General features: G+C 50.3%; 1 protein-coding gene across 1 annotated transcript; it reads left to right on the forward strand.

The window, feature by feature from the left end:
• The first annotated feature begins 47,786 nt into the window (after positions 1-47,786).
• DDR2 (discoidin domain receptor tyrosine kinase 2) lies at positions 47,787-121,122 on the forward strand. Its single transcript, XM_065409293.1, has 16 exons — positions 47,787-47,868; positions 69,581-69,683; positions 72,400-72,631; positions 73,454-73,601; positions 76,072-76,177; positions 78,961-79,144; positions 79,840-80,083; positions 81,000-81,062; positions 89,779-89,909; positions 90,562-90,772; positions 92,298-92,521; positions 102,281-102,408; positions 108,533-108,724; positions 111,327-111,561; positions 118,522-118,671; positions 120,985-121,122. Exons 1-16 carry the CDS (start codon positions 47,787-47,789, stop codon positions 121,120-121,122), a joined length of 2,571 nt encoding a protein of 856 aa, XP_065265365.1.
• The last annotated feature ends 774 nt before the right edge of the window (positions 121,123-121,896 follow it).

Genomic DNA, 121,896 nt, shown 5'->3' on the forward strand with positions numbered 1-121,896 from the left:
CAGTCTGTGAACGTCCAGTGGAGCAGGGCCTGGGCATTCCTGGGGGATGCTCGGGGATGCGGTGTGCCTGTTGTTAGCCTGCAGGGAGCAGTGGAGCTCACATGGGCTGAGAGGGGAGCACTGGTGCTGCCTGTGGCTGGTGGTGTCAGAGAGCTGACCCCTGGCAGAGGCAGACAGGGCTTCCACATGTGAAGGGCAGGCAGTAGCAAGGTGCCTCCCAGGCCTGGGTATCCCAAGAAGCCTCCCAAACACTGAGCACGGAGTTAGAAGAAGAGCCCATCCAGTCCTCAAGCATCACCCTCTGAAGGAAGGGATTATAAAACAGGGGAGCTCCCCTCCTCCAGGGAAACACGGTCCCACACCCCTGCCAAGGCCCAGCTCTCTGGGCTAGGGAGATTTACAGGCTGCCCCCCTTTGCTCAGGCTGTCTCCTGGAGATGTGGAGTGTCCTGTTCCCCCCGGCCCCCAGGGGTGCATAGGGAATGGCTCCAGGCAGCATGGGAAGTTAAGCCCCATAGGGGGTTCTGGTTCATTATTTCATCCCCTAGGAGCTGTGAGGCCATCCTGCAGCCCCTCTGGCCCTGCCTCTGTGTAGTGGCCCTCAAACATTGCACGAGCGACACAGAGCCTCACTGAGTGACTCCCTTGGGCTGGAGGCAGGATCCCTGCAGACCAGATTATCCCAATTGCTTCTTCTGGCCTTTGTGTTAAGGGGGGAGGTTGGTGCAGCCAGATGCAGCACCAGCACCTGGGGGAATATTAGCGAGGAGCTGCCTTTAATCCTTTCTCTCGTTCATATACAACTCTGCTCTGCTACCTAAATCAACAAGCCATAAAACACCTCCTGAAACAATCTGCCTGGGTCTGTAAGGCCACTCACTGCTTTGGGATTGTTTCCTTCCTATGAATGGGTTTTGCTGTAAATTACAGCTCTGCGCGCATTCCCTTGGGCCGAGCGAGCCTCGGCAGAGAAGCCAGCTCTGATTGGTGTCTGGCTCCCCCAGCCCCTAATTGAAGCCAAATGTACAAGATGTGGGATTGTGGGACGTTGGCCGGGGCCCAGGAATCCGCAGAATGCCCCGGCGCTCGGTGGCGTCTTGCATCAGCCGGCAGAAGTTCGAGCTCGGCCGGGAAGAGAAATCTGCGGCCCCACTCCGGCGCGTCTTGGGGTAAGTGCTGCGGGGTCGGGAGCCCAGTCGCCCAAGATTCCGGGCTGCACCGGCGGGGCGAGAGCAGAGCCCGGGAGCGGCCGGACCCCGAAGTTTTGGGACAAGTTGCGGGAGGTCGGGACGAGCTCGCTCCGGGGGAACGTTCTGCGGGGAACGGGGCGCTGCGGGCCGGCCCGGCTGGGGGAGGGATCCCCGCCCCGGCTCCAGCGCGTCTCCTGCCTGCCGCGTGCTAAAACTCCCCAGGGTCCCGCCTTGCCTCCACCCCGGACTAGAGCGCGGACAGGGCAGGGCCGCCCGCGAGCCGGGCTGTGTCCCCCGGGCCTGGTGGAGGGGAGCCCAGCGGGGCACCGCTGAGCCCCTCCAGGGGTGCAGCGGGGTGGCCGAGGTAAGCGGGCTGCGCGGCCCCAGACGCTCCGCGCAGCGCCGGGTAACGGGGCCGCGGCAGCCCCGCTCCCCCAGATGGCGAATTGTAGCCAGAGCAGACTACAGCTCCCAGCAAGCACCGGGCCAACCCGCCAGTGCGGCCCACGGCGCCTGTGGCATTGCTTTCCGGCGACTTGTGGTCCTCGGCCCGCTCTGACCTGTGGAAGTGTAACACTGCTGCAGAAAAACTAGACTTCATTCTGGGTTATAGTAGCAGGAGTGTTCTAAGCGAGACATGGGCAGTAATTTGGTGGCTCTACTCTACACTGATATAGCCTCAACTGCAGTTCTGGGTGCCATATTGCAGGAAAGATGTGGACAAACTGGAGAGAGTCCAGAGAAGAGCAACAAAAATGATTAAAGGTCTAGAAAACACGACCTATGAGGGATGACTGAAAAAATTGGGTGTGTTTAGTCTGGAGAAGAGAAGACTGAGAGGGGACATAACAATTTTCAAGTACATAAAAGTTTGTTACAAGGCAGAGGGAGAAAAATTTTTCTCATTAACCTCTGAGGATAGGACAAGAAGCAATGGGCTTTAATTGTAGCAAGGGTGGTTGAGGTTGGACATTAGGAAAAACTTCCTAACTGTCAGAGTGGTTAAGTCCTGGAATAAATTGCCTAGGGAGGTTGTGGAATCACGGTCATGGGAGATTTTTAAGAGCAGGTTAGACAAACACCTGTCAGGGATGGTCTAAATAATACTTACCCTTGCCCTGAGTGCAAGGGACTGGATTTGATGACCTCTCGAGGTCCCTTCCAGTCCTATACTTCTATGATGAATATCTTTGGGGCTCTACAGCCCCCAGCTCTGCCGTGTCTGAGGCCTCCATAGTGTCTAACGGGGCAAACTCCTGGTCTATGGAGGAGCTGTGTCAGCCCTCAGCATGGCCTGTGGAACATTAGTTAGCCTATTACTGTGAGCCCTTGTCACGGAGTCAGCCCTTGTCACGCCATACAAAGCCAGTCAGGACTCTGGGGGAGCATGCCTCCTCTCTCTGAGCATACTGTCTTCAGGGCAAGAAGCTTACACAGCTTCGACTTTCCTGGGTCTGACCTTGGAGCATTCTGCATCCCCTTCCTCACCGTGTGCTTCCTGCAGCGAGTCCGCCCGGGCGGGGCTACTGGGGAAGCCAGAAGGCCCTGCACCCCGACTCCGTAATCAGACGTGACAGATTTTTGTTACCAATCTGCTTGGAATGTCAGTTGATTAGGCTGACGCCACAGGATTGTTTGGGGAGAAGATGACTAAACGCATCAAGTGTCTAGATTTTTAAAGCTTTATTGATTAAAATAATAAAATAGCGGAGAGTGCTGGAAATGCTTTTACGTCACTCAAAGGAAGGAAGAAAGTGTTAATGCCCCTCTTTCCAACTGAGCAATCAGCTGTGCCTTAGTGAGCTTTCCAATGCTCAGCCGTCTTTCTCTGCACAGGTCCACAATGACCTTCTTAAGGAGATTGTTATAGGCCATCTCCACGCTGTTCCGAAGTGGTCACAGACTCACAGGCCTATGCTCTCTCAGCTCCCCATGATCCCTGGGAGGAACCCCTTCAGTGCGACAGCCCTTTTCGGGGGTCCACCTCTCTCGGGGTTAAGCCATAGGCTCCTCCTGGAACCACACCTCTCGGAGCCTCCAGCACGCCCGTCTCTTACTAATCCTCCTTCGTTTTACTGCTCCCCAATCACTTACTGTAGGATGCTCTGTCCATGAGGTGCAGTTTATCCCACCTTTGCCACCAGTTATCATGGAGTCACCGGGGCGATGCTCTGGAAGTACTCCATACAAAGCCAGTCAGGACTCTGGGGGAGCATGCCTCCTCTCTCTGAGCATACTGTCTCCAGGGCAAGAAGCTTACACAGCTTCGACCTTCCTGGGTCTGACCTCGGAGCATTCAGCATCCCCTTCTCACACCGTGTGCTTCCCGCAATGAGTCTGCCCAGGCGAAGCTCCTGGGGAAGCCAGAGGGCCCTGCACCCCAACTCCACAGCCAGACATGACTCTCAGCCAGCTGGCAAAACAGCAAGACTCACATAGGCTCACATACAGCAGAACAAGGGAAAATCCCCACTCATCACAGCCCTGTCCTAGGCGCTAGTGCAGGGGAGCTGTGCACTCTGCTCAGGGCGGGTGGGTTGTAAGGAGAAGATGGACCTGAGATAACAAACCTGCTTCCAACCAGCCCCTCCTCTGCCAGCCTCACTATCTTGCCAGGGTTCACATGGGTCTGAGGAGCTGAGCCTCAGGCAGCTGGGCCCAGAGCCTCAAAGGTATCTAGGTGCCTAGCTCTCATCCATTTCAGTAGTCATCGAAATACTAGTGAGTGCTGGGGGTGCTGCACAACCACTTCCTGCTCATTTACTAACCTGAGAGTTGGACGGGATGACGCATGGGGAAAGGAAGGGTCGGGCCTGCTCCTGGACTGGATGCGTGTGCTCTCTCTAATGCCAACAAGCCCTGCTCTGCATTCCCAGGGAGGCTGGGAGCATAGGCACCGACTCCGTGGGTGCTCCGGGGCTGGAGCACCCATGGGGGAAAAATTAGTGGGTGCTCTGCACCCACTGGCAGCCAAGCTCCCCGATCCACCTCCTTCCCCCCCCCGTACGCCATGTCCCTGCTCCTCTGCCTACCTCCCAGTGCTTCCTGCCGCCAAACAGCTGTTTGGAGGCGCTTAGGACTTTCCAGGAGGGAGTGGGGACACGGTGCGCTCAGGGGAGGAGGTGGAGAAGAGGCAGGGACTTGGGGGAAGAGGGTAGAATGGGGGAAGGGACTTTGGGGAGGGGGTGGAATTGGGGTGGGGCGAAGGCAGGGGCGGGGGTGAGGTCGAGCAACCACTGGGAACAGTGGAAGTTAGCGCCTATGGCTGGGAGGCCTGCCCTTGGCCTGCAGGATGGGGGTGTTTCATTCGAGCTGTGCATGTAGATGGGTGAGAATTGGACCCTGTCAGGTCTGCAGACCTCTCCTGTTCAGGGCCTTTCCTTTCAGTGTGTGCTAACCAGTGCCTGTGCTAGAGCCTCTGCACATGGCCCCAGAGGGACAAGGGGTGTGTGTGTGTTGGGGGGGAGATCCGGCCACCATAGCCCCCCCCCCATGTGTGCCACAAGCCAGCGGCAGTGGCTGAGATGTGCAGTGCTTCTCAGTCTGTGAAGCAGACCGCAGCCTGCAATGGCCGTGAGTGGCAAAACCTTGTTCGTGGTGTTCCCCCAACAAGGGAATAATATAAAACAGTGCTGGGATCTGTTATAGGCTGGGGTGGGAAGTCACTGCTCAGGTGGCTGGAGGGCTGGGGGGCTGTGCAAAGAGTCCTCACCTGACCAGCTCATGGGGCATGATCAGCAGAGAGATCTGGGGAGAGAGAGAGGGAGGTCCCTGCCCCAATGCCATTAGTTCAACTGTTCCCATCTCCAAACCCCCAGCCCCACTGCAATTAATTCAGCCCCCCATTCCCACTCCATCCCCTTTCCCAAACAGGGAAGTCAGCAGCCTCATGCTGGCACCACTACAATATTTACCCCCGACCTCCTCCATGCAACCAAGCCAACTCCCACTCTGGTCAATGCAATTAATTTAGCCCTGGCCTGACCTCTCTGTTGGGCTCCATAGCTGCTGCCCGCAGGGGTGTTGGGCCCCTGCTCCCCACTCCCCCAGAGATCAGAAACAGGGAGCCGGCTGGTGGCTCCCACATGGGGAGGGTGGAGAGAGAAGGCTGGGCTGTGTCACCGGGGAGGGGGAGCCAGCAGCTCAGGGTCAGTTCATTTCCTGCACCGCCCCTCTTTTTCTGTGGATAATGTAGCAGCCCAACCACCTCCCCCCCAGAAGAACCTGGGGGCACCTGCAGGTCCCTCCCTTTGATCCCCTCTTGGCTCCAGGGGAAGGGCTATTGGTAGGGGGGTCTCCCCTGCCTTCTCCCCTCCCTCTGGTCACCAGTTGTTGATCCCTGCTCCTGTGAATGTGGCATAGCAGGAGGGCCGGAGACTGAGCTGCAGTGGGAATGCCTGTTTGAGACGCCTGCCAATTGTGGCAGGCAGGATGGTGTTGTGTGCTGCTGTGCACCCAGTGGTGCCATCCCATCTGAGGAAGTTTTCAGCTTAGGGTAGAGCTGGATGAGAGCGTCCCTATGTACAGCAAGTGCCTCAGCCGGTAACAGGAGCCGAGCTAATTGTGGGCATTAAATGCAGCAGCTCTCAGTTGTCTGGACTCTCGTACATTCTAAGGCCTATGATACTTAGTTTGACTCCTGCCTAGCACGTGGCATTTGCCCCCTGATTCCTGCGCTGCTGGTGGAGCTAAAATAGAACTTTTGGAAAGATACCCCAGTCTTGATCTCCAAATGGTGGAGAATCCACCATAGCCCCATGTAAGTTGTGCTGAGGGTTCATCACTTTCCCTTAAAAACATGCACCTTATTTCCCCTTGAACTGTGACTGCAGCATCCATCTGCTGGGTCTGTTTCTGCCTGTGTCTGCTAGATTAAAGAGAGCCTCTGGCTGCACCTCTGCCACTTCCTGGCCTCTCTGAATGCAACCCCGGAGGCCTAGTGTCTTTACCTATTCCGGGGTGGAATCATGCAATTCTCCGCTCTTAGACCTGGCCTTGGGCTACAGGATCCTGTGTATCAACCGTACATACCCAGCAGGTCCTACTCAGATTGGCATCTGCAGTTCTTCCCTGCAGGAGCCTTTTACCAGTGCTGAATACAGTAACTAGACAGCCATCTCAATCCAACCTATTGTTTGTTTTAGAAGTAGGAACAAAGCATATAGAGAAAAAGGATTTTAAAACAATGCATGGCTTTCTCACGTAAAACCCTTCCATCCTGGGATAGTGACCGCGGCACTTCAGATACCCTGAGTGGATCTCATTTACTCAGATAAATTCTCCAGAAACTAATCCCTTCTTGAGAGAGTCTCTCTAGCCCTCTTGATTTTCTGGTTCCTTTTCTGATCCTGGCATTGTCTGTCTCAAATGTTTGCTTGAGCTATTTATGGGTATTTCTTTTCTTCCTGTTTGTTTTCCATACAGCTCCCCCTAAATAAATTAAACCAGTATATTCATATAGCAAACACCCCAATAATCATATCAACATACAGTATTCGTAAACCGTATCCCCTTGTTTCTGCCTCCAAGAATGGCATTTACAATCTTAGCCACAGCATTGCACTAGGAGCTCATGTTCAGTTTGTTATCCACCATGACATTTAGGTGCCTTCCAGAGTCACTGCTTTCTGGGATACAGCCCCCCCATCCTATGTAAGTAAGTAAGAAAAACATCCAATCTTGACTTTAAAATGGTCAGTGATGGAGAATCCACTATGAACCTTGATAAATTATTCCAATGGTTATTATATTCTTTGTTCCTAGATGGATAGCCTTACACTTGGCTGTATTAAAAGGAATGATTTTTTTACATTACACTCATCTTACCAAGTGATCCAAATAACTTTATATCAGTAACCTGTCCTGGTCGCCATTTACCAACCCACCAGTCTTTTGTGTCAGCTGCAAACTTGATCAGCAATGAGTTATCTTCTTCTAGATCATTGATTTAAAAACCAGTCTCTTCAGGGTACAATTGGTTGAGATCTGTCAGCCAGTTTTAACCCTTTTAATATGCAACATACTGATCTTGTATAGTGCTAATTTTCTAATCAGAATGTTGTGCATTACTAAGCCAAACACGTCCAAATATATTACATCAATACAGTTAATTTGACCAAACAACCTTGCAATCTTGTCAAAGAACAATATCAAGTTCCTCCAACAAGTCCCATTTACTATGAAACCATGTTAATTAGTATCACTTATTTCTATCCTGTAACTCTTTAGTGATAGTCCTGGAGCAGCCATTCCATAATTTTGCCCAGGATCAGTGCCAGGCTAGCCAGCCTACAATTACTTGGGTTGTCCTGTTTACTCATTTTAAATACTGGCACAACACTAACTTTAACTTATTTCCAGTCTGAATTTGTCTAGCTTCAATTTTCAGAAGTTGGATCGTGTTATACCTTGCTAGATGAAAGAGCCCATTATTAAATATTTGTTCCCATAAAGATACCTATAGACTGTGATCAAGTTTATTTAGCTTAACAAAGAAAAGGTTAAGGGGTGACTTGAAGACTCAGTCTATCACTGTAAGGCATGTTTTCCAATACCTTAATCATTCTTGTAGCTCTTCTTTGAACCCTCCTTTTCAACATCCTTCTCGAATTGTGGACACCAGAACTGGACACAGGATTCCAGCTGCAGTCATACTACTGCCAAATATGGAGGTAAAATAACCTCTCTGCTCCTACTCAAGATTGCCCTGTTTCTGCATCCAAGAATCGCATTAGCCCTTTTGGCCATAGCATGCACTAGAAGCTCATGTTCAGCTGATTATCCACTCTGATCCCACTCACTGGCCAGCACCTCCAGAGCTCCTGTGAGCAATGCTGGGCTGCAACTCAGAGCATCTGTCCTCCTGAGATGCTGCTCCAGGGGCCTTCTCTAGACTGGCATTTGGGGGTATCTCCTACTGTCACACTACCACCCATGCAGCTCCATTTGGGACTAGCCGTGGCGGGACCTTTGCATGGACAGTCACTGTACGGTCTAGACCTGCTCTCTGGGCACAGTACTAAGAACTGCAGCAGCCAGTGTGCGTTCAAGACAGCAGCACCTCTGGCACTGCTGGGGTGATGGGGTGCTGGTAGCACATAGAATATTAGTGCTGGAAGAGACCATAGGAGGTCATCTAGTCCAACCCCCTACTCAAAGCAGGACCAATACCAACTAAATCATCCCAGCCAAGGCTTTGTCAAGCTGGGCCTTAAAAACCTCTAAGGATCGATTCCACCTCCCTAGGTAACCCATTCCAGTGCTTTACCACCCTCCTAGTGAAATAGTGTTTCCTAATATCCAACCTAGACCTCCCCCACTGCAACTTGAGACTATTGCTTCTGTTCTGTCATCTGACACCACTGAGAACAGCCTAGCTCCATCCTCTTTGGAACCTCCCTTCAGGTAGTTGAAGGCTGCTATCAAATCCCCCCTCACTCTTCTCTTCTGTAGACTAAATAAGCCCAGTTCCCTCAGCCTCTCCTCGTAAGTCATGTGCCCCAGCCCCCTAATCATTTTCATTGCCCTCCGCTGGACTCTCTCTCCAATTTGTCCACATCCCTTCTGTAGTGGGGGGGACCAAAACTGGACACAATACTCCAGTTGTGGCCTCACCAGTGTCGAATAGAGGGGAATAATCACTTCCCTCGATCTGCTGGCAATGCTCCTACTAATACAGCCCAATATGCCGTTGGCCTTCTTCGCAACTAGGGCACACTGCTGACTCATATCCAGCTTCTCGTCCACTGTAATCCCCAGGTCCTTTTCTGCAGAACTGCTGCTTAGCCAGTCAGTCCCCAGCCTGTAGCGGTGCATGAGATTCTTTCTTCCTAAGTGCAGGGCTCTGCGCTTGTCCTTGTTGAACCTCATCAGATTTCTTTTGGCCCAATCCTCCAATTTGTCTAGGTCACTCTGGACCCTATCCCTACCCTCCAGCATATCTACCTCTCCCTCCAGTTTAGTGTCAGCTGTGAATTTGCTGAGGGTGCAATTGAGAAATTAGTCTGATTGAAGGATGTTTAGTTTGTATATTTTGACATGTGATGTTGACAGTTTGTGTTATAACGGGTTATAAACCTTTAACTTTTGAATCTCAATATCTGCTGTCATTAAATAATGACCTAATTTCCTGCAACTATGAAAATTTAAATTGATAAAAATTTTAAAAAATGCTTAAAAATAAATATATATTATTGGTTGAAAGGATAAAAGGATAACAATCTGCCACGCTGCCACCTTGAAGACATGGGGACTTGTAACGGGGCGTACCAACCCCACACTAGGTAGGAAGGGGTTAAGGAGTTGCTTTGGGCTGCAGTGACTTCACCCTGCCATACTTGCAAGGGAGGTCAGGCCTGGAGGAAGAGTTCAAGAGGGAAGAGCGCAGCTCTGGGTGGAGAACAGACCTCTCATCCCCTCAGCTCCATGATCGGGCCCCACGGCAGGCAGAACCTGCTCCTATGGCCACGGACTGTTCAAGCACCCTGCAAGGAAGGCAGGTCACACTATAACCAGTCGCTGCAAGGTGCTTTCTGGGGGCTGACCAGAGAACATGAAGCCAGACTGTACCTTGGCCAACACTCCCGGAAGGAAGGGAGGCTGCTGGCTCATTTGGGGCTGGTTGTTGTGTTTCGTTTGTTTTTCCTGTTTTCCTCCTCTGGGCCCCAGGAGAGGAGGACTCCAGAGGGGCTCAGCAAAGGGCTGAGTTTCCATCTTCAGGCCAGTGATGGAACTGCCCTAACCCAGATGATGAGATCTGAGCAAGCATGTGACTTGGTCATGACCGAAGGGGGCGCTGCAGAGGGACTAGGCTCTTGACAGCACTATTCCCTGTTGTCTGGGCTGTGACCTTGTGCAGCCTTTCAGTTACCATCATTGTAGATGGGAGATGGTTCGTGACTGCCCCCTAAGTGGGGGCGTCAGGCCTGGCTCAAGACAAGGGCTGTGAGGTGTATAGAAATGTAAACAGCCCTCAGCAGAGGTGGACCAGACTCCTCAGCTCCTGGGGCCCTGCTCAGTGCACTCTCCCTACAGTATTAGGTGATGGGTCTCGCTTGTCTGCAGACTGCTGCCAACTGGGCGGTGCTTGTCCAAGCCCGCACCTGCCCTTCATGGGGCTGTTTCCTTTCCTTGTGCTTTATTCCTAGGGATGCTTTTGTGTATCCCAGCCCGGTCACTAGGCTTCAGGGCCCTAGTGCATCCAAGGCTGGGTCAACATGAGGCTTGGGCTTTGTCTACGCCGCTATGTTTAGTGCCGGAGCCCAAGCCTCATGCAGACCCAGTCTCGGAGACTTCCTGCTGCAGGTTTCTGCTGGCCGCGCAGGCACAACTGTGAGACTTAGCAAACTTTTACCAGCTGCAGGGAGGCTGCTTATGGCATTGCTTTTAGCTCCACTCTGCTCACAGCCTCATGGCTACAGCTGCCCGAAAATCAGAATTTCTGCTTCCTCGAGCCCTCTCTGTGCCTAGACCCCATAGAGTGTGTCCTCCTTAGCCTTCCTGCTGCTGCCAGTGGGCTGCTCCTTCCAGTCTTGGCTCCTGCTGATTTTGCCCTGGCCGGTCCCTGCTGGTGATTGCTGCCACTCCTGTAATGCTCCTTTCCAGGCTGGGTCCTATACAAAGCACATGCAACTGGCAGCTTCATTCTGCAAGCTGGTGTGGCAAGGACTTGGGTCTTTCATAAGAGAGCCCCAGCTCTGCCTGAAGTGCCCTGGCATTCCTGGGCACTAGAGCAGGGACAGTGCCTCACTGGGAGGGGGAGAGGCCTTGCTCGATAGGGAGGGCTCCTTGGTGCTGGGACTGTCTGTTCAGTGCATGGCACAATGGGGTCCTGGTCCATGCCTGGGTCCCAGGCTCTCTGGGAATACAAGTAATACATACAGAGGGAGAGGGCTGCATAGAGCCACTAAGAACTGTCAGTGGAAGAACTGGGACTCAAACACACGTGCACCTGTCCCAGTGCATGTTACCCCCTTGCATGCTCTGTGGGGCAAGTAGCAGCACTATGGTTGGCACCTATCCAGTTTTCACCTGGACTGTCTGGGTTTTGGCTTGTGTGTCCAGGTGCCATTTGACAAGCCCTGCTGTCTCTGTCCTTTTTTTAAATCTGTGGAAAAGGTGGCAACCCTAAGCAGAAGGAAGGAGGCAGCGCAGCAGCACCGCCACCTCTGGGGGCCAGGCTGCTCATGTGGCTTGTGGCAGCGCGTGGCCCTGCGCAGCCCACAGGTGGCAGGCAAGGCGGCCTTGGCCATGCTGGTGAAGACCCTGCGACCGACGGGGGTGGGGCCTTGGAGGTCCAGTTACCCACCATTAGAAAGGTGGCAACCCTAAGCAGCGCTGCCTCTGTCTCTGCGCTTTGGACCCAATCTGGCCAATAATCCAGTCTCCCCTCCCCGTAGCACCTGTAGTCAGATGTTTGGCGCTGTGTGTGTGTTTTCTGCGTGCTGTACTGACTCTGGCCAGATAGCCCATACAGCAGGCTCCAATCAAACTGCTCAATAAATCCACAGACTCGGTTCGTAGCGAAAGCACTTGGTCAGGTTTATTGTCTACAAAGCACAGTCCTAATGTCCTGGCTCCATTATTACAGGTACACTAACACATGTATTCGCATTGCAATGGACTAGCTCAGTCAGTGGCAGGACTTTCCATTATCCCCATGGCCAGACAAAGACACTCCTTCTGAGACTTCATTTTATATATATAGATACAAACAAGTTACGTATTGCCCCAACGTATCAGGGTGCCACCTTCTGACGTATTTGGGTGCCACCCATTACCTTGTATCTGTAGGTTTGATCAAAACATCTCTATCCATCATGCTGTCATCCTGACCTTATCTTTAAGATGGATCAGTGTGTTTGTGTTTGGTATCAAGGTGTTCTGGTTCCACCTTTCTGGAATGTGTTTGCGTGTATATTCTTGTGCCTAGCACTACTTAGCAATGTGTGTTTCTGCAATATCAGCCCTGTGATTGCCAGATTCTGTGAGCAGGGCCTGCCTCTTGCTCACAACCTGACTTTGCTTCATATCGGCCAAGTTTTGACCACTACTTTAGTTCAGGCCTCTGATACAAGGGATTATGTTTCAGGCCCTCTTCCTACTACAGCACCTTTCTCCCTGCACTAGCAGGGGGCTGGCAGCCATCCCTTCTCCCTCCCTCCCGCTTTCCAGGACTGTGGGAAGGGGATTCGTCTTCCCCCTCCATGAGGGTCACCAGCAGGGGGCAGGCTGGACACTGCCCTCTGGCTCCCCCGCTGGCTGATTCTGCTCAGCCGTTGTGCAACCTCGGGAGTGGGGCGTGCCAGAGTGCGGCTGCTGTTAAGGGGGGGGTGGGCAGAAGGCAGATTGTGGGGAACATGGGGGTGTGAGGTGCTAGAGATGGAGAATGAGTGGGTAAGAAACTGAGGGGAAAGGAAGGGAAATCTGGGGAGGGGTGAGTGAATGTGGTGGATATGTATGGGACAGGAGACATGCAGGAGTTGGGAGGGAGGCTGTGAGTGGGACAGTTGCCTGTCTCTCCTAGGTGGGAGGGGGGATGAAGTCCCCCCCAACCCCCCCAGAAGTGACCAGGGAGACCACAGTTGTGTATATTTAAGGCTGGATCTTGACCCTGACATGACCCCACACACAGTGGCTGGTGGCTTCCTGACAAGTTAAACCATGGGAAGACTGGCAAAAAGCACCATGTATTTGTTGTTTTGAAGTCTCATGATGTGGAGGGCCTGAGTCATGACTGGGGAATGCTGGGGGTGTGACACAGAGCCAGCCCAGCTCTTGGGTCGGACAGGCCTGTTGCTGTACATCTGACTTTCATATGTGGCCTGGGAGCCTTGTGTGTGCCAGGTGCCCCTTTCTGAGCTGGGCGGTGCCTTTCTCATAGCCAGCCACAATCTGAGGGGCTTAGTCAGAATGAACCAGCAGAGACATGATACCCATTACCCCATGCCCGGGGGAAATGAGTAGCTTAGATGACCATTACCATAGCAAATTCAATGCTTCACATATTTAGCCTGACAGCGCCCCAGTGCTATGAGCCCCAGTTTATAGGTGGTATAACCCATCTGCCAGCTGGTGTCGGCAGCACCCAGGGGCTAGGTTCAATATCTAGAAGTTCCTCTTAACATTGCAAAATGGAACCGGCACGAACTCCCACCCAGAAATCTGGGGAAACTAAACCCCACCCATGGGCGCCGCTAAAAGGCAACCCTTCCCTTGTCTGAATGTTGTGGGTTCAAGCCTTCTGAATAACCCCAGGGGAAATGTATATACATGTTGGTGTGAAGCTCGTCCAGTAATTAATAAAATTATTTCATATGGCAGAATATTGCACTGGGAGGTGAATTTGGATGTTTGGATATTTGTTTGCATTTGTGGCGTTTGTATTTGATTAATAAGGCCCCCACCCTTTTCTTAAAAGGGATGGCTACTTATTGTAGCGCTTATTTGGAGGCGACTGAGAGCAACAGTGGGAGATTTGCCCAGGTGTGCAGAGAGTGGGAGACCCAGCCACTCAGCCACAGCAGAGTCAGAACTTCATTCAATACACATTGCTATCTAGGATGAGCCTCGTTCTTGCAGGTGTCGCAGTGGCACCTATGGGAGACTAGGATAGTCTAATACTTAGTCCTGCCATGAGTGCAGGGGACTGGACTAATGAAGGCCAAGACTATAACAGGGTTTAAAAAAAACCAAACTAGATAAGTTCATGGAGGATAGGTCTATCAATGGCTGTTAGCCAGGATGGGTAGGAATGGTGACAGGGGATGGATCACTCGATGATTGCCTGTTCTATTCATTCCCTCTGGGGCACCTGGCATTGGCCACTGTCGGTAGACAGGATACTGGGCTAGATGGACCTTTGGTCTGACCCAGTATGGCAGTTCTTATGTTTACTCCTGGGGGAATTCTGCACCACTGCACAATGCAAAATTTTGCAGAAATTAATGTTGTATGCGCAGAACTTCCTCCCTCCCCCCCACAGAAATTGGCTGCAGAGATGTTGGCTGCCACTAGAGGTCACTGGACCCAGCATTGCCCAGCTTGCAAATAGAAGACTAGGGAGGGGGAGGAAACTGGAGGGTTCCCAGCAGCTGCTGTTCCTAGCACGCCCTGAAGGAAGGAGACTGCAGAATGCAGGAAGCTCTGTGTAAGCCTGGGACCCAGCATCAGGCTATTTCTCCCTCTGGATCCTTGAGCTATAGGAGATAGAGGGTGTGAGTGTCTGGGTTTGGGGGGACTGTGACTGGGCTCTGGGGGAGGAGGTGGTGTGAGTGTTTGGGCCGGGGGGCTGCGGCTGGCCTCTGGAGGGGAGGGAGTGTGAGTGTCTGGCCCCCCAGCTGGGCTCTATGGGGGAGGGGGCAGAGAAGCAGGAACTGGGCTTTCGTTGGGGTTTCTTTAACTCTCTACTCCTGGGGGAATTTTTGTGTGTGTGTGTTGTTACAAACATATTTGCTGACAGGTATTTTGAAATAAATAACCAAAATAATTGAAACTCATGTGACTCTGTAGTGTTGTTTTGGAGCATTTTAAAATATTGGGTGCAGAATTCCCCCAGGAGTATATGTTCTAATGACCTCTCGAGGTCCCTTCCAGTCCTATGATTCTATGCCTGCAGGTGATATTAATGAGCACCCAAGCCACCTGCCTGTAGGGCACCACATGGAATCCTGCCCAGCTCAGCAAAGGTTAAAAGTGGTTCCCATCTAGTGCATGTTTGGTGGCCCCTGTATGAGGTGAGTTTGGTGGGTCTCAGTTCCAACTCCTATATCTCAAACTCAGCAGCTACTCTGCACTAACTGGCAGACTCAGCAGTGAGGCCAAGAACTGCATGGACCACGGAGACTGAACTGCCCACAACCCCTAACGAAAGTGCCCGCTGGGGCGTACGGGCAGGGCAGTGTGTGTTGGGAGCTTGCCCTCTTGCTGCCCTGTAGATAAAGGGCTTAATTCACCAAAGCCATAATTTACTGCAATATACAATTAAGCTGTGAACATGCAAATTAGCTCTGAATAATTTGCATACAATATTATGTGTGGAACTGCACAGAACTTGGCAGCTGTGCAATGCTTCTTTCTTTAGTTTCACTGGCTGGCTGCATTGTCATTCCATGTCCCGAGGGGCGGTGTGTGTGTAATTCTGTGAGAACTGAGTTGAACTAGTCTCTCCAGACGCAAGAACACTCCAGCTCTTTCTGCTTCTGGGGTTCAAATTAGCTCTTACATACAATCAGTTTGTTTTAATTTGGCTCTGGGCCTTTACTAGAGACACGAATTCCCAGCCCAAATTGCAGCCCCAAGATGTCCGGAAATTTGGCGAATGTTGAGGTAAGCACCCCAAAGCACCTGTCCAAAGCTGAGACTTCACGTCGTTTGCACTTCTACCATTTACTAAACTCAATGAAATATTCCTTGGCAAGGGGATGGGAAAAGGTATGCTTCCAAAGTGTGTCTTTTAGTCAGCAATTGCTTTGCTTGCACAAAGAGCCATTCTATATAGCGAATGACAGGGTGAGCACTGAATACACTCTGAGGAAGCAAAGCAAAAGGGCTTTCCAGAAAAAGCAGCACATGCTCACAAATATTTATATCAACCTGCCCCCCTCACCCCCCCCCATATGAAAATATGCCTCTGCCTGGGTTGCCAAGTCAGCGTCGGAAGCGCCAGACTCTGTGTTGCATTCTGAAGTTTTGTTTTGAAGCTATTCTGTGCTGATGTGGGTGAGAGAGAGGGATAAATTGAAAGCACAGAGTAGTATAGACTATAGAATAGAATATCAGGGTTGGAAGGGACCTCAGGAGGTCATCTAGTCCAACCCCCTGCTCAAAGCAGGACCAATCCCCAGATAGATTTCTGACCCAGATCCCTAAATGGCCCCCTCAAGGATTGAACTCACAACCCTGGGTTTAGCAGGCCAATGCTCAAACCACTGAGCTATCTCTTCCCCTCCCCCCCCCCGAATAAATGAAGGATAAATAAAATCCCTTCCCAGCAATGTTATTCCTTGTGTGCAAATTCCTAGAATATCAGTTCTGCATCAGCAGCATTGATCGGTAAAGCGTTTTATAACTTTGGAGCCATTATAGCAAATGTGGGGGTGGGTGTCAATCTGAACACGACCCCGTTTCATCCAGCTTGCTCTGTACGTAGGGGGTGTGTCACCCAGCTAGGATGGGTATAAACAGCAGTGTAGTCAATAAAAATAACAGGAGTACTTGTGGCACCTTAGAGACTAACAAATTTATTAGAGCATAAGCTTTCGTGGGCTACAACCCACTTCTTCGGATGCATATAGAGTGAACCATATATTGAGGAGATATATATACACACACATACAGAGAGCATGAACAGGTGGGAGTTGTCTTACCAACTCTGAGAGTCCAATTAAGTAAGAGAAAAAAAACTTTTGAAGTGATAATCAAGATGGTTCAGTACAGACAGTTTGATAAGAAGCAAGTGTGAAAATACTTACAAGGGGAGATAGATTCAATGTTTGTAATGGCTCAGCCATTCCCAATCCCAACTCCCACCTGTTCATGCTCTCTGTATGTGTGTGTATATATATCTCCTCAATATATGGTTCACTCTATATGCATCCGAAGAAGTGGGTTGTAGCCCACGAAAGCTTATGCTCTAATAAATTTGTTAGTCTCTAAGGTGCCACAAGTACTCCTGTTATTTTTGCGGATACAGACTAACACGGCTGCTACTCTGAAAAGTGTAGTCAATGAGGCACAGTTTAGGTGAATAGAGTGCCCTCATGCCTGAACCCCAGGGTATGGTATATACCTGCACGGGCACTGTAAACGCCATGCAGTGCCTCCCATGGCTAGGCTGCCACTTTTAGCAGCATAGTGTCCAGCTGCCAAGCCTTTCCCAGCTGCCTCCCCACTGCCAGAGCCTTTCACTGCGGTGTGTAGCTACATGTGTGGTGCCTGTACTCGGCATGCCACCGTAGCTGCAGACTCAAGGCAAACCCTTACCAGTGCCCTCAGCAGTGTCACAGCAGGATAATTTCCCCATCAGATGGTATGGGGGGCAGCTAAGTGTGCTCATCTCTTGAGAGAATGGATATAATCCTAGGAGTTTACTGTTAAGGGTTTGCATTGTGCATGTGAGTTTGAAGCTGGGTGTTTATTACTTCTGGTATCTGTTGGAGATGGAAGCAGCAGCCTCATGGACAGCTGGAGTGTGCTATCGGCAGCATCATGGGCAATATGAAGGTGCAAAGGAATGCACAAGACTTTATCCTAAACTTCTCGTTTTCCTTCTGTGACGAACTGGGACTGTTCCTACTGTGATCTGTAAGTGCTGACGGGGGAGTGTGGCTGGGATGGTCTGCATTGGGGGATGGGAGACTGACTGAAAATACCTGAGCCTGTAACATGAGAACCCAGGAGGGGGCTGGGGCGAGGTGACACCTTTGCCCGGGAAACTGAACAAAGGCTGTGGGAGGGGTCGCTGAAGGCAGAGAGTGGGAAGCTGGCTGGTGAGGTGGCTGGAGGCAGGGAGGGCTCTGACCTCTGGAGGGGGGCTGGGGTGCCCGAGGACCCCAAGATGGACCTAACTGAGGGGTATCCTGTTGTCTGTGCCTGCAAGACCTGTCTCGGACTGTATTCCCGTCGTCTAAATAAACCTTCTGCTTTACTGGCTGGCTGAGAGTCATGGTGAATCGCAGGAAGCCGGGGGTGCAGGGCCCTGAGTTCCCCCATACCCCGTGACACCTTCTGTTAAGGCTTTGTGGGGATAGAAAGTGTCCTGCCATGCCCTTAACTATCGGCATCTGGAGGTTTGTTTGCTAATTAAAATTATTCAGAGAGGAACACAGGTAACTGAGAGGCTGGTAGCACATGCACCTAATTCTAGTGACTCCATAATCTTCAGCATGAAGCTAAATAGCCTTGGGGTGCTGGGGACATGTGCATGTCACTCAGCCCCAGATTGGGCTTTAGAGGCTGCCCACAGTTCTACTGATACCCCTCAATCCCAACCCACCACTCCCCTGTTACTTTAGACCAGAATTCGGTTCCTGCTTTTCCTCCCCCAGTGCTGCTGATGCTCGTCAGTCCCAACCCACAGCCTGCCCTGTTATTCCAGTCCTGAGCTCCTTGCACTCAGCTCTGACCTGCAGCTCCCCCTTGGCTCCCACCACACACACAGGTGTGCTGATGCCCCTCAATCCCAACTCAGTCTGCCCTGTTATTCCAGCCTTGAGCTCCCAACACGCAGCTCTACCAGTGCCCTTCAGTCCTTAGCCACTGCCTCCTGCTTCTATCTCAGCCCTGGTCTCCCCTTCATACACACCTCTCCACAACTACAACTCTATACGACTGTTGAGTAATTGCAGTTAACTCATGTGATTAACTCAAAAATTAATTGCAAATAATCACACTGTTTAAACAATAGAATACCAATTGAAATGTATTAAATATTTTTGATGTTTTTCTACATTTTCAAACATATTGATTTCCATTACAACACCGAAGACAAAGTGTACAGTGCTCACTTTATATTATTTTTATTACAAATATTTGCATGTAAAATTTATAAACAAAAGAAATAGTATTTTTCAATTCACCTCATAAAAGTACAGTTGTGCGATTTCTTTATCGTGAAAGTGTAATTTACAAATGTAGATTTTGTTTTTGTTACATAACTGCACTCAAAAACAAAACAATGTAAAACTTGAGTCCACAGATCCACTCAGTCCTACTTTCTCTTAGCAATTAGCTGAACAAGAACAAGTTTGTTTACATTTACAGGAGATACTGCTGCCTGCTTCTTATTTACAATGTCACCTGAATGTGAGAACAGGTGTTCGCATGGTACTTTTGTAGCTGGCATTGCAAGGTATTTACGTGCCAGATATGCTAAACATTCGTATGCCCCTTCATGCTTTGACCACCATTCCAGAGGATATGTTTCTATGCTGCTGACGCTCATTACAAAAATAACGCATTAATTAAATTTGTGACTGAACTCCTTGGGGGAGAATTGTATGTCTCCTACTCTGTTTTACTTGCATTCTGGCATATATTTCATGTTATAGCAGTCTCGGATGATGACCCAACACATGTTGTTCGTTTTAAAAACACTTTCACAGCAGATTGGTACCTTCTTTGCGTTTTGTCAAATGTGAGATTTCTAAAAATAGCTACGGCACTCAACCCAAGATTTAAGAATCTGAAGTGTCTTCCAAAATCTGAGAGGGACGAGGTTTGGAGCATGATATCGGAAGTCTTGAAAGAGCAATACTCCGATGCAGAAACTACAGGACCTAAACCACCAAAAAAGAAAATCAACCTTCTGCTGGTGGCATCTGACTCAGATGATGAAAATGAACATGCGTCAGTCCACTCTGCTTTGGATCATTATTGAGCAAAACCCGTCATCAGCATGGACGCATGTCCTCTGGAATAGTGGTTGAAGCATGAATCATAGAATATCACGGTTGGAAGGAACCTCAGGAGGTCATCTAATCCAACCCCCTGCTCAAAGCAGGACCAATCCCCAACTAAATCATCCCAGCCAGGGCTTTGTCAAGCCTGACCTTAAAAACCTCTAAGGAAGGAGATTCCACCACCTCCCTAGGTAACCCATTCCAGTGCTTCATCACCCTCCTTGTGAAAAAGTTTTTCCTAATATCCAACCTAAACCTCCCCCACTGCATCTTGAGACAATTACTCCTTGTTCTGTCATCTGCTACCACTGAGAACAGTCTAGATCCATCCTCTTTGGAACTCCCTTTCAGGTAGTTGAAAGCAGCTATCCAATCCCCCCTCATTCTTCTCTTTTGCAGACTAAACAATCCCAGTTCCCTCAGCCTCTCCTCATAAGTCATGTGCTCCAGCCCCCTAATCATTTTTGTTGCCCACCGCTGGACTCTTTCCAATTTTTCCATATCCTTCTTGTAGTGTGGGGCCCAAAACTGGACACAGTACTCCAGATGAGGCCTCACCAACGTCGACTAGAGGGGAATGATCACGTCCCTTGATCTGCTGGTAATGCCCCTACTTATACAGCCCAAAATGCCGTTAGTCTTTTTGGCAACAAGGGCATGCTGTTGACTCATATTCAGCTTCTCGTCCACTGTAACCCCTAGGTCCTTTTCTGCAGAACTGCTGCCTAGCCATTTGGTCCCTAGTCTGTAGCAGTGCATGGGATTCTTCCGTTGTAAGTGCAGAATCCTGCACTTGTCTTTACTGAACCTCATCAGATTTCTTTTGGCCCAATCCTCTAATTTGTCTAGGTCCCTCTGTATCCTATCCCTACCCTCCAGCGTATCTACCACTTCTCCCAGTTTAGTGTCATCTGCAAACTTGCTAAGAGTGCAATCCATGCCATCCTCCAGATCATTAATGAAGATATTGAACAAAACTGGCCCCAGGACTGACCCTTGGGGCACTCTGCTTGATACCGGCTGCCAACTAGATGTGGAGCCATTGATCACTACCCGTTGAGCCTGACAATCTAGCCAGCTTTCTATCCACCTTATAGTCCATTCATCCAGCCCATACTTCTTTAACTTGCCGGCAAGAATACTGTGGGAGACTGTATCAAAAGCTTTGCTAAAGTCAAGGAATAACATGTCCACTGCTTTCCCCTCATCCACAGAGCCAGTTATCTCGTCATAGAAGGCAATTAGGTTAGTTAGGGTTACCATACGTCCGGATTTTCCCGGACATGTCCGGCTTTTTGGTCCTCAAATCCCCATCTGGGGGGAATTGCCAAAAAGCCGAACATGTCCGGGAAAATGCCGGCATTACTGAAGCGGCTGGGGAGGGGAGTGTTTGTTCCTTCATTCCCCAGGGGACATGTTTGTGTCTCTGCATTTTCAGAGGAGTTGTGGGGAGGATCGGAACTTTCAACAGGACGCAGGTCTGGGGAGGTGGCATATGATCATGGGAAAGCCAGGCGTGGGGGTGGGAGCAAAGGCGGAGATCGTGTATGCTCTGCTTGCCGGGACCTGGCTTGTCCAATTCCTCTGCACCTTTGGCACCAGCGGGGCCGAGATAACGTGCCGCGCCTGCCTGGCCCCGGGGAAGCCGCCTCGGCTGCAGCGGGGTTTATTATTCATGCCCAGGTGGCCAGGCCACGGGGGAAGAGGCGAGACAGTTCCCGGCGGCTGGCGGAGAAGTGACCTCCCCGGCTGCTCCCAGCTAGGAGAAACCGACCGGCCAGCCCGACCCCAGCGCATCCCCAGCGCGCTCCACTGGCCCCAGCCTGCCCCGAGCTCCCCCCCCGGGGGGGACTGCGCCTGCCCTGCCGGGCCGGCGAGGCAAAAAGCGGACCCTGGCTGGGCGTGTGCCCCGCGGCAGCCGGCTGAGAAGGAGCCAGACGGAGCGGAGGAGAGCCGGGGGGGTCCCGGCGGAGCGGGACCAGCAGGGCAGGGAGGTGGCAGGAGCATCCCCCGAGCAGCTGCAGGGCAAAGCCACCCGCTTCAGGCTGGAGGAGCTGAAGCTGAGCAGCAGCACTTTTGCGCTGACCGGGGACTTGGCGCACAACCAAGCCATGGTGCACTGGTAGGGCCACAACAGCAGCATGAGTAGACCCAGCACCGCGGCGGGGGGCGGGATGCAGACCGGGGGGCGATGCAGCACCGGGTCTTGGACAACGTGCAGAAAGCGGGGCTGTGCTGGTGGATCTGGCTGGTCTCTGGCCCTTCGCATCGGGTGTCACTCGGCAGTTTGCAGCTGGGCAAAAGTGCTCCCAGTACCTTTCTGCTGCAGCAAAAGTTTTCTTCCCCCAGCCCCAACAGCCACTTGCGTTGCACTCTCATTGCTCTTAACTGGGTGAGGCCACCGGGAGGTTTGGAGAGAGGGCAGAGGTGTGACTGGAGAGGAGAGAGCAGTATGCTCCGGCTGCGCTGGGGAAGTGCCCGGCCGGGGGCGCAGGGTCTGGAGGTCTGGGGGCTGCCTGGCAAACCGTGAAGCCGGTAGCACTCGGGCAGCTGTTTCGCGTGGCTGGGAGGGAGGAGGGGGAATGCGGGGCGCTCAGGGGAGGGGGCGGAGTTGGGCAGGGAAGGGGTGGAGTTGGGCCGGGGGAATGGGCGGGGCCAGTGGCCCATGGAGTCTTTTTTTTTTTTTTTTTTTTTAATGCTTAAATATGGTAACCCTAGGTTAGTCAGGCATGACTTGCCCTTGGTCAATCCAGGCTGACCGTTCCTGATCACTTTCCTCTCCTCTAAGTGCTTCAGAATTGATTCCTTGAGGACCTGCTCCATGATTTTTCCAGGGACTGAGGTGAGGCTGACTGGCCTGTAGTTCCCTGGATCCTCCTTCTCTTTTTTAAAGATGGGCACTACATTAGCCTTTTTCCTGTCATCCGGGACCTCCCCCGATTGCCATGAGTTTTCAAAGATAATGGCCAATGGCTCTGCAATCACATCCGCCAACTCCTTTAGCACCCTCGGATGCAGTGCATCCGGTCCCATGGACTTGTGCTCATCCAGGTTTTCTAAATAGTCCCAAACCACTTCTTTCTCCACAGAGGGCTGGTCACCTCCTCCCCATGCTGTGCTGCCCAGTGCAGTAGTCTGGGAGCTGACCTTGTTTGTGAAGACAGAGGCAAAAAAAAGCATTGAGTACATTAGCTTTTTCCACATCCTCTGTCACTAGGTTGCCTCCCTCATTCAGTAAGGAACCCACACTTCCCTTGACTTTCTTCTTGTTGCTAACATACCTGAAGAAACCCTTCTTGTTACTCTTAACATCTCTTGCTAGCTGCAGCTCCAAGTGTGATTTGGCCTTCCTGATTTCACTCCTGCATGCCTGAGCAATATTTTTATACTCCTGGTCATTTGTCCAATCTTCCACCTCTTGTAAGTTGCTTTTTTGTGTTTTAAGATCAGCAAGGATTTCACTGTTAAGTCAAGCTGGTCGTCTGCCGTATTTACTGTTCTTTCTACACATCGGGATGGTTTGTTCCTGCAACCTCAATAAGGATTCTTTAAAATACAGCCAGCTCTCCTGGACTCCTTCCCCCCTCATGTTATTCTCCCAGGGGATCCTGCCCATCAGTTCCCTGAGGGAGTCAAAGGGAGTCGAAGGGATGTATGAATCTTTAGCGCATCTGGCATGTAAATATCTTGTGATGCTGGCTACAACAGTGCCAATCAAACACCTGTTCTCACTTTCAGGTGACATTGTAAAACAAGAAGTGGACAGCATTATCTCCTGCACATGTAAACAAACTTGTTTGAGCGATTGGCTGAACAAGAAGTAGGACTGAGTGGACCTGTAGGCTCTAAAGTTTTACATTGTTTGAATGCAGTTATTTTTTTGTACATAATTCTACATTTGTCAGTTCAACTTTCATGATAAAGAGATTGCACTATAGTACTTGTATTAAGTGAATTGAAAAATACTATTTCTTTTGTTTTTTACAGTGCAAATATTTGTAATTAAAAATAAATATAAAGTGGTATTCTATCATTGTTTAACAGTGCGATTAATTGGGATTAATTTTTTTAATCACTTGACAGCCCTACAGCTCTACTGATAAAGAGCTAAGTAGTAGTATTATGCATGAATTAATTTATTAATAATACTGATTGTATGGACCCCCCACAGAGAACATAAACTTATGGAGCAGTCTTGGCTGGAGGTGGGAGGTCTAGAAATCAAAGACAGGGTGAAAGGTGACGTCTGAGTGTTTAGTTCAGGTGTGTGTGCCAAATTTTCAACATGTAGCCTAGTTCATTTGAAGTGTTTGGACTGATTTATGTCCTTCTCATCATACGCACAAACTGACTCCGGAGCACTGGCACAGCTATGGGGAGTTGAGGAATGGCATAAAATAGGGTAAGAGTGATTAAGGTCAGACGGGATCATTAGATTGTGTAGTCTGATCTCCTGTCTAGCACAAGCCATTACATTTTAAGCACAAGAAGTTCTGTTTGATTACTACAGAACTATGTCTTCCAGAAAGACACGCAGTCTTGATGTGACGATGTGGAGAATCCCCCACTTCCCTTGGGAATTTGTTCCAGTGGTTAATCACCCTCCCTATTAGAAATGTGGGCCTTATTCTTCATTGGTTTTGGTCTGGCCTCAACTTCCAGTCATTGGTTCTCAGTGTGCTTTCCTCTGCTAGATTAAGAGGCAGGATGCTATCCACTAGGCCACACTGCTCCCCATGCAACTTGTGTGTGACGGGGATAAAAAGAAGAAAAGAAATCTAAGGGAGCGAGAAGATACAAAGGAAGGGAATGGACAGTTTAGTTTTCAAATGCAGCTTTCTCTGGGATTTCTCTGCACATGACTAAGGTCTGTTCTACATGGGAATGTTTTCCCAATATAGTTATACTGGTATAACCCTGTGATGCGGTGCACTTGGCCTTTTTGGCCCCCTACTGGAGGTCCTACCAGACCCTATTTTATAGATGGGGAACTGAGATTCAGATTCAGTGACGTGCTTAAGTAATTGAACCCAGATTTCTTGAATCCTAGGCTTGACCACAACACTCTTCTCCCACTGAAGAGTTTTAGAAGGGCCATTTTCCCCCAAACTGGAAATAATTATGAACAAAATTGACTGGAAAGAAAAATTTAAACAGAAAAATGTGAAGAATAATTTAGGGTTATTTAAGAACATTTTACTGGATGCCTACAAAGCTACAATCATGTAAGGCTAAATGGGCTAAAAAAAATCTGGTTTAGAGGGGAAGTGAAAACAGCAGTAACAAATGAAAAGACTATAATACATTTAAAAAGTTGACAGCAATTATTTTTAAACTAGGAATTATGAAATGCAGACAACTGATAAGGGAAGCTAAAGGTGTTAATGACAAAAATCTATGACCAGCAGGGTTAAGGATAATAAAATTTAAATTTAAAAATATATTGGGAATAAACAAAATCCTAGGAATGGTATAAGTCTGTTACTAGACAGAGATGGTAAAACTGTTAATAACAAGGCAAAGAAAGCTGAAGTGCTCAATAAATATTTCCTGTGTGTATTTGGAAAGAAGCATCATGAGGCATCTATATGGTATAATGACAAGGAAATACTTTCCATTCCAAAGTAACTAGGGAGGATGTTAAACCACAATTACTAAAAGTGAAAAAAATTTAAAATCAGAGTCTGGATAAGTTGTACCCAGGTGTTTTAAAAGATTGGCTAAGAAGCGCTCTAAAGAAATCTTAGAATGCTGATTTCAGAGTAGCAGCCGTGTTAGTCTGTATCCGTAAAAAGAACAGGAGTACTTGTGGCACCTTAGAGACTAACAAATTTATTAGAGCATAAGCTTTCGTGGGCTACAACCCACTTCTTTGGATGCATATAGAGTGAAACATATATTGAGGAGATATATATATGTTTCACTCTATATGCATCCGAAGAAGTGGGTTGTAGCCCACGAAAGCTTATGCTCTAATAAATTTGTTAGTCTCTAAGGTGCCACAAGTACTCCTATTCTTTTTTTTAGAATGCTGAGGTGTTTCTAGAGCAGTTTCTCTCAAATGCGGCCACAGTGGCCCCATGCAGCCTTTTCTTGCGGCCACAGCCTCCTGTGCTGTGATTGGGGGTGGGGGACAAAGCAGTGGCCCCTCTCCCAGGGCTGCCAGCAGCACTGCCCCCCGCCAGAGACACACATGCTGGATGTGTAGGCAGCTGGTAAATTCCACACTCTTCCGGGGGCAGGAGAGACAGGCTTCGACCATGGGGCTTCGGGCTCCATCCATGTGGTGGCAGGCTCTGGTTCCACACTCCGGCCCCAGGCTCGCCACCCCTGACATCGTCCCTGGGGCCTCCCTGCCCACCTCCCCATCCAGGGCTTAATTTGTCCCAGGGCTTGCCGGGGCTGAGTATGTGCTATGTGAAAAGTGATATTAACAAATATACAAATATCACTTTTCACCGCAGAAGACTTACCAGCTAGCACGTCTTAGGGGGGTGGGGGGAAAAAAGCGCAACCAAAAAAGCAAAAGAAACAACAACAACAGACAAATATGCAAAGCCTTATTTGTGTTTCTATTCTGTTTAGGTCCAGTAAGGGATAGCAACAAATGTAAATTATTTTTATTACTGAGTCTGAAAAAACCCTACATAAATAAATTACAATGATTTGAACATGTGTATGTGCATATTTATTTTGTTTTTCCTAAAGTTTAATTAAGTATTTTAGGAAAAATTGTCAGCACGGCCCCCAGCAAGAGTTGGTAGCTGCACTCTCTGAGGCCACCAAAAAATGTGTTGTAAGAACTCCTGTAGAGGACTGGAGAAAAATTAATGTTGTGCCAGTATTTGAAAAGGGCAACAGAATCATCCAGGCACCTATAGTCCTGCAGCCTGCCACTGATCCTGGGCAAAATCATGGAACAGCTGATACAGGACTCCATCAATAAAGAGTCAGAGTGGAATTATAAATGATGCCAGTCAATAGAATGTTATGGAAAATATATCTTGTCCGATACACTTGCTAATTTTTTATGAGATCATTAGTTTGACTGATCAAAATAACTGTGAATATTTGTAAAGTGTTTGCATACGGCACGAAATTCTGACTAAAAAAAATCATTATACAAAATTAATATAGCCTGTGTTAAATGGATTAAAAACTGGTTCACTGATAACTATTCCAGTTTGGAATCATCACATCCAGGTACTGGATCATGTTTTGCCTTTGTGACCACACTTCAAAACAATGTTGAAAAATTATAAAAGGCTCGTTGGTAAACAGCGATGAGAATGAGTCAAGGTTTGGAAAACCTGCCTGATTGTGAGAGACCAAAGAAACTCAATCCCTTTGGTTTATCAGGGAGAAGGTGAAGGGGTGGCTTGATCACCACCTAGAATTACCCACCTGGGGAGGAGAACTCCGAGAGCAGAGGGCTCCTTAATCTGGCAGAGAAAGGCAAAACAGGATCCGGTACCTGGAAGCTGAAGCTAGACCAATTCAGAATAGAAATAAGGGGCACATTTTAATGGGGAGGGTAATTAGCCACTGGAACAATTTACCACTTGGAGTCTTCATATCAGGATTGGACAACTCCTTCTAAATTATCTGCCCTAGCTCAACCAAAATGCATGGCTGGCTGCAGGGATCGTTGTCCGGAATTATCTGGCCTGTGCTCTGCAGGAGGTCAGACCAGATGAACACAGTGATCCCTTCCGGCCTTAGAACTGTGTTATAGGAACAGCACACATCGCTCCTGTTTAGCAGGGCCGGCTCTAGGCACCAGCAAAACAAGCTGGTGCTTGGGGTGGCACATTTTTAGGGGCGGCATGGCCGGCGCCAGAATGCCGCCCCTAAAAATGTGCCCCGGCCGCCCTAGCTCACCTCTGCTGCCGCTCGCGCGCCGCTACTCGCCCTCCCTCCCAGGCTTGAGAGCCTGGAAGGGAGGGGGAGAAGCAGCGCCCGCGCCGCGGCCACTCGGAGTCTCCCCCTCCCTCCCAGGCTCTCAAACCTGGGAGGGAGGGGGAGACTCCGAGTGGCAGCGGTGCGCGAAACGGCTGTTTTGCGCGCTGCGGCGGCTCGGGATCTCCCCCTCCCTCCCAGGTTTGAGAGCCTGGGGGGAGGAGGCAGGGAAGTGACAGAGTTGAGGCGGGGCCGGGGGTGGGGTAATTAAAAAACGGGGGGGGGGCGGGGCAGCGGCCAAAATTGTTTTTGCCTTGGGCGGCAAAAATCCTAGAGCCGGCCCTGCTGTTTAGTGGAAGTATTGTCCAGCTGCAAGAACAAGAAGAGGTGGAACATTCTGATGGCAGGGCAGGGGCCGTGGCTCTGGTTTTACCTATCTGAGTGGGAGATGGACTATTGAAGAGAGGAGACTAGAAACTGTCCGGAGCGGGGAGGAGGAGAGGGTTCTTTTGATGAAGGAAGAACAAGGCTAGCTCATTGCGACTCAGGAAATGCTCACTGCCAGTGAGGTCCCTGCGTTTTATAAGCTGAAATACACGCCTATTTCCTGCTGTGCTGCATTTAGCTGCTGCCCATAGGGGAGTTTGTTGGGAACCTGCTGAAATCCCATCACCCTAGGTTTCTGAAGGGCCTAGGATCATGACAGATGTTCATGGAAACTCTTAGGAAAAAGAGCCACCAATCCTAATGCTCACCTGCTTCCTGCTGGAGCAGAGCTAAATCTGTCATGGACAGGATGGCAGAGGCTTTTGCTGCTTCTAGCCCAGCCCAAATCAGGAGCGTCTGGCCATGTTTTCCATCTGCCAAATAGCTGGCAATCCAGTCCATGACTGACAAGTCGGGTCAGGCCTCACGCAGCCCCTGGTTGGTAGCTGTTTGCTGGGCAAGCTGTGTTCTAGTCTGCAAGTCAGAGTGTGACAGTGTTGCCTTGGGGCTGAATAAAAGTGTCTCCTGTGTGTTTGCTGCACCTGAGCGATGGCAGGGACACTGCACCATTGTGACAGCTGTAGTAGCCTCTGTGAAATCCTTAGGTTTTCTCACCCCATTTCCCACTGGGGAGATGCCTGGTTCACACACCCTCCTGCACAGGAGGTACCTCCTGGCCCCTTAGTACAGTGTGTGTGGCTGCTGGAGCCTGAATGTGCTCTCATAGGAACATGGAAGGGAAGGGCCTCCTGGGTCACTGAGTCCAGCCCCTGCTATTGCCCACCACTGAGAACAGCCGAGCTACATCCTTTTTGGAACCCCCCTTCAAATTCCCCCCTCACTCTTCTTTTCTGCAGACTAAACACGTCCAGTTCCCTCAGCCTCTCCTCTCATGTGCTCCAGCCCCCTAATCATTTTTGTTGCCCTGCGCTGGACTCTCTCCAATTTGTCCACATCCCTTCTTTTGTGGGGGACCCAAAACTGGATGCAGTATGCCAGATGTAGCCTCACCATTGCCGAATAGAGGGGAATAATCACTTCCTTCGATCTGCTGGCAATGCTTCTACTAATGTAGCCCAATATGCTGTTAGCCTTCTTGGAAACAAGGGCAAACTGTTGACTGTCATCCAGCTTCTCATCCACTGTAATCCCCAGGTCCTTTTCTGCAGAACTGCTGCTTAGCCAGTCGGTCCCCAGCCTGTAGCAGTGCATGGGATTCTTCCATCCTAAGTGCAGGACTCTGCACTTGTCCTTGTTGAACCTCATCAGATTTCTTTTGGCCCAATCCTCCAATTTGTCTAGGTCACTCTGGACCTATCCCTACCCTCCAGCATATCTAATGACCCAACACTGCTTAGCGGAGAAGTGTCTGTGAGGGAAGAAATCCTTGCTAGAGACAAAAAGCGAACAAGAGTGCTTGTAGGAAATGATGGGAAAATACTGTTGGTGAAATCTGAGTTCCACTGGGACTCTGACTAGTGACGACTGCAGTGTGTGATGGGAGAGGGAACAAGCTGTTCTGCACAAGGGGCACTCCCTCCTCTTTAGCAGATGAGGCCATTAATAAGAGGTTTCCTCCCCTTTTTTCAAAGGCCACACTGCACATTTTTGTACCTGCAGAAATGGTTCTAACAATCAGTGATATTTTGCACATCTAGAGCATCTATCATGAGTAGGGCTCCGTCTTTGTCACGGAGGTCATGGAAGTCATGGATTCTGTGACTTTCCACAACCTCTGTGACTTCTGCAGCAGCCAGTGTGGCTGGCCCCAGGGCTGCCCAAGCAGCTGGCTCTGCGGTGGCCACGGGACAGTCACACTGGCCGTTGCTGGAGCGACTCAGCAGCCAGCTGCTCAGGCGGTCCCCGGGGCCACCCGCACTGGCCGCTGCTCAGGCGGTCCCCGGACAGCTGGTCCCAGAACTGCTCAAGCCCCGGCCAATGTGGCTGGCCCCAGGGACCACCTGAGCAGCGGCCCCTGGGGCAACCAGTGCGGTCCCTGGCAGCAGCCCCTGGCAGCTGCTCCCCCTGGCCCTGCCCTCCCCCCATCCAGCAGCAGCCGTCCCCCCACCAGCACCAGCCTCACAAGATAGTCAGGGGTATTTATACTATGTTATGGAGAGGTCACGGGCTGTGAATTTTTGTTTATTGCCCATGACCCGTCCATGACTTTTTACTAAAAATACCCCTGACTAAATCGTAGCCTTAGTCATGAGAAGGTCTCAGAGCCCTTTACAAATATCAGTGATCCCTGCTTTACCTCTTTGAGGTATTTTGGTTGTTATTGGCCCCATTTTACAAATGGTGAAACAGCTACAGGGACGTTGGAGCAAAGCTTTCAAACATCTGCATCTAATTTTGGCTGTAAAAATAGCTCCTGCACATGCAAAAGTGAAGTTTGTATGGGCAAGTCTCCTGGTTACAAGAACAATTCATTACAGTAGAACCTCAAAGATACGAACACCAGAGTTACGGACCGACAGGTTACAGGACACCATGGGGAACTGGAAATAATCAATCAGGCAGCAGCGGAGACAAAAAAACAAATAAACCAGCAAATACTGGACTGGACTGTGCCTGTATTGCATCTTAAAGTTAGGCACATCTGGGCTGCCTGTCCCCCCCATCCCCGACAGGTAGGAGGTGGTGAACGCTGTTTTCCCCTCTGCGTCCCCCTCCCAGCCTGGGGGGATGAAGCTTGTAAGCTCAGAGCCCAGGAAAGAAACTTCCCAAGCTGCTACTGAAACCTGGCCTGGAGTGTAAGCTGCTGGAGCCAGAGCCAAAGCTCCTGCCTGCACACTGTGTTCTGGAGGAGCAGCTCAGTTTTAAAGGGCCACAGCCTGCACTGCACACCCACTGCACTGCCTGTCTCCACCCCCACCCCCACTTGCCAGGCAGCCACTGCTGAGCTGTGAGCCCTGCTCTGAGCAGTCTGCCCTGAAGAGCATCCCATAACGGCTTGTTCAGAGTTACGAACATTTCCGAGTTCCAAACAACCTCCATTCCCGAGGGGACCATTTCAGTGGTTCTCAAACAGGGGTCTGGGGCCCCTGGGGGCTGCGAGCAGGTTTCAGGGGGTCCACCAAGCAGGGCCAGTGTTAGACTCTCTGGGGCCCAGGGCAGAAAGCCAAAGCCCTGCCGCACAGTGCTGAAGCCTGGGGCTTTGAGCCCCATCATCCGGGGCTGAAGCTGAAACTTGAGCAACTTAGCTTTGTGGGGCCCTAGGTAATTGCCCTGCTTGCTACACCCTAACGCCAGCCCTGCCTTTTATATGCAGAAAACAGTTGTGGCACGCCTGGGCCGGGGAGTTTTTATAGCATGTTGGGGGGACCTCAGAAAGAAAAAGTTTGAGAACCCCTGCGTTAGATTACACTGGTCTACAATTTTTGAGAAGTCGTCTGCTTCAGAGATAAAATGTGCTATTTATTATGTATTTTGATGTGCTGAATTCAAATATGACAATTAAAACAACTGATTGGCTACTGTTTCTAAGATATTTAAGTTTTTACATTTTATGTCTATGTATATTGTGTAGATAGTAGAGTTTTAATCATAAATTGTAAACCTAGGTCTTTTCATGTGTTTATGGTTGCTTTACATGATAATATTTCACCTGTCCTGTTTATGTAACACTTTAAAAATCAGCAAAAGGATTATATAAATAAAATTTATTATGAAACAAAAGGCAAAAAACTATTATGTACATAGTTTAGTCCTATTCAGTGTCTACTCGGCGCTTCTTGGCTTGTCTCTTGTATTCATTAAATGGAGCATCTCTTGTCACTGTCCAGCAATAGTCTGCAAGCATTGATGGGCTCCATTTGCCCTGATAGCGTTTCTCCATTGTTGCAATGTCCTGGTGAAATCGCTCGCCGTGCTTGTCGCTCACTGCTCCGCAGTTCGGTGGAAAAAAATCTAGATGAGAGTGCAAAAAATGTATCTTTAGTGACATGTTGCAACCAAGGCTTTTGTATGCCTTGAGGAGGTTTTCCACCAACAACCTGTAGTTGTCTGCCTTGTTGTTTCCGAGAAAATTTATTGCCACTAACTGGAAGGCTTTCCATGCCGTCTTTTCCTTGCCACACAGTGCATGGTCAAATGCATCATCTCAAAGAAGTTCACAAATCTGAGGACCAACAAAGACACCTTCCTTTATCTTAGCTTCACTTAACCTTGGAAATTTTCCACGGAGGTACTTGAAAGCTGCTTGTGTTTTGTCAATGGCCTTGACAAAGTTCTTCATCAGACCCAGCTTGATGTGTAAGGGTGGTAACAAAATCTTCCTTGATTCAACAAGTGGTGGATGCTGAACACTTTTCCTCCCAGGCTCCAATGACTGTCGGAGTGGCCAATCTTTCTTGATGTAGTGGGAATCTCTTGCACGACTATCCCATTCGCAAAGAAAACAGCAGTACTTTGTGTATCCAGTCTGCAGACCAAGCAAGAGAGCAACAACCTTCAAATCGCCACAAAACTGCCACTGATGTTGGTCATAGTTTATGCACCTCAAAAATTGTTGCATGTTGTCATAGGTTTCCTTCATATGGACTGCATGACCAACTGGAATTGATGGCAAAACATTGCCATTATGCAGTAAAACAGCTTTAAGACTCGTCTTCGATGAATCAATGAACAGTCTCCACTCATCTGGATCGTGAGCGACGTTGAGGGCTGCCAGCACACCATCGATGTTGTTGCAGGCTACAAGATCACCTTCCATGAAGAAGAATGGGACAAGATCCTTTTGACGGTCACGGAACATGGAAACCCTAACATCACCTGCCAGGAGATTCCACTGCTGTAGTCTGAAGCCCAACAGCTCTGCCTTACTCTTGGGTAGTTCCAAATCCCTGACAAGGTCATTCAGTTCACCTTGTGTTATGAGGTGTGGTTCAGAGGAGGAAGATGGGAGAAAATGTGGGTCCTGTGACATTGATGGTTCAGGACCAGAAGTTTCATCCTCTTCCTCTTCCTCATCTGACTCAAGTGAGAATGATTCTGGTGCATCAGGAACCGGCAGTCCTTCTCCGTGGGGTACTGGGCGTATAGCTGATGGAATGTTTGGATAATGCACAGTCCACTTTTTCTTCTTGGAGGCACCATGCAGAAGTAACAATTGCTGGTATGATCTGTTGGCTCTCTCCAAATCATTGGCACTGCAAAAGGCATAGATTTCCTTTTCCTGTTCAACCACTGGCGAAGATTTGTTGCACAAGTGTTGCAGCATATGTGTGGGGCCCACTTCTTGTCCTGATCTCCAATTTGGCAGCCAAAATAAAGGTGATAGGCTTTCTTAACCATAGTGGTTCTACTGCGCTTTTGTGATGCAAAAGTCACTTCACCACAAACATAGCAGAAGTTATCTGCACTGCTCACACAAGTACGAGGCATCTCTGCTCACTTTGGCTAAACAGAAATGTGTCCCTTTGCAAAATCAAACACTGACAAATAAGAGAGCACGACACTGTATGATTTCTAGAGCTGATATAGGGCAATTTGTTCAGCAGAGTGATGTAAGCTTTGTTATGATTGCATCATCCATGACTTCTAGGAATAACATGATGCAATTCATATCATGTATGATGCAATACCAGCTTCAGATTGCATCATTCATTGTTTTGCCTAAAAAGCAAGTACTGTCCAAACCCAGTCATAGATTTATTCATAGATCCAGTCAAAGATGTATTTTAGTCATTTCTGGTTTAAATTGAGATCCCTTCCCTTTATAACTCACTTATCCTCCGCCATTCCCAAGTCAAGGGTCGTATATACTGACCCAATAGCATATCTTGAAAACTAGAGCCAATCAACAATTTTAAGCATCATTTTCGTTCTCAGTGATCCAGAATTAGTAAAGTTTGACTACATTTATTTCAGAAGCATTTTGGCTGTACAGCAGTGTTATCTAGTCTGAGCTCCTGTATAGCACAGACCATTCACTTTCACCCGCTTGCCCCTCTGTTGAGTCAATAACGTGGGTTAGACTAAAGCATTTCAGTCCTCAAGAGACTAAACTGTTGTGTGCCACAGGCAGAGAATGGGAGACCAAGGTGCCCGAAGGGCCCTGCAATGGCAGGGAATCAATTAGGTGGGGCTGGTTGTCAGGGCATGGTTTTTCGCTTCCAGTGTAGGCACAGCTGTTTGAAAATGTGATTTTAAAAAAAATCATTCTGTGATCATCCAAGGTAAAACCCGAGTAGGAATACAGAGGTGGTGGTTAGACTTTATATCCAATAAGAAAAGACCAAGAGTGAGTGCAGATACTTTGTACAGTCCCAGTAAACAGGGTGTACTATCAAGCCAGCCTACTCACAGCAGTAGTGGATTAGGGGCACACTAATCCAGCCAAACGCTAAGTCTTTATTGAACAAGAGAATTGTGGCAATGTAAACACTGCTAGGCTACCATGGATTAATACGAAATCATGCCCACCAGAAATGTACACACCTCCTTTAGCAAAGGCTACTCTACGGGTTTGGGATAGAACTAGGGATGAGATCAATTCTTTTCCCCTCCCCAATGACACCCATTGCAAATACTCCAGATCTTAACCCACATCACGAGCCAGAATGCTTTAAAGAATATACACGGTTAGCCAGCTATTGAGTACAGAAACTTTACTATTTTATTTTGAGATCAAACCTAACTTTAACTGACCCACTCTCCCATGGTAACAGTACTTGCGAGTTAGGCATTATTTTTCTCAACTTTACAGAAAAAAAAAAATCCTGTTTTATGCAGAAAGCTAACTGGTCAATTAGGAAGCAAAAAAATGTATACCTAATCTATATTAATTGTGATTTTTTTTTTGTCCAAAGCAGTTTGCCCCTCTCTACTGAGACACCAGCAGATATGTCCCCACGGGAGATATCTCCTGAGCTAGCAAGTCACTCTGTTAGCAGGTGCTCTCAGTTCCTGCTGCATGGCACGCAGTGGGGGCTATTCTATGGACTGCTGACCCCCTTGGAGAAAGAGCCCTTCTGATTCCAGCCTACACCTTGTGCCATGGCTCTAGATGGTGCTCCAAATTCTTCCTGCCTCAGATACTTCCCTAGGACTTGTGTCCCCTCCATCAGCTATTGCTACCCCGCAGTTGCTCTGTTCTGGGACAGGATGGCTTCAGTTTCTGGCCGGGGCTTGTGTGAATGGTGTGGGGGTTGGGCAATATCATCATCTTTAAGGGGCCAATGCTGTGCCAGGAGCCAGCGTGTGATGCAGGTGCCCAGGGAAAAGGGAGTTTCCTTCACCACTTGGGCATGCAGGGCAACTCCATAGCCACCACTGCTGCCTTAGGGCTGTGCTGCTTGTGCTCCCCCCGGGAATAGGAGAAGAATGGCTGGGGATTGGCAGAGCTTCTGATCCTCTCTCCCAATGCTGTTCCTCCCTGGCCAACCCTGCCCTGTCCCCACACCGCCCCAGGATGGGGTGCTGAGATAGAGCTCTCCTGGGTTTGGCTGTGAGGGGAGGAGGTATACAGCCCCAGGGTCTTCCTGAAGTGTCTCCTACTCCCATGCCCCAGCAGCACCCCCCATTGTCCTCTGTGTCCCCTGCTCCTCTACCCTGCCAGTGCCCGCAATTGCCCTCAGCACCCCTGCTCCTCTGCCTGCCAGCACTCCCATAGCCCTCAGCGCCTTCTGCCCCACCTGCGCCCCCCCATTGCCCTCAGTGCCCCTGCTCCACTGCCCTGCCAGCGCTCCCCATTGCCCTCAGCGCCCTCTGCCCCACCAGCGCCGCCCATTTCCCTCAGTGCCTCTGCTCCTCTGCTCTGCCAGTGCTCCCCATTGCCCTCAGTGCCCCTGCTTCTCTGCCCCACCAGCGCCCTCCTTTGCCCTCAGTGCTCCCCATTGCCCTCAATGCCCCAGCTCCCCTGCCAGCGCCCTCCATTGCCCTCAGTGCCCCTGCTCCCCTGCCCCGCCAGCGCCCTCCATTGCCCTCATCGCTGTCTGCCCTGCCAGCACCGTCCATTGCCCTCAGCGCCCCCTGCTCCTGTGGCAGGAGTGGGCTCTTATCGGGCTTCTCCATGGGGTTGCCTGAGGCTCTGCTCTCTTTTATGTATGTTCCTGCTGTTTTGAGCAGAGTAGGGCTGCCAGAGGGCGGGTGGGGGGGGGATGCTGCAGAGCTTGATGCGGGCGGGATGATGGGTCTGGCAGTGGGTCGCAGTGGGGCTGACTAGCCCTGCAGGGAGCACAGTCCAGATGCCTGGGGAGCCCTGGTCACTCACATTCTTCTCTGAGACAAACCGTCTGTACCAGCATCCTCCGCTTGTCCCCTGGTAGAAATGTTCTTTTCCAGGCATTGGCTGCCTGAGCTGCTGCGCCAGCTCCCCTGACGGGGCCTTCTGGTCAGAGCATGGCTGGGGCCAGCCAATAATCACGTCATGGTCCCTGGTGTGCTACTGCAGAACCGTTCCCACCACGGCACTGCTGCATGCGGTGCATGCACACCAGGAGGAGTTGGTGGTGGGGGGACAGGCCCCAGTGGTTTGTTAGGGTAGATTGTTCTGGGGCGGGGGAGGGGTAACCCACTGGTCCGTCTGGGAGGGCTGGACTGCATTTTCCCTTGTCATTGGTGCAAAATAGTGTGTGAGTGCAGGGAGGAAGCATGTTTTTGCAGCTGACGTGGATCTAGGAGCTGAGAGGCCTCATGCTGCCCCAGACACCCCGGAGTGTGAGTCAGTTACCTCTGTGTGCCTCATCTTCCCCTCCGTCAGAGAAGGGCTCTGCTGCTCTGCCCCCGTATTAATGGTCACAAAGTGCGTTTCAACCCGCAGGCAGGAGGTGCTAGAGAAGCACAACCTTAGGGCTGGGCTGCATACAGGGCTTCTCATGAGCACAGGGCCGTGCACAGCGACTCCATGGTAGAAGCTGGCTCCTGTGAGCTTTGTGTCCGACTGCTCCAACCCTGGCGCTGCCCCCAGGGTATCTGTCTCACTGCCTCCCTGTGGGGTTTGGGCGGGCTCGGTAAAGCTAGTGCTGTAGCATGGGGCACTGGACTGCGCCTGCAGAGACCGGAGAGGACATTCACACTTCTGGCATGAGTGAGCTTGGGGGAGTCTTTTAATCTGCCTTGGGCATCATCTCCAAAACGCCTCCCGTCTGTTGTGCGGCTCCAACCCACTAACAGCTGTGCAGGGCTCAGGTAGACTGGCGAGGAGGGACAGATAACTACTGAGAGAGACCCAGGCACCCCCAGGCCCCGCTCATCTGCGGGAAGACGTGCCATACTGGGGCGTGTGGAACTTTCAGCCTTGGTTCCTTCATAGCGAGCTGCCCTGTCAGTGCGGGGAGAGGAGCTCTGGCTGCCTGGGGAGTGCAGGGAACCCAGAGGTGTCTAACACACAGGAGTATAGCTTAAGCCCTGAGTCAGGGCTCTGAAGGCAAATACCCCTCCACATGACAGAGGTCAGCGTCAACTGACTCTCCCCCCTTAATGAGTGTTTCCCTGCTGCTGCTGCTGTCAGTGACTGGTGTGGGCATGTTACTTCTCTCCGTGCACGAGCAGTGTCGGTGCATTCTGGGTAGCCCCAGAACCACAGCCTGTGTCCTCCTAGCCTCTGTTTAGATGTCACTTCCTGCTGTGTGGCTGACCTTAACAGTGCTTGTGGCACAGGACCTGGTTGCAGGTGGTGGAAGGTTACACGTTTGGGATGGATGGTATAGATGATGTATCTTGCAATAGTTGGTATAGCAGCTTGGGGCGGGTGGTCTTGCTGTTATAGGTTGATATGGATTGTGTAGCTGTTACACCTGGGTGCTGTTGGAGTGGCTGTAACACTGTAGTCTGCATGGGGTAGCTTTAACACCCGTGTGTGGATGGTATCATTACTCCTGCGTGTGGATGGTGTAGCTGTTACACCTGGGTACATGTGGTATGTCTGTTACTGCTTGGTGTGGAGAGTGTGAATGGTTTACCTGGGTGTGGCTCACATATCTAACACATCTGTGTGCTACTCATATAGCCATTACAACTCACTGTATATGTATAGATTTACACAGGAATAAGGACAGGAGAGTAGAGGTGTGGCTCTTTCCTGTGGGTGGTATAGCTGTTTCACCTTGGTAGAGATGTTATGGTTGTCACACCTTGGTGTGGATGCTGTAGCTGTTCACCCTGGTGTTGGTGTTTATAAGTATTACACTATGTTGCAGACCATACAGCTGATAGCTTGGTAGAGATGGGGATGGGGTGCCTTCTGCACCCAGGTATGGATGGGGTAAGTGTCAAACCTGTTTGCAGGTACAATAGCTTGGCTAATGTAGTTTTTAAACCTTTGTTCAGGTGGGGTAGCTGTTACGCACTAATACTGATGGTGTAGCCGTTAGTCTTTGGTGTGGATGGAGTGGCTGTTACACCTTGTTGTAGATAGTGTAGCTATTACACCAGGATGCTATTCCATGCTTGGTATGGAGGTTACAACTTTTACAGCTGAGTGCAGAGGGTTTAGCTGCTATGCATTGTGTGCACAGTGTACCTGTTACACTGTCATGCAGCTAGTGTAGCTGTTACCTCAGTGCACAAGGTGCATCTCTAACACCTTTCTGCAGATTGTATAGTTGTTTCACCTTGGTGTGGATAGTGTAGCTGTTGCCATCTGTATCATGTAGTATAATTGTTGAACTTTGGTGTGGTTGGTGCAGGTGTTCTACTTTGGGGCGGATGATCTTTTGATGCTGTATTAGCTGTTACCGTAGTTAAGGTAACATCCAGAACATTCATTTTGATGGGATAGAATTATAAAAACTTCATGTGTGAGTAAGTTTTAGAAGAACTAAAATTGTACCATAACCTTTGTCTTGTTACGGATTGTTTGGTGTATCTTATCAGTTGTTGAATTGAAATTCCGGGACGTTTATAACAAGATGTTAAATGGGTATTTTGGCATTTTCCCTGGCTGCAGATGGTGGAGCTGTTTAATCGGGAGTCTCATTGGCAGGGTGCCAGTCACTTTCTCTTTGGAATCTGATAATCTCTTCCTCTTGCAGCTGGGGAATTTGTCATTCTTGGGGTAATGTTCCCTTGTTCTGTTCTCCTCACACGCTTCCATTTTCTATCTATTCTGTCGTTAGTTATCATTGGTTCCAGAAGCTTGTTAGAACCTAATAAAAAGCAACAGAGGGTCCTGTGGCACCTTTAAGACTAACAGAAGTATTGGGAGCATAAGCTTTCGTGGGTAAGAACCTCACTTCTTCAGATGCAAGTAATGGAAATTTCCAGAGGCAGGTATAAATCAGTACCTGCCTCTGGAAATTTCCATTACTTGCATCTGAAGAACTGAGGTTCTTACCCACGAAAGCTTATGCTCCCAATACTTCTGTTAGTCTTAAAGGTGCCACAGGACCCTCTGTTGCTTTTTACAGATTCAGACTAACACGGCTACCCCTCTGATACTTAGAACCGAATGTAACCCACTGGACAGCATGTGTTACGCATTCCCCACTGTCTAATGTGCAGAGGAGGCAGGTTTGTCACAGGCCCAAGCCCCAGCAGTGTGGAGACTCCTGCTGTTAGCCCTGGAGCCCCTTTATTCTATCATCACACTAACACCAAGATTTTTGTCCTTCTCACCATATGTCTTGACACAATGACCCTTGTGATAAATGAAGGTGGGAGAGTGGGGGAGCTCCCTTTTATGGACACCCAGCCAGCCAGTAGCTATAAAATCTCACTTAGTAGCTGTTCTTTAATTGCTCTACCTGTAAAAGGTTTAAAAAGTCTCACTGCTATGCATAGGTAAAAGGAAGTGAGTGGGCACCTAGTCAAAAGAGCCAATGGGAAGGCTAGAACTTTTTAAAATTGAAAAAAAGACTCCCCTTTTGTCTGGCTGCTGCTGTTGTTGTTCTCCCGGGGAGAGGCGGACAGGGCAGCAGCTATGCAGTAAGAAGCTTGGGCCAGGCATGGAAAAATGATTAGTATCATACCTAGAAACTACTCATTTAAAACCCCAGATATGTAAGTAGATCAGGAAATGCCTAGGAAGACTCAGTTAGGGTTATATCTTTTATTTCATTATGGCTTGTGGATTCCTCTGTGCTAACCCCAGGTGCTTTTGTTTTGCTTAGTTGCTCTTTTAAAACCTAGCAATAGCCTGAGCTCCCAGATGTATTTTCTTTCTTTCTTTTTTTTTTTTAATTAATAAAATTTACCTTATTTAAGAACAGAATTGGATTTTTGTGTCTTAAGAGGTTTGTGCACATGTTGTTTAATTAGCTGGTGGCAATAGCTGATTTTTTCTTTCTCAGCTCTTCCCCGGAGTGGGGGGAATGGGGGATGAAAAGGCTTGAGGGTACTCCACAGGAAGGAATTCCCAAGTGCGCCATCATAGAATATCAGGGTTGGAAGGGACCTCAGGAGGTCATTTAGTCCAACCCCCTGCTCAAAGCAGGACCAATCCCCAACTAAATCATCCTAGCCAGGGCTTTGTCAAGCCTAACCCTAAAAATCTCTAAGGAAGGAGATTCCACCACCCTAGGTAACCCATTCCAGTGCTTCACCACCCTCCTAGTGAAAAAGTTTATCCTAATATCCAACTTACCCTTCCTGGGCTCTCAAAGGGGTTCTGCACTTGGGTGGTGGCAGCGTCTACCAATCCAAGGTCAGAGAAAAGCTGTAACCTCGGGAGTTTAATACAAGCCTGGAATGGCCAGTATTAATTTTTAGAATCTTTGCGGGCTCCTACCTTCTGCACTCGAAGTGCCAGAGTGGGAAATTAGCCTTGACAACCCTAGTAGAGCACTATGCAGTGTGCGGGGGGATATCCTAACGAAGCTGGGTATGCATCCCTCAGTCTCCCAGAGCTGTCTTTATCCAATTCTGTGCTATTAGTATTTCCTTTCTGCTAACCCAATAGACTGTGCACAGAAAGGGCTTGCCAAGGTGTGACTGAACTGATGTGCTATAGAGAATTGCTGAATGAACTGGGGGCCATGATCTGTTGTTGTCTCTTTTGGAGTCCCAGGGTGGGCAAAATGCATTTTGCAATGTGTTTCTACCTTGGCACTTGCTTTGTTGTGCCACATCTCACTTCCAAAGGCATTTGAGAGAATCTGTGCAGTTTAATTTTTAGATAGACTTGCCTGCCCTGGGCAGAGAGCAACCAGGGATCACATGTGGTTCCTTTGTATTCTCCTTCTTGCACTGATCACTGATTTCCTGCTTGGTCATCCATCCCTAGTTGGATGTGATCACATATTAAAAAAACATACAAGGGACCAGTATTCTAAACATACAGGGAACAAGTAATTGAGCACTGGAACAAGTTGCCAAAGGAGGTTCTCGAATCCCCATCCTTGGATGTTTTTAAGAACAGGTCAGACAAATATCTGTTAGGGCTGGTCTAAATTTCCTCAGAATGGGGAGGGTGGATTAGGTGACCTCTTGAGGTTCCTTCCAGCCCTGCATTTCTATGGTTCTGTTCTTCATCCCTCAGGGAATTTTTCAGTCGGACCATCTCCATCAGAGTTGGTCGGAAATGTTCTGATGAAATGTTTTTCCACCAGAAAATGCTGATTCATTGAAAGCAGAATATTTAGTGGAAATGTGTTGATTGCAACAGAATTATGAGAAAAAGTCCTTTTCAGAATGGATTGTTTTGATTTTCCATTTCTAAACATCTTGTTTCAATTTTTTATTTTATAGATTATAATATAAACATATTTAAAAGTTAAAATCAGAACAAAGTGTTTCACTAGACTCAAAACAAGAATATTTCCAGAATGTTTTGTGGGAAATTCTGAATTTTTAAAATTTTGTTCTGTTTCGGTACAGGAAAAAATTCCAGTGTGCAGATTTGCTCGAAAATCCCCTTCCCGCCCAGTTCAGTCTCCGTGTCATGGACACCAGAGCTATTGAGGATCTTTTAATTCCTTCTCAAAGTACTGCAGATGGGGCATCCCTGCCTCCTGCGATGCCGCCCCCAGAAGGAATGTTCTGATCTCAGTGCTGTACTCACTAGGCCCCTCTTCCCTCGCTCGTGTTGGGCACAGACATTGCTAAAAGGGGCCCATTGCTTCAGACTGGTGTGGGGGAGTGATGAGAAATAGATGCTTTCCTTGCTGTATGTGTGGACTAGTCTCCCCATGCTGGGCTGAACCTCTTCCAGACTGGGGCTCTGAGGCTGGTCTGGAACTTAGTTACACTACTTGGATCCATTCTTAATCCATCATTTCTTTGTTTACCTTGGGTGAGGGGATTCCAGGGGTTAAAGGTTGTTTAAAAGTTAAGCCACATTGTCAAGCTGTCTAGAGTAGCTCACTAGTGTGAGTGCCAACCTCAGGGTAGACTGTCAAGGAACAGGGCACAAACAACTGGTTGTGTGTACTATAATTAGATTTCACCAACAAAGTAACAAGTGTGAACTCTTCAAGCCTTATAATAGCCTTAACATGGAGTCACAGGCATCCCCTTTGGGCACTCTGGTCTATCTTGCCTGCCGGGCAAACTTGCCTTTGTGATAGATGGTCCCTTACATTAGTTTTTCTAATTTAGGCGGGGAGGGATAGCTCAGTGGTTTGAGCATTGGCCTGCTAAACACAGGGTTGTGAGTTCAATCCTTGAGAGGGCCACTTAGGGATCTGGGGCAAAATCAGTACTTGGTCCTGCTAGTGAAGGCAGGGGGCTGGACTCAATGACCTTTCAAGGTCCCTTCCAGTTCTAGGAGATAGGATATCTCCATTAATTAATTTATTTATTTAAAAAAATCACAGCAATATTTAGGTTACTCCCGGTCTCAAAGAACTTGTCACTTACCCCAGGTCGATTGCACCTTAGATCTCTTACCAAAGACAACACTTGTAGCCAATCCTGTAATAAACTATCTAAAGATTTATTAACTAGGAAAAAGAAATGAGTTATTTACAAGGTACAAGCAGGTAAACACACACACAGAAATGAGTTACAGTTTTAGATTTCAAAAGGTAATGGAAGCTGCTGTGATGTGCAGTGTCTGTATGTCCTTTAGGGCTAATCTAAGCTAAGCAGCTTGGGGATCCCTTGCTTATGCTTAGAAATATTGCCCCTCCAAATTCAAGGCAGCACACCGATACAGTGCCTCCTGGTCAGGGAATTTTATTCCTTTCCCTCAGAGTTCAAACTGATGGAACAAGTGTCCATGCCTGTCTCTTCTTCATGGGTGTGTGTCTTTGTCATTTGATGTTTCTCAGTGGCTCATTTGGTTTCAGTGGGCCTTCTTGTGAAGTGCTGGCCCTGCACACACTAATTAATGCTTCTTTTCTGTTTGGTGAGTTACACAATTACAGCGGTTTACATGCAAACACTCAATAGCACTGTATACCATGAGCTACAGATGTTATAAGTGAGATCAATACATGCAGCATCCTTCAAGCATTTCATAGGGTCTAAACACATTCTTTTCAACTTAAAAAGTAACAGAGGGTCCTGTGACACCTTTAAGACCAGCAGAAGTATTGGGAGCATAAGCTTTCGTGGGCAAGAACCTCACTTCTTCAGATGCAAGTAATGGAAATCTCCAGAGGCAGGTATAAATCAGTATGGAGATAACGAGGTTAGTTCAATCAGGGAGGGTGAGGTGCTCTGCTAGTAGTTGAGGTGTGAACACCAAGGGAGGAGAAACTGCTTCTGTAGTTGGATAGCCATTCACAGTCTTTGTTTAATCCTGATCTGATGGTGTCAAATTTGCAAAAGAACTGGAGCTCAGCAGTTTCTCTTTGGAGTCTGGTCCTGAAGTTTTTTTGCTGTAAGATGGCTACCTTTACATCTGCTATTGTGTGGCCAGGGAGGTTGAAGTGTTCTCCTACAGGTTTTTGTATATTGCCATTCCTGATATCTGACTTGTGTCCATTTATCCTCTTGCGTAGTGACTGTCCAGTTTGGCCAATGTACATAGCAGAGGGGCATTGCTGGCACATGATGGCGTAAATTACATTGGTGGACGTGCAGGTGAATGAACTGGTGATGTTGTGGCTGATCTGGTTAGGTCCTGTGATGGTGTCGCTGGTGTAGATATGTGGGCAGAGTTGGCATCGAGGTTTGTTGCATGGGTTGGTTCCTGAGTTAGAGTTGTTATGGTGCGGTGCATGGTTGCTGGTGAGAATATGCTTAAGGTTGGCAGGTTGTCTGTGGGCGAGGACTGGCCTGCCTCCCAAGGTCTGTGAAAGTGAGGGATCATTGTCCAGGATGGGTTGTAGATCACTGATGATGCGTTGGAGAGGTTTAAGCTGAGGACTGTAGGTTCAGATTCAGACTAACACGGCTACCCCTCTGATACTTGACACCATGCAAGGCACTGCATTTAGCCGTATGGAATGGAAATCTATCAACCTCATGAAGAAACTTGCACAAATACAGACAGATATCATCTTCCTTTCCAAATGCAAACCGATGGACATCATACCAAATGGACTGAAGGTGAAAAATCCATTGCTTTCTACATACTGCACAGACCACAGTGAGAGATTATGCCATACACTATCAAAGAAACTGAGGAACCACCTGATCAGCATCCTATACAGCAAACAGAAAAACATCAAGAAAGAGCTCTCCAACCTGGAGACTTTCATAAATAACCAACCCTCCACACAAATGGACTTTACTAAAATAAGACAGGAGATCTACATTACACACTTCACCTCTCTACAAAGGAAAAAGGACCGTAAGCTGTCTAAAATCCTACCTGCCACTTGGGGCCACAACAGGGGTACCCCTAACTCACCCAGCAATATTGTCAATTTATCCAGCTACACACTCAACCCAGCAGAAGAGTCTGTCCTATCTCGGGGACTCTCTTTTTGCCTCAGCACCCCCACGAACATGATACAGTTCTGCGGTGATCTGGAAGCCTACTTTCGCCGCCTCCGACTCAAAGAATACTTTCAAGATAACACTGAACAGCGCACTGATACACAGATACCCTCCCACCAACAACACAGGAAGAACTACTCCACATGGACTCCTCCTGAGGGTCGAAATGACAGTCTGGACCTATACATAGAATGCTTTCGCCAACGTGCACAGGCAGAAATTGTGGAAAAACAACATCGCTTGCCTCATAACCTAAGTCGTGCAGAACGCAATGCCATCCACAGCCTCAGAAACCACCCTGACATTATCATCAAAGAGGCTGATAAAGGAGGTGCTGTTGTCATCATGAACAGGTCTGACTACCAGAAGGAGGCTGCCAGACAACTCTCCAATACCAAATTCTACAGGCCACTTTCCTCAGATCCCACTGAGGAATACACTAAGAAACTGCACCATCTACTCAGGACACTCCCTACACTAACATAGGAACAAATCAACTTACCCTTAGAGCCCCGACGGGGGTTATTCTATCTACTACCTAAGATCCACAAACCTGAAAATCCTGGACGCCCCATCATCTCGGGCATTGGCACTCTCACTGAAGGACTGTCTGGATATGTGGACTCCCTACTCAGACCCTACGCCACCAGCACTCCCAGCTATCTCCTTGACACCACAGATTTCCTGAGAAAACTACAATGCATTGGTGACCTCCCAGAAAACACCATCCTAGCCACCATGGATGTAGAGGCTCTCTACACAAACATCCCACACACAGATGGAATACAAGCTGTCAGGAACAGTATCCCTGATGATGACACAGCACAACTTATTGCTGAGCTCTGTGACTTTATCCTCACGCACAATTATTTCAAATTTGGTGACAACATATACCTCCAGACCAGTGGCACCGCTATGGGCACCCGCATGGCCCCACAATATGCCAACATTTTTATGGCTGACCTGGAACAACGATTCCTCAGCTCTCGTCCACTCATGCCCCTTCTCTACCTACGCTATATTGATGACATCTTCATCATCTGGACCCATGGGAAGGAGACCCTGGAAGAATTCCACCATGATTTCAACAGCTTCCACCCCACCATCAACCTCAGCCTGGACCAATCTACACGGGAGGTCCACTTCCTAGACACCACCGTACAAATAAGCGGTGGCCACATTAACACCACCCTATACCGAAAACCCACCGACCGCTACGCCTACCTTCATGCCTCCAGCTTCCACCCCGGTCACACCACACGATCCATCGTCTACAGCCAAGCACTGAGGTACAATCGCATCTGCTCCAACCCCTCAGACAGAGACCAACACCAACAAGATCTTCACCAAGCATTCTCAAAATTACGATACCCACACAAGGAAATAAAGAAACAAATCAACAGAGCCAGACGTGTACCTAGAAGCCTCCTGCTACAAGACAGGCCCAAAAAAGAAACCAACAGAACTCCACTGGCCATCACCTACAGTCCTCAGCTTAAACCTCTCCAACGCATCATCAGTGATCTACAACCCATCCTGGACAATGATCCCTCACTTTCACAGACCTTGGGAGGCAGGCCAGTCCTCGCCCACAGACAACCTGCCAACCTTAAGCATATTCTCACCAGCAACCACGCACCGCACCATAACAACTCTAACTCAGGAACCAACCCATGCAACAAACCTCGATGCCAACTCTGCCCACATATCTACACCAGCAACACCATCACAGGACCTAACCAGATCAGCTACAACATCACCGGCTCATTCACCTGCACGTCCACCAATGTTATATATGCCATCATGTGCCAGCAATACCCCTCTGCTATGTACATTGGCCAAACTGGACAGTCACTACGCAAGAGGATAAATGGACACAAGTCAGATATCAGGAATGGCAATATACAAAAACCTGTAGGAGAACACTTCAACCTCCCTGGCCACACAATAGCAGATGTAAAGGTAGCCATCTTACAGCAAAAAAACTTCAGGACCAGACTCCAAAGAGAAACTGCTGAGCTCCAGTTCATTTGCAAATTTGACACCATCAGATCAGGATTAAACAAAGACTGTGAATGGCTATCCAACTACAGAAGCAGTTTCTCCTCCCTTGGTGTTCACACCTCAACTGCTAGCAGAGCACCTCACCCTCCCTGATTGAACTAACCTCGTTATCTCCATACTGATTTATACCTGCCTCTGGAGATTTCCATTACTTGCATCTGAAGAAGTGAGGTTCTTACCCACGAAAGCTTATGCTCCCAATACTTCTGTTAGTCTTAAAGGTGCCACAGGACCCTCTGTTACTTTTTACAGATTCAGACTAACACGGCTACCCCTCTGATTCTTTTCAACTTAACATCTTTTTTAACCATGCTAACACACAGTGAGCCAGACTGGTTTCCAGCTATGCATTTGTCAGTGTTCAGTGAGGCTGGGGGCCTTGGCATGAGCTGACACCTGGTCTGCCAGCATCACACAGGTTTTCTAGCAGAATATCCTAGGGCAGAACTTGTAGCTGCTGCAACAGCCAACGTGGGAAAGGACATGCTCTATGACTGATGGAGACAGACGGGCCAATCACATGCATAAGAGCTGCCCTCTGGCTCAAATGGGGGATGAAGCTGGGGGCGGACTCTAGAAACTCAATTTATAGATAGGAAAATGTTGATTTCTCTCCTGCTGCGTTATGGGAGGAACCCAGGAGTAGGCAGCCCTGATTGGAAGCAGAAATCAAGGGAGGGAGTTGGCAGGAAATGTGAGCAAGGAGACAGGGCTGGCAGCGGGGGAGAAATGGAGGATGAGTGTTCCACTGTACTGGACAAGGGCGGGAACCCTGGATCAGAATCCCCCAAGTCTTAGAGATGTTCAGACTGCATCTGGGCCTCTCTCATGCATCTCTGCTCCGTGTGCATTGAGCTGCACAGTATTGCCCCTTCACAGCAGTGACAATTTCATACTCCCACTGTCCTGCTTAATGTCTTCGACTGCTTCTTTTATCTCCCCATTCAGCTGTTGCTCTGGGGCTGAAGTAACCTGCCATGATGATCTCCCCTCCCAGGATGCCCCTCCTGCTGCTGTTGCTCCACATCCCAAGTGCTGCCAAAGCTCAGGTTAATCCAGGTAAGCAAAATGAAGGCCAGGCTGTTGCAATCCCAGTGAAGCAGCTGCCCCAGAGGTTATTTTCATTGGCTGTGCTCCTGCCAACCGGAGGCCAAGGCTCATTAATCTTCTTCCTCCATAACAGATGGGTCACCCCGTTTCCAGGAACTCAGACTTTCCAAATACAGAGAGGATGAAAGTGTCTTTCTGAAACTCTGCATTGACACCTGCCCAGGACGGGGATGGGCTGTGCTGGTTTACAGTGGCTTTGTTAAAACCTGGTGTAACCCTTTAATCTCACAGTACTGCTGCCTCCCGTCATCCCACAGCACTGTGTTCCTGGCCCTAGCGATTATAAGATAATTCTTCCCAGCCAGTCTTACAACCATGGCCCCACTGAGGACAATGGGAAAGCCCCTATTGACTACAGTCAGGTCAGGATTTTAGCCCCTCTTCCACCAGGAGACTTATCAAGTAGCTTTCTAGGGTTTTCTCTCTGGAATGTGAGGAGTGTTTAGTGTTTCTGAAAGGGAGGGGCTGACGCCAGTGGCAAGTCAGAGACAGGATCCAGTGTATCTTGGTCCTGACCTGCAACCACTCTGATAAAATAACAATTATACCTAGCTCTGAGTGAGTCAGTATCGTTCACTCAGGGGAAATGGAGGCATAGAGCAGGGCAGTGATTTGCCCAGGGTCACCCAGCAGGCCAGTAGCAGAGCTGGGACTAGAACCCAAGTCTCCTGAGTCCCAAAGCACTGCTCTACCCACTAGACTATGCTGCCTCATGCACCTTAGCTGTGATCCACAGGTATTCCAATGCTGCGTCTGCAACAGTTCAGCAAGGGTACCTTGGTTGTAGCTTGCAAGGGGCCTGCTATTTTAATCCTGTGCTACTCTAGTGCCAAAGCACATCCACCCTGAACTGCAGCACCCCCTGCAAGCCGTCCTCTGGGCCCTTTCGCAGCTCTGCCAATGCAGAGTCCTGGCTCTCCTAAATAGGGACACTTGTTCCTGTGGGGTGTTTGATCTATGCACGCATGGGGAGGAGGTTGAGCTCACTGAGCATGTTTGATTTGTGATTATCTGTGGTCGCATGCAGAGCCTGGGCCTTTGAGTGGAGGCCTTTCTATGTTTTGTTCCCAATTGGTCCAGTTTTATTTTGAGTTTGATGAGAGCAAGGAAAACTGTACTGGGTATTATTTTTTCTCCTGGTCCTAGGAGCTTTTTTTGGCCATCCCTAGCTGTAGTAAACAAAGACTTGCTTTATAAAATCTCTGACAGATGCCTGGCCCCTATGCAGAGCCAGGGGCTTTTGAAGTCTTTTTTAAAAATTGGTACGACAAGAAAAGAACATCTAAAAGAGATTTCTCCACATGCATTCATGGAAGCAGAATCTCTAGCCCCTTTGGCCATGGTAGAGGAACTGGTACATATCAGGGGGTTACAGTTGGTTTCCTCTGTGACCCAATCAGTTCAAGGCCCAGGCCCATCAGGAAGGAAAAATTTGCTGGGTTTCCCCATGGATTATGCACAACAACATACTTATTCCAAAGGAGTCAATCCTGTTTCATTGGAAGACTTCTATCAGACATACGTTTGGCCTTGTCTGGCCTGGACAGTCATTGTACTGGACTGGAGCCAAAGTAACTGAGCGGATCCCAAAGGAACAACCTCACAAGGGATTCCTACAGGCTTTCAGTGTGATCTGCGGTTGTAGCCCTTGGAGCTGTGATCTGCTCTGCTATCACAAGTTAAACAGGTTCAGGTTTGGTCAGTATCTGGAAATGGTTCTAGTGATTCGGTAGATGCTGCTCTGTACCGGACACAGTGCTAGGGGCCAGGTGTGCTGCTGTCTTTTGGATGAGACACGACCCAGGGGTGGCCATCAAAAGTGTTATAGAGATCAGCCTGGGCATTTAGGCCAGGACACAATAATTAGATTATGCCTTGCAAAATTCTCTCTGCCTCTAGAGCTAAGGTCCCCAAACTGTCGGTGCATTCCCTAGGGGGGCACGGATGAATGTCCGGTGGTGCACGGCGGGGCCAGGCCAGCCCCCCCGGGGGGCAGGGAGTGCCACCCAGCCCCTCCCCACTCCCAGCTTTGCTCTAGTTCCCAGCATGGGGCTGAGGCTGGGGGTGAGGCCGGGCGCAGAACTACCCCAGGCTGCGGGCCTGGCTGCTGGCCCACATGGCAGCCAGCTGCAGTTCTGCTCCCACCCCTGCCTCCAGCCTCGGCCCCTGGCTGTGGCCTGTTTCTGGCCACAGACCTATCCCCAGCTGTGGCCCCAGCCTCTGCCCCTTACCCCAGTCCGCATCCCCTCCCTGCCTCCCTGGAACTGGGGCCCTGCTCTTGGCCTCAGCAGGTTGGGGGGCGGGGCCTGGACAGGGATAAGGGGAGGTGCAACCCTCAAAAGTTTGGGGACTGCTGCTCTATAGAGAACAAATGTTTAATCCTGGGCTGTCAGTCTAGCAGAGAAAGGTAAAACATGAGCCTATGGCTGGAAGCTGAAGCTAGACAAATTCAGCCTGGAAATAAGGTGAAAATCTTTACCAGTGAGAGTAACTAACCATTGGAACAACTCACCAAGGGTCGTGGTGGATTCTCTGTCACTGAAAATGTTTAAATCAAGATTGGGTGTTTTTCTAAAGCTCTGCTCTAGGAATTGCTTTGAGGAATTTCTCTGGCCTGTGCTGTATGGGAGATCAGACTGGATGATCACACAGGCCCCTTCTGGCCTTGGAATTGATGAATTTTCACTTCCTTTCTAAAGTGGTCTGTCATGTGGCATTGCTGTGCGCTATAAACCAGCTGCTTCCTACCACCCCAGCGGTGGCTGTATTTCAGTGGTGAGTAACGAATTCTGCAAAGTGTTTGTGTTGGGATCGTTTGGATTGCAGTGCCTTACAGTATAGAAATACAATGTATCAAGGTGAAACAGCCCTGGGTCAGACTGAATCACAGTCCATGACTTCCATTTCCATTGAAGCTCATGGGGATTCACTGGTGCAAAACCAATGTGAGAGGAGAGCCAGTCCATGTGTCTTCCCTGCTGGTGCAGGCTGGAACTCAGCTGACCCGTGGGCCGTTGCTGGGACAGCGTAGTGTAGGGGCAAAGGGCATTAGATTCTAATTTTCAAATACAGCAAAAATAAGTGAATTATGGACTTTAACCCATGAAAGATTTTAAGGTTTATCTTAAGTGTCAGCACAGGAGAGTAAGGCCGTCCCACGTCCTCTCCTTCTCCCGCCCCCATATCCAGCTCCTCACTCCAAAGTCCCCTCCCAAACGTGGGGTCTGTGATGTTGCACTCCATAAGTTTTATGGAAATATGTTTATAAGTGTGAATATGATGTAACTGGAATATGCTTCATGCAAAAGGTCTCTTGTAAGGTATCATTACAAAGCTTTTAATCTACTGAGTGTGTTCATCCTATTTGTATGAATGTATCCTTCTTGTATCTAAAACTAGAAATATGAAGTATTACTCTGAGGTCCTATTGTAATTATGCAAAGTGTGGGCCATTAGTGGTGGCTTGGAATCTTGATGGCTCCCATTAACTAGGACGATTGGTTGTAAATGGCTCTGTTTACTTGTAAGCCTTCCTGTGTTCCTATGAGTCAGGCCAGAAAGAATGGAGGCTTGGGGTCTCACAGGACATGTGACCATGTCACCTGGTACTGGAATCCATCTTAAACCTGGTGCTTTTCCATTTAGAAGGAGGGGTGGGGACCCAGAGAGACAAAAGATTCCAGCCTTGTGCCAAAGCTATAAAAGAGGGTGGAACAGAACAAAGGAGGCTGCCAGTCATGGGAAATCCCCTAGTTACCACCCGAGCTGGAACTAACAAGAACTGTACCAGGGAAAGGATTGGGTCCAGACTAAGAAGGAGTCTAGTCTGTGAAAGAAGCTTATTGGACCATCTCTGAGGGTGAGATTTACCTGTATTCAGTTTCCTAAATGTATTAGGCTTAGACTTGCATGTTTTGTTTTATTTTGCTTGGTAACTTACTTTGTTCTGTCTGTTATTACTTGAAACCACTTAAATCCTACTTTTTATACTTAATAGAACATAAGACCAGCCATACTGGGTCAGACCAAAGGTCCATCTAGCCCAGTATCCTGTCTTTCAACAGCGGCCAATGCTAGGTGCCCCAGAGGGAATTAACAAAACAGGTAATCATCAAGTGATCCATCCCCTGTCGCTCATTCCCAGCTTCTGGCAAACAGAGGCTAGGGACACCATCCCCCCGCCCATCCCGATTATCCTCTAGCCACTGAACTTATCTAGTTCTTTTTTGAACCCTGTTATAGTCTTGACCTTCACAACATCCTGACAAGTAGTTCCACAGGTTGTGTTGTGTGAAAAAATACTTCCTTTCATTTGTTTTAAACCTGCTGCCTATTAATTTCATTTGGTGACCCCTAGTTCATTTGGTGACCCCATAAATAGATTACAGTGCTGTATTATAAAGGACCTGATCCTGAGCTGTAACCTTCCAGCTGTATACAGGCTGTCTCTTGGGGAACAGCTTACCTGGTAATCACTGAGAGTGTCCAGTGACAGGGTCTGGATGCTACCAGGAACACTGTTCAAAGGGATTTTGGGGACTGAGGTGCACCTAATGTTAACCTGCGAAGCAAAATAGGACTGGTGGAGTCCTGAGGAGAGTGTTTGAGTAGTTGAAAGGCTGGCGGTGTACAAGAGCTGACAAAAAGCTATCACAGGATGAACTCTCTCACACTGGAGACAAGGGACCCACAGTCCTGGGCGCCCGAGAAAGTGTCACATGATGATATTCCTGATTGAAGAGAAGCAGGCATACTTTATGGTCAACAACTATCCAACCTCCATGCCCTGAGATCAAGATATCTCTGATCCACATGTAGGATTTCCCCCTTGTTTTGTGATAGCAGAGATTGGGAAACAAAGGTAAGGTCCACCTCTTCCGGGCCCACTCCAGAAAGAGAGATAGCAGCTAGGTTACCTGGTTACCAACTTGCCATCTCGCCTTCCGGAGCAGGGTCTAAGGAGTTCTGTACTTCTTTTTTTAGGACTTGAGCACTGACATTCACATATGTACACACGAGTGTGTATCTTCTACTACAGTGCCTTACTTTAATAGATGGTCTTGGATTTACATTTAGATTAATTTATTAGCAACTAACAATGTAATATACTGATTTCTCACATAATTGGTATTTTCATGTACACAAGTGGTCTAAAATTCAGGTGAAATATTGGTAAATATCCAATAATAGCTTTTGTAAAACCTGTTTAAAAATGGTAAAAAACAAAAACTAAGGGCCTTGTTGGTACAGCAGTGTGTGCTGAGATTGTCCACTAAAGTATTCTGTAGATCAGGTAGATGTATGACCTAAAGAGAAACACAAGTGTGATGCACTAGTTCCATAGTCTGATGGCTTCCTGGCAGAGCTGGTAGGATCTTACCCCACCCTGCCTGTTGATGTAGAACAGTGGTTCTCAAACTTTTGTACTGGTGACCCCTTTCACCTAGCAAGCCTCTGAGTGATTATAAATGCTGGAGGCAAAGCGGGGTTTGGGGTGGAGGCTGACAGCTCATGACCCCCCCTGTAATAACCTCGTGACCCCGAGGGGTCCCGACCCCCAGTTTGAGAACCCCTGAGGAAGAACATGGTGGTCATATTGTCCTCCACTACCTGGACTAATCACCATGTGATGTACTGAAGAAAGGGCTTGCAAGCCATTCATCCAGCTCAGCACTCCAAGAGATTGATATACATTCTTGCCTCTCTGGGTCCAGAGAGAGGCAAGAAACTATATCAGTCTCTTGGAAAGGTTTCTCATGTGTGCTCCCCATACCCTAAGCAAAGCGTCTACAGCTATAAACCTGGATCAGAGGGGAGGCTGGGAAGAGATCCCAATACAGGCATTCACAGAGTTCTTCCAGGACAGACTGTACTACAATACTTGGGATTGGGGTGGGGTAACACATAGAAGAGCATATCCAAGTGATGCCTGGAAGGGCATACGCTAGCCTGAACCAGCCCTGAATGCAGTGGAAGTGAAGTCTGGCACATGGCATCATAAAAGGTACAGGAGGCCACGTGTCCCAACATGGCAAGGCACATTCTTATTTATGTGGGTTTGACTCTAGCTGTAGGATAAGGGATGACAGGTTCTTGACTCTGTCCTGGAGAAGATAAGCCACTGATTTGGTGGGAGTCTAGAATTGGCCCAAATAACTTCATATTTTAGAGAGGAGTCAAGCTGGATTTCTGCATGTTGACTCTCAGTACTACCTAAGTTGTGGAACAGACAGGGAATCAGGTGGATGGATTACGAGCCCTGTTGAGGGAGATCTTCTTCATATCAGACAGCTGTCGAGCTATGGGTATATGAAAATGTTCTGTCTTTCTTAGGTATGGTGCTACTACTATTGCAAGCACCTTGGTAAATACCTTCAGTGAAGTCTGGAGTCCAAAAGGTGGAATGTAGTATTGTGTGTGGTCATACCCCACCATTAACTGTAGGTACTTCCTTCAAACGGGATACCTACTGTCGCCTACAACTCACAGGGGATGCCTCCTGAAAGCAGGAGTAATGCCACATCATGATCATTGCCACTGATCTGGTAGCAGTGTCTGCTGCATCCAGAGCTGCTTGTAGGCTCACCTTAGCCACAAGATCATCTTCTGAGACTCTTCCCAAATTCTCCCCCTCAGGCCTGAGGGAGTGTGTCACAAAGGCCTGTATTCTTTCATAATTCCTAAAGTCACAGCAATAAAATCACATTGCTTTATTAATTAACCCAGAGTAAGTGATTAATACCTGGGGGAGCAAACAGCTGTGCATATCTCTCTATCAGTGTTATAGAGGGTGGACAATTTGAGTTTACCCTCTATAAGCTTTATACAGAGTAAAACAGATTTATTTGGGGTTTGGAGCCCATTGGGAACTGGGTGTCTGGGTGCTGGAGATAGGTGACTTGCTGAGCAGGTTTTGGTTAAAGTCTGCAGCTTTGGGGGCGTGGACCAGACCTGGGTCTGTGTTGCAGCAGACTAGCATGTGTGGCTCAACAAGGCAGGGTTCTGGAGTCCCAAATTGCAGTGGAAAACAGGCTCAGAGGTAATTCCAACACATCAGGTGACAGTCCCCAGGGCATCTTTGTGACCGAACCCGTCACAGGGTCCATCCCCAAGGCCATGTTCCCCCCTTTTTCTTCTCCCTAGCTGAACGTCCTTCATGGCAGATGGGGGAAGGAAGAGAAGTTGGAGCTTCTGCCCCTAAGCAGGGTGCCAGGGCTCAGTCCCTCCTCTGCAGCGGGCCCAGCCCTCTTCCTACCTGGCAGGGACCCCTGCTTTTTACTCAGAGCCATGGGGAGTGGGGGAAGGCAGGAAAGAAGAGAGTTGAGCTGATTTCAGAGAGCAGCCTCATGGCTACCTAGTGGAGGCACAGTGACCCCCTGCTCAGGAGGCTGCAGCTGCCTGCCCCCTGGCCTACTGAGTGGAGATATTCTGGACTAAGGCAATGGCCATATCCAGCACTATAGCTAGGGTTGCCAACTTTCTACTCGCACAAGACCGAACACCCTTGCCCCACCCCTTCTCTGAGGCCCCGCCCCCACTCGCTCCATCTCCTCTCCCTCCATCGCTCGCTCTCCCTCACCCTCCCTCACTTTCAGCAGGCTGGGGCACGGGGTTGGTGTGTGTGTGTGGGGGGGTGGTATGGGCTCTGGGCTTGGGGGTATGTGCTCCAGGTGGGGCCAGAAATGCGGGGTTCAGGGTGCAGGAGAGGGCTCCAGGCTGGGGCTGAGGGGTTCGGAGTGCGGGAGGAGGTATGGGCTCCAGCTGGAGGTGCGGGCTCCGGGTGGGGCCAGAAATGAGGGGTTCAGGGTGCGGGAGAGGGCTCTGGGCTGCAGCAGGGGGTTGGGGTGTGGGGGGGTGTGAGGGCTCTGGAGTAGAGCTGGGGATGATGGGTTTGGGGTGCAGGAGCAGGCTCTGGGCTGGGGCTGAGGGGTTTGGAGTGCGGGAGGGGATGCGGCCTACGGCTAGTGGCCAATGCCAGGTGCCCCAGAGGGAATGAACAGAACAGGTAATCATCAAGTGATCTATCCTCTGTCATCCAGTCCCAGCTTCTGGCAGTCTTGGCTGGCCAAGCCAGGCAAAAGGAGAGAGATGGGAAAGAGAAGAAATAAGGTAGGGAAGGAAAAGGGCACAATGGAGCAGGGAGGAGAGAAAGTCTCACATCCCAGCTGGTGGTTGGGATTCAGCTGGAGCTGGTAGGGGTGGTGATGTCATCTGGGTCCCTCTCTCTGGCCTGGTCCAGTCAGGACACCTGTCTGGATCAGGATGACAAAGGTCTGGGGCCCAGGAGATGGTGGGGGTGGCAGCAATGATGGTGAAACTTGCTCCAGTAGCCAGTTTGTCTCCCCAAAGTCTCTTTGTAAGACCCCCAAAGGCAGTGGTGGATGGAACAGCCCATCCCTTCGTTATTTCAGCCGCCAATTAAGCCTAATATTCAACACACCAACTTTGGTTAGTTACTTTCCAGCACCACATTATTCTTGTTTACCAGGCATGATCTTAACACAGTCCTTGAGCTGGGCTAGGAGGCCTTTCAGTTTGGACTCAGTCACGCTGTCTCCCCTTCACACCTTTTCTATCAACATTTGTTGTTCTAGTTCATAAGCTATCACAATAACCTTACACTCACTCTAGGGTTGCAAACTTTGGTCGTATTCCTGGAGGTTTCATTGTATGACATAATCTTCAATTAAAGATTAATTTTTAATTCCCAGAGACACCAGGACAATCCTGGAGGGTTGGCAACTGTAACTCACTCTCTACTGGTGAGCTCATAGTGAGGGTAAATATGTAGGCCCAATTATCACAACAGCCCTCTGCTCAAAAGGGGAAACCAAAGTTTGGCTGCGTAAGGAACGGGAGGGATAATAATACAGAAAATACTCTAATGCTTTGATATCGCTCAGTGGTGCAGCTTCCTCTGGATACTGTGTGCAGTACTGGGCATTCTGTCTCCAAAACAATATAGCAGCATCAGAGGGAACTCTGTGGTGGATGAGGAAAATGATTCAGGGCCTGGAAAACTTTTCCTGGGAAGAGAGTTTTAAATGAAAGCGTGTTTCCCTTGGAGAACAGAGGTAGAAGAGACCAAGAGCTTAGCAAAGTTCAAAAAAAGGATTGGCCACTTAGATGGATAATGAGAACATCAGAGTTAGAACTGCTGACCCGCCAAGAGTTTTGAAAGGGATTTAAATCATCATACTTTGGGGCTGGGGGTGCAGGCTCTGGGATAGGGCTGGGGCTGAGGGGTTTGGGGTGCAGGAGGAGGCTCGGGGCTGGGGCTGAGGGTTTTGGAGTGCGGGAGGGGATGTGGGCTACGGCTAGGGGTGTGGAGGCTGGGGATGAGGGGTTTGGGGTGAAGGAGAAGGGGCCTGGGGCAGAGGATTGGGGTGTTGTGGGGAGCGTGGGCTCCAGGGGGGAGTTTGGGTGTGGGAGGGAACTCTGGGCTGGGGCAGGGGGTTGGGGTGCAGGAGGGGGTTTGGGGTGCGGGGTCCCGGCGGCTCTTACTGCTGCCCCCGGGAAGCGGCCGCCATGTCCCTGCAGCCCCTAGGCACATGAGCAGCCAGGTATGTTCAGCACGCTGCCCTTGTGCTCGCAGGGGCCACCCCCATAGCTCCCATTGGTCATGGTTCCTGGCCAATGGGAGTTGCGGAGCCGGCCCTCGGGGTTGGGACAGTGTGCAGAGCCTTCCTGGCCGCCCATGCATCTAGGGGCTGCAGGTACCTGGTGGCCGCTTCCAGGCGCCATCCGGAGCTAGGGCAGGTAGGGAGCCTTCCTTAGTCCCAGGCCCCCACTGCACCTCCGACCGGACTTTTAATGGCCTGGTTGACAGTGCCGACCAGAGCCGCCAAGATCCCTGTTCGGGCATTCCTGGGCATGGCTGGACAGAGCTTGGCTGAACTGGGAGCAGAGACCGAGATGCTATGGGGGTCTACTGGGGACTCCGCTCTTGCTATTGATTTGACATGGCAGACTCTTTCTCAGATACAGCGGTGATGGGCTGTAGGATAATGCCCCCAAGACAGAATGCTACAAAGCCTTCCTATGTGTCTATAACAGACTGATATCCAGCCCCCGGAGGCCAGCTTCATTGTCTGTCTGTCTGCCTTTCCAAGGCCCCCAGTCCCCCCATATCAGTGGGTCTCCAGCCCAATTCCACAAGCTGCAGCTGACACCTGCTCACTGCTGGGGCTGTAAGCCATTAGCAGTCCTGCCTCCTGCTGCGTGTAGCCCAGCCCAGTAGCCTGGCAGGGTTCCCATGGGTTTTTTTCACCAGCTAAACTAAAGCCAAACCTCTTTCTGTGCCCTGTGTGGCTGCTTTGCATCAGATGCCACATAACCAGGAGAAGGCACAAGCACCCCAAAGAGGAGAACTACTGTTCAGAGGGAGCTGCCTGGAGCCAGGAGCAGGCCAGGCAAGGAAGGAAGGGAGGATCAGTAAGATAAAGTTGTGCACCAGGGAGGAGAGATCAAGAGCTCAGATCCCAAGTGGGGTGACCTTCTAGCACCCCCATGTACCACACTCACACTAGTTTGTCTTCTCTTAAAACTGAACAAAGACTACTGCTGCCCAAGGAGGCTGTGGGGCTGGCTGCGGAGCAGAGGTGCTCACAGAATGGTCTTTCTTTGAAGGCATCGTCCCCAGTACAAGGCTGTCTGAGATCCCTGCTGCACAGAGGTGCCCTCTGCTACTGGTGCCATGCAGAACAGGCTTAGTTTGCCAAATAACCCTCTTCTAAACCTTTCTTCCCGCATCGGACACTATCAGGGACCCTCTATTGGACACAGGACACATACACAGTGCTGCTAGGTCAGTCCATTTATCAGAAGTCTTGCCATATTTGGTGTTTTTCTTCAAGACCCCAGCTCCTGGACTCAGGGCATTCAGTGAGAATCTCAGTTTTCGTTAGCAAAATTAAGTTTCTAGCCCTTGTGGTTGTGGTAGGGTTGCCAACTTTCTAATCACACAAAACTGAACACCCTAGCCCTTCCCCGAGGCCCTCCCCCCGCTCACTACATTCCCCCTCCCTTGGTGGTTTGCTCTCCCACACCCTCACTCACTTTCACTGGGCTTGTGCTTGGGGCGGCACCTGGAGGGGGGCGGCGCGGCGCTCCGGCTGCCGGGGAGAGCGGGGCCACGGCCGGGCTCGCCGCCCTCCCCCCGGTGCTCTGGCCGCCCTCCCCCCCGGACACCGGCCGCGGGCTCGCCACCCTCTCGCCGCCCTGCCCCCGGCGCTCTGGCCGCCCTCCCCACCTGGCGCCCTCCCCCCGGCCGCTGGGGGGAGCCGCCGCCCTCCTCCCGGGGCTCCGGCTGCCCTCCCCCCCGGCGCCCTCCCCCCGCTGGGGGGCGGCCGGAGGCTTTTTTGCCTGGGGTGGCAAAAAAGCCAGAGCCGGCCCTGGCTGGGGCAGGGGATTGGGGTGCAGGAGGGGGCAAGGGCTCTAACTGGGGGTGCAGGCTCTGGGTTAGGACCACAAATGAGGGGTTCAGTGTGCGGGAGGGGCCTCCAGGCTGGGGCAGGGAGTTGGGATGCGGGAGGGGGTGAGGGCTCCAGCTGGGGGTGTGGGCTCTGGGGTGGGGCCGGGGATGAGAGGTTTGGGTTTGGTCCGGCCAATGGGAGTGCGGAGCCAGTGCTCAGGGTGGGGACAGCGCACGGAGCCCTGTGGCCCCCCTGCCTAGAAGCCGGACCTGCTGCTGGTTGCTTCCGGAGCGCAGCACGTAGCCAGGACAGGACCCACAGCACCGCCGACCGGACTTTTAAACAGTAGAAAACTGGACACCTGGCAACCCTAGGCTGTGGGGAAAAGGTGAAAATCAAGATCCGAGTGTTAGTTAAAGGCTCCAAGACCGGAAGGCAAAGAGAGACCCCAACATTCATTCTTATGTTTTAAAATCTCATGACTTTTGAAGGATTTTTGAATACCTGTGGTTGGCAAGGCTGCAGAAGAACACCTGGTTGTCTCCTTTTGGAATGCAGGACACGTATAACCCAGATACCATCACCTGGCTCTTCTCTGCAAAGCCCACAATGCTTTGCTTTGAATGCACTAGCTAAAATCAGCAAAAAACTGGTGCAGCTGCTTCTGGGCCTCTCAGTGTTTTCCCTCCTCTGGAGAGGTCCCAGGATTGTAAATGGTCCCTTAGCTCCTGGTGGAGCACTGCATGCTGGAATTTGTAGTCCTGCAGGCCCCAGATGAGTTTAGCTGCTCACTGCGTGGTAGGAGTCTGTGGGCCACTTTGGCCCATTTGCTGCATCCTTGCCTCTGGCTTTGGCCTGCCTGTGTGTGTTTACTTGGAGGAAGTTTATGGATGGAGCTTAGTGGGCTGGAGCCAGTGGTGAGACAGTAAACAGCAGGGAACAAGCCGCTCTTTCAAGAGCTGGTTTGGCAGCTAGGCGGGACAAATAGCTCTTGGGAAACTGTGTTGTAGCTGCTGCTACACATGGGCTATAGCGAGTGCCAAGCCACAGCCATGGCTGCCGGCACCGGGTACTTTTCCATTCCCAGACTGGCGGTGAATCAGCCTGTGGAAGGAAGCGAGAGGAAACCAATCTGCTGCTTCGTGGGAAGCCTAAAGGTGCTGCCTGCTGCAGGTTTATGGTGATTTGAACTGAATGCTATGGTGGGAGGGAACGCGAGAGGCTGCTTGCTTGGCCTGGTTTTATCCTGTGTTTCTTTAGGGCAGGTGGGAAAGAAACACAGTTTGTTAAAGTAAAAGGAACAAGTTGCCTTTTCCAAGTGAATTTCTCCCTAGTAAAACGTGCTGGAGCAAGAGGCGCAGAGGCTGAAACCACATGTGTATCCATGACAGGAGCAGCACCAGGTTGCCTGTGCTCTCTCTCACTCACACACACTACACCTCAAGGAGAGACTGGTACTTCCAGGGGCGGCTCTATGTATTTTGCCGCCCCAAGCACGGCAGTGAGGCAGCCTTCGGCGGCATGCCTGCGGGAGGTCCGCCGGTCCCGCGCCTTCAGTGTACCCGCTGCTGAATTGCCGCCGAAGCCTCACGACGACTGGCAGGCCGCCCCCCGCAGCTTGCCGCCCCAGGCACGCACTTGGTGCGCTGGTGCCTGGAGCCGCCCCTGGGTACTTCCTGGCCAGTTCAGTAATTGTCTTCTTTCCTGATAGTGCTGGCTGCAATGGTGTGCTTGTGGATGCCTGTCCCACTAGGAATGGACTTCCAAGAGCTAAGCAGATCAAAGCAAGCATATCTATCACACTGAGGAGATTTAAACTTCAAGACTCCTATAAGAAATGGAATGGGAGGTAGATATTGTTTTGCTGTTTTTAAAATTAAATAGGCAGCTAGTATTGTTTTTAAAATTATTATGAAGGACAAGTTTAAGCTTTGTTTGTTTGTAGGGTGACCAGATGTCCCGATTTTATAGGAACAGTCCCAATTTTGGGGTCTTTTTCTTATATAGGCTCCTATTACCCCCCACCCCGTCCCGATTTTTCACATTTGCTCTCTGGTCACCCTTAGGGTTACCATATTTCAGCAAGCAAAAAAGAGGACGGGAGGAGCCCCGCCCTAGCCCGCCCCCGTCCTGCCCTAGCCCCGCCCCTACCCCTTCCACTCCCTCCCACTTCCTGCCCCCTTCAGAACCCCCAACCCTCCCCCCGCTCCTTGTCCCCTGACTGCCCCCGCCTGGGACCCCTGCCCCTAACTGCCCCCCAGGACTCCACCCCCAACCTAAGCCTCCCTGCCTCTTGTCCCCTGACTGCCCCCTCCTGAGACCCTCCCCCCATCCTAACTGGCCCCCTAGGATCCTACCCCCTACCTGTACCCTGACTGCCCCAACCCTTATCCACACCCCACCCCCAGACAGACCCCTGGGACTCCCACGCCCCATCCAACCACTCCCCACCCCCTGACAGCCCCCCCAGAACTCCTGACCCATCTAAACCCCTCTGCTCCCTGTCCCCTGACTGCTCCGATCCTTCTCCCCACCCCTGCCCCCTGACAGCCCCACCCCCAGAACTCCCAACCCCCCCCACCGCTCCTTGTCCCCTGACTGCCCCCTCCTGGGACCCCTGCTCCTAACTGCCCTCCAGAACCCCACCCCCTACCTAAGCCTCCTTGTTCCTTGTCCCCTAACTGCCCCCTCCTAAGACCCTCCCCACCCTAACTGCCCCCCAGGACCCTACCTCCACCTGTACCCTGACTGCCCAAAACCTTATCCACACCTCCCCCAAAAAGTCCCCCCCCGAACTCCCGACCCCCCCCCGTCTCTTGACTGCCCCCTCCAGAACCTCCCTGCCCCTTCTCCGACCCCCTGGCCCCCTTACCCTGCCGCTCGTCCCGGCACGCTGGGCAGCAGGGGAGGAGGAGCGGGGGAGGAGCTCCAGACTGCCGGAGGCGATCTGCGAATGCAGGGAGGGAGGGAGTGATCTCTGCTGCAGGGAAAGTGGAGGAGGGGCTCTCTCTGGCTGTCGGAGCCCCATGTAAGTGGCACCATCCGGCCTGCTGCCCTGTTAGCCGCGCGTGCTCTGCATGGCGGGGGAAGTCCGGACATTTACAAATTCCCCCCGGACGCTATTTTTAGCTCAAAAAGCTGGACATGTCCGGGGGAATCCGGACGAATGGTAACCCTAGTCACCCTAATTGTTTGCCTGGACTGAATACTTGTGTAGGAGGAACTCTTTGAGTTGGCTTTTTAAATACCTTCATGCTGTTTCACATCTCATAAGCCTTGATGAAATATAGGAGCCTTGTCTTATAACAGGCTTATTCAAAGTGATACAAGCTACGAAAGTGAGATCTTGGAAGAGTGTTGCCGTTTTCATAATGTAAATATATGTAAATACTGTAATGATAAATAATAATTAATAATAAATCGTGTGTAATAAGCATGTCATGAAAACAAATTTTGTATTTCTAAGATCACTGCTTTTATAATTTATACTTAGGCAAAGGAGAAAATCCCTGGAAATATTCATTTCTAGGAGGGGGTTTGTGAGACTTGACATTTTAGTGAAAGGGGTTCACAGGTTGTTAAAGTTTGGGAACTACTGCTCTAGTCAGACCTGCATAACACAGGCCAGAGACCCTCCCCAGGATTCCTGTAGTCAGCCCAAAAAGTTGATAGTGGAGCTAGAGCTGATCTTAAGGTATCTGGTCTTTACTCAGAAATTGCAAGTGATCACTCAGATGCTTTTGGAAAAACCTACCTACCCTTTGAGTAAGGGGGATTCATCACACCCCTGGGGAATCTGTTCCAGTGGTTAATTACCCTCATTAAAAATCTGCACCATATTTCCAGAATGAACTCTGCTGACTTCCGCTTCGAGCCACTGGATCTTGTTCTGCCTTTGTCTGCTAGATTGAAGAGCCCTCTGCTCTCAGAAATCTCCTCCCTGTATAGGGATGTCTACTCTAGGCTGTGATCAAGTTGCTTTAAATCTCCTGTTCAATGAGCTTCTTTAGCCTCTCACTGTGAGGTGGGTTTTCCAGATCTCAAATCATTCTTGTGGCGCTTCTCTGAACCCTCTCCAATTTTTCAACATCCTTTTTCAAATATGTCTGCTAGAACGGGCCCAGGATCCAGTATTGGTCTCACCTGGGTTTCATTGTGGATTGCTCAATGAAGACCTGTTGCGTGAATTTAAATGGAAAAACTCAAGGCCAAATAGACACAGGTGTTGACAGGACTACCTGTCCAACATTAAACAGTTTTAAACAAGGTTTGGGGTTTGATGTGCAGAGACCTCAGCCTTCTTAGTACCATGGTGCAAATGTCCCTTTAAACCTGTTAAGAAACAGAAAAGAAGGAAACGTTATTTAATACTTTACATTTCAAATTAATTAAGGCTTTCATTTTAACAACAGCCCTTGTTCCCTTTCCCATTAGCAGTAAAGGGTTTTTAAAGGAAAAATCCCCTTGTTCCACAGTCTCTTAAATGGTGTTAAAATGATAATTGTTCTTTTTTGGGAAAAGTGAAGAAGTTAGTTGAAATGGGCTTGAACTATTGTTAAAATCGGATCTGTTTTGTAGAAGACAAAATGAAACAAACACACACAGAAGGGGAGAGAAAAGAATAGCAAAGATAGAAAATGCAGCTTCTGGAGCTGACTCTCACTTGCAGCCTCACTGCTGGAAAAACACAGACCCAGCATATGGACTTATCCGCCACTCCAAGACCTGGCAAACTTATACCAGCGTTGGGCTGTTTAGGGCTATGATTTTAGTTGCCTCTTTCTGGTCACAGGCTCACAGCAGTATTGCAAAATATAAGAACAGCCATAGTGGGTCAGACCAAAGGTCCATCTAGTCCAGAGGTTCCCAAACTTATTTGGCCTACCGCCCCCTTTTCAGAAAAAAAATTACTCAGCGCCCCCCTTTTCAGAAAAAAAATTACTCAGCGCCCCCCTGGAAATCTACCTTCTTTAAGTGAACAAACAGAAAGATGCAGTGACAAATTTGCGTTCTTTTATGTATCTATATTTCTACTTACGTCCTACAATATAGTAAAGAAAGATGTGTTATTAGAATATCGCCCACGACATCAGGTATACAGTGGTTTTTGCGTAAGACGGCAAAAGACAACCAAACTAAAATACAAATGAAACTAATAAACTGGGTTTTGTTCTTTGCTCAGCATTAGATATATGTATTTGATATTAAATTGTCAAATATCAAACTAAATTTATCAAGAAATAATTAATTTAAAAAATAATCAATATGCAATTAAAAATCAGTTAAGTTTTAATTTAGTTTGCCCTTATTTAAATAATTGTTCCTTATTAACACACGCCTTATTTACCAATTAACACAGATGATTCGATAGATATAAATAAATGTTAATAGTTAAGTTTTTTTACGATTTCATTCCCCTGTTTTCATTAATATTGTAATAAAAAATATGACAAATATATTGACTGTACACTTTAAATAGTACTGTACCGACACAAGCCTGCTACGATTTTATTATTAGTAAGCACTAGAGACACAGAAACGTACGGTAGATATGTAAGAAAATGTATAAAAATACTCACGTGAAAATTGCTGTTTTATTGAAACAACAATAATACAATTTGCTTTGTATGTGATCCGTAATCCGTAAAGATCGAAGGTATCGAATATGAATAAAAATTTTTAAATACTTATTGCACTATTGTTAACTGCTTTTTACACAATTCAGAAACAATCTAAATTAGATTTCATATATGTCGCCTATTTATAGTATCGTATTGTAAACAAGTCATTACACGCACATATTCCTGCCGATGCATGCTGGACTTCCCGACAATGCGCGACACGTTCGCCTGCCAACACTTGCTTGTTAAGAGCTGTTGGCGGACTTGACACCTGATCGGTTATAATTTGTGAATTTATTTGGAAAATAAAGTAATCACTACAACTTTAACTCTGTTACACAACAGATGAAACATGTACGAACGGTTTTTCAAAATTTTCTTATATTCTCTTCTTTCTTTATGCTTCCACCGCCCCCTTATTTTTATTCAACGCCCCCGAATTGCACCCGAGGCTCCTACTGCCCCCCTGGATCGTTCCAGCGCCCCCCAGGGGGCGGTATCGCCCACTTTGGGAACCTCTCATCTAGCCCAGTATCCTATCTTTTGACAGTGGCCAATGCCAGGTGCCCCAGAGGGAATGAACAGAACAGGTAATCATCAAGTGATCCATCCCCTGTCATCCAGTCCCAGCTTCTGGCAGTCTTGGCCGGCCAAGCCAGACTCTTATTAGACAGAAGGCAAAAGGAGAGAGATAGGAAAGAGAAGAAATAAGGTAGGGAAGGAAAAGGGCACAATAGAGCAGGGAGGAGAGAAAGTCTCACATCCCAGCTGGTGGTTGGGATTCAGCTGGAGCTGGTAGGGGTGGTGATGTCATCTGGGTCCCTCTCTCTGGCCCGGTCCAGTCAGGACACCTGTCTGGATCAGGATGACAAAGGTCTGGGGCCCAGGAGATGATGGGGGTGGCAGCCATGATGGTGAAACTTGCTCCAGTAACCAGTTTGTCTCCCCAAAGTCTCTTTGTAAGACCCCAAAGGCAGTGATGGATGGAACAGCCCATCCCTTCGTTATTTCAGCCACCAATTAGGCCTAATATTCAACACACCAACTTTGGTTAGTTACTTTCCAGCACCACATTTTTCTTGTTTACCAGGCATGATCTTAACACAGTCCTTGAGCTGGGCTAGGAGGCCTTTCTGTTTGGACTCAGTCACGCTGTCTCCCCTTCACACCTTTTCTATCAACATTTGTTGTTCTAGCTCACGGGTAGGCAACCTATGGCACGCGAGCTGATTTTCAGTGGCACCCACACTACCCAGGTCCCGGCCACCAGTCTGGGGGGCTCTGCATTTTAATTTAATTTTAAATGAAGCTTCTTAAATATTTTAAAATCCTTATTTACTTTACATACAACAATAGTTTAGTTATATATTATAGACTTATAGAAAGAGACCTTCTAAAAACGTTAAAATGTATTACTGGCACGCGAAACCTTAAATTAGAGTGAATAAATGAAGACTTGGCACACCACTTCTGAAAGGTTGCCGTCCCCTGTTCTAGTTCATAAGCTATCACAATCAGGGTCAGCTCCAGCGTTTTTGCTGCCCCAAGTGGCGGAAAAATAAATAATTAAATAAAAAAGCCGCGATCGGCTGCAGCTCTACCACCGCCGCTTCATTCTTCGGCGGCAATTCGGCGGCAGGTCCTTCCCTCCGAGAGGGACTGAGGGACCCGCCACCTAATTGCTGCCAAAGAGCCGGAGGTGCCACCCCCTTCCATGGGCCGCCCCAAGCACCTGCTTACTGCGCTGGTGCCTGGAGCCAGCCCTGATCACAATAACCTTACACTCACTCTAGGGTTGCAAACTTTGATTGGTCGTATTCCTGGAGGTTTCATTGTATGACATAATCTTCAATTAAAGATTAATTTTTAATTCCCAGAGACACCAGGACAATCCTGGAGGATTGGCAACTGTAACTCACTCTCTACTGGTAAGCTCACAGTGAGAGTAAATGTGTAGGCCCAATTATCACAACAGCCCTCTGCTCAAAAGGGGAAACCAAAAGTTTGGCTGAGTAAGGAACAGGAGGGATAATAATACAGAAAATACTCTAATGCTTTGATATCGCTCAGTGGTGCAGCTTCCTCTGGATACTGTGTGCAGTACTGGGCATTCTGTCTCCAAAACAATATAGCAGCATCAGAGGGGACTCTGTGATGGATGAGGAAAATGATTCAGGGCCTGGAAAACTTTTCCTGGGAAGAGAGTTTTAAATGAAAGCGTGTTTCCCTTGGAGAAGAGAGGTAGAAGAGACCAAGAGCTTAGCAAATTTCAAAAAAAGGATTGGCCACTTAGATGGATAATGAGAACATCAGAGTTAGAACTGCTGACCCGCCAAGAGTTTTGAAAGGGATTTAAATCATTGAATCGGGCCCCGCACTTGCCGCTCTTACAGACTCCTCTGCCAGCCACCACTGAGTGAGCATGAACCTCTCGGTTAGGGCATGGTAAGTACAGTTTGTTGCGCTTAGTCAAACACTAAGGAGAACAACACTTTGTCATCCCAGTGTTCAAGATTTCAAAATGTTTATTAAAGCTAATGTTAAAATGATATAATACACAGGTTAAAGAAAGAGTGTCTGTACCTCTGGGTATAGTGTTTACATTGTCCAAAAGTACAAAGGTTGGTTTGAAAGTCATAAAATACATAATCTGCAGTATCCCAGATTAAGGTTAATAAATTCAGTGATACAGTTAGAGTATTAGCATCCAAGTATTCAGGTACTTCACTCATGAAAAGTAGTACAGAGAGTTGGTTGTGGAAAGCAAATATAGGAATGAGTGAAGATTGTCCCTCAGTAATTGAGAATTTATTATAGGCTGTCCCTTAGAAAACACAATCCATCAGGGAAGTATTTCAGTTTTTTCCCCGACTTTGCTTCTCATCGGCACTCCAGCTCATCTCCCCCGGTATTGCCGATGTCCGGTGATGTATTCTAGATAGACGTCCCTCGACCACCTGATGGTGTCCAATACCATGAGTTGCTGCATCAGCCAAGCATAGCACTGACTGATTCTGCATTCTCGCAACACTCGTTAAAGTGTATTTTAACTCAAAACAGCCAAAATTGATCACTTTGGCAAAGTGGGTGTGTCTGCTGAACATGTAGGCAAAGTAGGTGTGTCTTAGTGTGGGACCATAATAAATCTCATTCTGTGGCAGAAGGATCTGGGAGGTGTCATCTGATTCATAAACATCTACAAACTCCTAATTCCAGTGGTGTCACGCTCTGTGGTGGTGGTGGAGGTGGGGGACAACTTACTGCCTCCCAGCTCCAGGTGCTCTGGTTGGTGGACATTTTGCTAACACAATGCCATCGGAAATGGGTCACATTGAGTATCATTGCAAAGCCCTTTCTTCCCATCACCCGAGCCATTAGCACAGCTCACACATGCCACCACTCTCAGCAGAGGGCTAAAGACTGATCAGCCTCCCAGAGTCAGTTCCACTAGGTTAAGTTAGAGGCATATGGTCTCTTCACCCACTGTGAAATGCAGCCACTTCTGGGGTGACATATGGCAACACTAGAACATGAGGATCTTTTATCCTGCCTATCTATAGACCTTGCTAACTGTCCGCTAATTAGTCTGAGCTATGCTTTGTGATGGTTCCATGTAGGGCAGGTCCTTTCTCCCAGCTCCATCGGCTCTGCTGGGGATCGTGACACACACTCTGTTGTTTGCCCTATCCAGGGGGAGAGTCTGGGGTTTGCTCTGCCTAATGCCAGCCAGCCAGAGCAGGGTTTTGCCTGGATGGTCCTTTGGCTGAGAGGAGCTCAGGACACTTATTCCAAGATTGCAGCAGTCTCTGTGTGACACTGGCTGTTACTGGGGACTCCTGCCAGGCCTGGGAACTCCTCCTGGATACCAGAGACACCTCCGCTGCCAACTACAAGTCAATTACCTCCCTGCCCCACCCTGCTGAGGGGAGTCACTTTCCCTCGCGCAGGATGGCAGCATGGAGGGAGCACAGGCGTAACCTGCTGAAGTGCGGTGGCCAAGCTGTCTTGATGGGGTCTGGGTCTGGGATAGCTGGGTTTGGGTGAGGGGCATTGGCAGAGCTGTGTGTGAGCCCAGGAGGGGCTGCGGCAGGTACATTTTCAGAGATGTTACTGGGGGGGTAGGGGCCAGGCACTAGAGTAGCAGGTGGTGCTGCAGGCTGGGACAGAAGTGTATCTGGAGCTGTGTGGAGGGCAGAGGTAGGAGAAGGGGCTGCCGGATGTATCAAGAATGGCTACATCAGCCAGGCTGTGTGGAGGTCCTAAGGCTGGCATAGCAGGGGGGTCTATGGGTCTACACCAGATACCGGGCACCAATATTTGTGTGGGGTGCGGAGCCAAAGCCTAGAAGAGCAGGAAGTGCTACTAGAGATCTGCTGATGGGCCTGTTTCTTATACCACTGTGGTATCTGTGGTGCACTGGTATAGCTTTGGGGAGGTCCCAGGACTGAGCTAGCATGGAGTGTGGTGGGGCAGGGCTGGCATGCACTGGGAGGAGCTTGCCCAGAGCTGCTTGCACCATGCTTGACCTTCTCCTGACCGCCAGCTCTGAGTTCCTCGGAAGCACTGAGCATTCTCCACATCACTGGAGCAAACTGAAGGGACAGCCAATGGTGTGTCTCGTTTCAGCTGTGTGCCGTTATCCTCTGGGAATGTCAGGCGGCCACATCCCAGACGAAGACATCTCCGCCTCCAGCCAGTGGTCTGAATCCACAGCAGCCAAGTATGGAAGGTGAGGGCAACCGACGCGAGGGAGCCGTGTGCCTTTCACATGGGGGTGATTGGCTGCTTGGTATCACACTCGCCCTATGGCAGGGGACAGCTGCGTCACTGATGTTCTCAATGGCCATAGCAGGATTTCACTGGTGTTCCTGTTCTGTGACTGGCCATTGCTGGGCGAGGACCCTGTGCTGGGGCCCAGGGCGTGTTCCATGCACCTGCAGTCTCACTCTGCCAGTGTCATCCTGCATGTGCAGCATACATCAATGGCTGCCGCTCTTACAGACTCCTCTGCCAGCCGCCACTGCTCCTGTGCCCTGGGCCCAGCACAGGACAAGGCAGGCTCTGCTGTAGCTGTGGGGAGGTGGAGAGCACTTCCCAGAAGCAGGCAGTGGGGCCTTGGTTCCATGGCAGCTGTGGGGCTGGCCCAAGACAGCGTTCCTGGAATGTGTTCCTGGGGGCAATGTTGTGGAGCCATGGCTAGGCTTGCATGGGGCCAGTCCCTGCAGCAGCTGCCAGGTGCCAGGGTGGCTGACAGCTTGGTCACTGGCTGAGGCTCCTCCAAATGCAGGCTGAGGGCATGTTCATCAGCAAGAGGGAAGCTGCTGCTCTCCGTCCCTAGCAGTCTCCTGCCAGGTCCCAGAGTGAGGAAGAGTCCAGCCAGCTGCAAAGGGGAGCAGAGCGGAGATGGGAGCACAAGGAAGGTACCAAGTGGACAGTGGGGCTGGGGACCTGGGCTCAGACCCGGGGATTCTTGGGGTGAAAGGGACATGCCGTGTGTCAGAAGACAGGGCAGATTTGGGGAAGAGTTTTGTAGTGAAAGACATGCAGCCATGAGCTTTCTAACCCAGACCTTTCCACAGGAAACTAGACCCAATGGGGTGTGTGATGCCTGCAGACCCAGGAAGGGCATGTGGCCCTGGAGCTCAGCTGCATGTCAAGGGGCCTCCCTGCAGCCAGCATTAGCCATCACAGTGCCCTCTGTGAGCTCCCTCCTTCACTCTGGGCTCAGTAAAGGATGCGGCAAGCATGCGTGTGTTCATTTGTGAATGCATGCTGGGGAGAGTTCCTTGTGCTAGGAACTCTGTCATGAACGTTCCCTCAGCTGGAGCAGTGACTCTGAGCCAGCAAGGAGCAGTTGCTGATGGGTGACGCTCACCCCGTGTCTCCTCTCCTCCCACCCATGTTCATCTTAACTCCTGCAGGCAGGGTGAGATAAACCCACCCTGAACAGCCCCATTGGCCTCACTTTCTCTGCTGGCCCAGCCCACTCCCCGGAAATTGCCCGAGTGTGAGAGGGCAGCTGCAAGAGAGATGCTACACCCAGCATGTGCCCAGCAGAGGCTGCCCCAAGGCTGGGGTTTGACCCTATGGCTGCTTGTCGCTCTGCATTGGGGAGTTGGTGGCAGGACACTGTCTACAGTCTCCCTGCTCTTCCTCTCCTCCTTCCTGTGCTACTGACTGCTCTTCCTCACCCGGTGCTGAGGAAAAGTCATGCATCATCTCCAGTGATTGGAGGGAGATGTTTTCTCCTGGCCCCTCCCGTCTCACCTCTCCATCTGGGGCTCTGCCCTGCCACCTTAGTTACCCAACAGCTTCTCACGTGGCAGGCCCTGCACGTTGTGTTTCTGCCTCTAGTGCCTGGCCCCTGACCCAGCTGTGAGGGCTCCTGTAGGGCTCGAAGCAAGGGCCAGTTTTGTATACACACCATGCTGCTATTGAAGGTCCAGCCCCACGTCAGAGGCAGTGAGGAAGACTCTTCAGGGAACATGCCCATGATGACATCCTCCGACTCCTGCCATATACTATCCTGGTCCTGTCAGCCTGACCCAGTGCAGTCCCACGTGCTTCCTGTCCTCCCGCACTTTGGGTAGCTAGTGCCCAACAGGTGCCTACAAGTGACGACTGGTGAGAGCAGGGACTGCAGTTGGGCCCCCTGGTGAGCAGGATCTGGGGGCAGTGGTGCGGTATTCCCCTCCCCTGGGCCCACAGAGCCCCAGGGCCCACACTGGCCCTCAGGCCTGATTCTGGTGGGATTTCTGATGGGTCAGATACAGAACCTGCCCCAGGATCAAATCAGGGGAGCACACGATTTGTGAGTGGGGAGGCAAGGAAACACCCCCACATGACAGCAGGCGAGGAGATGTATGGGTCACGCTCAGAAACGGCACCCAGCACCAGCACTCCAGATCCAATGTGAGCTGCTGGGGGAACACGAGATGGCCCGTGGGAGGGAGAAATTCGGATTATGCTGCTCCTTGCCCAGCTCCACCCTGGCCATGGGACTGGTGTCCCTATGGGGGCCCAAGGCCGAAGCTCAGAACTCAAAGGGGGTGGGGGAACACTCCTCCAGCATTTTATAATGAGAGAACTGAGACCTCAGGGCTTCAGGCCGCTGGAGAGCCCTCCCCACTGCAGGGCCCCAAATCTGTGAATCCACCCCCATATGCCAGCTCCTTGTGAGGGGAAAGACAGGTCCTCCTGGTGCTGCAGGTGAGTTAAGGGTTGGAGGCTGAGGAGCTGTGACTTTCCTGCTCTATTACTGCTGGTTAGAAGAGTCCTGGTCAGTGCTAGGCCAGCCCAGGGGCAGGTAGGGTGGGCTGTAGGGAAGGCAGGGTGGGGTCTGACGCCTGGGGAGCAGGGTGCCATGATAGGCTCTCACAGGAAGTCTTTTTGGAAGTGACTCTCTCTCCTCCCCTGCACTCCTACCCCACCCTGCTCTGCCCCAGGCTTGATTCAGAAGAGGGCGATGGGGCTTGGTGTCCGGAGATCCCCGTTGAGCCAGATGACCTCAAGGAGTTCCTTCAGATTGACCTGCATGCCCTGCACTTTATCACCCTGGTGGGGACCCAGGGGCGACACGCTGGCGGCCACGGCAACGAGTTTGCACCAATGTACAAGATCAATTACAGCCGGGATGGCACCCGGTGGATTTCCTGGAGGAACCGGCATGGGAAGCAGGTAAGGAGGTGGGGAGGCTAATAAATCTTCCCTGCTAGGATCCCACTGCCCTGGAGATGGGAAGGGGGGCCCTACATGTGGGATGCGCCACCACGCTCAGACTGGCACCCTAACCAAGTGTTGCTGCACTGGTGTGTACTGCAAATCCAGTACCAGGTGGGCCAGGAGTCTCTCTAGCTGCCACCTCGAGTTACAGGCATTCGGGGCTGGAGCAGTGCCTAGCCGACGAGCAGAACACCATCCCCTAGGACAGAGAATGCCCTTGCCTGACCAGGGGACTGGCAATGAAGGGTGTCAGCAATCTGTTTCTGGGGCAGTTGGGGCTTGGTCACTGGAGTATTGGCAAATGTCAGTGAAGATGCTGATGGTACCTGTCATGCAGTGCCCAGGGAGGTGTGAGTCGAAGTGCAGGCTTTACCCTCCATGACCATTCATGCCAATCCACCTCTCCCACCTGCCCCAGTGCAATGTAGACAGGAGATGAACATTGGCACCATCCAGGCTGCCACAGCTGTAGTGCTGGATGGAAGTTCACTGCAGGGGGTAGAAACATATCTACTGCCATGCCCTAGGCCCCTAACAATGGCAAAGCCCCATGCACTGGTGGGATTGTGCCCACCACACAGATGCCGAGACTGATGCAAAAGCAGTGAGCTCCCTGCCCCCGGTGGTGGGGAAGAGCTGTGTGGTGGTGGCAGGGTACGGCAGCGTGCAGCAGCCGTGAGCCACACTCGGAGGCCTGTAGGGTGTGTGAGCTGCCCCCTGTCTCTCCCAGCTGCACAGCATCAGCACCCTTTGCCAGCTAGTGTCTGTCGTTCTCAGGTGCTGGATGGAAACACCAACCCTTATGACATTGTCCTCAAGGACCTGGAACCTCCCATCATAGCTCGCTTCATACGCTTCATTCCCATCACCGACCACTCCATGAACGTCTGCCTGCGAGTGGAGCTCTATGGCTGCACGTGGCTAGGTGAGCAGGGGCCTGCAAGGGCACCAGTCACACCCATTTCCAGTGCCATGGATCAGGGGCCCAGATGAGCTGCAGGTACAAGGGCTCTTGCTGTGGCAGCGGGACCCTGTGTTGTGTTTGGGGGTCTGACATAACACACCACATGCGTTACCGGAGTGTGAACCAGGGAAATGCATCTGTCTGCATGGATCTCTAGGCAGTGGGGGCATGCAAGGGGCTCTGGCTGGCAATGGGGCTTGGAAGGGGAACACTCATCAGCAGTGCTGCCTCCTGGTCAGGCTAGGGTGTGGCAAGTTGTCTTCCTCCCGGGACTTCCCCTTTCTCACAGTAAATCCTCTGTTTGGGGGTCTGTCCTATTAGCGACTCAGCCCTCTGGCTAGGTCACATGTTCGAATCCAATGATATGGAAATCTTCAGAAGTCAGCAAGGACTTCAGGACTTCCCCCATGGGTTGGGGTTTTAGGGTTTGGACCTTTGTACCTTCCGGGTCTCCCAACTAGATTCCCCACCAAGGGACAGGCTTCTGTTATTGTCCCCTCTTTAGGGGCTGGTAGAGGATTCAGGGCCCAATGGTAGGCAGCTGAGATTGGCATCTTGGGGTGCTATGCGGCTGCCTCCCTGAATCGCTTCCTACCAGTGTCCCCTCTCCCCACAGGGTAAAATAACCAAACACACAATTAAAGTCTGTGACTTTCAGAAGCCCCCAGTCCCTCCCTTGCAGGCTTGGGCAGGTCAGTATCCAAGCCTCAGGCTGCAAGCTTTCCTGGGAGGCACCTTCCCAGGAGCTTGGACCACAGGTCTTCTCCTGTCCACTGCCTGCCCCCTACTCAGCTGCTCTGCTTCCCCTTTTAAGCCCCCAGTCCAGCTTCTGCCAGCTCTTTTATCTCTTGTTCTCCAGTGTGGGGTTTATACACCCTGGCACAGGCCGTGGCAGGCAACAGGATTGTGTGAGGGGCTTTGGCAGCAATGGAAGCTTGTGAGGGCTCAAGACTGGAAATGGGGGTTTGCTTGGGGCTGTGTTAGCAATGGGGGGGTTGCAAGTGGCTGTGCCTGGCAATGGGGGGTTGTGAGAGGACATGGCAGCAATGGAGGTTTGCAAGAGGCCATGTCTGGCAACGTGGGTGTGCAATGGTCCATGGCTGGCAATGGGGTTTGCTAGGGGCCGTTTCAGTAATGTGGGTTTGCGAGAAGCTGTGGCTGGCAATGGAGGTTTTTGAGGGGCTGGAGCTGTGTGAGGGGCTATAGTTGGCAATGAGTGTGTGCAAGGAGCCGTGGCTGGCTACTGGGGTTTGCGAGGAAAAGTGGCAGCAATGGGGTTGTGCAAAGGGCCATAGCAGCAATGAGCGTGTGCAAGGGGATGTGTCTGGCAGTGTGGATTTGTGAGGGGCTGTGGGAGTAATTCAGATGTGTGGCTCACAGTGGGGGTGTGAGAGGGGCTCTGGTGGGTAATGGGGTTGGTGAGGATCCGAGGCAGCATTGAGGATTTGCAAGGAGCCATGGCACTAATGGGCTTGTGTGAGGGGCCATGGCTTGCAATGTGGTTGTGGCAAGAGGGGTTTACGAGGGAATGGGGCAGCAATGGTGTGGGGGCTCATAACTGGAAATGAGGGTTTGCTAGGGGATGTGGCAGCAGTGGGGCATGTGAAGGGCCCTGTCTAGGAATGGAGGTTTGTGAGAGGCCATGGCCATAATGGGAGTTTGTGAGAGGCCGTGGCTGGCAATGGGGTTTGCAACGGGCCAGGCCTGGCCATGGAGGTGTGTGAGGGGCCTTGGCTGCCAATGGGAGTTTGTAAGACCACATGGCATCAGTGCCCAGGTTTGTGAGGGTCCATGGCTTTCAATGGGGGGCTGCTAGGGGTTGTGGTTGGTCGTGGGGATTGGCATGAGGCCGGCTGGCAATGGGGAATTGTGAGAGGCCATGAGAGTGATGGGTGTTTGTGAGGGGTCATGGCTCACAGTGGAGGTTCGTGAGGGGCCATTGGTGGCAGTGAGGAGGTGGCAGCAGTGGAGGTTTGATAGAGGATTTGGCTGACAGTGTCACCTTCCCCCGCCCCAGGCTGTGGCTGGCAGTGGGAATGTGGAAAGGTCCATGGCTAGGAATGGGAGTTTGCGAGAGGACATGGCAGCAATGGTTGTGTGTGAGGGGACGTGACTGGCAATGGGGGGGGTTGCATCTTCTTGGCCTACATCCATATCTCTGCTGGCATGATAGTTTCACTGCCCTATTTGTCAGCCTGGCCAGTTCTCCCTGCAGCCATTCTCCCCTATCTATTTTGTGTGAAACTCATAGAGCGGAGCCCAGTCTGTTTCTGAGCTCATCCCTGGTCTGTGCTGCAATCAAGAGCCTCTTGGCCTAGGTGGATGTTGCATTGTGCTCTCCTTTTTGTTTATCCGGGAGAGCTGCTGCAAACCTGGCTGGGGGGGATGCTTGTTTGGGCCCACACTAATTGCACACCGATTGCTCTGACAGATGGGCTGGTTTCCTACAATGCGCCTGCTGGACAGCAGTTCGTCCTTCCCAGCGGCACAGTCATTTACCTCAACGATTCTGTGTATGACGGCGCTTTTGGCTACAGGTAAGTTCCCGGAGAGCTCCTTGCCTGGGAAGGTGGGGGAGGGGTTTTACGGGCAGGTCAGGACTTGGCAATGACAAGCTGCCAATGTTCTACCAAGGGCTCCACAACAATGGCCCCCCAGTGCTGTCCTGTGATAAGCTGTTTGGTAGAAACCTGGTTCAAAGGTCACCTGTTTGAGTCGTTTGACTTGTCAGCTCCTCCGGTTCTGTACATCCCCGAGCACATCATCAGTACTCAACGAACTAACTAATAGCAACCCCACTCCAGTGGGGATTGTGCCCCTGCAGGCAGGAGGGCCGGGGATGTGCTCATTTGCCCATTTAAACGAGACCATGTTTTCCTTGCCATAAGCACAGAAGGAAGGAGCCACTTGGCCAACAAAGGCGCAAGTTGCTGCCTCTTGCTGAGAAAATAGCCAATTATTCTGGAGATTATGAGTTCAGCCCAGGTCATCTGACGTGCTGGGAGGCTGTGGAAAGCCCCTGGAAGGGGTGTTGGGGGCTCTTAGAGCCCCCTGTGTGACTGAGGCAGCCCACTGAGATCTCTCGGATGTGGAGTTAATAGTTATTTCCCACAGTATGGGGTCCCTTAAAGTCAAGCAGCTCCTGTGATTCCTCCTGGGAGTTTACTCCACATACCAAAGGATGCTTGTCACCTCCTAGCCCTCATCGGGTCACAAAGTCAGTGTAATTCTTGAAATGGGCTCTTTGCGGCCCCAACCAATACTTTAGTGCCCCCTTCTCTAAGGCCAAGACACCAGTGCCATCAATATCCATGCTAATGAGAACCCACTCCTGCAAACAACAGGGTGCGCAGTCCAGTGCTTAGCAGCAACCCTACAATAACAGAACCACCCCAAATCCACTAGCAGTGGTGTGAGGGTTCACGCCCCTCCTTACAGGGCAGCACGGCCTAGTGGCCAGAGTCCATAGGATCAACCCTTGTTGCAGGGTAGCACAGCCTAGTGGCCAGAGTCCATACAAGCGCCCCTGGTTGCAGGGCAGCACGGCCCAATGGCCAGAGTCCATACAAGCGCCCCTGGTTGCAGGGCAGCACGGCCCAATGGCCAAAGTCCATACAAGCGCCCCTGGTTGCAGGGCAGCACGGCCCAATGGCCAAAGTCCATACAAGCGCCCCTGGTTGCAGGGCAGCACGGCCCAATGGCCAAAGTCCATACAAGCGCCCCTGGTTGCAGGGCAGCACGGCCCAATGGCCAAAGTCCATACAAGCGCCCCTGGTTGCAGGGCAGCACTGCCCAATGGCCAAAGTCCATACAAGCGCCCCTGGTTGCAGGGCAGCACGGCCCAATGGCCAAAGTCCATACAAGCGCCCCTGGTTGCAGGGCAGCGCGGCCTAATGGCCAGAGTCCATATAAGCGCCCCTGGTTGCAGGGGCAGCGCGGCCTAAGGGCCAGAGTCCATATAAGCGCCCCTGGTTGCAGGGCAGCGCGGCCTAAGGGCCAGAGTCCATATAAGCGCCCCTGGTTGCAGGGCAGAGCGGCCTAAGGGCCAGAGTCCATATAAGCGCCCCGGGTTGCAGGGCCGTAGGACCTTACTACTGGCTCAGCAAGGGGGTCCTACCGAAACACGCTGAAGCTTACTGGGGTCAAGGTACCAGTCTGTCACCTCCCCCGGGTCGCTCCCTACCGGCTGGGGAGTTGGGGTCTCCCACGGATCCCAGGGTTCTCCGTGAGTCTCCGGATCAGTCGCCTCCTCTGGTTTCTCCCGCAGTAGGGGTTCGTGCCGGCCTGTAGAAGCCTCTGTTCCTGGCAGCTTCAAGAGCGGCGGCTGGTCCTCTGCAGGAGCTTCCCAGTTAGGTCCCTCCCCTGCGGCTGCCAGCCCCGATTGAACTGAGTTCCCTCCTTTTATACTCAGTGAGCATCTGGAGCATGCCCAGTACGAACGGGGCGGGACTTCCTCTGTCAGAGCTACTGGTCTGACGTCGCTGGGGCTAGTGCGGGGCGGGGCTGCCCCATCACACACCCTCCCCCTTAAGAGGGACCCCTCTGGTTGGTCCGCCCCCTTCTCCCCCTGTCTGGAAAAGAAGTCCGCGTTAGCGTGTGCCTTACCCGGGCGATGAAATACGCGGAAGTCATAGGGTTGCAGTGAGAGGTACCAACGTAGTATCCAGGGGTTCGCGTCCTTCATGCTATTTATCCATCGTAAGGGGGCGTGGTCTGTGAGCATCTGGAGCATCTGGAGCATGCCCAGTACGAACGGGGCGGGACTTCCTCTGTCAGAGCTACTGGTCTGACGTCGCTGGGGCTAGTGCGGGGCGGGGCTGCCCCGTCACAAGTGGGATTTGTGGACCGATTCGGAGTAGCAAGTCCCTTGCAAATCAGGTCCTCTTTATTTAGGGGCCTAACTTTAGACTTCCAGGTTTGAACATTTTAGTGTGTCTGTCTGTCCCACTCTTCTTGCTTCCCTCTGTCCATCCAGGTTCTTTAACGGCACACAAATGAGCATGTGAGGCCAAGTACTCCTAAGCACCTCTGCTAAACCACTGAAGGTTGCCCAGGGCTGCAGCGCCTCTGTGTTATTAAAACAGGCCGCAATGGCTCTCAGGGGACGCAGTGAGGAAAGAGAGTTAGTTTCATGATTTTAAGAAGCTATAATGAAAAAGTCCTTCAGTTTTTTAAAGCATTTATGAAAAATGCCCACCCATTGTACACTCCCCAGTGCTGGTGGGATGGGGGGACAGGTGGGAGGCAGAGAGCGGGAAGATTTTTGTGTGGACTTCAAAAAAGATTCATGCCCCCTTGTATCTTTCCGTGGTGTCTACAGCATGACTGAGGGACTGGGCCAGCTGACGGACGGTGTTTCTGGCCTGGATGACTTCACACAGACCCATGAGTACCACATGTGGCCGGGCTATGACTACGTGGGGTGGCGCAATGAGAGCGCTGCTGGGGGCTACATTGAAATCATGTTTGAATTTGATCGGATCAGAAACTTCACCACCATGAAGGTCTGTAGCTCCAGGGGCACCTTTCTTGGTAACATCAATGAGGGCTTGTTGTGGCCTTGTCTCTCAGAACCGTGTGCCCGGCTGCAGAAGGCACGTTCTAGAAAGGGACTAGGGCTCTGATTTTGTCATTTGCCTCGCAAAATGCCAATGCAAGGCCTTAAGGTCTAGGACACAGTCTGCCCTGCATCGGGGGGAGAGGGGGGGAGAAGGGAGGGGGGCTGTGTCAGGAATAGTGAACATGAGTGATGCAACGCTACACTGCCCTCTCAGCTGCATCATGCCTCCTCAGCCCTAGCCACCAGCTCCTGCTCTGCTCAGCCCGCTGCGCTGCCCCACTTACTATCCCTGCCTGTGGGTGACTAATGGGCCACTTCTATCTGTAATCACTATGTTTCTATGACCTGTCAGCTAGTGACTGGAATGAGACCAAAGACTCACTCCATTTGTGACCTCAGACAGTGCCAAGTTTCCTATGATGAAATGCTAAGGAAATGTCCCCCACCCCCTCCTCCTGGGGCCCCTTGACAAGCTAGGATTCTAGGTGAGGGTGCCACCAAGGGCAGGGCGTGATGAGCACAGTGTTCCCTGTGTGACTATCCCAGGGTCTCCGATTCCTATGGAGTTTCCCTGGGCAGTGGGTGCTGCCAGCCTGTGCTGGTGTCGAGCTCACCTGGGACTCTGTTGCTGCCATGCAGGTGCACTGCAACAACATGTTTTCCAAGGGGGTGAAGATCTTCAAGGAAGTTCAGTGCTATTTCCGCTCCGATGCCAATGAGTGGGAGCCCAACACCATCTCCTCGGTGCTGGTGCTGGATGACGTCAACCCCAGTGCGCGGTTCGTCACCGTGCCCTTGCTTCATCGCATGGCCAGCGCCATCAAGTGCCAGTATTACTTTGCCGACACCTGGATGATGTTCAGTGAGATCACATTCCAGTCAGGTACTGGCAAAGGGCGGGAGGATGGGGTCCTGGAAGCTACAGCATCCATGTCAGGGAGCAAGGGAGGCATAGGTCCAGGGAGTGCCAAGCAATGTGCCATTTGTTCTGGAGCATAGAAATGTAGGAACTGCCAGACTGGATCACACCTCAGGTGCTTCTAACCTAGTCTCCTGTACCTAACAGCAACAGCTGCTGCAAGAAAAGGTATGAGAACCCTGTAGTAGTTGATGTGGGATAATCTGCATCCAGATTAGGGCTCATCGTGGTCACTGACAGACAGGCTTAAGCCCAGAAGCAGGAGGTTCAGTGTCCCTTCCCAAATGTTTATCGTTAATTATGGTAACTCTGGATATTTTTGATAACCATATAAATATCTGGTCCCTTTTTAAAATCTTGTTAAATTCTTGGCACCAATGATTTCCTGTGGCAGTGAGTTCCACAGTCTAATCACGTGTTGTATGTGGGGAAAAAGTACTTCCTTTTATTGGCTTGGAATTTCTCATCTTTCAATTCCATGGAATGTCCACTTGTTCCTGTGTTACAAGACAGTGAGAAGAGTAGACCCCTATTTACCCATGGAAAGCGGGTACTGGGGCTACTGTGGTACCAGTAGCTATAGCATTCATCCTGTGGAGGAGCAGGGTTTTGAGAGGAGAGCAGCAGTGTGCAATGGGAACGTTCTCCTGCACACTGCTCCTAATGGTGGATTTGTGCTTGGAGGCTTTAGAATTCAGACTTGGCTGAGTTGTGGTAACCTGGGCTGGAGAGGGCTAGGAACCTTTGCAGGGCAAGGTAGAGTTGAGTAGGTGCTCTGTGACATGAATTAAGTGCCACAGAGGAACAATCCATTCTCCCCTCACAACAGCTGTCACAGGCATGTCAGTGTCACTGACTCGTCCTCAATTCTGTTTCTTAGATGCAGCCATGTACAACAACTCCGGAGCCCCTCCTGAGTCGCCCGTAGCACCCACCACTTACGGTATGTGCAATGCAGTACGTGGACACTCTGTGTGCTCAAGAGCCTGGTCCCCATCAGGTCTGCAGAGGTGGCACATTCCTGCAAGTAAGGACTGGCCACTGGATAAAATGCAGCCCTCATATAGACCCCCTGAAACACATGCCACTCTATTAGAATAAGGGCACCAGAAACCACCTCCAGTCTGAGAGTAACAGCTGCTGCAGTACCTAGAGATTACTCCAATATGGCAAAGTGCTACTTCATGATGACATGGGCATAGAAACACCTCTCACGTGATTATGTGGCCTGTGAGTGCCTGCTGTCAATCTAGATGTCAATCTGATTTAGTTGGGGATTCGTCCTGCTTTGAGCAGGGGGTTGGACTAGATGACCTCCTGAGGTCCCTTCCAACCCTGATATTCTGTGATTCTATGTATATGATATCAAGTATCAGAGGGGTAGCCGTGTTAGTCTGAATCTGTAAAAAGCAACAGAGGGTCCTGTGGCACCTTTAAGACTAACAGAAGTATTGGGAGCATAAGTTTTCGTGGGTAAGAACCTCACTTCTTCAGATGCAAGATGTGTATGATGTCATCCATTGCCATGGGATCGAAATGCCTTCCATGGCCAGGGCCCCATGTAGTCCATAAGTCCACAGATGCAAAATGTGTAGTGGAACGAGCCTCATACTGTGGACCAGTCCCCCTAAGACTAAGATTCAGTGAAAAAAAAGTTTTCATCCCTAATGGTTGTGAAGGTAACCTTCCAGGCCCAAACCAAGTAATGTCCTCCTGAGTCTGCAGGCATCCTGAAACAATAGCTTGGAGAGGTGTGAACTGCCCTAGTCACTTCAATGGGGTTTTAACATAACATCGTTTACTCTTTCATGGCTGATCATTTCATCAGAACCGTCCAGCTAATGTGCTTGTTTCACAATGACAAATTGCTTAAACCTCCAGATTGGAAATTTTCCAATGGGCTCATTTTTCTATCAGAACTTTTCAATTTTGAGGAAATTTCATTTAGAAAAATAATGTTTAGAAAATTTTCAACATTTTAATTTCAAAATGAATTATTTAAAATGTTTATAATGCATTACATTATATATTACATCATATTAATTAAAATAGGAAATACCAATTACCAAAAAAATTACAAAAACAATAGCCATTTTATAAATATAAATGATATCACACATTGTGAGAGAGCAAAGGTGGGTGAGGTAATATCTATTATTGGACCAACTTCTGAAGAGCCTACTGTTCGGTCTAGGCCAAGTAAGATCTAAGTTAGTCCAATTAAAAGATATTCTTCTTCGAGTGATGGTCTCTGTATGTATTCCAAACGTGGGTGCACATGTGCGCCATGCACTGGAATTGGAAGGTTTTCTTAGCAGTGTTTGTTGACCCTCATGTGCATCGTGTGTCCCCTCATGCTCACAGCTGAGGGTATAATAGGCCATGTGGGTTGATGCCTCTCCAGTTCCCTCTTACCGCTGCATGGCCTGAGTCGGAAACCCTGTTCCTTTGCACTCTTAGCTTGCTAAGAGAGTGATCTACTTTCCATTCCTGTATATAGTTGTACATAGCTGTATTTAGTGTTCCATAGCTGTTGTTCTTCATAGATAATTGTTAGTGTAGATTCCCCCCCACACACCCCCCATTTGGGGAACCCCCCCCCTTGGGGACTATGCCTGGATTCCAGGCTTGAAGAACTGTGCCTCTTGCCCGTGCTCATTTTCTGTGAGCAATGAGCACCAGCATTGCCTGTACTGCCTCAGCAAGAAGGCCCACCTCACGGCCCGCTGTTAGATTTGTAAGTCGTTCCCACCCTGAACGCAGGAGGCTTGAGAGCTTTGCCTCCGGAAGTTCTCAATGGATGCATCCATACAGTAATGGCAAAGTTCTTGGTTCAGGCTTGTAGCAGTGATGGAATAAACTGCAGGTTCAAATCAAGTCTCGAGTACATCCACAGCTTGGATGGGTCATTCAGTCCTTTGTTCAGAGCTTCAGTTTGTAGCAAAGTTCCTCCAGAGGTAAGAAGCAGGATTGAAGACAAAATGGAGATGATGCAGCTGCCTTTTATAGTCCTTTTGCCATGTGGCTTGTGCGTCCTTTGTTCCAAACACAAGCTACCCAGCACATGGCATGGAAAAACCTTAGAGTTCTGTCCATAGGCATGTCCCTGCATGCCTTGCTGAGTCACAAGGTGTATCTGCCTTCTCTCAATGGGTCAGTTGTATAGCTGATGGTCCTTAATGGGCCATCAAGCACGCTAGGCAGTGCTGATGCCAAATTGCCTGGAAGCATAGCACAAGTTTGAAATACAGACAGTATAGAGCCAATACTTATAACTTTAAATACAAAATTATACATGCATTCAGATAGCATAATCATAACCAGCAAATCATAACCTTGTCATAGACCAGGGGTCTCAAACACGTGGCCTTATTTTCTGCAGCCCGCGAGCTCCTCACAGCCCCCCCCCGCCCTTCCCAGCGTTTACCTAGAGCGGCTCTGGCCCGGCGCGCACCGGGGGCAGGGCAGGCTCCCTGCCTGCCTGCCCTACCCCCGCACTGCTCCGGAAAGCGGAAAGAATCTGGGGGAGGAGAGGCGCAGGGGTGTGTGTTGATGTTGCATCAGGCACCGCCCCCAGCAGCTCCCATTGGCTGCGGTTCCCCGTTCCCGGCCAATGGGAGATGCTGGGGGCAGTGCCTGAAGCAACAGCAACACACACCCCTGCGCCCCTCCTTCCTCAGGTTCCGTCAGCTTCCCGGAGCAGCGCGGGGGCAGGGCAGGCAGGCAGGCAGGGAGACTGCCCTGCCCCCGGTGTGTGCTGGGCCAGAGTCCGCCCCCCGAACCCTTCCTGCAGTCGAACCCCCTGCCCTGAGCCCCTTGCCACACCCTGCACCCCGACCCCCTGCCACACCCCTCCTGCACCCCAACCCACTGCCCTGAGCCCCCTGCCGCACCCTGACCCCCCTGCTGCACCCCACACCCCTGCTGCACCCCAACCCCCTTCCCTGAGCTGCCTGCCGCACCCTGCACCCGACCCCCTGCCCATAACCCCTGCCGCGCCCCGCACCCCTCCTGCACCCCACACCCCAACCCACTGCCCTGAGCCCCCTGCAGCACTCCTCCTGCACCCTGACCCCCTGCCGCACCCCTCATCCCTCCTGCACCCCACACCCCAACTCCCTGCCCTGAGCCCCTGCCACACCCCACACTCCTCCTGCACCCCCTGGCGGCAGGGAGGGGGTGGAGTTGGGGTGAGGATTTTGGGGATGGGGTTGGAATGGGGGCAGGGAAGGGGTGGGAGGAGGTGGGGCAGGGGCGGGGCCTCATGGAAGGACTGGAGTGGGGGCGGGGCTGAGGGCGGCAGGGGGAGGTGTCAGTAATGCAGCCCTCGGGCCAATGTACTAGTCCTCATGTGGCCCTCGTGGTCATTTGAGTTTGAGACCCCTGTCATAGATACCTTACTTCAGGGCCACCGGGGGGGGCAAGTGGGGCAATTTGCCCCAGGACCCGGGCCCCGCAGGGGCCCCACGAGCCCTGACCCGGTGGCGGGCCGGGTCTTTGGCGGCATTTATTTCGGCGGCGGGGGGGCCTTCAGTCGCTCCGGGTCTTCGGCGGCATTTCGGCGGCGGGTCGTTCAGTGCTGCTGAAGACGCGGAGCAACTGAAGGGCCTCCCGCCGCCAAAATGCCGCCGAAGACCCGGACCGCCGCCGGGTGAGTACATGCACCGCAGACAGGGCCGGAATCGGGCCCCGCAACGTCCCGAAGGAGCTGCCGCTGAAGTCCCGCCACTGTCTTCGGCGGCAGCTCAATCACTGCTGCGGAGGAAGGTTCCTCCGTCGAAGTGCCGCCAAAGGCACAGGTAGCCGATTGAGCTGCCGCCGAAGTCCCGGCACTGTCGTCGTCGGCAGCTCAATCGTTGCCGCTGTCTTCGGCAGCATTTTGGCGGAGGGTCCTTCCTCCACGGCAGCGATTGAGCTGCCGCTGGAGACAGCGGCGGGACTTCGGCGGCAGCTCCTTCGAATCGGGCCCCGCGGTGCCTAAAGCCGGCCCTGGCCGCAGCTCCCCCGCTTTGCCCCAGGCCCCCTGAATCCTCTGGGCAGCCCTGCCTTACTTGATCTCCTTTGTACAGGATTTGGTGCCACTATAGGACCTTGATTGCAACAATGATCTATACGGTCACAGTTCATATTAATAACGTCACACACATCCCATTGCTGCGTCACAGGCCTCCGGTACCCATGGTCCCCCCTGTTGCCCGAACCATCTTTGGAGTCCGAGGGCCTTTCAGAGTCAGAAACCTCTTTCTCACCTATACCCCATCGGAGCCCAGAATCGTGACCCAAACTGCCATACCGGCGTATGATCCCACTGCGGAGGCCTGGTACTGTTAGCCATGACACCCACCTATGCCCAGGGACCCTTTGTTTTGGCCATACTGGGCGCCCTGGAATCTTTACTGAGGATACCAGGCACTGTTGGTGGCCTTTTATAAACCATTCCCATTCGCCCTACGGCGCCGTCTGTTTATGAGGAGGAGGAAGATGTGGAACCGATACTGCTGGTCCCCACTGCTTCCTCATTGAATAAGGCGCTTATTCCTTCCTTGCTGTCCCGGGTGGATGACCACCAATACCAGGACTTGCCTGGAGGATGGAGGAGATCCAGGACATGCAACATCAGCTCCTGCACATTCTCCAACCCCAGGGGCCCTCTCAGGCAGGGCCAGCTTTAGGCCGATTCCCCTGAATCGGGTCCTGCGCCTAAGAGAGCCCCGCGCCTAAGAGGGCAGGGCGGAGTGCTGCAAGCCCATGGCCCCGCTCCTCCGGCCGGAGCGCGGCAAGCCCCGCGGTCCCGCTACCCCGGCCGGAGCCCAGCAACCCCGCGACCCGCTTCCTCAGCGGAGCGCGGCAATCCCCGTGGCCCCGCTACCCCAGCCGGAGCGCAGCAAGCCCCGCGGCCCCGCTCCCCCGTCTGGAGCGCGGCAAGCCCCGCGGCTCCGCTACCCCAGCCGGAGCGCAGCAAGCCCCGCGGCCCCGCTCCCCCGGCCAGAGCCCAGCAACCCCGCGGCCCCGCTCCCCCGGCCGGAGCCCAGCAACCCTGCGGCCCCACTTCCCCGGCTGGAGCGCTGCAAGCCCCGCGGCCCCGCTACCCCGGCCGGAGCCCAGCAACCCCGCTTCCCCGGCTGGAGCGCTGCAAGCCCCGCGGCACCCCTCCCCCGGCCAGAGCACGGCAATCCGAAGTGCCGCCGAAGACTCGGAGCACTGCCTGGTGAGTACAAGCCCCACGAATCGGGCCCCGCACTTGCTAAAGCCGGCCCTGCTCTCAGGCAGCTCTCCCCATCAATGAGGCTATTCTGCAACCAGCAAGGACAGCATGGTACACTCCTGCCTCCTGTGCCCCCACACAGAAGAGAGCAGAGAGGTGGTATTTCGTCCCTACAAAGGGGACAGAATTTATTTTTATCCCCCTCCCCAACTCTCTTGTGCTTCATGCAACAGCAGAGTGGGCACGACAGCACCCACAAAAATCTACTCCCCTGGACAAAGCGGCAAAAAGGATGGACCTGCTAGACAGGAAAGTCAACTCCTCAGTGGGACTGCAGTTCTGCATTGCCAATTATCAGGCTCTGCTAGCCAAATATGACTTCAGCTATAACAGGCTGCCACCAGGCCAACAGCAGCAATTCCAGGAACTGGTGGACAAGGGGCGACTGCTGGACAAAGAGGGCCTCTCACTCTCTGACGACTGGGGTCGTGATGCGCCAGGACTCATGGCTGCAATCGTCCAGATTCCCCAGGGAGGTCCAAAACACTATTGAGGACCTCTCCTTTGATGAGCACAAACTAGTCAATGACCAGATGGACAGATCCCTCCATTCCCTGAACGACTCTCGGGCCACGCTCAGGTCCCTTGGCATTTATACCCCAGTCCCAAGATGCAGGCAGCTGCGGCAACTGTTCCATTCCTGACCACATGCCCCCTACCTGCCCTACTTCCAACGCCAGCAGGAGGCACCACATAGACAGCACCGCACACAACGCTCCCCACCTCCATCACAACCACCACTTTGACCCTATACCAGTAGCAGTCAAAACAGCAGTTTTGACGTGCAGGTCAAGAACTGCGAACCTCCCCCGATGCCTCCCGCGGTGCCCAATATTGTCTTTGGGGACCGTCTTGCCCTGTTCTCCCACAACTGATGCAAAATCACCATGGACAGCTGGGTGCTGGAGATTATCCATCATGGATACTCCCATAGAATTCCTCTTGTTTCCCCCTCATCGCTCCTCACCCCAGACTTCCCCTGGAAACCCATCCTCCAATAAGAAGTGGATGCTCTGCTCCTCAAGGGGGCCATAAAACTTATTGCCATCACCACCCACTGAGTACAATATCCATCCTCGATTACCTCCTTGGGCTCAAAATGTTGGGCCTTGCCCTCAGCTCTACACGGGTCCACCTGGCAGCACTTAATGCCTTTCTCCCTCCGTGGATGGCACCTCTATGTTATGTACCCCTCCACCATCCATTTCATGAAGGCTCTCCTCAATACCTTCCTTAATCTTGTTCTGTCCGTCCTCACAAAGCCACCCTTTGAGCCAATGGCAATGTGCTCCCTTTCCCATCTCTCCATGAAGGTGATGTTCCTAGTGGCCATTTCCTCAGCTAGATGAGTCAGCGAACTGGTGGCCACGATGGCTAACTGTCCCCCTTACACTGAATTCCAGAAGGATAAAGTGTCCTTACGGCTCCACCCTAAGTTCCTCCCAAAGGTGGTGGTGGAGTTCCACCTCAGTCAGGCCATCCACCTCCCTGTCTTCTGTCCCAAACCACTCACTCCCATGTGGACAGGATCCTGCACTCCCTCGACATGCACCATGCAGTAGCATTCTACCTCCACAGGACTTTCGCCTTTCACGCATCGATGAAACTGTTTGTGGCCATCGCTGACCAGTCCAAGGGCCAAGCCCTTGTCTCCAAGGAATCTCCAAATGGGTCTCCAGGTGTATCCGCGAATGCTGCACGCTATCCAACGTACAGCCGCTTGATAGAGTTACAATGCACTCTATGTGAGTGCAAGCAGCCATGTTGACCTGCCTAGCGGATGTCTCATGGCAAGACGTCTGTCGTAGCAACATGGCACTCTGTACACACGTTCACATCCCACTGTGCCATCACTCAAAGGGCGGCTGAGGACACTGCAGTGGGCCGCACTGTACTACAGGTTGCATTTCTTCTCTTCCTCCCACCCACTTCCACACTGATCACTACTCCCCCACGGTTGGAATACACATAAGGACCATTGCTCAAAGAAGAGGAGGTTACTTACCTGTAATTGGAGGTTCTTTGGGATGTGTGGTCACCATATGTATTCCAATACCCGCCCTCCATCCCCTCTGCTGTGGACTGTACTACTCAGAAGTAATAGAGTCACTGGAGGGGCCTCGACCTGCATGGCCTCTTAGACCCTCGGCTGCGAGCACAAAGGGACGCATGATGAATGTGCGGGTCAATGGACACTGATAAGAAAAGCTTCCGGCTCTGGTGCATGGTGTGCATGCGCACCCACATTTGGAATACAGATAGGGACCACACATCTCGAAGAACCTCCAGTTACATGTAGGTAACCTCCTCTTATCTCATCCCTTTGTCTCTCTCATTTCTGGGATTAACACAGCCACAACAATATTGCAAATGACCTATTATGACATGGCATCATAATAGTCAAAACATTTTCAACTTTTCTATTCTTTATATATAATCTCATTTCAACTTCTGTTTATAATACAATTTTTTTTTTCTTGGAGATGTCAAATTTTCCTGCAGAATAGAAGTTCTGGGTTTCAACCCATTCTGCTTCCAGCTCTTCTTCAGACACCCTCTGCGCTGCAGTTATGTGTTGTTAATGTAGAATTCAGTGGCACGTTGAACAATAAAGATGTGGGAACAGTCTGAAGCAATGAATGTAATATCAACAAGAATAGCACAGAGGATAATGGCACAGTCAGTGCAGTTATTTCCATAGTCAGTTCATTAAATGCCTCCCTTTTTGTTAAAATGAAGTTTCCACAGACTTTCTAGTCTGTTATGTCAGTATGTTGCAGAGTCCAGGGTTGTGGCTGCAAAATGAAGAGCAGTGTGTATCCTGGGCTTTGACTGTGTGAGAGTCACATGAGTGTGGTGATGGGGAGTCTCGAATTGTTAGTTACAGTCTCACAATCCTGGGTGTCCCAGGCTCCATGGCTGCAGAAGGGATGAGCAGCACTAGTGCAGCAGGAGCCAGCACAGAAGTGCCTCCCGGAGGGCAGGACTGTCTCTGGCCCTATGCACCCCTGCATTCACATCCCCAGTTAATGTACAGGGCAGAGAGCAGGCTCTGCCCAGCTGTGCCTCTTCTTGCACAGAGGGGTGGAAAATGGACAGAGCATTGACAGTAACCCCCAGGGTGCTGGCCAGCAGAGTTGTGCTGCTGGTGTCTGCTCCTGGCAAGGATAGGTTGGCAAACAGGGAACTAGGGATGGAGTGAAGTGCAGAGTGCTTTGGGGTGGTGCAGTTATGCACTGCTTCTGGCTCATCTAGCCCCGCTGTAGGGGTGGTGAGCCTGGAAGTACCAGCCGAGTAGACTTGCCAGTGACTGAGATCTATGTTTCCAATGAGAACCCAAGTTAAACCCAGCCTCCCAATGTGACCACTCCTGCTCTCTCCCGCCTGCTGACAGATCCAACCCTCAAAGTGGATGACAGCAACACACGCATCCTGATTGGCTGCCTGGTTGCAATCATCTTCATCCTGGTGGCCATCATTGTCATCATCCTGTGGAGGCAGTTCTGGCAGAAGATGCTGGAGAAGGTGAGCAGATCCTGGAGGCTTCTTTGTAAGGGTTCTGCCAGCACTAGGTTCATTCCTGCAGCTGCACGTCAGCCCCTCTGGTGACGTCAGCACAGCCCTGACAGTAATGGAGTTTGTTCAGGGTGAGGCCCAACTGGGGATGTGCACCACTTGCATCCCCCCCTGAAGCTCACAGGCGAGCGCATGGACCTGCTTGTGCAGACTGATTTCATCTAGCCATTGAGGGTGCGTCTACACTGGAATAAAAGACCCATGACATGGCCACAGCTGGCCCGGGTCAGCTGACTCAGACTTGCAGGGCACGGGCTGCATGGCTGTAAAATTGTTGTGTAGCCATTCAGGCTCGGGCTGGAGCCTGGGCTCTGGGAGCTCCCTACTCGTGGGGTCCCCCAGCAGCTCCCTCACCCTTGCCGCCTCCCCCCACCGCTCCCCCCCCGGGTTCAGGGGACTGTTCCCCAACTGCCCCTGGATTCGGCAGCCCTGCCTGGTTCACAGGACGGTTGTGTTTCAGGCCCAGTCTGCCAAACAGGACCTTTTGGCCCACATGATTTGTCTTGCTGCTTTGGTCCACTGGGCCTGTCTGTTTGTCGAGAGTGGGGAATGTCCTTTGCTGTGTCCCTGTACTTTCTCCTTCTGCATCCCCACCTCTTAGGCTTCTCGTCGGATGCTGGATGACGAAATGACCGTCAGCCTCTCCCTGCCTAGCGAATCCAGCATGTTCAACCACAACCACTCCTCCTCATCCAGCGAGCAGGAGTCCAACTCCACCTATGACCGCATCTTCCCCCTGGGCCCAGACTACCAGGAGCCCTCGCGGTTGATCCGCAAACTGCCAGAGTTTGCCCCAGGAGATGAAGAGGCAGGTGAGGATTAACAAGCAAGTTCTGCAGCTAACACAGCTTTGTTTGAGCAAACAACGAGCAGCAGAGTGCTCCTGCAATGGCCTGCTATGCCTGCCCCTGATGCCAGCTCCGGAGGCATCCAGTTGAGGGTAGTAGTGGCATTCAGTCTCACTACATCCTTGATCTGCCAGCAAGGAGCATGTGCTCACACTGACACTTGTGGTGGAGTCATTTTTAGGGTCATGTGTATAGCTGGGCACAAACAAAAAAGTTCCCTTGCGGAAAATTTTGATTTTTTTTCTGTGCAAACTCAAAAAATGAAAAATTTCAGCCAAAACATTTTGGCTTGAAAATGCTGCTGTAGTGCCTCATGGGATTTATAGTTCAGGTGCCTCCTCAATAGGTTGGGCTTTTTGGTTGGATTACATCAACAGTTTAGACAGAAACATTTCAACCAGGACTAGTCATGCATCCACTGGGAAATGGAGTGAGACCATTTCACATCACATGGGAATCGCATCACATGACAGCCATCCCCGTGGGAGTGACTTTAGACCAATACCAACCTGGGGTAAATTTGAACCAGCAGCCTAGAGGTCCCAGGCCCCTATCCCAGTCCTAGTCCCCATCTCCTTGAGCCATGTTAAGATGGGCTGTGTATTTTATTTGATTACAAAATTTCAATTTGCCCTTGCCATGTGCAGTGTGGTGTTAGTCAAATAAGTCTCAGCACATAGTTTCTGGTCCCTTAAGTCTGTGACTAAGACAATTCAAACTGCAAGTATTTCAACTTAATATGGAATTTGATATTTGTGCTGTGTTGGTTAGTTACCTCTTTATCAAAGATCTGGAAAAGTGAAGTGGCAAAATGTGCAGATGATAAAATTATTTAATAGTAATACATAGCTCATAGCTTTCCATCTGGAGACCTCAAAGCAGTTTACCAAGCAGTTCAATATCATTCATTATCTTCATTTTACAGTTGGGGAAACTGAGGCACAGAGGAGGGCAGTGACTCTCCCAAGATCACCCAGCAGCAGAGCCAAGCATAGAACATGTTTTCTATATCACAGTCCTGTCTGCTAGTCCACACTGCCTCTTTTCAGATTAGTCAGGACTAGAGGAGAAACTTCCCAGGGATTTAACCAGGCTGGGGGAATGGGCAGCATGATGTCAGACTGAAATTTAATATTGACAAATGCAAAGTCAGTCGCATGGGAATGAACAATTAGAACTGCTCCAGCTGTGGCTTTGAAGAGTTTGATGATGCGTTCTGAGCAGGGAGCATACGTTCTGGATGAGGATGCTACTGGCTTCCCCTCTCCCCTACGGCACCAATCATAACTGGGCCTGGAAACTTGGAGTGAAGTTTCAGGGAGCTGAGAAGACTGTACAGGTCTCAGACCCCTTTAAGCTCCCCCAAAGCCTGGTCTGTTCTCCCCTGGCATCTGGGAAAGCAGATGGCCCAGGGCATTTTCTATGTGACTTGGGCTCCAGGGGAATAGTGCTGAGCAGCTGAGGTGTTCTCGTGCTCTTTTCTTCCCAGGCTGCAGTGGAGTCGTCAAACCCGCCCAGTCAAGTGGCCCCGAGGGAGTCCCCCATTATGCAGAGGCTGACATTGTGAATCTGCAAGGTGTGACAGGCAGCAACACCTACTCTGTGCCTGCCATCACTATGGACCTGCTCTCGGGCAAGGATGTGGCTGTGGAAGAGTTCCCTAGGAAACTGCTAACCTTCAAGGAGAAGCTTGGAGAAGGCCAGTTTGGGGAGGTGAGTGTCTTGTCATGGGCTCTTATGTTCTCTCCAGATCCTGTCTGCTCCCTTGTGCTGTTGTTAGGATGGACCAGAGTCCCGCTGGAACACTGCCAATGACAACAGTGTTCTTAAAACACCAGAGAAAAATACATCCTGGGCTGAAGGAGATGAAGGGATCTCTGGTGAGTCACCTGCTGTATGCAGCTAGCCTGCACCAGAACCACTTTGGGGTGCGGTGGGGTTGTTTCTTGAAAGCTAAGCTGGATGAGCCTCGGTCGGTACCTCAGATGGGAGATCTCCAGGGCCCAGCTACATGCTGCAGGAAGTGATGTGTTGTTATTCAGAAGTTGGTATTGGCAGAGGTGAAAGTAAGCCGGTACGGGCCAGTACGGAGGACCGGTAAGAAAAGGTGCAGTAGCGTACTGGCAAGAAAATGGAGCATTCTCTCCCTCTCTGACTCCTCCTCCTGGCTCCAGCAATATTGAGGGTCCGGGGGCCCAGCTCCACGAATGTTCGGGGCCGGGTCTCCCCCCTGCCCCCCCCGCGCCTCCCCTGAGTGTGGGCTGGCCCCCCCTTTGCTGGCCCCGTGCACCTCCCTTCCGTGTAGGGTGACCAGATCACTGACATGAAATATCGGGACGTGGGGGGGAACGGAGCAAAAAAAAAAAAACCACAACAACAACAAAAGTAAAACCGTTTTGCAGGTGCCAGGGGAATTAGCAGGCCCCGGGCACATGTGGCGCGTCCCGCCGCCCCGCGGGGAAGGAGCTGCTGGAGCGCAGCCGAGCGGGAGAGGTGCGGGGCTCCGGACCCCGGCAGCGGCGGGAGAGAGCGGCTCAGGGCCGCGCGAGTGGCCACGTAAAGTTTATTGGCTGGGGGGGGACCTCGGCCGGCTCCTCGCCCTGCCCTGTAGGGGGGTAGCGTCCCCACCCTGCGCCAGCATGTCACGCCGGCCGCCGCAGGCCAGGTAAGGAGCTGAGTCCCCCCTCGTCCTGGCTCCTCAGCTGAGCGGCATTCCTACTCCCTCCCAGGCTTGCAGCTGTAATGCCGGCGCAAGCCTGGAGGGGAGGGGGTGATGGCCGGCTTCCAGTTCCTGGAGCTGGAAGCACCAGGCGGGCAGGCAAGGGGGCTGCTCCCAGGAGGGAGATGGGGGGGGGCTCAGCTGAGGAGCCAGGACGAGGGGGGAGGGGGGGACTCGGCTCCTTACCACCCCCCTACAGGGGCGAGGACCGGCCGGGGTCCACCCCGAGCCGATAAACTTTACATGGCCACTCATGCGTCCCCAAGCCGCTCTCCCGCGCCGCTGCCAGGGTCCGGAGCCCTGGAGCCCCCCCATCTCCCTCCTGGGGGAGCAGCCCCCTTGCCTGCCCGGTGCCCGTACTCACCAGCTCCAGGAACTGGAAGCCGACCACCACCCCCTCCCTCCCAGGCTTGCCGCCATTACAGTGGCAAGCCTGGGAGGGAGGAGGAATGCCACGTGCTTGGGGAAGAGGCGGGGCCAGGGCAGGGATTTGGGGAGGGAGCCGATGGGGGAAGGAGGGGGCGGAGTCGGGGTGGGGGTGGAGCGAGAGCCCTTCCAGGAGGGCAAAATTGCTTGTTTGTCCCGCGTCCCGACCGGGACGCGGGACAAACAAGCAAATATCGGGACAGTCCCAATAAAATCGGGATGTCTATTCACCCTATTTCCGTCTCTCTCCCCTGAAGCTCCATGCTGCCTGCCTGCATTAACTGCCGCCGCAGGGTCCTAGTGCCCCCCTCCACTACTGCCAGGGCAGGCTGTCCTTCCCCCTCAGACCCTTTCATTTTCCGGTGGGACCCTCCACCAGTACAGCCGCCCCCGTGCCCGCAGTCACCGCTCTTGCCCCATGCTGAGCAAGGGGCAGCCCCATCCCCCACCCCCAGTGAGGCTACAGTGAGGGGCAGCAGCAGGGGAGGAGGCGCACATGTGATGGCAGTCCCCCCGGCATGGCACCCACCACAGGGGAGGCGAGGGAGATTCCTGGACCTGAGAGGGGCCCTAGGAGCACGTGCAGTGACAGTGGGGGGTGAGTGTGCTGCCGGGGGGGAGAAGGGGGTCCCTACCCCAGAGCTCGCTGCTGCTGGCAGGGAGAGGGCTGGGGGGAGTCCTCCTCTCTGGCTCCAGTCCCAGGGCAGCCTGCCTGCACCCCAAACTCATCCCCAGCCCTGCTCCACCCCAGAGCCCACACCCCCAGCCAGAGCCCTCATCCCCCCGCACCCCAACCCTCTGTCCTAGCCCTGAGCCTCTCCAATACCCCAAACCCCTCATCTCCAGCCCCAGCCAGACCCCTCATCCCCATGCACCCTAACCCTCTGCCTCAGCCCTGAGTACCCTCCCACACCCTAAACCCCTCATCCCCAGCCACACCCCAAATCCACCCCTAGCCTCACCCCACAGCCCTCACCCCTGCACCCCCTCCCTCCGCACCCCCTCTTATCCCCAAACTCCCTCCCAGAACCTGCACACCCCCTCCCTCCGCACTCCCTCCCATCCCCAAACTCCCTCCCAGAGCCTGCACCCTGCACCCCTCCTGCACCCCAGTCCCCTGTCCCAGCCCAGGGCCTGCACCCCAGACCTCCTCCCCCACCCAAACTCCCTCCCAGAGCCTTGGGCAGGTGGGGGGTGGAGTTGGGGGAGGGCAGAGTTTGGGCAGGGGCAGGTTCTGAGCCCACCACCAAAATTTCTACAAACCTGCCACCCCTGCCGGCAAGAGCTGGTGCGCCATACCGGGGTGGACCGGCTTCCTGAGGCAGCAATTTAAGGGCTGGAGCCCAGGGCCCTTTAAATTGCCGCCAGAGCCCCGCTGCCAGAGCCCTGGGGTAGCAGCGGCGGGGCTCGGGTGGCGATTAAAAGGGCCCAGGGCTCCTGCGCCGCTACCGCCCCGAGCCCTTTAAATCCGCCGCTGGAGCCCCACTGCCACTACCCCAGGGCTCCAGGGACAATTTAAAGGGCCTGGGCCCTTTAAATAGCCCCCGGAGCCTGCCGGAGCCCTGGGGTAGCGGTGGCAGGGCTCTGGTGGCTATTGAAAGGGTTCGGGGCTCCTGCTGCCTCTACCACCCCGGGCCCTTTAAATAGCCACTGGAGACCTGCCGCTGCTACCCCAGGGCTCCAGCAGCAGGGTTCCGGAGACGATTTAAAGGGCCCTGGAGGGTAGCGGCAGCTGGAGCCCCGGGCCCTGCTGCTGGAGCCTCCAGGCTCTGTCAGCAATTTAAAGGGCCCGGAGCTCCGCTGCGGTAGCAGCAGCTAGAGCCCCGGGCCCTTTAAATCACCCCCTTTAAATCACCCCCGAACCCCAGGGCTCCCAGACACCTCTGCAGCTGGGAGCTCAGGGGGTGATTTAAAGGGCTTGGGGCTCCCAGCTGCTGCTACCACAGCCCTAGCCCCGGGCCCTTTAAATCCTGATTTAAAGGGCCTGGGGATTTAAAGGCCCTGCCTCTTCCGGTGGAGGCCATGCCCCTCCTCAGGACTCCGGAGTACCGGCAAGTCCTTTAAGTTACTTTCACCCCTGGGTATTGGTCCCTGTAAGTCAGTGCTGAACAAATGCCCATGACTGTAAAATGTGCTGTCCAGTCATTTCCTAGGTGCAGGATAAAGGGGTGTCGTCTTTACCTTCTAATTATATCCCCAAAGTTCATTGTTTGTAGCATGAGTCCTGATAACCCCTGTAGCTTACTCTCCAGTGTGCTGCCTTCCTGCTGACTTCACATCCCTTCCTTCCCCCCAACTTGGTATGTCAATGACTCCCCATTGCATTAACCTACAATCCTTAACTTACATGTGCACCCACAGAGAGAGGTGAATAAACATCCTTTCTCTGGCAGAAAACTGTTAACTTTTCATGCCTTACATTGAGAGGCTAAAGAAGTGTAGTTTATCCAAGAAAAAGTGAGGCAGTGACATGATCAGTCTATAAGTACTGAGATGGGGAAGAGATTTCTGACAGCAGACAGCACTTTAGTTAACGTAATGAGAACCCATGGCTCGAAGCAGAAGTTAGACAAATTCAAAGAAGAAATAAGACACATTGTAACAGTGAAAGGAATTAACCACTGGAACAACTTTCCAACAGTTGTGGTGGATTCTCCATTGCTGCGGTCCCCGGCCCAGAGGCTGGGAGGTACCCCTGACCGCGGGGCTAGGAGCTGGGGGCAGGGTCCCCCATGGCCTGCACCGACTGGGAACTGTGGGGCTGGGATCTGTGAGGTCCCTGCACCGACTGGGAACTGTGGGGTCCCTGCACCGACTGGGAACTGTGGGGCTGGGATCTGTGGGGTCCCTGCTGGCGGCAGCAACTGGGGAACTCTGAGGCTCCCCCGCTGCCTGCAGGGGTTGGGGAGGTCTGGGAGCTGGGGAGGTCCAGGGGATCCCCCCCACCCTGCAGGGCTGGGAGCTGGGTTGGCTCCCCTGCTGCTGCAGCGGCTGGACTGCTGAGAGGCCCCAATGTCACAGGGGTCACGGAAAGTCACGGAATCCGTGACTTCCACGACCTCCATAACATACTCCTAGCCTTAATTATATACCACCAAATCCGGAAGAGGAAGTGGATGAGTCATTTTACAAGCAGGTAACAAGATTAGCTAACACACATAAGGTAGTATGGGGATTTTAACTTCCTTGATATCTGTTGTAAGACTATTGTAGCAAAACATAGTACGTTCTGCAAATTCTTACTGTGTGTAGGGGACAGCTTTATGATTCAGAACGTTGAAGAAACAACTGGGAATCGTCCATTTTGGATCTGGTTTTGATGAACAGGGATGAATGAATTGCAAACATAAAAGTGGTTGGGAGGAAGTGATCACGATCGGATAGAATTCAAGATCCTATGGAAAGGAGAACATGAGAAAACGAGGACACTGGACTTCAAAAAAGTGGATTTCAGCTGACTCAGAGAAAAAGACCAATTAGGAAGAAAAGGAGTTGAAGGGGGCTGGCAGTTCTTAAAAAATGTAATACTAGTGGCTCAACATCAAACTATTCTGACACAGAGGAAAGATAAGAGCCACAGGAAGCCAATGTGGCTGCACAAGGCATTTTTCAGCTATCTAAAAACCAAAAGGGATACATACAGGATATGGCAGGAGGGGCACGTCACCAAGGAAGTATACATAGGAATAGCACGAGCATGTAGGGACAAAATCAGGAAAGCCAAGGTGAAGAATGAATTACAGCTGGCAAAAAAATGTTAGAGACAACAGGAAGAGGTTCTTCAAATATGTCAGACAAAAAAGAAAGATCAGGGACAGTGTTGGTCCGCTGCTCAATGGAGAACTTGAGCTGAGAAAAGAAGATGATAGGAAGGCAGAGCTGCTCAATGCCTAATTTGCTTCAGTTGTTTCTCAAAAAATAACATGTGACTGGATGACTAGCAAAGTTACCATAGACAATAAAGGGGAAGGGATGCAGATCAAGATAAGTAAAGAACACGTCAGAGATCTTCTTACCAATTTAAATTCATTCAAATGAGCAGGGCTGGATGCTAATCACCCGAGGGTACTGAAGGAATTAGTTGAAGTCTCTGAGCCACTGGCAATAATATTTACAAACTCCTGGATAACAGAAGAGGTCCCGGAAGACTGGAGAAGGACTAACGTAGTGCCAGTCTTTAAAAAGGGGAAAAAAGACGTGCCAGGGAACTACAGATGTGTCAGCCTGACCTCGATCCCTGGGAAACTACTAGAGCAATGTATGAAACATTCAGTTTGCAAATACCTGGAGGATAAAGGGGTGATCACTACCAGCCAGCAGGATTTACCAAGAACAAATCATGCCAAACCAGCTTGATGTCCTCTTTGACAGGGTAACTGATTTAGTGGATAGGGGGAATGCGGTGGACATAATATACCTGGACTTTAGCAAGGCTTTTGACACAGTCCCACGTGGAGAAATGCAGGTTCGACAGAACTACTATTAAGTGGATACATAATTGGTTAAACAACCGCAAACAAAGAGTAACTATCAATGGAATGATGTCGGATTGGAGGGAGGTCTCAAGTGGGGTTCCCCAGGGATCGGTTCTGGGCCCAGTGTTGTTTAACATCTTTATTAATGACCTGGATATAGGAATAGGGAGCATCCTGATCAAATTTGCAGATGACACAAAGCTGGGGGGGGAGGATTGCCAATACATCTCTACCCTGATATAATGCTGTCCTCAGGAGCCAAGAACTCTTACCGCGTTATAGGTGAAACCGCGTTATATCGAACTTGCTTTGATCCGCCGGAGTGCGCAGCGCTGCTCCCCCGGAGCACTGCTTTACCGCGTTATATCCGAATTCGTGTTATATCGGGTCGCGTTATATCGGGGTAGAGGTGTACTTTGGAGGATAGAGCTAAAATTCAGAGGAATCTTGGTAAATTGGAGAACTGGGCTGTCGACAACAAAATGAAATTCAACAAAAACAAATGCAAGGTGATACACTTAAGGAAGAAAAATCAAATGCACAAATACAGAATGGGGGAAAACTGGCTTGGCAGCAGCACTGCTGAGAAGGCTCTGGGAGTAGTGGTGGATCACAACCTCAACATGATTCAGCAATGTGAAGCTGTTGCAAAAAAAGCAAATGCAATTTTAGATTGCGTTAACAGAGACATAACATGCAAATCACGGGAGGTGACTGTACCGCTCTACTTGATGCTGTTTAGGCCTCATCTGGAGTACGGTGTCCAGTTTTGGTCACCAATATATAGAAAAGATGTAAAGCAACTGGAAAGGATCCAGAGGCAAGCAACAAAGATGATCAAAGGGATGGAATGCAAGCCATATGAGCAAAGGCTGAAGGAACTGGCTATGTTTAGTTTGGAAAAGAGGAGATTAAGGGGGGACATGACAGTAATTTTCAGATACTTGAAAGGCTGCCATAAAGATGGAGAAAAATTGTTCTCTTGCCACCGAGGGCAGGACAAGAGGCAATGGGTTCAAATTACAGCACAGCAGATTTAGATTAAATCTCAGGAAAAACTTCCTATCTATAAGAGCATCAGGAAAATGGAACAGACTGCCAAGGGAGGTTGTGGAAGCTCTTTCACTGGAGGTTTTCAAAAGGAGGCCGGACAGCCATCTGTCTTGGATGGTTTAGAACAGGGGTAGGCAACCTATGGCACCCGTGCCATATGCGGCACGCAAGCTGATTTTCAGTGGCACTCACACTGCCCGGGTCCTGGCCACTGGTCGGGAGGGGCTCTGCATTTTAATTTAATTTTAAATGAAGCTTCTTAAACATTTTAAAAACCTTATTTATTTTACATACAACAATAGTTTAGTTATATATTATAGACTTATAGAAAGAGACCTTCTAAAAATGTTAAAATGTATTACTGGCACGCGAAACCTTAAATTAGAGTGAATAAATGAAGACTCGGCACACCATTTCTGAAAGGTTGCTGACCCCTGGTTTAGACACAACAAATTCTGCATCGTGGCAGGGGGTTAAGAGATGATCCTTGCAGTCCCTTCTAACCCTATGGTTCTAAGATCTATGAATCTATTACATTTTTTGCTCATATAAAATGTTGCATTTAATTCCACATTTTTTTATGAAATTATCTAATTATACTCAATAGCAATAGCATGAATATTCAATTTCAAATATAAAAATGCTAAAGTTTCTTTGGGAAAAAAACAAAACGATGAAGTGAAATTCTAAATAGCTTCCTTTTCCATCAAAGCACTATTTTCCAACTGCATTTGCCAAAAATTATTTTCTCCACGGCTTCTGCCAAAGCATGATTTCCAGAGCAGATCAAAAAAGTTTCACTGGAACAGGTTTCTGTTGGAAAATGCAGTTTTGTCAAAATCAAAATGTTTTGAGGGAATGTGTCAATTCTGATGAAATTTTTGATTGAAAATTTTCAAAATGATTCAAACTCAAAAGGAGGCATTTTGTTTAATTTCCTCGTTTCATTTCATTGCAACTTCCTTGTTCTGTTTAATTTTTTTATATTATCACAATGAAATGTTTCAATAAGGTTCTTTTGAATATGTCAAAATTTTGACTATTTGTCCTGATTCAGGATTAAAACACATTTTGGAATTTCCCAAGGGACAAAAATTCCAATGAGCTCTCAAGATTTGTCTGTGTTTCTGTCAACATCGGTAGCGGGGGCCTTGGGTGGGGCTTGTCCTGATCTGACACAGAGCAGCCCTGTGGTTGCTGAAAACTAGAAAACGTCCCTTCAGACCCAGCCTGAGGTAGAGCAATTCCAGTGACCTCACTTGGAAGGCGGACTCACATTCCTTTCACTTTATGCCTAGAGTAGCTATTCTAACAGTTATGACCATGTCTAATGTTGATGTTGCTCCAAAGAGTGTGTGGGACACATTTAGGATGGGAATGAATCCCTCTTTGAGATTCCTGGGAACTGTGTGCTGCTTACATGTCCTGCAATGGGATTTGAGCTTAGTGACTCCGCACACATCATCCTCTGTGCACTTCCGGGCCTGGAGCCCCTCTCCACATGGCCTCCCTTTGTAGTCTCTCTGCATTGCACAGCCCTAGCACCAGGACATCTGTGCCAATGCCAGAACAGAGCCCAGGAGATGGATTTTATTTCAAACGTGTTTAATTCATGTTGTAAAAGCTGAGACGAACGTACTAGGCACGTGGTGTCTGTGGAACCATTTTGCTTCAGCAGAACAAAGCTATGTAGCAGTTCAATAGAGTTACTGACAGTCGATGCTACCTGAAAGTGTATAGCTCCCACAAGGCCTTGTCAAAACTAGCAAAAGAGTTCATTTGTGCTCAGGAAGCACAGAGATCACACACCTCATGCAAACTCAGCCTGGGCCCTTCCAGTCAAGCTGGGTTCTTTCCATTTCCAAATTATCACTAGTTCTTCAGACTAAATTATGGCCGTGGGGACAGCTGTGGAATCCCGTTGTTTTCAGGGAGGGTGATGCGGTTGTGACTGATTGGATCTGAGTAAACAGTTCTGTTGCTGGTTCTGGCTCACTCAGCCTTGGTTGTATTGGCACCGACAGGAGTGAAAGGCAGTAAAGATTTATTTTGGTCATCAGACAGAATGTAACACTCTTGGGGAGCAGATTTGCAGAGTGAGGTGGCCCCGTTGTGTCACATCCAGTTTCCAGAAGAGGACTATGCTGCTGCCATATGTGGTGCTGCCTTGGCTTCGGTCTGTGCCCACCATTTCTTACTCCACTTTACAATTTGTGGGTCATATTAGCTCCGTGGCTGCATTCTGAGGATCAAGTAGCAGCAGTGGTTGACTTGTCGGAAGGTTGTATGGCCTTTTCTTGCAGATGCAGCTACTGTCATCCATGCTTTTGCTTAGAGCACTCTACCAGGTCCTTGTTTTTCTGGGCATAGGGAGTGCCCTGGGTGAGTGCATAGGGGCTTGTAGTGTAATAAAACAAAATAAATCAGTAACTCTTTGCCAGGTATTATTATTGTTAGGACCTAGAGCTGGCAAAACAGCCATGGGAATTATTAGAACTGAAAATAACTGCTAACAGAATTTTTAAGGGTTCCTATCTATAAGAGCAGCAGGAAAATGGAACAGACTGCCAAGGGAGGTTGTGGAAGCTCTTTCACTGGAGGTTTTCAAAAGGAGGACGGACAGCCATCTGTCTTGGATGGTTTAGACCGGGGTAGGCAACCAGAATTTTTAAGGGTCTGATTTGGTTCAGGTTTGAGGGTAAGAATGAGTTGCTCTGATTTGACCCCCAAGGAAGTCCCAGGTTCAGGAAACAGAGAACCAGATGGCAAAGGTAAACACTACCCATTGCTCCCCTCTAGGTTCATCTCTGTGAAGTGGAGGGAATGGAAAAGTTCATGGACAAAGATTTTGCTTTGGATGTCAGCTCCAACCAACCTGTCCTGGTGGCTGTGAAAATGCTGCGAGCAGATGCCAACAAGAATGCCAGGTATTGGGGTCATGTGGAGTTTGACGACTCAGTATGTACCGTGAGCTTGAGCCTCACTCAGAAAAATACACACAGGCCCTGGGTAACAGGAGACTAAGTCCCATTTTCAAAAGCAACTCAAGTCTGCTGTGTTCCCTAGACCCTTTTGAAATGTCATCCTTACACGGTTTAGCAAGGGACACAATGGAGGCAGCAAGGGCTTTGCTCTGAGCATTCCCCTTGCATGGCACAGGGCATTCTGGTGACGCCAAAGATGTACGCCGTATGGAATGATATTTCTTTTTTAAAACTCTAGGGAATTCCATTCGAAAGCAGCATTAGGAGAATTCACTGAGGAGTCAGGAAATGCCGGAGATGAGGTTGCATGTGGACCCTTGTGGGTGGGTGTAACTCTGTAGCCTTTCATCACATGGTTATGAGGAGTCCGGTGGTACCTTAAAGACTAACAGATTTATTTGGGCGTAAACTTTCATGGGTAAAAAACCCCACTTCTTCAGATGCATGGAGTAAAAAGTACAGATGCAGGCATAAATATACTGACACATGAGGAGAAGTGAGTTACCTTACAAGTGGAGAACCAGTGTTGACAAAGGCCAATTCAGTCAGGATGGATGTGGTCCACTCCCAATAATTGAGGACGAGGTGGAAAATTGCTTTTGTAGTGAGCCAGCCACTCCCAGTCCCTGTTCAAGCCCAAATTAATAGTGTTAAATTTGCAACTGAATTGTAGCTCTGCAGTTTCTCTTTGAAGTCTGTTCTTGAAGTTTTTTTGTTGACGTATGGCTACTTTTAAATCTGTTATTGAATGTCCAGAGAGGTTGAATTGTTCTTCTACTGGCTTTTGTATGTTACCATTCCTGAAGTCTGATTTGTGTACATTTATTCTTTTACGTAAGTCACCTGTAGTAGGTGACTTCTGGGTACCCGTCTCGCTCTGTCAATCTGTTTCCTCTCTTCCCCAGGTGGGTACAGTAGCGTAGCTGGGGAGGAGCAGGGGGAGTGGCCACTCCCACTGAGCACATTCCCCAAAAGTGGCACCTTTTTAATTTTTACACTCACCCGGGAGCACTTCCCAGCAGGGGCGGCACGTCCGGGTCTTCGGCGGCGGATGCTTCAGTCGCTCTGGGTCTTCGGTGGCAATTCGGCGGCAGGTTTTTCAGACTTCATCGGCAAGACTTGGGTTTTTCTTTTTTTTTTTCTTCGCTGCTTCACAGCGGGTGGCGCCTTTTTTTATTTGTTCGCTCCCCCTGCTGTTAGAACCTGGCTACGCCACTGAGTGGGTATTGTAATTTTAAGAATGCTTGATAAAGATCTTGTAGGTGTTTGTCTCTGTCTGAGGGATTGGAACAAATGCGGTTGTATCTTAGGGCTTGGCTGTAGACAATGGATCGTGTGATGTGTCCTGGATGGAAGCTGGAGGCATGTAGGTAAGTATAGCGGACAGTAGGTTTCCGGTATAGGGTACTTTATGTGACCATCACTTATTTGCACTGTAGTGTCCAGGAAGTGGATCTCTTGTGTGGACTGGTCCAGGCTGAGGTTGATGGTGGGGCGGAAATTGTTGAAATCCAGGTGGAATTCTTCAAGGGCCTCCTTCCTATGGGTCCATATGAGGAAGATGTCATCAATGTAGCGCAAGTAGAGGAGGGGCGCTAGGGGACGAGAGCTGAGGAAGCGTTGTTCTAAGTCAGACATTAAAATGTTGGCATACTGTGGGGCCATGTGGGTACCCATAGCAGTGCCACTGACTTGAAGGTGAGGAAACAGATTGACAGAGCAAGACAGGAACCCAGAACTCACCTACTACAGAACAGGCCCAACAAGGAAAATAACAGAACACCACTGGCCATTATGTACAGCCCCCAGCTAAAACCTCTCCAGCACATCATCAACGATCTACAACCTATCCTGGAAAACGATCCCTCACTCTCACAGACCTTGGGAGGTAGGCCAGTCCTCGCTTACAGATAGCCCCCCCAACCTGAAGCAAATACTCACCGGCAACTACACACCACATCACAGAAACACTAACCCAAGAACCAATCCCTGTAAGAAACCCCGTTGCTAACTCTGTCCCCATATCTACTCTAGCAACACCATCAGAGGACCCAACCTCATGAGCCACACCATCAGGGTCTCATTCACCTGCACATCTACAAATGCAATATATGCCATCATGTGCCAGCAATGCCCCTCTGCCATGTACATTGGCCAAACTGGACAGCCTCTATGTAAAAGAATAAATGGACATAAATCAGACATCAGGAATGGTAACATACAAAAGCCAGTAGGAGAACAGTTCAGTCTCTCTGGACATTCAATAACAGATTTAAAAGTAGCCATCCTTCAACGAAAAAACTTCAAGAACAGACTTCAAAGAGAAACTGCAGAGCTACAATTCATTTGCAAATTTAACACCATTAATTTGGGCTTGAATAGGGACTGGGAGTGGCTGGCTCACTACAAAAGCAATTTTCCCTCTCTTGTTATTGACACCTCGTCCTCAATTATTGGGAGTGGACCACATCCACCCTGACCGAATTGGCCTTGTCAACACTGGTTCTCCACTTGTAAGGTAATTCACTTTTCCTCATGTGTCAGTATATTTATACCTGCATCTGTAATTTTCACTCCATGCATCTGAAGAAGTGGGGGTTTTTACCCACGAAAGCTTATGCCCAAATAAATCCGTTAGTCTTTAAGGTGTCACCGGATTCCTCATTTTTGTGGAGACAGACTAACATGGCTACCCCTCTGATGCTCATAACCATGTAATCAAGTATCAGTCATTCCTGTTACATCTGCTCCTGGGTATCTGCTCCCCCACCTGCCTATCCGCACCCAGCGCCTGACTCTGGTCCCCCATCTCTGCTGTTCCCTAGCTGCCCATGGTTTGACATTTGCAGGTTTGATTTTTAAAACACTACACATGTTCAAGTCCACCCCATTGGGCTTCTGCTAAGAGCCCTGCCACCCTCAGCAATAGGTTCTGCTCTCAGTGCCAAGAAGCACGGTCTGGTCAGGTTAGGCCAAGCTCCAAGGAGTTCACAGGCCCCCCAGTCATGGGGGAGGGGGACTGAGTGGCTCATGGCATCCTTGGCCATGTGTCTGTGGGGGCATCTCTGAGTGGCTTGCAATGCCCCCTGCCACCTGAAGGAGGTCTAATCTAGTTGGGCCAGTGACCTCATTCACTACAGCAAGTCCCGTATTTTGCATTAAAAAATGGTATTGGGTTGAAAGTATGCACCAAAGAGGGACCATTCAACCGCATGGGAAACAGTGGAACTTTTAAAATATTAGCTTTTATTATTATTATTTATCTGACTAGTATGCGGTTGTCACCACTGCCTTCTACTTTGGAATCAGGACTGCTCAGTTTGCAATCAGACCTGTGTCAGAGGCCTTATACAGCAACTGGAGAGTCTCCTTTAGCTCAAGTGGTAGGGGGCTATGCATTTAGAGCAGGCTGACCTGATTGCTGTCCCCATTGTTGCCATGAAATCCCAAGTAGTCATGGGCTTCAACACAGGGAAAGCCAGGTAGTTCTAGGCAGCCATAGGTGTCTGTTACAGTCAAAAAGCTGGGGTCATGCAGTGTGAGGTCCCTGCTGCATGCATATGTATCCTACCTAGACCAAAACTCTGTGAAGCTGAACTTAGGGTTGAGAACATGGATCAGCAATTAAAGGGAAAACACAAGAATGTTGTAGTTAATAAAATCAATAAACTTTTTTAAAAAGAAGTCCAGGAAATTTGCAGGAAATTTCAAAAGCTCCAAAACACTTGGAAGTCTGGAAATGCCCAGTTAAGATACCAACATAACCTTAACTCTGCCCCTTAGTGAGGCTAACCTCTCTTCTTCCCATCTTTGTCCCTTTCATTCCTAGGGCCCGGAAAGGTTTTCTGCCCCAGGCACTTCCATTGTGCAATGAGTTATTTTGGATCACGAGGGCGCTCAGGGCACATATACACAGCAGCTGGAGGTGAAATTCCCAGCTCAGATAGACAGCTACATGCTAGCGTGTTAGTAGCAGTGTTGCCATGGCAGCATGGATGGTAGCTCAAGCTAGCTTCCCGAGTACATGGCTAGATTGAGGATGGGATCACACTTGAGGGGCTAGCTCAAGCACTGCCTGTGCTGCTGTGGCCACATGTCTATCTCTTAGTGTGTGAGCTTGAGCAGAGCTAGCATGTGTACACCTCCTGGAGCTGGGGATTACACCTCCCAGCGTAGCTGTACCTGAACGCTCTGCAGCAGACCTCCCAGCAGTCCCAGGTTTCACAGGACTGTCCCACTGTGACCCTCCAGCTCAGCTGAAGCAGCTCCTGTCCCATAGGTCTAGCTGGGCTTGGCTCCCCGCCTCATTGAGGGGCCAGGACACATACAAACGAGTGGCATGGCGACCCTGCGTGCCAGGAACCAGGTCACAATGCCCCTCATAGGGAGCTGAACCCAACCAGCCCTGCAGGAGAGGAGCCACCACTGTGGGGTAAGTGGGAGGCAGGCTTGCTCTCAGCCCCCAGGGGGCAGCACCTGTCCCACTTCAGCCCCTGCAAATGTTGGGAGGTATGCCGCAGATCAGGCTGGCTTCCTAGTGCTTGGCTCATGAAACTGATGGGTTAGGCTGCAATTCTTTCATGGAGGTCCCAGAAGTCACGGATTCTGTGACGTTCTAGGACCTCCATGACTTCCGCAGCGGCTGGTGCGGCTGACTTCAGGGCCACCCAGGCAGCTGGCTCCAGGGTCTGCTGGAACAGTGGCCGGTGTGGCTGGCTCTGGGGAGTACCCGAGCAGTGGTCTTGGGGGTACCCTGGGGACTGCCCAGGCAGCAGTGGTCCCAGGCTGGCTGGAGCAGTGGCCCCAGGGATGCCTGGAGGCCATCCAGAGAGCGGTCCCTGGGAGCAGCTGCTGGGGGGCTGTCAATCCCAGCACTGGAGCAGGCCCCCCACATCAGGGGCCCCCCTGGAACATCAGGGGCCTCCTGGAGCAGCAGGGCCCCAGAAGTAGAGATTTAGTCATGGGTATTTGGGTAAGTCATGGACAGATCACGGGCTGTGAATTTTTATTTATTGCCTGTGACTTTTACCAAAAATACTCATGACTCAATTATAGAATATCAGGGTTGGAAGGGACCTCAGGAGATCATCTAGTCCAACCCCCCTGCTCAAAGCAGGACAAATCCCCAGATAGTTGTTGTTGTTTTTTTTTTTTTGTTTTGTTTTTTTTTTTTTTTTTTTTTTTTTAAACCCAGTTCCCTAAATGGCCCCCTCAAGGATTGAACTCACAACGCTGGGTTTAGCAGGCCAATGCTCAAACCACTGAGCTATCCCTCCACCCCTTAGCCTTACTGATGGGACCCATGCAGGAACCTGTCCAGCGGCAGCTATGGAGGGGCTGTGGAAGTCAAAGCACCCTCCTTTGTCCAATAGGCAGCAAAACCTTATAGAGCTTCCTTTGTGTTGCAGAGCAGCTGTCTGAAGGGGTGGGGTTGGAGAGTAATGGCCAGGTCATCTTCCAGGCCCATGTGATCCTAGGGGAGCAGCCAGGGCCTAAGGGGTTTCCCGGGTATAAACCCCAGGAAGTGAGGCAGGAACAGGGAACAGAGTGCTTGTTAGTGAGACTCCAGGATGGTCCACAAGAGACATCGGCCTGAGAGAGCTGCCTTTTGGTGTCAGAGCCATGATGCCTTAGCTAAGGTTTCTGGGAAGAGCAAGTTGCCTGTGTGCCATTTGTTACCACCTCTGACGCAGGCCATGAGTACGTTCTGTGAATAACCAACTTGCATGGGAAGTCCCTGAGTGTGCACTATCGATTGCTGCTCCAGATGGACCTGCCAGGCCCTAAAGCCTGGTGCCACATGGCAAAGGCTAGCAATATCTTCCCATTAACATCTGTCATGAGTATTAGTATACTTTGCTGTGAAAATTGTTCTCTGTGGTACTTTCCCCTGTTGTACATTGTATCATTAACTCCAGTGCCCTGCATGTTTTGCCTCTGTCCATCTGTCCCTGGGGGTCCGTGTCTCTCTGTCTGTGTGTCTCTGGGTCTGTCCATGTATGCCCACATGTGTCGGATACCTGTCCCTGTGGGCCCACGTGTGTCTGTGTGGTTTTGTTTCTGAAAGGAATGACTTTTTGAAGGAGATTAAGATCATGTCACGGCTCAAGGACCCCAATATCATCCGGCTGCTGGCAGTGTGCATCACCGACGATCCTCTCTGCATGATTACTGAGTACATGGAGAACGGCGACCTCAATCAGTTCCTATCCCGCCACGAGCCCCAGCTCCCCCCTGCCAGCAATGGACCCATTGTCAGGTAGCCCTTCCGCTCCTGCATGGGGCTCCTCAGCTATACAGGACTCTACCACTCTCACAGCATGGTGGGGCAGAAGGGCAAGACCGTGTGGGACTTCATGGGGGATGCAGAAAGGGGAGGATATGACTGGGTAGGGGCAGGGAGAGCAGATGTGATGGGTAGAGGAGAGCAGGTGGGGGAGGGGTCACGAGAGCAGGTGTGGCTGGGTGGGAGTGGGGTTGTGAGAACAGGTGCGCCTGGGTGAGGAGTAATGGTGTTGCTAAATAGGTGTTGGGGCAGAGTAGGTGTGGCTGGGTGAGGGGAAAGGGAGGACAGGTGTGGCTGAGCGGGGTGAAGAGAGCAAGTGTGACCAGATGGGGGCAGTGAGAGGAGATTGGGGAGAGGGTGTGTCTGGGTGGAGGTAAGGAGAGCAGGGGCTGGGGCAGAGTGGGGGGTGGCTGGGTGGGGGTAGGGAGAGCGAGTGTGACCAGGTGGAGGTGGTGAAAGCACATGCAGGAGGAAATGCCTATTTCATTGTCGTTTCTTGGGCTTCTCCTGGTGACTCCAGCATTTTGTGCCGTTGCCCTGTTTTGGGGATGTGCCAGGACCGGCTCTAGGCACCAGCAAAACAAGCACCTGCTTGGGGCGGCACATTACCAGGGGCGGCACAGCAGATGGTAGCAGTGGTGGAGGCGCAGCTGGGCCCACATGGCCTCAGCCGCACAGTGCAGGGCGCAGGGCATCTGCAGCACGCGGGCGCCGCTCACCACCTCGGCCAGGTTGTCATGGCGCACCTCGCCCATGCCGGCCATGTCGATGAGCAGGCGCAGCGCCCCGTAGCTCACCCCCTTCACCCGCAGGATGTCTGGGGACTTGGCCGCCAGCACCGACTTGTGGGTTCGGATCCGCCGGCCGGACACTTAGATCACCAGGTCCGGCTCCTCCGAGACCAGCTGCTGCGGGCTCCAGGGCTGCGCTCCAGCCTGTGGACAGTAATTCCCAAGGGGCGGCCGGGCGATGTCGCCTCCTTCGGACTCGGACGCGCGTTGTTAATCTCCCGCTGGCTCTTCCCCACCCGGCTGCAGGAGGAGGCTGCTGCGGGGCTTTGTCCCCCGCCCCGGGCGAACTGAAGCACAAGGAGGAGCTGAAACCGCTGGGAGTTTGCAAAGGGAGCGCGGCGCTTTCCCCACCCCTGCTCTCCTCTTCCCCAGCTGATGCGCTTCCTTCCATGGAGCCGGGCTGCTGCTGGCTGCCCTTGCTTCTCTCCGCTTCCCCCAGAGCTTTCCCCGGTGGCCCTAGCTGCTACTCCGCTCCTCCGCAGAGCCTTTCTGGACAGGTCTTTGCCTCCCTGATATTCCCAACACCCGGAGAAAGGACACAGGACAGGACTGGGCTCTCCATGGCTCTAGCAGAGGCTGGACCTGGCTAATGTCCCCCCACACACACACACACACTCCCAGCGCAGCAGCACAGTCAGCCACCCCTTCGCCTTCCTCTCCCCCTCCCCCTTTTCCTTTTTTCCATTTGCGGTTTAACGTTACTGTGGGTTTTCCTTGCTCAACTCTCCTTCTTGGCACATGGTCAATTTCAGCCTTGTCTCCCAGCCTGGCCTCCTCTCACATGCTGACAGCAAAAAGAGGTGTGGGGCAGCCGTCCCTGCAGCCACTCGCTGCTGAACTTTTCAACTCCACTAATTTCAACATTGGTTAGATATCTGTAACCATCATAGGTGTGCTGCAGCTTGATTGCTCAGACTTTCCGTGAGTGGCATTGACAGATCAATGTATAGTAATAACGTATCTCACTTCCTGTTCCTTGGGGGAGTTGAATTTTTTTTTCCTGGAGCAATTTAATTTTCTATAAGCCTTTTTCCTATTTTTTTTTCTTCAGAGTAAGCGACACATGTTCTTTAACAAGTGAAAGATCACTGAGTTTTAACAGTTTTGATTTACCAGATGTTTATATCAGCCTGCATGCAACTCCCAAGATCAGTTTGACTAATTGCACTGTTTTATTTCAGCTCAAAGAGGAACTAAAGATTTTCCTTGGACTTTCTGCTCTGAAATTTGCAGCAACAGAGTCAACTAAACATGCTGATGTGTGATTATATTCTGCGATTATTTCCCCAATATGCAAACATGTGTAAAAGCCAAAAAAAAGGGGGAGGGGGCCGCCAACATTTTTTTTGCTTTGGGCGGCAAAAACCCTAGAGCCGGCCCTGGGATGTGCCAAACCTTTGGGTAGCTGGGGCTTGGACAAGCAGGAGCTGCTGCCCAGTAGGAATCTGGCCAGGCCACTCTGCTATCCATGCCATGCTCATTTCTTACTGCCCTGCCAGTGACACACTGTCAGGGCACTCCTGCCCTGACTGGCCCTTCCACTGCAGTGCAGTATCTAGCCAGGGCCTGCTCTCCATGATACATCCAGCAATTACCATGGGAGCTTCTGCTGTAGGCTGTTGGTGTCCAGGTTGTTGCCCCAGGGTTTGCATCGTACAAGGGCAGGCTGCTGTGAGTTGCCGAGAATGAGGTCCAACTGCTCCTGTTTAGGTGACATCACACCCAGGTGGCTCAAGGCCTGCTCAGCAGCCTCACCTCTCCTTTGGCCTTCCCTGTCTCTGCAGCTACACTGACCTGAAGTTCATGGCCACTCAGATTGCCTCTGGCATGAAGTACCTGTCCTCTCTGAATTTTGTGCATCGGGACCTGGCCACACGCAACTGCTTGGTGGGTAAGAACTACACCATCAAGATAGCAGACTTCGGCATGAGCAGGAACCTGTACAGTGGGGACTACTACCGAATCCAGGGGCGGGCCGTGCTCCCTATTCGCTGGATGTCCTGGGAGAGTATTTTATTGGTAAGTGGAGACTTTGCAACTGCCAGGGGAACCAGTCAGAGAGATTGTGGGGACCTGGCCCCTTTCCGTAGCACTGGGTGATCATGGGGAATGGGTTTCAGTGCCCCCTGCCTGCCGCCATCTCCTGATTGATCAAGGGGCAGGATGGAATCGGGGGCTCCGTGTTTACATGCGTTGTCCAGGGCATTCGCTCAGATGCTGCTGTAATCTAGTGACATCTGAGCAGTCCCACCATGGGGAGGCATTGCAGTGTGGGGCAGAAAAGGGGAAGATGAAGCTGTGGTTGGGCCTACCCCATGAGCGTAGTTTCTCTTTACAGAAGGACTGGAGCATGTCTGGGTCCCTGTGTGAGAGATGTGCAGTATCTTTTCTTGGTGTGTTGCTTAGATCTGAATGAGAGTGGTGCTGCTTTTCTGTAGATTTGTCAATAAGTGGGTGCAGCTAAAGGCCTAGCTTGATAATTACAGCAGTTAGATGGTACTTTACCTGTTTGGGCTGCCATGCGAGGACTGCAGCTGGTTGCCTCCTGCGGGGCATTTTGCCTGTAGCAAGACTATCCCTGAGACAGGACCTTGCCAAGTGAGCTCATTACTTGAGGTCACCTCCCACTTAATCCCAGCCCTCCAGCTCCATGGCTCTGTGACAGCTACCTGGGAAGGGTGGAGACTGTTCTCCTCTCTAGTCACCCAGAAGCAATGGAAGATAATAGGCACCTACACCAGCCATAGCCTGTTGGAGGTATGAGAGTGCTGAGGGAAGGGGATCTGGGGTGCACTGCACTCTGTCCATTCTCACTGGCCTCATGGCCCCTTGGAGATTATCCCAAATTGGTGCATGTTAGAACAGCTCTTAGTGAGGGGCTAAAGTCCCATTTGCCTTCCACACACAGTTGTGCTGCACTGAGTGTGTGTCCAATGCTGCTGAGATTTTAGCCCGTGGATGGCAGGTTCACTGGGTGACAGCAGTCTGCATTTGCATGGCTTTGTCTCTATACTGCGGCCTCATGAGAGAAAGGGACTGTCTCATGGGGGGAGAGGGGGTGTCACATAGAAATGGACATCTTTATACGGGCACTGAATGAGGAGGAAAAGGAGAATGCCCTGGGTCAATTGGCTGCACTTTGATAGCGTTATGCTGAGAGGGACCAGTGACTGCTTTGATTACAAACCCCTCTGAGCCGGGGCATTACTGCAGCCTGCAGTTACCAGAAGTGTCAGGATGAGCTAATCAGAAGCCCCACTCCCCAAGACAACAGGGGGTTGTGAGCCCTCCCAGGAGTAGAGTGGACTGGTGGGTAGAGGCTTTTGCAAAGTATTGTTTTGGGTGTGGGAGGGAAGGCAGAACACACAGAAACTGAGAACAAATAAGGACAAAGAGAGAGGCAGGCAGAGGCAAAAAACAACAAATCCAAGCAATAGCTGGTGAGCCCAATGTGACCTGCAAAAAGCTAGTGAGGGAGCTTTTGGGTCTGCTCTCTAAAGAGGCTTGGGGCTGTAAGCTGGGAAACTGCTCCTCTTATTCTTGACACCTTCTGTGCTCAGAGAAGCAGGACTTTGTGCATTCCTTGTAAATAAACAAAAGTGCATCATAGAAAATTCCAGACTCCATGAATTCCTACTTCTCCAGGGCCCTGAACTCTGACTAGCCACAGAGGGTGAAACAGAGGGACATCACTGCCACCCACACCACAGCACATGACAGGGCCCAGGCATGCATAACAAAGCTCCAGCCACCAGGCCACTTGCTCAGGGTAGAGCTATCCGTTCAGTTTTGTGACTCTGTTTTGGGAGGTGGATGTTATCATCGGTTGGATCAAGGGATTAGAATTGTTACTTAAATTTTAAATAAAGTGTCAGTTCTGACTCACGGTCTCAGAGTGGAGGCAGCAGCAGCTTTATAATTGATATTAAAACAGGACAAAACTAAATAGGTGAGTCCAGGTGGACATGTGTTCTGAACAAGAGAACAGCAATGGGAACTGGGGTGCTGCAGTCCAGTCCAGAGAGAGCAGACCGACCCCATCAGACAGTGACAGCAGCAATGGTATTTATTGCAAAACCACAGTCTGAAAACTGGGCAGCCACCACACTCTCGTGTCAGACAACCAGACCTGAAGCTTTAGCTGCCCATGCCCGAGTGATCCAAATATCCCCTCAGCCTGTGTGATAAATGAAGTGGGGTGAGAGGAGCGGGGGAGCTCCCTTTGATGGACACTCAGCCAGCCAGTTAGCTGTAAAATCCCTCTTGTAGCTGTTCTCTGCTTGCTTTACCTGTAAAGGGTTAACAAGCCCACAGGTAAAAGAAAAGGAGTGGGCATCTGACCAAAAGAGCCAATGGGAAGGCTAGAACTTTTAAATTTGGGAAATAAATTTTCTCTTTGTCTATTGTTCTCTGGGCTGCAGGGACACGGAGCAGCAATGCTATAAGCAGAAATGCTGTGTAAGGTTTGAACCAGGTATGAAAAAGTATCTTCCATACCTAGAAGAAATAATTTGGATAGGGAATGCTTAATTAGATGCTATCAGCTTTATTTCTTATTTTGGCTTGTGGATCTCCTCTGTGCTAACCCCAGAGAAAGGTTACAAGCAAAGAAAAGTATCTGGGGTTAGCACAGAGGAGATCCATAAGCCAAAATAAGAAATAAACCTGATTGTGTCTAACTAAACATTCCCTATCCAAATTATTTCTTCTAGGTATGGAAGATAATTTTTCATACCGGGTTCAAACCTTACACAGCATTTCTGCTTATAGCATTGCTGCTCCATGTCCCTGCAGCCCAGAGAACAACAGACAAAGGGAAAGTTTCTTTCCCAAATTTAAAAGTTCTAGCCTTCCCATTGGCTCTTTTGGTCAGGTGCCCACTCCTTTTCTTTTACCTGTGGGCTTGTTAACCCTTTACAGGTAAAGCAAGCAGAGAACAGCTACAAGAGGGATTTTACAGCTAACTGGCTGGCTGGGTGTCCATCAAAGGGAGCTCCCCCACCCCCGCACACACTTCATTTATCACAGCCTGACAGGCAGATCCTGGCATTTCTCATTCAATGCTTGTGTTGATCTATGTGATGGGTATACAAATCCCACACTGGCATGGAAGGGGTTAAAAGACAGTGCTGGGCCCAGCTAGCCCCACCCCTCCAACTGGAGACAGCCCAGCTGGGGAAGAGTACTGGAGACACCTCCCTGAAATACCATGACTGTGTGCTGAGCCCAGCTGGGGCTGACAGTTCTGCTTCCTTTTTTCTTTTTCCTTACCCAGGATCAGAAGCAAAGGGAGCAGTGGCAGGAAGTGTCCCCAGGGAGGGTAACTTGCCCCCCCCCCCCCCCCCCCCCGGGGTCAATGCAGCTGACTCTCTTAGGGTCCAGGGTCAGAGACCACTGGAGTGGCAGGTCTGAGCTCCCCTACCACTACCCAATGACTGAGTGGATGCTAACCACTAGGCCACCCAGCCCACCAAGGACCCTACTGGTATCTATTAAGACCTATGCATAAGGCTCCCATTGCCTACACAAGTACAATTCAAGAGACTGTAGCAGACCCACCTCATAGTTTCTACGCACTCCCCGTTGTAAAAGTTAATAAAAGCCTGGCCAAACACGTGTCCTGAAACTTACCAGACCCTGGCTCTGATGAGTTGCTGGTGGGAGTGGGTTCACAAGGCATGAGCCCTTCCCTAGCAATTTAATGCCACCAGCCTTGGAGAGATGAAACCTCTGGACCAGGAGAGAGACGCCCAGCAGTGGTTTTGTTCATGTGACATGGAGCAAAACAAGGTGTGATTTCTAATGCTCAGGGTGATCGACCACCGGAGCAGCTCACTGAGGGCTGTGGTAAATGGGTCTCATTCCGAAAGATCTGCTGTAGCTCAGTCACAGGCTATTGAACTCCAGGCAGGGATCTCTCACCTGTGAAGCTCAGATGAGTTGGGTCATGATGGGCCCTCCTGGCCTAAAGATTTGTGAAAAGAGGGAGAAGGAGGGAAGAGCTGAGAGTTGGAGAAAAACGTAATTCTGTTGGACGGGTGCTCTAAGAGCTATGTACCCCAATTCCATTCAGCTCTCTCTCCCTCTGCAAATAGGAGTTCCACATGCAGATTGTGATGCTGGCAAACCAGGTGTCAGCTCAGGTCAGAACCCCAAGCCAGTTCACTTGTGTGTTAGTAGATCAAAGTGTTAAATGTGTCCTCAGATTTTAAACTTCATGAAAATTAGTGGAATGTTACATGTATCATTTTCACGTATCTGTTCCTGTTATAATGTAAAAGCAAACATTAACATGGTGTATATCCTGAGACTAAATAACCCACCCAAGAAATCTTGTGAAATGCTAATGAAGGACTTAAGGACTTTATCAGAAAATGCTAATTTCAAAGCAAATTATGCATGATGGTCAGAGGTCAAAAGGCTAAGTGCATTCTTCACTCATCCTCATGAGTGAAAAGCTCACATGGGTAGAGAGGCCCCAACTGGAGTATTGTGTCCAGTTCTGGGCACCACATTTCAGGAAAGATGTGGACAAACTGGAGAGAGTTCAGAGAAGAGCAACAAAAATGATTAAAGGTCTAGAAAATATGACCAGTTAGGGAAGATTTAAAAAATTGGGTTTGTTTAGTCTGGAAAAGAGAAGACTGAAAGGGGACATGATAACAATTTTCAAGTACGTAAAAGGTTATTACAAGGAGGAGGGAGAAAAACTGTTTTTCTTAACCTCTGAGAATAGGACAAGAAGCAATGGGCTTAAATTGGAGCAAGGGAGGTTTAGGTTGGATTTTAGGAAAAACTTCCTAACTGTCAGGGTGGTTAAGCACTGGAATAAATTGCCTAGGGACGTTATGGAGTCTCCATCATTGGAGATTTTTAAGAGCAGGTTAGACAAACACCTGTCAGGAATGGTCTAGATAATACTTAATCATGCCATGAGTGCAGGGGACTGGACTAGATGACCTCTCGAGGTCCCTTCCAGTCCTATGATTTTATGATCTTGCTTTCTGGTGTGAAGAAACTATAAATGTGGATTCAAAGAAAGATCCTTTAATCTCTGGATTGTTTGGATTCTAACAAGGCAGAATAACTGAACGAGAAGATAGAGATCCCCAGAGTTATTAGTAAAATTATTTGAAACAATAGTAAAGAATAAAATTGTCAGACACAGAGAAGAACATAAATTGTTGGTCAAAAGTCAACATGGTTTCTGTAAAGGGAAATCATGTCTTCCTAATCTATTAGAGTTCTTTGAAGGGGTCAACAAACATGTGGACAAGGGGGATCCAGTGGACATACTGTACTTAGATTTCCAGAAAGCCTTTGGTGAGGGACCTTGTCAAAGGCTGTTAAGTAAATTAAGTTGTCATGGGATAAGAAGAAAGATCATTTCATGGATTGAGAACTGGTTAAAAGACAGGGAACAAAGGGTAGGAATAAATGGTAAATTTTCAGAATGGAGAGGGGTAACTAGTGGTGTTCCCCAAGGGTCAGTCCTAGGACCAATCCTATTCAACTTATTCATAAATGATCTGGAGAAAGGGGTAAACAGTGAGGTGGCAAAGTTTGCAGATGATACTAAACTGATCAAGATAGTTAAGACCAAAGCAGACTGTGAAGAACTTCAAAAAGATCTCACAAAACTAAGTGATTGGGCAGCAAAATGGCAAATGAAATTTAATGTGGATAAATGTAAAGTAATGCACATTGGAAAAAATAACCCCAACTATACATACAATATGATGGGGGTTAATTTAGCTACAACTAATCAGGAAAGAGATCTTGGAGTCATCGTGGATAGTTCTCTAAAACTTCCATGCAGTGTGCAGCGGCAGTCAAAAAAGCAAACAGGATGTTAGGAATCATTCAAAAAGGGATAGAGAATAAGACAGAGAATATCTTATTGCCCTTATATAAATCCATGGTACTCCCACATCTTGAATACTGCGTACAGATGTGGTCTCCTCATCTCAAAAAAGACATATTGGTGTTAGAAAAGGTTCAGAGAAGGGCAACTAAAATGATTAGGGGTTTGGAATGGGTCCCATATGAGGAGAGATTAAAGAGGCTGGGACTTTTCAACTTGGAAAAGAGGAGACTAAGGGGGATATGATAGAGGTATATAAAATCATAAGCGGTGTGAAGAAAGTGAATAAGGAAAAGTTATGTACTTGTTCCCCTAATATAAGAACTAGGGGCCACCAAATGAAATGAATGGGCAGCAGATTTAAAACAAATAAGAGGAAGTTTTTCTTCACACAGCGCACAGTCAACCTGTGGAACTCCTTGCCTGAGGAGGTTATGAAGGCTAGGACTATAACAGGGTTTAAAAGAGAACTAGATAAATTCACGGAGGTTAAGTCCATTAATGGCTATTAGCCAGGATGGGTAAGGAATGGTGTCCCTAGCCTCTGTTTGTCAGAGGGTGGAGATGGATAGCAGGAAAGAGATCACTTGATCATTACCTGTTAGGTTCACTCCCTCTGGAACACCTGGCATTGGTCACTGTCAGTAGACAGGATCCTGGGTTGGATGGACCTTTGGTCTGACCCAATATGGCCATTCTTATGTTATTCTGAGAGATTTTTGGGAAACTGGCAGATTACTACATCTCTGCTACCATTTGGGGGCAGAACTGGGCAGGAAGAGGTGGGGCAGGAATGGGGCCTTGCGGGGAAGGGGTGGAGAGGGGGAAGGGCCTGGGGTAGAGCCAGGGGGTCGAGCACTCCCCAGCACTTTGGAAAGTCGGTGCCTGTGGCTACACCAGACAGCATGACACAGATCATGAATAAATCTGAATCTGAACAAGATCAGGAAACATGTCTTGGTGCCTCCAGTGGTTTCTGTTGTTGCCAGCTGAATGTTTTCTTTGAGATGAGGGAAGAGGGATTGGTTATGGGGGAGCAGGGGAGAGTGTGTGTGTTTGTGTGCATGCACACACATCTGTAATCCTGAGCTTCCTATCTCTGCTTTCACCCATAGGGAAAATTCACTACAGCCAGCGATGTCTGGGCTTTTGGGGTGACACTATGGGAGACCTTCACTTTTTGCCGAGAGCAACCGTATTCCCAGCTGTCAGATGAACAGGTCATTGAGAATACCGGAGAATTCTTCAGGGATCAGGGGCGGCAGGTAGGAAATGTGGTGAGGAAATACATCCAGGGAAGGGACAGAAAATAATTAATTCAGGGTCGGGTGGGGAGGAACTCATTCAACATAACCAGCCCACAAAAAAGCTTGGTTAAGGATAAGTTAAGCTTGAAAGTGCAATTTCTATCGAAACCTTCAAAGGAAGAGCTCCATAAACTTTCAGTTTCCAATGTAAACAGAAATACAATGTTAGAGAGGCTGAAAATTCAGCGTTAAGGTCGGTCTCACTTTAAAGATGAAAAAGGAGAGTACTGAAATGCCCAGTGCAGGTTCCTGCAGAGCCCTCTCTGTGCCTAGGTTCTTTGAGAATGTCCAGAAACGTAGAGGAAGTGTGACCCTTTCAGCTAGGGTGACCAGATAGCAAGGGTGAAAAATTGGGAGGGGGGGGGGTAATAGGGTCCTAAAGAAGACAAAGCCCCTAATATTGGGACAGTCCTGGTAAAATCTGGACATCTGGTCACCCTACTTCCAGCACACACAGGGTTACGTTGTCAGTAACTTTCAAAATCAAGAGCACAATTTCCAAGACAACCTTGGCAGCTCCCCCCATCAGATCCCTTAGACTGAGCTACACCTGTGTTGGCAATAGAAACTCCCCTGGCTCCTGACTTCTTGAAGCCATCGCAGTCCACACTGCCAAGTGCCTTCCTTCTGGGAGCAGTTATACTTCATTGCTCCCCCAGGCACACTAGTTTTTCATAGATTCCAAGGCTAGAATGGACCATTCTGATCATCTAGTCTGATCTCCTGTGTAGCACAGGCCACAGAACTTCCCCACAATAATTTCTGGAGCAGATCTCTTAGAAAAAACATCCCATCTTGATTTTAAAATGGTCAGTGATGGAGAATCCACCACAGCCCTTGGTAAATTGTTCCATTGGTTAATCACCCTCATTGTCAAAAATATATGCCCCTTGTTTCCAGTCTACAGTAGCAAAGTATCACTTAATCAGGTATATTGTACCCAATTCCGTATCCTGCATTCTGGCTCACTGCTAATGTGCCCTGTCTGCATTCAGTGTGCTTAATTCCCACCCAACATGCACAGCAATGGCTTGGAGATGGAAACACCCATTGGCATGACATACATTGCTGAGTATTTTCGGCATGATTCACACCCATCAGAGTCAAAGTTTCAGCCTCTCTGCAATTTCAGGCAAACATCTTTTTGGTGAAACTTTGTTGCTAAAGTTGTTTGAAATTTTTTTGGCTAATAGGTTTCCTTTGGAAAATGCAGTATCATTAAAATAAGAACTTTTCACAGGAATGTGTTCATTTTGATGAAATTTTCACTGGAAAAATCTCTAAGTGAATCATTTCAGCTTTCTCATTTAATTTCAATAATGTCAAAATGTTTTGTTTCAACTTTACTGTTTTGACTTTTATATTATATTAAAATATATATTATATATCTACTATTAAATATAATATATTTAATATTTTATATTGTTTTGACATTCAATAAGGTAAAATTATTTCATTTTAATAAAAACATTTTGATGTTTTGGAATTTCCATTTGGTGGGAAATTTAGACTTTCATTCCGATTTGGAAAGAAAACAAATATTGAAATGTTGAAATTTCCTGCAGAATGAAAATTCTGTTTTCTGACCAGCAGTCTTTGTTGCTGCAACTGCATACATCTTATGATAATTTCAGGCATCTGGGTTACGGTTTGGTGAAGTTAGCATGTGTGGTGGGGTTGTGTTGTGTGTGTATCCAAATCAGGATTATAATGGAATGGGAGGTTCCGACTTTATTCCCGTGTCCACAAAGTTGCTTTCATTGTATTTTTTTAAAATTCCAGTGCAAACTTTTTCATTCAGTGTAACCTTCCCCTGCAGCACTGGGAGCCCAGACCCAGGCTGAGCTAGAGCGTGAGCCAAAGAGTAAATAGGCTGGGAGCAAAAGGCTTCATCACCATTGTACCCTAGCTGCTTTTGGTGGCTCGTGCTTTCTGTGTTTGAGGCATTTTGCTGGATTGGGTCTGAACCCTCTGCACTGCACAGGATTGAGCCCTAGCACGATCCTGACTGCTCCCAGTGTTCAGAGGACAGTAGTAATTAGCTGGGTAATGGGATACAATCAAACCTCTGCATTCAGTGTCCCATTTCTCTAGCCCAATACATTATGCAGTTCACAATAAGTCTGGGACCTTTGGCTTTCTTTTACTACAATGGGCACCGGCCCCTCCATAATGGGAAATCAAGTTCCCTGGCGTGAGTTTGCTCTTCTTCCAGGCTGTCTAAGTATGCCATTAACTCTCTGCTTTTGTAATGTCTGTTTTGTTTTGAAGACATACCTTCCCCAACCTGCTCTCTGCCCTGATCCTGTCTACAAGCTAATGCTCAGCTGCTGGAGACGAGACACGAAAGATCGCCCCTCCTTCCAGGAAATTCACCGCCTCCTCCAACCATCAGCCAGCGAAGAGTGACACTTTGCTTCCCTCACACGTCCTGCTCCTCCTCCCACCCCAGAAGACCCACCTGTAAAAACTGAAGCCACTTCACCTGGACTCACAACAAAACCTGGGCAGTGGGGCTTCTTCTACTGCACATTTAAAAACCACCATAAGCGGAGAAAAAAGTGAGAAGGAACCAAGCCGAGATCAGACCAAATCCATAGCTCATATGACAAGCTAACTCTGGAATGACAAAGGATGAACAAGGGTTATTGATAGATGTGGCATGTTCCTGTTTATCAGTGGATTCAGTCAAAGAGGATTCTGTTTTCCCATTTTGAAAGGGGAAAAGTAAGGTCCATGTTCTCCATGAGGAGGCTCCTCGTGCAGGGAGCGTGTGCTGGGAATGCATCTGTGGATGGGAGCACACACCAGGAAAGTGCCTGGTAAAGGGAGGGTATTTGGGGGATGTGCCTAGTGCAGGGAATGCAGGCGAGGAACACAGTGATGCAGGAGCTGCCACTAAAGCATAGTGGGCTGTGCAATTACAAAGTGAAAACTGAACCGGTCTGGACACTTTTAGGCTTCAGACAGGCTCAACGGATTTAGCATTTGCCTGGTTTGGATTCCTCCCATCCTTGTTTGGTTACAGCCCGTTAGACAGGGGAAAGCCCAAACACATTGTGTAGTACAATGTGCCAGCTGCTGGGCTGGAATGTGCATTCTGCTGTAGGTGAACATTCCCACTGCAATGGAGGCATTGCTTTCTGAGGAGCATATGGTTTACTGCATCTGCTGCAGGACCAA

The sequence above is a fragment of the Emys orbicularis genome, chromosome 8 (assembly GCF_028017835.1).
Source record: "Emys orbicularis isolate rEmyOrb1 chromosome 8, rEmyOrb1.hap1, whole genome shotgun sequence".
Classification (NCBI taxonomy): domain Eukaryota; kingdom Metazoa; phylum Chordata; order Testudines; family Emydidae; genus Emys; species Emys orbicularis.

What these genes read in the sequence shown, in the direction of transcription:
- DDR2 (XM_065409293.1), top strand. Translation starts at nt 47,787, where the DNA reads ATGATGATCTCCCCTCCCAGGATGCCCCTCCTGCTGCTGTTGCTCCAC. An exon ending in TGAGATCACATTCCAGTCAG is followed by an intron (nt 80,084 to 80,999) that starts GTACTGGCAAAG and finishes TCTGTTTCTTAG; the next exon opens with ATGCAGCCATGTACAACAAC. An exon ending in GGCAGAAGATGCTGGAGAAG is followed by an intron (nt 89,910 to 90,561) that starts GTGAGCAGATCC and finishes CCCACCTCTTAG; the next exon opens with GCTTCTCGTCGGATGCTGGA.